A 122,433-nucleotide genomic window follows, 5' to 3' on the forward strand; every position below is an offset into this window, starting at 1 on the left:
TTCTGTATGCATGCATTTAAGTATATGCCACCAAATCTGTATATAGCAACCTCTTTAGCTACTGACTTCATGGACTGACGTTTTTAGTAACTTGTGCGTAGAAGCATCTTCAAGCTCATTTAGGGAGTCAAAACTGTTTGTCTCCCATTTGTATTTATGATGCATTAATACAGAGGAAAAGGAATCACGTGGCTATTTCAAAGCAAGGTGAGATTTTTTGTGTGTTGTTCACAACACTTTCCTCTTACAGAGGTAAGTCCAAGGTTCAACTTAACACTCAATAAAATACACAAATAACTTAACACTGTGTTTGACAGTTTCTTGACTCAGCTTTTTCTAATGGAGCATTTGTTTGCATCCTTCAGATGGTCAGGTAGAGCAGGTAGTTCTACAAAGCAGTGTCGATAGGAAACTCTCTTGCTCTTTGAGGTAAAGTCTTGTGGCTTCTTTGAGAAGTAAAACATTTGCCCGAATGTAACTGACCCAGAAATTAATAGGATCCATGTTCCTAAGGTGATCTGGCTTGTTTGAAATTTCATGGCGATATAACTATGAGACTGGCCTCTGGAAAATAGTTGTGTAATTATTTGTGTCACTTTTTGTTAACTAATTTTGAAGATAAATAAATGGCATCTATAGTGTAACAGGTCTGCATTTGCATACAAGATTTAGTTTAGAAGTAGATACTGATGCAGGTGTGTCATATTTTTTTCACTCTAATAGTTCTTATGTACAGAGACTGAGAACCACTACTTCTCAGTTGTATTTGTTCTACTGAAGTAACATACGGACAAGCAAATAATGGCAAGGCTTTCCTTGTCTGCCTGCCCAATTGGCTGTGATGTAACTAATATCCCAACCCATGAGCGAAATTTACTGAAAATGTGGGAGAGAATTACTGGTACTTCTACAAAGTAGAAAGCAAACTTTACTTTGGCTTCCCCAGTAGGTGTCAACTGACTTTGTGAAGCTGTGATCAGTGCTTCTGATGAGTTCATGAAGCCTTTGTTGTATTTATTTTTAATGAATGTTTCTCTAATGAGAAAAATGCCCCCCTTGTCATACTAAGAAGTGTCTCATGCTTTGAATCCAAATTTTCTACTTTCCTTATGCTTTCATTTGTTGTCTAATATTTTGCTGGGATATTATGCCAGGCACACAGCTCACATTAATGTATGCTTTAGCTTTGGAGGAGGAAGTGAAGCCAAGCAGTATTTTCTTCCTTTGGCTTATGATTCCATTATGATTTTAATGATTACTCTGTTTTCTTGGGGGAAGATACCCAGAAGAGAGAGAGATATTTTTGCTTTTCTACCAGGTCTGGGGAATTAAAAATGAAAACTAATTGATTATTCTGAAACCAGTCATTGGAAACTAGTATTGACATTGTAATTAATTACCTCTCTCAATTAGAATTAAGCAAAAAAGGGAAACATAAACATTAGATATTTGTTTGCTTTACAGGTCTGTATGTGCATGAATAGTCTCTGTCAGGTGTATCTGGCATCACCTTTCTGTTTTTAAAAGTAGGATCCTAATTCCCAATATTTCTTCCATGATACATTTGAATCTTAAACAGAATATTAACAGTCATCCTGTGTGTGAATAATTGTTTCCTGTCTTGTGTGGTGTTCTTTTCTTGTTAAGGCTCTTTAAACTTTGCTTGTGAAGTTCTGTCTTCCTATATTTATGGGGGAGGAGGGATAAGAAGAAATTACCTTTATTTTCAAGTTGGTGGTTGAGTACTGCCGTACCCAAATACGTGCTTAGTCATGTGCTGTGATGCCGATGAGTTTCGCTTGGCACGCCCCAGCAGATGCAGTCCCTCCCCTGTTTTCAGCAGAGCCATCCTCTCTGTGGTGCAACTGCAGATGACTACGTTTGTTTTACAGCAGTGCACAGTGTAATGATAACCCTGCCAATGCTAAGGGGAGGTGGAAACAGATGAACTTATAGTTTGTATAGCATGTTTAAAAATTCCACTCAAGATATTGGGACTTGCCACACTGACCAAAACCTCCAAAACCTGTCATGAACTTCTGTAAGAAAGCGTTAAAGTGACAGTAAGACTCTGGCCAAAGGTTCCCCTTTCTACCATCACAATTGTAATTCAGTTGCTCCATCAGTTGTTGTGTTTTTTTGTTCTCTCTAGTCCTATAATCTAGATTAAGTTCCTATTGCTGTTGATTAAAATTCTAGCAGTAAATTTTGAGCTTTAAACTGAGAGATGTGCTGGTATGCAACCTCAGCAGGGATCAGAAAAATAGGGGGTAGGCAACAAAGCAGAGAAATCCATCTGTGATTATTGTTTTTGTAACTGTTGCTAACAGTCTGGGTTTTCTGTCTGAGAAGTGTGTTGAGTTTATTGTACATCTTGACATGTGACATATCTGTCCCTATGAGGTTACAAGAGTCAGATGGACTCTTCAGTCTATGAAGGCAGCACAGTGCCTGTGAATGCAGAGTGCTGCTTTGGCCTGCTCTGGCATTTTGTGCATCCAGAGAAGTAGAGCCACATTGGCAGCAGCTAAACTGAACATCCTGGGTTGAGATCCTTGCCCCTGTCTGTCGGGTGTATGCCTTAAGCAGATTTACTAATCTGACCTTTTAACCTGCTGATGATTAATAGACCTCTGCAGTGTACTATGAGATGCGGTTGCTCTGGTGTGGTCCTGCCAGTGAAGGTCTGCCATGGGCTAAAAGAAGTAATCTATAAGTGCAGCTGCCCCATCTGCAAGAAGATGGTCTGAGAGGGGCTGTGCAATGAATTGGCTGCCTCTGTTTTTAGAAAAGAAGGGTGCTTTCTGCCTGATGTTGCACTGACCCATTTACGATGTCGTCTGACCTGGAAACACTGAGGTGAACTGTTGACTTGTTGCTGTCCGCTGGCTGCCAAGATGCCTTGGAGAAATATGCTCCTTGCAATTGATTCATAATTAATTGATAGACTGGATATTAGGAGTCCAATGAAGTTCTGCCTTCTGCACTTGTTTTGTAGTAATCACTCTCAAACCCAATTCATATAGTCAGAGTGGCATTTCACATGCACATGTGATGGGCAACAACAGGAAAGATTGTGGTGGCCACTCATGTAACTTAACATCTATAACTTATGACAGTGGTTTTAGTCACCTTTTAGGCAAACATATGGCATTTTTTGTTACAGTGAAAAAAATAAACCAGTGATTGAAGAATCCTGTCTGGGATACGTGCTCACAAGCCAAATCACTTGGATATACTTGTCGGGGAGGGGGATTGGGGGGGTGGGGTGGGGAGGGCACAGCATTGTGTGTTTAAATGTAGCAGTTTAAAGTTCCCTAGGTGCAGACATTGGACTTCATTTGAAAGAAATTCCCTAAAGTTGATAGCATCAATGGAGAAGTGAGGCTCAGCCTAACTTGGATAGAAACATGAGGTCTGGCAGCTCTCTCATCCTGCCTAGCTGCACCAGGCACCAGAAACACCACCAAAGAGACACTGATGTTCAAAGCCTTTGCTATGAAAATGTGTGCTATGCACAGGGGAGTTTCTGGAGTATTTGAACTTAATATATTTCAGTGATCTGTGCTTGGCAGGAATGAGGGCAGGAGTGAAAACTCCCATGTTGTACCTTAAAGAAACAGACTGATTCTGTGCAGTTGCTTCCTGGATCCCTTTCATGAGGATTTCTGATTTGGAAATGCATTATGGCTACATCTTGACTGCTATACAAGCTTTTTTTCATGCTGCTGGGCTTTCAAAATTTTTAATTTTTTTTTTCCATTTGGCTATTGGCTTGAGAGCTTTTGTCTATGGTGTGATTTGCATGCAAAAAGAAGCACAGTTCCTTGAACATTTTGATTCCAGAGCTGATATAATTTCCCTTTAAACTTGTTCCATATTTCTTCCTCTCCCGAATATTTCATTTGAGATGTAGTTTGCATGTTGACTCAATTTTTTCTCTCTCTTTTTTTTTTCTTTTTGAGGAGGGTGGACTCGTGCTGTGCAAACTGTGTCCATTTGGACCTGGTATGCCAAATACTCAAAACTTCTGGTGTAATTTTTTCTTCCTTTTTGTCTTCCCTTCATGCGATAACTGCACAATACCTGAGATTCAATTGTGATCACATGCCTGTGGGTGCAGCATGTACTGAAGAACCTGTTTTTAACTTCTGTTCAAAAGTGGAAGGGGAAATTCTGCAGTTCTACATGCATCATAATTCAACTTTTACTCCAGAAAGTATCATTGCTTTGCTTTATGCAGTTTATCACTTACTCATTCTGTTTCATAATCTAATTAGCAGTTCCAAGCAACTGTTCGGAGGGAGGAAAATTATTAATGTGTCTTTAAAAAAAAATAAGTTCCAGCTGGAAAGCAAAGCTGGGAAAAGGTGCCCAACAGCACCTCTGCAACTCTTTTTTTCCTTCCTCTTTCCCACCACCTCAGTGCTTTACAAAGCAGAAAGGTACTATGTCATCTTTAGGGGCATTTCTGCCAATTTGGGTTTTCTTTCCAGCAGAACAGCAAGAGGTGTTGCAAGGGGGTCCTTCAGCTGCTCATCCCAAACCAGTGTCTATCGCTGTGCTGTGACAGAGGCAATGGTTGAATTTTGTCCAGCCTGAACACAGGTCTCCCTTGTCTGCACCCGTCCATCACAGCCACCTCTATGCTCGTGCCTCAGCCAAAAGACAGACTCGGTCTGATCACAGTAGTAATACAGCCACTGTATTAGGGCATTAGCTTACTCTTTATTTCCTAATAAGCTAAAGCTTGAAAACCCAAGTGCAGATAAAAATCTGGTTGTGCATTTCAGTGAAATAAAAGCAATGCTGTTTACCTGTATGCAGAAGAGGGGGAGAAATCTGTGCTAATGTAAAACTGGAGCAAAGTCCAAGCCAATTTAAGGTCTTGGGCTCAGTAACAAAGCTGTGTTTTAAACCATATTTGTAAAGTGGAGAACTTAACAATATTTCCTTTGTGAATAGCTCAGATCTAGAAATATTTTTCTCCATCCTTTTTTTTTGATGGTCAATTCTCTGTTTTCCTTCTTGGTCTCTAATTTTGGGATCATAAAATTGTTTGAAAAATATATGAAGGAACTGCAACAATGAAATATATCTCATGTCTCCAGTTGGTTCACTTTATGTAAGCACATTGGATGAACAGAATTTGGATTTTTTTCCTGATTAGAAGTTGAGTGAAAACTTCCAGTGTTCTGACAGTTGCTGTTTCCCAGTCTTGGTTCTGCATGGAGCAGGCAGAGTAAGGGAAGAGCCTGGTGCCCACAGGGCTCAGCCTCCAGGACCAAGCAGGGGCCATGGGTAGCCCATGGCAGCGGCTGGAAGGGTGCAGCCCCCCACACCCCTGCAGTGTGGTTCTGGGGGATTGACAGTGCTGAGGCATGGGTCAGCTGGCATCCAACTGTTTGGCACTGGCTGGGCAAAACTGAATTGACCCAAGGTGTTTCTGTAAACCATTTTCCTTCCTAAATTGTTGTTTTCTCTAACAAAGCTGTCCCTAATCAGGACCTCGTGTACCAGGCGCTGCGCAAACTCAGAACCAGTTAATCCTTTCTCTCTGAAAATTGAAGGCTGCTGGAGAGCTGAGGCACCAAAGCAGGTTAGCTCTGTCTTGCTGTAGCTTTAGGGAGGGAGGGGGAGAAATGCGATGCCTTCAAGTTACTCTGGTGCTGCAAACATTGTGCTCAAATAAGCAGCACGTAGTCACCACGTGGCGTCATTTTGGGATGCCCTGTTGTAGCTGTTACATTTAGCCCCGTGTTAACACATGGGAATGAAACACTAACACTGTTTTAAAACCTTGTGGGTAAGGTGTTTTTACACTTGCAGGTGCCCTGCTCTTCAAAAGGCACTGTTAGTGCCAACGCACGGGCATGTATGTGTTGGTGTTGGCCGTAACCTCCTACAGATGCATTCTTTCTGTAAGAAATTTTGTACCTTTTATAGAGTAAAGTTAATGTTAGGACTAGATGACAGTGACAAAAGCAACTTTTTAGGACAAATGGCATTGTGCTTTGCCTTGACACTTCGGAAGTGCAGGTCAACTGAAGAGAGTGCACCTACAGCGTGTGCCCACTTACATGCAGGGAAGTACAGGTCTGTGGAAAAATAAATTTTCCAAATGAAGGAATGATTAATGAAGAGCCTGATGATAACATCATCTACGTATTGAAGTGTAGATCTTTCTGCTTGGTAGGTGATTAACATGAGAAGGTGCATCCACCTCTGACTTTCAGTATTGTTCACTGGACTAATATAGGAGACTTAAACGTCAGGCTTTTGGATCAAGGCTGTGAAGTGAAATTACTATTGATAAGTGCTTTTTTGGTGCTTCAATGTTCTAGTAAACTTTTCTGTGCTGGAGAAGTTGAATCATAATTTAATTCTGGCTATATCTCAGCTTACCTTTTGAAAACAGTGATGCATTTGTCATGTCTCCTATTATTGGCATCAGAGGGTTTTTTTTGAAGAGGCGGCTTCCTAACATTTTATTCCCAGTGTTATTTTTATTTTTTCTTATGAATTTCCCAAAATAATGTTTTGTTGTTTGACTGGGAGGATTTTTCTGCAGCAGAAATGGATTATGTTTTTCTAACTCTCTTGGAATCTTTATTTGGATTTTTTGTACTTTGGTTTTTTTTCACTTTTTGAAAGTCAAGGCTGAGAAAGGGTAGAAATTGTCCTGCACATTTTCTTCCAAAAATATTTCTACTTTCAGAAGTGATGTCTTTTCTGGTAATTATGGGTCCAGTTTACACGGACTAAAAAAACCAACCCAAAAAACCAAAACAAACCAAAGACCAATACAGATACAAAGCAATCAGAGCAGCTGTTGGTTTCTTGGGTTGGGTGTTTGGTTTTTTTTTTTTGTCATCTTGTCTTCTCATGTACATGTTCACTGGAGCAGTTTGTTTAGCCTGTGTTTTCTGGTTTTCCATCACCCTCTGTCTGACTTGTCTGGATGCGGCTTTGCAGTTTTCCATTGTTCCGTGGCTGGTATTTGGTGGAGAATTGGCATTATTCTAATCAAGGATCCTATCATTCACAACTCAAATCTTCTTTGGGGTTGTTTTTCGTTCTTTTGTTTTCTTTCTTTAACTCGTGGTTCCGGTGGGTTTCAGCGTGACTGATAACATTAGTATCCTAACGAGCCACAGGAAGTATTGTGAGCTATCTTGCATTAAAAAAAATGTAACTGAACACTGATTCCAAAAAGAATGTGTGTACACATATGAAATACTGTCTGTGTTGTTAGTGGATTAATCCTGGTTAGTGATCTGGAAGCCTGATGTCTACAGATGAGGGCAGGTCTGCCAAATGAATTATCCTGGCCTGGTGCCCTCGGGGTCTTGCAGCCCTCACAGGGACTGGTTCATCCTCCTGTTCAGCTCTCAGGCAATTGAGGCAGCCCCAGTAAGGAGAGGGAAACATACTGGAGAGAATACATAAAACCAGAGATCTGTACTTGGAAAGACAATCTCAAAGATACTCCAGAGAGCTTTTGGCATGCTTTCTGTGAAAACTAACATTGGTGCTGTTCTTTTGCTTCCCCCAAGACATATCCTGGGCAGCTCACTTCTGCACAGCCATAATTTCATATTTTTGCTTTAAAAACCCCAAGCAGACTTTAATTTCCTTTCTTACAGAAATCCTGAGGGGAAACAAAACCAGTCTTATTTTGGTTATCTCCTGTTCTCTGGTCCCTTGCCACAAGGCACTTTCTGGTGTTTCCAGCTGATGTCTTGGGGCAGGTTGAGTAGCAGCAGTGCTGATCACCTTTCTGAGCTCTGTAGCCCCATTGGGTCAAGAGTAGCTACAAGAGGCTGTATGGAGGCACAGGGTGGCTCACAGCTGGAGAGAGCAGGAGGGCACTGAGATTGGTGGCTCCCTCTGCCCCATGATCCCTGCTGGGGGCCGCCAGCTGCCTAGAGATGTGGTGGCACCTCCTCAAGCATTGCCAAGCCTTGGCGATTTTGCATTGCTTTGTGAATTCATAGCTGATGTCGCTGCCCCTTCCTTCTGGATTATCCTGGTTTTCAAAGTGACACAAACTGACTTTATGTCCATGATTGCTGACTAAGAGGGTCTGCTTTTTCCTGGTTCATACGTTTGTTCTTTTTTCTTGGTGTATTTACCTCCCTAATTATGTCCCCCTGCACACAAAGAAGTTCTGGACTAGAGGACTGCTGCTGGCAAATGTGGCACTATTTTGTTGGTATAGCTGCATCTATAACAGAGATTTTGCTGACGTAGCTCTGGCAGCTAGTGTGTATGTGGTTTATCGGTGCTTCTCACAGACACGGTTGTGCCACCTAAGTTTTCCCTGTGACCAGGGGGTGAGGAGCAGAGAGAAGGCTGTGAAAGTGAGTGGGCTGTCAAGGTTTCCACTGGTAGCTGGGCAGGAGCCGTGCTGGAGCTCGCTCTCTATCATTCGTTTTTGTCGTCTACCCATGCTCAATGTGCCTGGCCCTGCTGGATGTGATTTCAGTAACAGTTAATGGGACATTACTTGCTCTCTGGATTAGTCTAGCCCCATGTCCTAACATCCTATTGAAAGTAGAAAATCTTGTGCTGATCAAAACCTGCCTGTTCTGTGATTAACTTTTAAATCTCAGCTGTTCCAATTTGGGAGCTTGAAGTCATAGTTGTCAGTATGGGAAAGAAAGGCAGGATTTTAGAAGAACTTAAAGGTTGTCCTTTCAGTTGTTTCACTGGCAGTGTTTTCATAACATCATAACGTAACCTAAATCACAGAATCACAGAATGGCATGGGTTGGAAGGGACCCCAAGGATCATAGAGCTCCAAACCCTCTGCCACAGGCAGGGCCACCAACCTCAGGCCTGGATCTACACAAGGCTGACCTGGACCACATGCTCTTCCCTCATGTGCTTCAACATGTCATCCGGAAGGATCTGTTCCATGATCTTCCCAGGCACAGAGGTGAGGCTGTAATTCCCTGGGCCTGTAATTCCCTGGGTCCTCCTTGCTCCCTTTTTTATAATTGGAAGTGACGTGACCTTTTTTCCAGTCCCCAGGGACCTCTCCTGACAGCCACGGCTTTTCAAATATGATGGAGAGCAGCTCAGCAACCACATCAGCCAGCTCCTTCAGGACCCTGGGGTGCATGTCATCCAGCCCCATAGACTTGTAGACATTCAGTCTCATGAGGCGGTCACGGACTTGCTCTGCCCTTACAGTGGGGGGAGATTTGCTGCCCCAGTTCCCACCTATAGTTCTAGGGATGCAAGGTTCTGGGATTTGAGAATTATGAGAATCCTGGCTGCCAGAGAAGACCGAGGCAAAGAACTCATTCAGTACCTCAGCCTTCTCCTCATCAGTTGCAGCCAATTCTCCTTTCTCATTTACCAAGGGGGGTACATTCTCTTTGGCCTGTCTCTTCTGGCCAATGTACCTGTAAAATCCCTTCTTGTTGTTTTTAACATCCCTCGCCAAGTTCAGTTCCATCTGTGCCTTGGCTTTCCTGATCCCATCTCTGCAAGTCCGAACAGCATCCCTGTATTCTTTCCAGGCTACACACCCTTGCTTCTAGAGCTTGTGTTTGCCTTTCTTTTCCCTCAGTTTGACCAGCAGGTCCTTGCTTAGCCATGCTGGCCTCCTGCCCCTCCTGCCCACTTTCTTATTCAGAGGGACAGAGCAGAAAGGCATCCTTAAAGAGTAGCCAGCTGTCCTCAACATTTCTGTCTCTAAGGACCACCTCCCAGGAGATCTTGGCCAACAAGTCCTTAAACAGCCTAAAGTTTGCTTTCTTAAAGTTCAGTGTCCTGATTCCACTCTTTGCCAGGCCCACATTCCTTGAGATCGTAAACTGCATACCTCTTAAGAAAAAGCACCTGTTGCTTGCTAGCTGATGTTATCCTTACAGTATACTTTTTTTCTTTATTCTTGCAATCCCAGCCTAGGAAGAAATCAGGATAGAGTTTCTACTGTTTATAATGTGTTTCTAATCCACTGCAACAGAGCTGAAAAATGTTCTTTCTTGTAACCAGTCTAAACAAGAGTCAGGTTTTAATATCTTGTTTATGCATAGCATTAACCCTTAATGACTCTGGCTTATTAATCTACGGTTAGCTTTGAAGACACAGAGTATATGAAAATTTGGGTCCTTGTAATAGAGATTTTAGCAGCCCTATTAGAATAATTTTTAAATACTCACTGTAACCTGCACAGAATAATAATTGGGCTACAGACCTTTTTCCTTGAAAGCATTTGACTTTAGAGTTACAATTTCCAGTGGTATAGGAAATAGGAAAATAAATATATTTTTTCTTTATCTTTGAATTTATTTCTCAGAAAGGCATCAGTGTTTCTGATCAGTATTTCTGGTGAGTAGTTTAAGTATATGGAAGTTTAAGTGCCCGCAAAACTACGCATTATAATTAATTTGAAATAGTTGTGCCTGTGCTTTGCAAAATGAGCGTCCAGGGTTTTTAGTGATGCTCACAGGACAGGACTTCTTGTGCAGACAACAGAACGGTGTGGGCCCTGTGAGTTTTGTGTTGTCTGAAATCTGGGCTGGAAGAGCGGCCCTATGGCAAAGATGGCGCAGAGTGGCTTGGGCCTGCCAGTGGTCACGGTGGGGGCAGACATTTGTGCCTCTGTCTTTGGGATCACACATGTGGCCTCCCAGGCAGCATCCCATATGTTTGCATGAATGGAGTCATATGCAAGCTGCTGGATCATGCAAATGATCTCATTTTACTCTTTTAAGTGTTCCAGTGTACTCATGCAGTAACACTGGAAAGCTCAGGCCAGTAACATTAAGAAATAAACTGGACTATTTTTAAAGCTTTCAACTTTAAAATGTGTGGAATGTGACTTAGTCTGTGTGGTAGATAAAATTCTACAGATAGGTAATTTTATTTTATGCTTTCTGTGAACATATCTAAAATATACACTGCAAAGTGTGTATTTTAGTGTGTGTTATATGCTTCCAGCTGTATTTTACTGTGAGATGATTCCAGATGTAGCAGGTTAAATTGGCACAGCAGCACTTGTTGGAAGGCTTATGTTTGAAATGTCTCATATAACTTTCAGCAAAACAAGCTGATTGTGTGTACCGTAACCTTGTAAGTTCATAGGCACAGAGTGTCTCGGTAGGAACTGTTTTGAATTCCATAGTTGGCCTGAAAAGTTATTTTGCAGGAGTTCTGTGGAAGTCAGCTTTTTATAAAAATACAGAAAAGTCATCTGGCTGTTTATAGAGAGAGACTGTTTGTGAGGCGTTGTTCAGAAACAATTTCTGTTTACTGATGTTTCTGTTAGGACTGTGCATCTTAAAAAATGTGTTTTCTCTATGTCACCAATAGAAAACAAGTATTTTAGGCACATGTACTTTTGTGGGTTTTTTAGCTGGTTTTATAAAGAAAGCATGTGCTTCAGTTGTTACATGGGTCACATTAAAACATTTATTTTCCTTATATGTCAGCTCAAGTAAAACATGTGAAGAAACCAAACCACCAAAAAACTGTTTCCTCCAGATAGAAATATTTATATTTAAAATGGTCACCATGAAAACAAAGTGCCTAATGTGAGTAGACACTAAGTTGAAAAAATCAAGAAGGTCCTGTAACACAGCCAGTCTCACTTGCAAATTTCCCTTAATATAATGGTATTGAGAATTTAGACAGTTATGGCAGGGAATGGACAGCAGAAATACTGTAGCTTTTACTGAGGATGAGAAAGGGCCAAAGTAAATCATTACTAGAGATGCTACAGAACCCAGTCTTTTGTTTCTGTTGATGTTTCTAACCTTAAGCAAACAATAAATGTCTTGTATCCTGCATGCCACACTGAAGTCTTAATGAAAGAATTTACTATCAGTAAACACGGCAGAATTAGGACTGGCTGTATTGAAAATGGAATCAGGATTAGTGGTATTGAAATGTGAGGAATTTAATTCTTTTCCAGTCTCCCTGAGGACCATGTTCTCAACTATTAGAAACAGAGCATTAAGGGACTAAGGAAGGACTTAAGTGTTGGGAGTTTGAATTAAAATTAGGGGGTTTTGTCTCTCTCCAGTGGGAAAACTAAGCCAAAAAAGTTTTTAATTTTTGAGTATGCTACCTCAAAACATTGCTGACAAGCAATACACATGCTTCTGCTGTCAAAAATGTGTTAATTTAATGACTTGTATACATCAAATTAATTGCTTGCTGTATTATGCTGAAAGGTTTCACATGCACGTGTGAACCAGCCCCATACATCCATTTAGCTAGTGATAATTAGAGGAATTACCCTGACAGTGGAGGTATTTCGCTGGCAGGAATTATCAGTCAAGACTGGAGGCAGTTGCTTTCATATGTATACACCTGTGTGTGCACCATTGCTTTAAATTCTACTTTCTCTCTGTGCCTTTTGCGCTGCTTTCCTTTAAGTGGTAATCAGATCTTCACTTTCTCCTTGGGTAGCCACCAGGCACGAACAGCACTTCTCGATTTTCTTATCTGACATTCCTGTTTGCCCCTGACTGGAGGCAGAAAGGAGGTTGGGCTAACACTAAAGCAGAACGCATCATCAAAATGCAGCCCTTCCTTCTTCCCGGTGTCTGCACTTCGTGTCTGGGTGTTCTCCAGAGACTCCTGTAATGCTAGGGGAAGCTGCATGGAAGACCAAATTCTTGTATGTGCTTAATATGTCACACGTGGGACCTGAAATGATAGTTCCTGTTAGATGTGAATCTAACCCGTGGGTGCTTCACTTCTGACTTAAAAGAACCTTTTGTCCAGACTGTTTCCTGCTCTCTCATTCTCTTTCTGTGGCTCAAATTTGTATTGAGCTCTATAGCACTTCAGTAAAGATTCAAATAAACGTTTTGGGGTATTTTTTTTTTTGGGGGGGGGGGGATGGTGGAGTTAATTGTGCTCGCTGAAGAAGTTCAGTGGTCACTTCGAAAAGCAGGTTGCAGTTTCACCACCTTGATGAGACTTTCAGATCTGTATTTTATCCCTGGAGTCATACAGACGATGGAGGAAAAAAAACCCAACAAGGTGAACAATATTATTCTAAGAACTTACGTATTTCCTCACTGGTGTGTTGATTTTTAGGGTTTTCTTTCCAGTACAGGTAAGCAGTTTGTGTTGCCTCTTAAGTCTTTGAGACAGTTAAAGACAGGAAACTTTAATTATAGTTAAGAATTCCTCTGTTCAACCTCTTGTCCTTATTGCTTTGTTTCTATTGAGTTATGTGCAATACTGTAGTGAAATATTGGTGACTCCTCAGGAAAAAATGCATACTTTTCCTTGAGCAGCATATATTTAGAGCACTGTCTTTCTCTGTCATCTGTCAACAGTGTTGATGCCAAGAGGGGTGGGGGAAAAAAAAAAGGTTGCCAGAAACCCCAGTAACCGAAGTCTTCTGTCTCGTTCTGCCTTTCTGACCACAAAATGTGGCTTTTTGGAGAGCATGACCTCTGACACAGTGAGGAGAAATGCTTTGCTGGTGAGCAAATGTCTCTGCTGAGATGCCACTCCACAGTTTTTCACTGTGGTCAAGATGGGAAGTTCATGAAAGAGAAAATTCTCTGCCTCAAAAGAATGGCCTCAGTCCTGCCTCTGCAGTGTTGGAAGAGGAAAGTTTTAGGGCTGGGGAAGGTGTCCTGTCTGTCCTTCCCAGCTGCTCTTCTCCCCTGTGGAAGCCAGAGGAAGCTCAGACCCTGCTCTGTGTGTGCAACATCTTCTTCAATTGACTTGCATCAAGCTAAAAATGTTTTCCTCCCCTTCCTGTAGTGCCTTCTGCTGACCATCTCTTCTGTCTTCTCCTAGCTGTTATCAGTCCTGGCACATGCTGCTCCTCTTCCTTGATTGGTTTAGATGTGGGTTTTCTCCACAGACCCCCCACCTCAATTGTTCCTTGGTGGATGGAAACAGATGAGGTTATAAAAATCTCCTCTCTCTAAGTAGAAAATATATTACATTAAAGAGTTTGATATCAGACTCACTTATCAATTATGTCAGAGTTAACTTTTAAACTTCATGTAACTTGTTAGATGAACACAATAAGTCTTGTGGTGACCTAATGAAAACAACAGAGAGGAAGTATTGTTTTATAGCTGCTCCAAGTCTAGTAGCACTGAGACAGTAGTGATGTGACTTTACAGTGATTAAGGAAATGTAATCTGGCTGCCACTCCCTTAGCTGAAATATCCAAAGAAGAATGTCGTATTGATGCTTCCCCACTCCCCAAGAGTTGTTCATAATTACTTTTAGAAAAAAAGAAAAATACTTTGACTTTTCTATTATAAAAAAAGTATCTCAGGCAAGTATGGAAACTGGGTAAAGTAAGAGCTTATCCTTGATTTTAATGGTCTTTTTTTCAATGGGTCTCAAATCCTGGGGAGCCTGTATATCAGACTATTTAAACTGCATTGTAGCATCTCAAACTGTGCTGTTGCTGTTTGTAGTGGCCCTGTGTTGCCTTCCCTTTGTAACAGTACCCATAAAACTTAAGCCCAGACATACATCAGGCTTTCCTCATGGCAGTGCCCTACCTTTCACCTTCCCCTAGGAACTTCTGGGTCTATTGCCTGGTGTTGGACTGACCCAAAACCTTCTGTGTAGCTCCGCGATCCCAAAGCCAGGGCTGGTGGGGGTCATGATGCTGGGCCTGCCTCGCATCTGCATCAGGGCAGCAAGGTGGCTAGACTCCCTCCTGCCTGTGTGCAGTTGTTGGAGGGGTTTACTCATTCATCATTGAGGACTTGAACCTGGAAGGGTGCTGGATGTCCTCAACTCCTTGTGAGTCAATGGGAGTTCATAGCACTTAGCTTCTTGAAAAATTAGACCTTCTGGAATTCAGGACATATAAAATGTTTGTGCTTTTACCTCACAGAACCACAAAGCTCTTCAGAAAAGGGCATGGAGCATATTATAAATGAAGTATTCAGAGGGGAAAACAGAAATTTCCTGACTTATTCTTGGCACTGAATATTTAATCATGACATTTGGTCTAAGGAAATGTACAAACTCCCAACATTGCCAATTTATTTTACCCACAAACCAACAACAGACTGATGATGTGCACACAAAGGTTATTTATTTTGAGCACAACCAGGGAATGCGAGTATACCAAATGCTTCCTTATATCTCCCCATGGGATCTCTCTAATAAGTTGCATAATATTTTTCTGTATGAGAGGATTGTAAAATAGACATGGAGGGTCTCTGCTTAAATACACTGGATATGTTTTCTCTTTTCTTCTTTGAAGGAAATGCAAGCAGAGACTGAATAGTTTGTGAAATAGTGTTAAACTAAAAAGCAAAACTTCAAAGGCCTTTCTAACAATTTATTCTAAAACTATCAGCCAACAGATGACGTTCCAAGCAAAATAACTAATTATGTGGGAGGTTAGGCAAGCATTGATTTAGTTTTTGATTTCTTGGACTGGTAGTTAATTCTTTAATAGCAAGAAAAAGAATACATTACTTAAATCCCTGGACTGAAGTTCAGGTAGACCCTCTTCTGAGGATAAGTTTATACATAACCTGTAACAATTTTCTTGGAAAATGTGAAAGCCACTTGGAAGTTTTCTATGGACCTTGGCTGACTCTCAGATGATCCCCATTAGAGATTGAGAGCAAGGTTAAGGAAGGATAAGGGAGTGCCACAAAGAAAGTATTCTTGTTTTTGCAAACTTATGTTAATTTAGAGTAGTGCTACTCTTACAGAATATAAGGGCATTTATCTGAATTGGGCAGTTTGACTGTGATCATGTTACCAGAAAAAGCCAACTGGGCTTAGTCAGCCAAACATCATTATTTTATATCATTAGCGAATGACAAGGTAAGACTCCAAATGCATAACTTTAACATTTCACATGTGGAGACATGGAGATAAAATTCCTTTCAATGCACTGAAGCACTGAACCCTTTCTCTTTTTGGCAAGAGAGTGAGAAAAAGAGGAGCTCTCTGTGGTTACTTGTTTTATTTTTCTTCAGTTCTGGTGCAACTTGTGATAATTCTGCTTAGCCTGTTTTGTGCATTTGCTTGTGGCAAGTGATTCTGCCAGTTCTAAATTGCTTTGGCTAAGCTGTGCTCTTGGCCCTACCTTGTTCAACAGCAGAAAGTTTCCTCATAGTACTGACTTTTGGCTGCAGGTTTCTAAGAATTCTTAAGACTAAAGTGTTGCCGGAGATGTACTAGCTGTGACAAATTCTGCTTGGAAAAAGCATCTGGATACTTGATTTTTCTTTATCTGTTATCTAGTCATTATCACTGAACAAAAATTAAAGAAATCCTCAGGCTCTCAGTGAAGTTGGTTGTTCTTGAGGCAGTAGGCTTGAATCTGTAGGGCTTTTTAGGACACTCTTTGTGAAGTACATGTCATGACAGGACGAGTATGTTATGTCTACTTGTAACACTTATCTTGGATACCCCTGCTAACTTTTTGTACCTGGTTTATCCACTTGCCATATGCTGCGTTTTTATGTTTGTACTGGCTAGACAGTTTGTGGACTTAATTTTGTTAGGCAGAACCTGCTTTAACCTGACCTGTGTTTGCCTTTTCTAGGAATAACATGCTTGGAAGTACTCAGTAGTGTTGATCACCTGTACCCCAGCACGAGAGCTCCAGCTTAATCCTTTTCACACACATCGCTCACAACATGGGGGAAAACGATGATGAAAAATACAGTCAGGCTGGCCAGATATTTGAAAACTTTATGCAAGCTTCAACATGCAAAGGTACCATTCAGGCCTTCAATATCCTCACTCGCCAACTTGAGTTAGATCCTTCAGACAATAGAAACTTTTACACCAAACTGAAGTCAAGAGTGACGACGTGGAAGGCCAAAGCTTTGTGGAACAAGCTTGATAAAAGAGCAAGTCACAAAGAGTATAAACGTGGCAAATGTTGTACGAACACTAAGGTAAGTGGAGAAGTTCAGTTTTGGAGTTCATAGCTTAAGATCTTTTAAACTGGTTTCTCTGCAGAAGCAAGGTTTATACACACACATGCAATGTGTCCATTCGTGTAACTCTTCCTTTAATATACCTTTTGAAACTGGATGATACCAACTGATTTTGACAAATTTTTAGGTATTTTTGTTCTGCAAGTTTTGTGGAAACACACAGTAAGTAAAAGTGATCCTAAAAGCACCCTGCTTTACAGTCTGCCTTAATCATGGCAGAAAAGTTTTCTGTGGTCTTTAAACGTCGGTGTCAGTCAAGCATAAGATGTAAACTCATGACACTGTAGGCTTCGTTCACACCAGGACCACAAGAACTACTTGCTTTATTAAACAGGGGTTGACAGGGTGCAAACCATGGTATATTCAGCAGGTTCTGTTGCTGCTTGGTGCAAGCTATGAGAAACCAAATGCGTTTCAACAGCAGTTGAAAGGGCTGCTTTGAAGACTAATGATCTGTCTTTGTCACATTGTGTTGGCTCTAGTTGCTAAACAGCAACAGAAGAAGTGGTGCAAGATTTTAGGGATTGAAATACTTTCCTGTAACTGTTTTTTTGAAAGCAGAATGTGGGTAATTGCTATGTGATATTTGCTGAAGAAGATAGTCTGTTTGGTTGTGGACAGGAAGTTATCCTCTCTTCAGTAGAGCGTGCAATACCATATTTTGACAGAGAGAACCACTGAGTGTTGGTATAAAACTTGATGACAGAACTTTACAAAATACTCTAGTTCATGCCAATTCACTACTTTACTGCAAGTGATAGTTAAAGGTTGCCCCAAGAAGGGTAAGTTTTAAAATACTTGACTGCATAGAAGAATGGAGAGGATGGGCATCCTGGGGAGTAACTAAACACCAAACTGTGGAGGACTTTTCAATTAAAAAACCCTGTCACTGAAGTGTTATTTTGTGGACTCAGCAGACAGGCAGTGTTCAAAGGATCTTTATTCTTGTTTGCATCATTGCACTGAAAATCCTCAGAAGTGACAGGGAGAAGGACACAGTGTTACTTCCAGTATTATTTATTCATTTTTAATAAGCTCCCAATTATTATTATTAACTTTTTCTAAGATAGTAAGTGTCCTTATGATGGTTTTCTTTAGGGAAGGAAGGGTGCCATTACAGCTATTTGCACCCCTTTCCTGACAGCCTCTGGTTTTCTTTCCTTTTTCCTTTTTGACCTGTGCTTCCTTCCTCCCTTTTGTTCTTTTGAAAAAGCCTTGAGCATATGTCATTGAGCATCTTTGTGATGAAAACAGACAGGAAAGGGAAGGAATGAGAAAGTGTCTGATGATTAACAAATTACAAGAGAGATTCCACATACACATGCAGCCCCACATCCAGATTTCTGTGGTTAGTTTGAGGAAGCATTTGCAACACAAAAAAAAGTTTTATGAGCCGTGTAAAATATAAAAATGAAGCACTTTTCTCTGGAGTGTGACATTACAAATCTGAGGCCTGGTTCTGCAAAGTTCTTAAGCCAAATGATTAATATTTATATATGGTGAGAAGACTCAGGGAAATTGGTTGGTACATAAAGTACAACCTGAGTAATACTTTACAAGGTTGCCAAGCAGGATGCTAATCAACACCTTCTGCAGTGTTGAAGGTATGGTGTGACTGCTCTTTGAGATTAAAGATTTATGTTTAGTGGCATGGTGTAAGCATTTGCAGAAATTAATAGACAGATCTATGATGCGCATAGGATCAAATTACAAATGAATCTAGAATTCCTGATATAAACAATGCATATACAGATATTCTGTGAAATATTTGTAGATGTTCATTATGAACCTGGACCATGCCCAGACCTGCACCTCACTGTGTCATCACTGATTTACCAAGAGAAATATGAATCTTCAGATTGCTGCAAATGAAAGTAGTAACCCCAGCCTGTGGGCTCTGTGGGGATATCTACCAAGCATTCCTCACACATGAATCACAGTCTGCTGTGAAAGCCTATCTATGCAGCATGAATGAGAGGAGACACATTGCAAGAAGTCTACAGGCTCCCTGATCGCTGCAGTGGTGTGCTCTGATAGCCCCACTTGTTGATAAGGAATTCTCAGCAACCCCGGCAGTCCAACCAAAGTGCCAGTACAGAGAGATTAGGCTACATACAATACACATACCATGATTTTCCTTTGGTGCAGTGGGTGATGTTAAGCTTCTTTCTTGCATGTTATGCCAGCTACCACTTTTAGTAGTGAAGCAGGCAAACAGGAGTTAGCAGGCTAAATACAGGCAGCGGTGCCCAGCACTCGCCTCTGTGGAGTTGACACAGGACTGGTTGCAGTAGATCACCCCGGAGTAAAAGTCCTACTTGTTAAAGCAGGATCACAAAATGAGCTAAGTGGATTTTTGCAATTGCAGTTCAGAGTCCGGGTTGCTAGTAGGCATAATGTTTAAAAAAAAAATTGACTTGAAGGCTTTATATGAGGCTGTGGCTATGACCTCTGTAGCTGAGTCTGCAGCTCGCAGCTTTGCAATCTTCCCAATCGTTGCAGGAGGTAAAGGAGATAAAACGCAATCAGGATCTAAACTACTCACGGGGAAGGGAGTGTTTGGTGGTGTTTGGCTGGGGTAGGGTGTGTGGGGGGTGTTAGGGGTTTTTGTGGGTTGTGCTGGTTTGGTTTTTTTGCAGAGAACCTGCTGCCATCACCAACAAACTGGTCATTTTTTTCGCAGTGTTTGAGCTGAATGCTGTATTTGTTGATTTTTTTGCTTAAACTCTTTGGCCATACTTATGTTACTCGTTACAATATACACAAGTTTTATGCATGCAGAATGTTCTACTACAACTAAATAACAATAATCCTGTGTCTTAACTGCTCTTGAAGAACATTGCCAAATATGGCTTTCAAAGTTTCTACAATGATATGATTTTAAGCTGGATGAATAAAACCAGTTGAACAATTTTCAAGAAGTTCAAACCCATTGCTATTTCAGAGTTGCTTTACTGCAGACTTTATTTTCCCTTTAATTCTTTGTAAAAGAAAAAAAACAAACCCACAAAAACAAAGCACTGCAGAAAGACATGCACACAACTGGGGTAGAAACAAACTATGTTTGAAACTGTAGGAGCTCATTTATGTGTGTGTTAAATCTGCATCAAACATATACTTCCTTCTGTCACAAGCTTGTAAAATGGGAATGAGTGCTGTTCAGAAGAGCAGCTTTCTGGAGCTGGCATTTGCACAGTTTACCAGCATTAGGGAGAAACAGAGTCTGTCCTAAGTAGCCAAGGTTCTAGAAACCATACTGTGATTATTTTTTTTTTTTGCAAATGTATCTAGAAAAAGAATACAGCTTTATTATCCTGGTAAAGTTTGTCTCTCCTTTTCATCTTTTACTAATCAATGCAGAGTTGTGTGCTTGAAAACTGTAATGATTATTTGTTTCTTCATGGAATGAAACATAGCCAGACAATTAAACAAGATTAAAGGTTTCACATGTTGCTCACCATGCTAGCAGAGTGAAGGTCTCTCTAAATTTTTAAACATGCAAAGCATAGTAAAACGATGAACAAGAGTTCATGCAGTTAGTTCCAGAGTGTACTCAATAGCCTTTTTAAGACATATCTGAGTGTTGTCTAAACTTTTATTTGAACCTTTCTGTATGGAGTAGATTCTCTACTTGAATAACTAGCAGTGTACCTGTGTGAATGATACAGATATGTGTGCACATATAAGTGAGACTCCTGCTGATGTTTGAGATACGTATATGTATCAGATGGCAGGACCTGGCTCATACTATGCACCTGAAACTCTGGCTCTCCTATGACTGTAGACTCATGCTTGAAGAGAGCAAAGATCTCTGCATATGAAAACACCCCAGACTTACTCTGAAAGGAGATGTTGATTTTCTGAAGCATGCGAATGTCCTCATTACCAGCTGCCTTGGTACACTCTAGCATTTCTCTCTGGATATGGGCAGTTTTGGATCATGGTGTTGCATGTTGCAGGGAGGGGAGCAGTAAATTACTGTGCACAGCTTTGGTGTTCTGTGCATTGCCTCTATTGTAGATCCCACCTCGGGTGCAGTTCCTGGGCAGAGGACTCGTACAGTCTGAGCTGTGGTTTTGAGGCCTACCTGGACAATTATTAGCATAAAGCAAGTAAATAAAAATCGAGCTAAGAAGTTTTGAGTGCTGTGTGTATGAACACCATACCTATGTGCTATTGTAGGTATATGTGTATATATAGGTTTCTGAAAAACAAATGAAACAATCATGAACTCAGATCCTGTTGAGCTCTTGTTGCCCTCATTCCTCGAGCCTGGCCCTTCAAAGTTTGGTTTATGATAGATTAGGTGCCCTTTCAAAAACTCCTGTTGGGAAACTTATTGGAAGAGTATGACTCTGAAATTGTTTATGACCACATTTCAAGGGCTTGCATAAAAATACAGTGGATCTTTTCATTAGTGGTGTATGCAGTCAGTCCTACCCAGACTCAGTGGCATTGGTGTCTCCTCTGTAGAGAGGCTTCTATGGGCTCCTCTGGTAGGTCCTTGCTTTAGCTGGGGCAGCATTGCAGAGGGCTTGTGGCTTTAAGGGTGGCTGGACCAGAGGGAAATCAGGGGCCAGTGTGAGTCAGCTGAAGAGGAGCCATATGTCACAAAATAGGGATAGAGGCTGGAGGTTTTGTGACTGACTCAGCACTGGCTCTGAGCCTCGTCTCCTTGTACTAACCACACTTGTGTACCCACAAATGATAAAACAGGATGTTTTTTATCTGCCAAACCCCTCACACTCCTTTTCATGTTGTCTTCATTTCCAAAGATGGTAAAATGAATGCTTTGGTAGTTAATAAAACCTACGTTGCCTGGTGCACTCCATCCCACAGAGTTGAGAAAGGGAGAGGTACTCCTGGGCCATGTTGGGTGCTGACACGTTAGGAAGCCTTAGGGTAATGAGCAGGATGAGCAGTGAATGCCAGGTATCTCTCCTTGTTATTAGGTAGAAATTGGCTTCCTACCAGTCCTCAGGTGTTTACAAACATCCTATTCTGCAGTCTTGCCCCTGATGGTAAATGAGACAGGTTGGGTTCTAGATGTCTTCCTCTCCCCTCTCTTCACCTTCCTCTGTAGTGCTAAACAAATATCTTGTCTCTTAATTAACCAAATCATCCAGCATGTATAAACTTGCTGGTATTGTGGCTAGATTTCCTCCTGAAGCACTGGCATTTGTTGATCCTTCAAAGGCAACTCTGATTTTGAGCCAGGTTTCTCTGCAGCCATACAAATTGGTACAGAAGCCTTGAATTTGTGTGTTTGTGTTGTGACTGATTGTGTCCCTTGAGACAAAAATGTCATCTTTTAAAGAGACTAATTGGATTGTAAGATGAAAGAAGGGAATACCTGTTGTGCTCCAACTCAAAAACATCCTTACTATAATACAAATTTTAACCTGTTTGTTCTGTAGAGCGAATATCCAGATGCCACATTCCTTTTGCTGACTTTACTAATCTTTTCCAAATAATAATTGTAATGGGTAGATTTCCAAATCTGATAATCAGAATTTATAATGAACACACCAACCTTATCTTAGCTTTATTACCGTTGCTAACTTGCCTGTTGTAATAAAAAAGCATTCCCATGGAGGTCGTGAAACTTGAAACTAGAAGTTGATTGCCATGTTTATAGGAAGTTTTTTGAATGAAAGTTTGTGGCTTTTCACAAAAAAACATTCAGCTGCCTTTTTTTTGTTTGTATGTTTTTTCAAATCCAAGCACACAGTGAGGTGTGTGCTATTGAGGTTTTGGGGGTAGGTATTAAGGCCACATTTTGACTCCTTAAGTGATACCTAGGTGTGTTGTATACTTGAAAAACAAGCTGTTTATTTTGGTGTCTATGCTTCTTCGCTTTTGCCTTTTTGGACAGGGCACCTTAAGTTTTGCAGTGGATTTCCAATGTAAATTTATTTTAAAGAATTGTAGTAAGTAACTTCTACAGTTATTTCAAGATAGAAGATATGGGATAATGGGAGTGAGTGGTAAGGAAGATTTGTATGAGGTGAAGGGAGAAGCAGCAAATCACCTATGAACAGGCAGTGAAATCAGTTATTGAACATAGTCTGTGCATTTGCTTCCCTAAGGATTATTAGAGAGGCGATGGGGAGAAGCTTGGATGACGACAGGGCACACAGCAGACAGGGTTCTTCGAAAACAAAACAAAGTATTTCACTCAAGCAGTGTTTTAAACTGCGATTGGGCCAAATGACATCAGCAAAGGCAAATGTTTGGCATATGATTTGGTAATGAAATCACTTATTTTTATTATCGTACAGACATTTCCACAAGCACACAATTTTTCAGCTTTATCAGCCATGAAAAGCAAAGAAGCCCAGCCAAAGTAACGTAATCAGACAGCCTAAATAGGACTTTTTCAGGCATTTGGGAGTTTTAAAATTTTTAGCTTGTAAGATAACAGTAGCTTTACATCTGTACTTTAACAGTACTGTGGTGTTCCTCTGTCCCTTGCTTAATGGCTTTGCAATTAATCCACAGAAGGGAACTGTTCCACCCTGACCTGGTTTCCTGGGTATTTTATAAAGATTCCCACAGGGAAAATAACACACAAAACGCTACTATTGTCGCCACAGGTGGCTTAATGAAGTATGAATGAAACAAAAGGCTTCACAGGGCGTGTTCCCCTAGTTGTGGCTTTGTAGTGCTTTTGGGTTTGATGGCGAACCAGCGGGCCCTGTGTCCAACCAGCAGGCTGTGTGTCCATCCAGCAGGCAGCATAGTGGTGAGGGGGCAAGGGGTGCTCCTGCATGCCCCCCGGCGCACAGCTCTTACCCAGGCTTTGCTCAGGTCAGGTCTTTCTCCTGGCATCAGAGAGGCCCCGATGCTGCCAGACGTAGTTGTTACGGGTTTGTTGTTAGCTACATTTCCAGCTTCACTTAGGTAATGTTTGTGTACCGATAAGTGAGGAAATACATAGCTTTTGCTACCAAGAAGTGATTAAACACTTGGCTGCTAAAACCCAGATTTCAGACAATAAGGCAATTTCCTGTCTCCCACAGTTCAGGTCCTCCCCGAGGTTCCCATGTCTGTCCTGAGAACTGCGTTTTTGGGGATGTGGTTGCTCTCTTTCCTCTTTCTGCTGACAAATCTAATTCTATGTTGTTTTCTGGTTTAGGCATTTGTGCAGACCGCTTTTAATACTTTTGGTAGAATGCAAAATACCTCTGGTCTAAGAGATGCTGTATAAGAAATGAAAATGTAAAATATTTTAGTAGAAGTTGATTGTCTTAATCAAAATCCATAACTTCTATTTGTATTGTCTATCTAAAAATCCATGAAAGTGATGGAGTTGTGATGGAAAAAAAAAAAGCTTGCCTGGGATCTGTTGTCATGACAAAGTAGTCATTCCCCTTTAATGCCCTTGAAATTCTGTAATTTGCTTTACTTTCTCTGCTATAGTGTTTAAAGGAAGATTAATTTGTGTCAGTTTTCAAAATTCCCATGTTCCCTAATATGTATCTGAGCTTACACACAGAATCTGTTTGTGTCTGCAAACAGACAGGTTTCTGCAAACTAAGGTAGACAGCGGTTTGCCATTTCAGGTATCTAGGCTATTTGTGTCTTAATGTGTATACCTGATGAAAAGTGCTTATTGAAAAGAAATATGAGTTTACACTATACTGTGACATTATTACAGTTTTCTGATGCTTCAGTCTTTTAACCTTTTCCTCAGGTTAGGAATGTTTGGTTGAGTTGAAGCTGCAGTTTGAAACAAACCTGGCAGGGGGAAGAACTAAGTATTTCTGTGGTGAAAAAGCCTTTGCAAGGAGAGCTGCTCTCCTTACAGCTGGTCACATTTTCCTTCAAATCTGCCAGATCTGAGTCTGACAGGCACCCAAATGGGCCTTGGTTTCATTTTGGGTGCTACAGAGAAAAGGACAAGCGTTTTATCATTTCAGCTCACAGGAGAGTTACACTTCTCATCTACACAAGCTTTATTTAGAAACACAGAGCTGCAGTCCTGTTATTCGAACCACCTGGGAGATGAGGAATGAAGTGGGTAATAGTCAGATCATCCATCAATGCTGAATGCCACAGCCAGATACAAGTATCTTCCTCCTTTAAAAGTGATTGGCCCAGCATGTCTGACGGAAGCAGAACTTGCAATTCTGCCTTGACCCTCACAGATCCCTTGTTTTAATGAGGGAACTCATGAGTATGGTTTACATTATGTTATGTTGCATGTGCAGCTAAAGAACTGTATTTGCAGTGCTAGTAATTGTTTGCTGTCAGACTGGGGAAGCACATTAACTGGGATTTCAGCAATTCTTGTGGTAGGCTGGTACTTGTCATACTAAAACTCTGGGTGCTGGATTGAGGAGGTGCAGATGTAACCAAACTGGAATGAGCTGTATGTGCTTTGAAATGGGGGATTAACATTTTAACAAAACCTTGAAAAGTTGGAGAAATGGTGCAGGAAATGGTTAAGAAACCAACAAGGTGATACTGCCTTCCTTGTCTTGCATGACACTCTGGATTTGTTAATTTAACTAGGAAACATAGAAGGAACCATGTAGTTATGTCACCCTTGAATTATTCCAGTGTTGCTTCCTTCTACTGCCCCTTCAAATGAATTGCAAGAGCAGCTTTAAAAGGACCTGTGCAACAGCAAAAGAGCAGAACAACACATCGCTCTGTGGCTGGTGTCCACCTCTCCATCCTGCTTGTACTCTCTGCCATTCTCACTGGGTTTACAAACGAGATAAAACAACTGCCCCAGGGTAAATTGCAACTGAGATTAGAAAACATTGCAAAGGATGGTAGCGAGCTTCCTGCCCAGGACTACACGCCCAGAGCATTAATGATAAGTTATGCTGATCACCAACTCTTCAGTGGAAGGCACAGGCATTTCTTGCATGTTATTTTTTCCTTTTCCTCTTGTTTGTTTGTTTTTTAGCGAGGTTAGGAAATAATTGCATGTGGTAGGAAGCTTTTCTTGACAGCTGAGGGCTGGCATGGCTGGTGGGGAAGCCGCTGGGGCTACTTGCTGCCTGCCTGCCTGGCTCGCTGAGAGGGCTGGGCTGGGCTGCACTGCTTGGCTGTAGGCATCTGGGGTAGGAAGTTCACTGACTGTCAGCCCAGATACAGCCCTGATAGTGGCAGAACAAGCATAGCCGGTATTGTTCAGGCAGGTGCCTCCATCTGAATTTCACCCTGGCTGGAATGTGAAAACACAGTCATTACTATGTGGCAGTGTAAATAACTCTTATGTTTATATCCCCTCTGTTGTGTCGGATGTTGGTGTAAAATAGATTGTTATACCTCATGATGTGCAATTTGCTGCCAAATTTTATGCCTTCAGAACTCTGCCCCTCTCTTTGAAGTGTGCTCCTCTTCATGTTTTCACCTTTTTAATGTTTACTTTTATTTTTCAAGACTCTCCTTCTTTCAGTAATAAGGGCTGTTATATACCTTCTTTGGTTTCAGCCAGAAAGGTTTTAGAAATAAGAACTAGGGTGCTGAAATCTAATTTTTGTTGTGTGGTATCCTGCCAGCAGCCTGGTTTGTTGGATCTGCATGGTCTACTAACTTTCCTTGCTATCAGAAACCTTCCTAAAAAATGTTACCCCAAAGATACATTTTCTAATTCTTGCTGTTTGAACTGTTCAAGTCCATTCAGCTTGTTGACCCTATTGGATGCCATGGTATGAAGAGAAGCTGGTTGGTCAATTCCTAATTTTTTCAAATCTTAAATAAAAATGTAAAAAGTAAAAGTATTGCCTACCTATGGTAAACTGATATGTGCAAGTGTCTGGTTAGATAACCTGACTTTTTTTCCCCTAGTTTATCACGTTTGGAGCCGTGTTTGGCTTTACTGATTAAGTGGCTGTAAATTCTAGCACTGGAAAATGCAGTGGCTTTGAAGACAGCATGATGACCTGGGAAAAAATAGACCCCTAAGAGCCCAGAATTGCTGCCGCCGCCTTCAGCATTGCGTTTTGAGCTTAGCTATGGCTGCTGTACACTACTGTACAGTCATGCTACTTAGGAAAGTTAAAAATGATGGGATTAAATGATTCAGATCTTTAAAAATAAATAACAATTTAAAAATCTGGATTCTGACTCAGACCTGATGGCTAGTTCTGCATGAGCTCATTTACCCAGTACTAGCTTTTAAAAGCCAAGTGTCAATTGGGTGTCAGCTAATAATTTTCCTAATATAAAAATGTATTTTAGAATATATAGTCTGTAAAATGACCTTGAAATAACTTGACTCACCACTTACTTTAAAAAGCCAGTTTCTGATTCATTAGATTTACTTACAAATTTTCGATTCAGTGCAGTATTTCATCTCTGTAGGCAGACCAGGTTGTAGCAATGTTTTGGGTTTGTTTGGTTTTTTAAAAAGCATATTATCAACTTCTTTGTGTAGCCAAACCATGGTTGTTAACCAACTTGTCTGTGTGCTTTGGATGCCATAAAAGCCTGAGAAATCTTTTCCTCATGTCTGCAGACAAGGTCTTTACTGGCTGGTCAGGCCCTGACCCTGTCACCATGTAGAGGTTAACTATTTTCTTGCAATCCCAGTCTCACAAGTGTCACTGCTTACAAGACTTCTAAGACTCCTGGCTTGGTGTCTGCTTAGTCTCTGCTGTGCTCAGAGGTGAGGCTCTTGGAGCCTTTGTTTCTTCCTCACTGTTCACCACTTCTTTGTTTCTGTTTTGTTTCTGTTTTGGTTTTTACTAAGTCTTTAAGCATAGCTTTAAAGCATTATCCTAGTATGACAGGCATAAGTCTAGAAAAAAAAAAAACAACCCAAAATGGCAAGACACTTAAATGCTGCCAACGTTATTCATGACCAGAATAGTCAGGCAAAGTTTATTGTGTTTGCACTTTGATTGTTTAAGCAGTTGGCCAAAAAAAAACCAACTTATGCAATCTCATCTCGGTTTTGGATGTGTTTTGATTACAATAAAAGACAGGTAAGAAAGCAACAAATGTGCTCTTTAATCCCAAGGTCTGTTAGAGGGTTTATTTTTTTCTTTATTTGAGGAGATTTTTGGATGAAAGCACTTGCCTGATTTCTGGTGGATAATATGTTTATTAAAAATAGATAGCATTTCTTGTCAGATGATGTGCAGGTTTTCTTCAGGTAACTGTGGTGCAGGGGAATCGAAAGATTCTAGAGACTCTCTTCTGTATTTTGTCTACCAATCACTTCTTTTAAAATTTATTTTTGTAAGTCATTATAAAAGCTCTGAGATCGTGTCAACATATTTAAACATGACAGATGCCACTTGAGAGATCTCGTGCCACTTGAGAGATCTCTTCAGTAAAGCTCTGAATAACCAAGTCCTGACAGCTTTGGTGCATCAGTGAAGGAACTCATGACCTTCTAGCACACTGAACACGAACAGTCTTTCTTTAATGTGTTGCATAGCAGACTGTAAGTTTCAAATATCTTTCATACCATTGTTGTAATTTCAAACTATGGAAAGGTTTTTATACTCAAATCTAATAATAGTACATATATCTGAAAGAGAGGATGGATGGACAAGTGTGTCCAAATTCATCCAGGCAAAATGAAGGCACGTACTTTTTTCCATGCAGGAGCTTATCTTCCAAAAAAGAGAAAAAAATCCCAGTAGAGATGAGCCAAATGAATGCATTAAATGTACTAATGTTTCACCTCTGGCATTTCAACCCAATAAAACAGGAGGGCAATAAAGATAGATCCTCTGATCCCTGGATTTTGCCACATCCAGCTGCAAGTGCAGCAACTGTAGGGCACAGTGCTGAGGAAAGAGCTCTGTCCAAAATCAGCCTAGATTAGGTAGCCTCAAATCCATGTTAGTCTTTTAAGGAAAATAGCAATGTTTCCCTTACTGCCGATTGCTTATATGAGTGCTTCTGGCAGGAGATGACAAAGCTGTCTGTTTCTGAGGTGCTCAGCTTGGGGTACAAAAGGTAAAACACTGGTGGGATCAAAAGCAGAAATAGACTTGTCTTGTGCTTCATGCACTGGGACAGGGTTTTGTTGCTGTGGTTGGTGGCAATTAGGAATGCATGAGCCTCACATTTCCCATCTGCCTTTGAACTTCCCCAGCAGTGGTGTTTATGTGGTGTTCACTCTCAAAAAACATCTCTTCAGCAAGATCTAGCTAGTCATAGTAGTATTTTAAGGTAGATTCTGGAACTATATGTAGTGCATTTAAGTAATGTTCACATAGCCCTTTGGAGAGCTAGAACCTCTCATTAAGATACATTTAACTGAATATTATTTTTGTTGAATGAAACATTTTAAACCTTCTGATTTTATAATGAGCTCAAAACATAGTATAATAGAGGAAAAAAATACTTTTAAAGATTACTTAATTTTTGTTGGGAAAATGTAATTAGCTCCTACACCTTCTCCTACCACTTTCTTTGACAGAAAAAATAAATTGATTTTTGCTTTGTAATATTTTCATGTTGTATAGATCCGCTACCAAGACATAACCAAAGAAATTTTGGATATATCTGGCCTCTTTTTAAAAATGAAGAATTCTTCTTTTAGGTCAGCACCATCCCTTTTCTATATAAGTAGGTAGCTGAACAGACACCTTCCTAGTGACTGTTGTATTTCACCACTTTTACCATCGCTGTCCTTAATGGGGGCATGTTCTGTTGCCTTTTAGTAAAACCAGTTGTGTAGGTATGGCTGCACTGAACGAGTCAGACAACAGGCAGTGAGTACAAGCGTCCCATGGGCACGTCACTGTCAACAGAGCACTGTGCTCTCAAAGCTCTCATGTGCCTGGTAACCGGGCGATTTCACAGCGATGCGCCCTTGGTTGGTGTCAGTGGCTGGGCTGGTTTGTTTTTCCACAAGTGTTTTGAGTGGGGGTCTTTCTCTAGAGAAGCAACGAGTACCAGAATAGGGTTGTTGAGTTTAGGGGAGAAACTATGTATTGAAGTGCTTTGGTAAGACCAGAGCTGTAGCAAGATTAGACTCGCATCTTAAACTGACAAAGTGTGTCATGCCTATTGTGAAATGAACCTTTTTTTTTCCATTTTTGTTTTCTTTCTTTCAATAAAGCTTTAGCTCTTCTCATTTTTAATATTGTCTGAAGTAGTATATATAATTTTATTCTTAAGTGACTTCAATTACAGTGTTTCAAACTTTAAAAACTATATTGCCTATTTACTGTGTTCGGGGTATGCTTGAGTGCCCTGTTGTGTCCAGGGTCTGTCAATGAATTTGTGATAAAATCTAAGGCCACAGATGTGAGATGAACTGTAAATCAGTAAGTCAGGAATGTCCTACTGAGCAGTCCTATTTTTGCCAGAAGCATTTTCATGTCTAGCAAAGGGGATGAAGTGGAAAGGGTTGTGGTGGGGAGAGCTTTCCACTGCCGCTTCTGGTAACTGTCTGCCGTAGCTGCTTATGCAGCTGTTTCTCTTTGGAGCCTTTCCAGGGAAAGTCATTGCTGATCCAGAAAATGTGTTGTTTCATTACATTTTGCGCCTATCTCGTGTTGCATCACATTTAGCTCTATCCTGAATAAACACTTGCCCCAATCCATGTAGGATGTAATCCTGTGGAGTCAGTCAAATTAATCCTTGGTGCATCCCTGTTGCTTTGGATGTTGTGTGAAGGCCCAGGCTGCTGTGAAGTCCCAGATCTGTTTACGATGGAAATGAAAACACCTGAGGCCCGGACCAGATGATGGAAGAGATTTTGCTATGGAAAGGCAAAGCATTCTGTCCCTCTGTGTCCTGCAGCTGTCTGTGTGCAGGCAGACCCTCCTATCACTGTGTGGGGAGCCTCACAAACACTGAGGGCAGTGGCTTTGATGAGCACTGGGAAAGCCACCCCTTGGTTCTCGTTTCTAGCAGCAAAATCTATTCCTATAGGTTTTGATTTCCATGTGGTGATTTGGGTAACCGACATATAAGATAAAGGAAGTTAAATAATCCAGGCAAATGGTTCTCTCAATTTTTTTACTAGTATATATGTGCATTTCCACTGAAGAGTAGAAGTGGTGCTTCTGACTTGGTGTGCTGTAGGACAATAAAGAGTGTGTCTCCGTGTCTCCAGTTACTGTTGAGTTACCAACTAAATGTAATCTCCCTTTCTTCACCTCCCAAACAACTGAAAGACAGAAATGAGAAAATCTTGGGTGCCTAGAGTTATTCTAACTTCCATCTCCATCCTAAAACACATGGGGACTGGATCATAATTGAACACACCGTTATTTTCTAGGACTCATTTAATGGTTGAGTGCCTTGGGCAGGAGAGGAGGAAGGGATTTAGAGTTGGATGGTAACTGTCACGTACTAAGCTACGATGGGGTTTTGGATTCTTAACTGGGCAAAGAGACGCTGTTTGGTGACATCCCCCACCCACACGCTGCTACCATCTGGTCGATTCCTTGAGTATGAGCACATAAATGCTGAAAACTAACTTCTTTTTACATTTTTCAGGGTAAATGAGTAGATTCTGCCTTTAAACTATTAAAGTGGGTGAGATTTTTGTGACTAGGCTGTTGTAGAGCATTATTTGGTGTGGGGTTTTTTTTTTGTCAAATTTTGTTTGCTAAACCTCAGTTGTTTCTGTAAGGGTACGTTACTGTGTGAAAACCAATGGAGGTGTTCAGCAAAGTCTCAGCTGTTAAACTGCATATGGCTTTTCCAGAAGGGGATGTAGGTGCCTGGATTCCCATGCTGCAGATTTAAATGTGGAGGATGGGAGGGGTTGCAAGAGGCCTCTATTTAGTATCCTTCCCTCCCTTTCCTTTCCTCCTATTTTGTACATTATATACAGGATATCATGTTGAAAACCTGCGCCTGGCCCAAAAGTTGTTCTACATTCGGAGAGAGAACCTATGCTGCCAGGTAGCTCAGAACTAAATGCTCTTAGTATAGAAACATTTTCTGGAGATTTTCAAGGCACTGCCATTCTTAAACATAGTAAGAGAGAGAAAGTAGCATCTCTTATGTTCAGATTGATCTTTGAATAGGATCAAAGTTATGAAACTTACCAAATGCTGTGTATGTTTATTACAAGTGAAACTTTTTGATATCTTTTAATTGCACCAGGAAAAAAATACATTGTTTCTGCTCTGTTTCAATCTGAAGATAAATAATGGAATGAGTACTGTGCTTGGTTACTGTGTGGGACAAGATTTACACAGAAACAAATAATTATCTTTTAGGGAAAGTAAAGTATTTTTTAATAATACTTTAGAATCATAGTAATTAGTAGCTTAAGCAGACAACTTTTGTAAAATACACATGGGCTTATTAGTGTTTTACTTTGAAGTACAAGATATCTTATGCTTTACATAATATTTATAATTTTAAATTGAAATAGTCCTAAGTGTTTCACTAGGCAACTATCACTAGCCTGTAAATGTGCATTAGTTCTCTTCAAAGGGAATTTTATAACTGGTATTCTAAACCTACTCCTGCAGAAGTTTAACAGAAACCAGCATGTCCGCTCTACTTGTGATAATTTATATTCTAAGTGTAAAATTTTCATTCTTGTGTTTATCATAATCAGTATCATTCATATCTGGAATATTTGCAAGAAGAGTAGATTAATTTAGCTCACACACAATTCTCGTGCAAGGTACTCATGGTGACCGCTGCTCATAGGAGGTAGTGTTTATGGGCAGTCTCTTCAGCACTGCCAGGTACTGCGTAGCTGGAGTTTGGTGCAAGAAGCTTGATGTACATAACCTACATGGTCCTGTTGCTGACAGTGTGGTGGACCACAGGTGGAGCAGCACTGGGTTGGTGCTTTGGTGTGTGCAGGGCATTCACGGGCCCAGCTTTTCTCCCCATGGCTGGGGAACTTGCACACACAGCTCTGGGGCAGGGTAGCAGCCAGGGGAGCCCTTGTCAGAGCTCCTTCTCCCAGTGTGTGCATTTCCCATTCTAGTGGATGAGTGCTCAGTATTTCAAGCATTTTTAAGATCTTTGGATGAAATATGTGCTAAGGTACATTATTTTCATAAGGGAGGAAACTTGGCATTTTAAAATCCCATGCTTTAATCTACCGTATGAATGCATACCTGTGGTGTTTTCTCCCTTCACATTTATTCCTTTTCTCTCTTAGCCTGGTCCTGTCTTGTCGTAACATAGGTGCTGTTCTTAGGAAGTGTATTAAACGTAATTAAGCTTCTCTATTGACAGGAAGTATTTATATACATTTGAAGGCACAAGATCAGCAGTTTTGCTATCTTGCACTGACATGGTATACTCTCTTAGTAAAACAGGATATAACATCCAACATGGTACTGGTTCTTCAGACAGGTCATCAAGGTCTAGTTGTGATCTCATTCTTGGATATCCTACCCTATAATCTGAACAAGTCTTTCTCCCTTCATTTCCAGCCTGAACAAGGAATGCAAAAGCTCCTTGTCAGTCCCCTTCAGCAACTGTTTCTTTGATTAATTGTCAGAAAATGCTTTGAAAAGTCATCACCTGTTTAGGAGATGATCTGGCACTATTAAAAGGCAGTTGAGCTGTGAATGGCAATATGGATGTCAAGAAACCATTGGCGTTTGTCCAAGCTGATTTGTTACATTTCAGGATTGATTATTCAGGTCTTCCTTATGTGATGTCAGTTACTGTGATCTGTATTAAATTGCAAGAAATTAATTGTAAAAGCAGCCCCTGAGAAGCCAGGAGACTGAGCTAGCAGGTGATGAAAACAAGGAGCTGTTCAAAGTTTGTTCTAAGATGACTGCAAGAAGGTTTCTCCTGTGACTTGGTTTCCAAGCAGAGAGCTGGGGAAAGGGGCTAGAATAGCACAGTGGTAGGTTCCTTTTCCTAACTTAATAAAGTTGGGACTATAAAGACAGTAGGAATCACCTTTGCAAGGTTTTTCTGCTGGTTTTGAACCCAGAAGTTTCAAAAAAGATTACAAAGTACCAAGAGTGGGTTCTTACACCAGCAGGAAGCTTCCTTAATTAATCAAAGAAGAAATAGTTCTGAGACATAGATAAATATGTTTATGGAAGGTAACCATGGATGATAGCAAACACACAACCATTTTTCACAATGTCTGTAGGCAATTAGGTAGATACTTTGTCAGTGGTGATAGGAGGATAGGAAAGGGCAGAATCCTCCTTAACATTTTAACATACTGCGTTCCAAAGCATCAGGGAGAACTGTCAGTTTTCTGTGTGGGTTTTATTACTTGGCAGAATCCGCTATGACTAAATCTCAAAGGCCTGCTTTTTTTTTTTTTTAAAGTTACTTTATATATAATACGGCTTGTTAGCTGAGAAGCCAACCCCACCTTATCAAACCATGTATGGTCTTTATTTGTAAAATGTTCCTGACTGCTTGCTAAATGTTACTGGAAAGCTGTGTAGCTGTGAAGGTAGTCACTTAGTTGTCAGAGCTCCGAGTTCCCATGTTAATCATAACAAGCATGTACAGGAAAGAGCTGACCCAGACTCCACCAGTGATCCACTTCACTCTGGGTAACATCTGCACTCCATTTTCTTCCTTTATATAATTACATCTGTTGATATTTTCTTAATATTTAGCATGCAGTAAGGAGTGTTCTTGTGAAATTATGAATTGAATGTTCTTTTACAAGGAAAATGGCCAAGTGTCTAATGCAACAACCTGCTTTTAACTTATTGAGTGTCTCTAGTTAACCAAACACTTGCCCTAAAGCAAAGCAAAAGCACCTCCCAGGACCTTTTCTTTCAGTGGGCATTTGAATTATTCATTTAATTTAAAAACATTTTTTACATTTTTATGATTGGGTTGGACAAAAGTCACGGACAAAAGCCAGCACCAGACAATTTTTGCTTACGTTGTAAAATTTGAAAACAAATGATGAACAAACCAAAATAAATAAATGACTCTATTTTATGAAATTGTAATGTAATGGGAACCAGACTTGTATCCAGCAAGCCTCCAGATACAGCCTGTGCTTGCTTTGAAACTATAATCACTGTCTGGCTATGTGTGCGGGATGCACAGGAGCATGTCTGGCTTGTGAGATAATGGGTTTGGATTTGTAACGTGGCGCAGCCCGGCCTTGCAGCCAGAGCTCTCCTCTCCAGCCCACCTCATCTCGCCCTGCCCAAGCCCGGTGCTTGAACTGATGGCATAGCTTTTGTGGGGGCTGCGTGGAACAGCAGTGTTTTCCAGCTGTAAGACTGTTTCTAATCAGCTTTTTGTAATCGGTCAGGGAAATGTAAGCATTAGATATGTTTGGGTTTTAATTAGTTTGCTTTCTGGAAATCCTTCACTTGTTAGTCTGTGATAACTTACAGCTGTCAAATAAAAAAACATGGGCAAGAATTCTCTGTAACTTGTTTCTGAAGCAGTTCTTCTGAGGATGCCTGAATTTAAAGTTAAGCTCCTAAAATGTGATTGTCCTGAGAGTGTGGATATTGACCATTTGGTGAAATGGACAGGCTGAGTTCCCTGGCTCTGGTGAAGCAGGACAATTATGCTGACTTCTCTTGGCATGCCCTTGCTTTTACAGCAGTAGGTGAACTAGGCTTTTAATTCAGTATGTGCCCTCACTTTAAAGACAGAATAACAAATGTTCTAAGACTACTAGCTTATAGATTTGTGAACAAGTCTAGCAAACATACACCAATTTCCTCTTTAAAACAAAAATAGCGCACATATTTCCTTCCCCTCCCTTTTATGTAACTGTAATCCTGTTTACTGCAAGCACTTTTGAAACACTAAATGTGAATTAGAAACATACAAGCAGATGGTCAAGTGTTTGGCTTTTTGTTGTTTCTTCTGTTACATCTTTTTATCAGATTCTTTCTATGTCTGCATGAAGTACAGTTTGCTCTCTTATAAATTAACTGAACACCACATGGGAACAAACAATTGAACACTTATTGATTTGAATAGGTGGCTTGAATGCACTCTCAGTAGCATAAGCTGGGCTGAATATCAAGTCATAGCAATAGAGTAAGTTAGAAACTATATGGGAGTGAATATAAAACTCTTTTTCTCCTGTAGTGTTTAATTGTCGGAGGTGGCCCATGTGGCTTGAGGACTGCCATAGAACTTGCCTTCCTGGGAGCCAAAGTTGTCGTTGTGGAGAAGAGGGACACCTTTTCGAGAAACAATGTGTTGCATCTCTGGCCATTTACAATCCATGACCTCCGGGGACTGGGAGCAAAGAAATTTTATGGAAAATTCTGTGCTGGGTCTATTGATCACATCAGTAAGTATCTGAGAGCATGAGCACTGTCCAGGTTAGAGGTGCACAAGGATCAGATTAATTGAGACATTCTTGATTTAGCAGAAAGTTCATCTGCCTCAAACGTGTAAGCACATGTATGCTCACAATGAAAGAGTGGTCTCATTTAAGCAAAATGGCAGTTGAACAAATGACAGTCTTGTGGAGCAGCTTTTTTGTTAGTCTGATTTGAGTAACTAATAAGGATTTATTACAAAGTATGAAGACCACTGATATCCATTCTAATATTATTAAAGGTAGACACAGTCCTTAATCTAAATGAGAAAATATTGAAAAGTGGGATATTTTTTCAGGTAAATAGGCTGTAAAATATTCTGCCCTAAAGTGGTCAACATATTGGTTAGCAAATCCTTTAAATATCATTAAGGAAAGCTCAAAAAAACGTATTCTAAGAAAACTACTGAAATACATTTTATCTATGAGATTGTGGTGCAAGAGAAAATAAGACCGAAGAGACTGACACTCTTTGGTGGTTGCTACATTTGCATCTGTCACAGTATAGGAAATAATAATGCTTCCTGCTTGTGTTAACACTGACTATCATTTGGGGAGCACGCTGGTAGCAGTTCTGCTTGCTCATGTATTAAATATGTCTTTGCTACTCACTGTCTTGCAGGTATTCGACAACTTCAACTTATCCTCTTCAAAGTTGCACTTATATTAGGAGTTGAAATCCATGTGAATTTAGAGTTCGTGAAAGTCCTGGAACCTCCTGAAGATCAAGAAAACCAAAGTATTGTTTACCATAATGTGGTCCTGTATACAGTACCTTATTTTTATGTCAGGCCTTATATTTTAAATCATTCAATGTAGTTAAATTCTGTTAAATGAAATGGGAGTCTTTTGCCCTACTTTGAGTGAGGTTTGCTATAGGTGGTCGTATTCATGATAAGTGTCATTGTAACAGAACACTGATAATGCTTAAAATACGACCTGGTCTGAGAAGCTGAGGTTTTGCACTATGCCTTCTGGCACATGTTTGAGGCTTTGTAGGGAGTCTGGTATGGTTTTTTGGTGTCGTGTTGCAAAAGCAGTTTTTTATTGATAATGTAAATATTGAAGATGGATTAAGCTCTCCAGACATCATTTTGCTTTCAGATTTGATATAACTCCCACTGGCATGCAGAGTCTTACCAGTTATCTGAAATGCTTAAGCATATTCTTGTGATGTGGCTCTGAGAGGAAGTTTAGTGCAGTAGGTGATACAAGTGAAGGCTTCCATTTATTTTTTTTTCTTTTTGTCAGTTTGAGCTTGATACCATGCTAATACAGCCTGAATGCAGCCAAATTCAGCTTGGTTTGAGTGAGAAATGGACTGTTTATCTTAATGCCCTTTTTTCAGTCTGAAAATACTTCTTCATTGTATTACTGAAGAATGAATAAATATTATTCTTTGTGTTATTAGAGACAGGTTGGAGGGCTGAATTTCTTCCCGTGGATCACCCTTTGTCAGAGTATGAATTTGATGTTATTATTGGTGCAGATGGCCGTAGGAACACATTAGAAGGTAGGTGAATCTGTGCTTTTAACCTTATTCATGGTCCTTAGGGTATTTTTGAAAGGCTTAAAAGTCAAGAGGAGAACACAAACCAAGAGGCTGTCTTTTCAGTCCACTGCAGTCTGTGTGGAAACTATTTTTATGTAGTATCTTCTGCTTTTTTTGTTAAGCTGGAGCTCAAAATAAAGACGTTTAATGTAATTACCGATTCTTGGCCCTGTGTATCTACATTGCCTACAAAGTGCATAATGATACCATTGGGCTTACTTCAAGGTTAAGTAATTATGAGATGATTTAACCTTAAGGAGATTGACAAGATACAGGTAAGGAATTGCATGTTCTTTGCTGTAGTGCTGTAAGTCCACACCGTATGTTTGAACTAATGACTAAAATATGACAGCCGCATATTTAATGAAGTCATTCAGAGGTATTGCTCTTTTATAGAGGTGATTTGACTTCAGAATCAGTTACTTTGGATACCAAAGATAACAAATAACTAGGGTGATGGAGAGGGGAGAAATATTTTGTGAACTTGAGCCACTACTGAGAATTCAGACTACCTGAGCTGTCCATCTGTCTTAGTCAGATACTAGCTAAGCTCTTTGTGTATCATATGAACAAACCTGTTACTGAATGATAAATTCCCCTGTAGCTTTAATCATATCCATGTTAAGTTTCAGTTCACTAGGTATGCTATTTCTTTTTTTATCACTGTCATAGTTTGTCTGCCTATTCTTATATCTGTCAACCACAATATAATTAGAGTTCATTCCTTATAATGCTCTATTAGGAACTTACCCACACCATTGTCCAGCTATCTCCCATGAAAGACTGCTTAAGTAGTCAGGTATCAGCAAAATGAGATTATTCTTACCTCATCTGCAGACTATTGAGAAGGTAATGGTTATTGTAGGATCCCCAGGATCTAAGGGGAATATTTGGTGCACTGAAGAGTGTTTACATATGGAATCTGGTATTGCCATATTAAATGTATCCAAATGAAATGAGAACATATAAAGAAGCACAGAGACAAAAGTTGATAGCTGGTTTATGTCTTCATAAAAAAAATACATGTATTCTCTGAAAAGTCACCTGTAATTGGCTAAAAATGCTCTAAGGACCCTCTGTCCTACTTCAGAATTTACTTAGTGAGGGGAATACACAGAGGGAAAACTTCAGTGTGTGATTGCATGATTGTGACTTAGTGGGGTTTGTTTGTGAAAGGAGGAAGCCAGGACAGAGTGAGAGAGCAAGTAACTTCGCAGTCAGTCTGGCCTTGGAAATGTAACAGTTAAGCCACTGATTTTTTTTCAAATCCAAATAAATTTGAAAGACCTTATTAGCTGGTTGTGGGTGCACCTGAACACTGTTGCAGAGGTTTCTGTTTTTCAGGTACCTCTGCTGCTTTTGATTGCTGACCTCTTGCATGTTTGATATTTAGCATGTTAAAAATGTTTCCCTCCATTAAATTTGATCTGCTCTATTTCAGTCTGGTTTGCTTTAATCATCACTTACCCTTAATTTCTTCCCATGTTCAACATCTGCCTATAGTTCCTTTCCAGACTTTTTTGTCTGAGACTTTATTTTGAATGCAGTACAGCTCCAGTTTTGCAGCTGGTAATGAGAAAAAGTTCTTTGCATTCAAGGGAGTTTTGGAGGAATAACAGAATCTGCTGATGGCGTGTTGTTTGATGAAGTGTAGGTCTAGATGTAGGAAAGAGACCGAGCTGCCTTGAACTGACCCTCCCTGAAAGTCCAGGGCAAAGTTTCTAGTGGTTTTAAATCTTTTTTTTGCTTACCAGGTTTTAGGAGGAAGGAGTTTCGTGGAAAGCTGGCTATAGCTATCACTGCCAATTTTATAAACAGAAATACAACTGCAGAAGCCAAGGTAGAAGAAATTAGTGGTGTTGCTTTCATCTTCAATCAGAAGTTCTTTCAGGACCTTAAAGAAGAAACGGGTAGGTACATCCTCATTTTTTCCATACAAGAGGCAGTAAAGGAACTCTTCATCTGCTGGGCCACCCTCCTATCGCTATTTACATCAATTTAAATATATTATATTAAAACCCCCAAGTGCTATAATGCTGTTGATGTGAGACTCTTGCAGATGGGGGTGTCCATTTATGGTAGAGTGGGATTATTTAATTTTTTTTTTTTAGCTTGGGCGTTGCCACATCATAGCTTCTTTTAATGTTTAAATTTTTCTCAACTGCAAAAATGTCTGCTATGTTGAACAAATTTAGAAGAGCATTTTCAGTGCCCAGAGATTTCCCTTAAGACATGGATTGTTTTGTTTGCATCTGTTCACATACTGAACAGCTTAAACCCTGTGAAAAAGGCTCTGCCTTTGAGAGGAGTTTCTTCTTGCTTTTTGATGTGTAGATCTGATAAACTGAAAATAATTAGACAGGAACTTGCCATAAATACTTAACATATAAACTGTGAAACGCATCTGTATGAAGAGGGGTTTCGGAATAGTTGCATCCACTGTCAGTACAAGCAATCTCATTCTTGATTTAGAGTGATTTAAAAAAAATTATCATAAAAAAAACCAAAAAATCCTCGTTAGGCCCAATGCCAGAGCCATGGCAACCTAAAAAGCACTTTGTTCCCTTGGCCTCTGTTTTCTACCTCAGAGGATTAAGGCTGTAATTACCTGGCTATTCCTTAAGAAGGATGCTAAGTAACTTCAAATGATACTGAGACAAACTCTTATGGTGTAAGGCCAATCTCCTCTCTTGTTTTGTTTTGCTTTAGAGCATCTTGTCTAATAATGCTTCATCCAGCTGGGGAAGTGAATGTATCCCAAGAAGGAAACACACCTGTTCTTAGTAAATGACACAGACAATGCACTGTACTACATAACAAATGTATTGTCTCTTTTCAGGAATTGACCTGGAGAATATTGTTTACTATAAAGATAGCACTCATTACTTTGTGATGACAGCAAAAAAGCAGAGTCTTCTGGACAAAGGAGTGATTATTAATGTATGTAAAAATGATGGTTAAATCACTATTTTATGTACTTGGCACAGAATAAGTGTCAACATCTGCATAAACATTGTTGCATGTTATAGAGAGTATTTATAGACTTACTAGATCACTTCATTAAAGCTCAGGTCACTTCCATCTTACTGTGGCTCTTTTATTCATTTTTCCTTCCAGTCAGCACAAAGTTTCTGTAGAAAATTGAAAACAATACTTCCTAAATTTGTCTGTTCTGAAACTGTCTGAAATGGGATCTTGACTCACCTTGGAAATATTTGGTGTGGTCATCACACCAGAAAAAATACAAACCTTATTTATTTCAAGGAGAACTTAGCACAGCTAAGTCCAGTTTTATCAGGCAAACAGAGAAGTGTTAAAACCTACCCCAGGCTAAATTGCAAATTCTCTAAAGTAGGTGAAACATGATAGGTGGATGCTATAAACATGATGGCCTGAACTTTCAAAAGTAGTTTTGGGACTTTGAGGCTTTTTTTTAATCTTTTAATAATCTTTTTTGATGTGAGTGTTTGTTTTCTTTTGTTTTTAGAAAGTGTTTTGGCACCATTTAAATTTCTTTTCCTGGAAACCAGAGAGGTCAATTTTTCTTGCGAAGTATGATAGTGCCGAAACAGTCAAGTATCATTTCCTGAAGGAAGTACCTGTGGGGAGCTATCAGAAGGCTTCTTGCATTTCTGATGGGACCACTAAGCTCAGTGGCACAATCTCTTCCCTTTTGGAAGATGGGGGTTCCCAAGGCAGAGGACCTGGTCTTGTCTACCTGGGATAGGAGAGAGGAAGGCTGGCAGCCCCCAGCAGTGTGTGGGTGAGCATAAGGTGGACCCTGGATGTTGAGGGGCTGGGGTTTGTAGGTGGGGTCAGTCCCAGGAGATCTGTGGTGAGTTAGGAGGAGGGAAGCAGCAGCTGTGGCCCACAAAGGCTGTTTTCCTGACCTGCTCAGGTTTGAGTGGAAAGAAAACCAGTATGTCTAAAACAACTGGGCTAATAGCGGTTCTGCAGTATCATCCCTGTGATTAGGGGTCTCATCCATGATTAAGCTGTAAATAGAAACTACCTTATTAATAATCACTGGCTTTAAGTAAGTTGACCTGTAAAGACAGGGTCCTTCACCACATGAGCCAAAATCCCAAAACCCAGCCCAAAATAGAACAACAGAAAAGCTTGGATTCTATGATCCAACTTTGAAGTTGTCGTTACTGAGAGGTTAAGTCAAACCTTGAGGCTGAGATCCATGTGTTAGGTCATTGGTATATAGGTATTTCTGCTCTGTGTGGTTTCAGGTGTGGGTGCCCACATGCAGAAAGGCATTACTTTGATGATGATAACATCTTTTGATGAGAGGGAAGTAATGTTATGAAAATAACACATAACCAAGGAACTGTGAGGCACTATAATATTCTATTGCAAATAAAGCTGCTTGTTCAGTGTTGGCGTACAGTTCCTGATTGGGGCAGTACAGGGAAGTTAGTTGAGTATCTAATCCTGTATACTTCTCCCTTGCAGGACTATATTGATACCGAGTTACTCCTCTGTGGGGAAAATGTGAACCAGAGCAATTTGCTATCTTATGCCAGAGAAGCTGCTGACTTTGCAACTAACTACCAGCTGCCTTCCTTGGATTTTGCAATTAATCACTATGGGCAACCAGATGTAGCTATGTTTGATTTTACTTCCATGTATGCATCTGAAAACGCAGCACTAGTGAGAGAGAGGAACAGACATCAGCTCCTGGTGGCACTTGTTGGAGATAGTTTGCTTGAGGTATTTCTTGAAATGTCTTCCAAGCAGTCATTTGGGTTTTTTTTCCTTTAATCTAGCCATTCCATCTACCCTCTAAGACAAACTGTCATTTCTTACATGTCCTGAAATATTGGTACCTTCTTTGGAATATTTTTTAATACCTTTTTCTTTTCTTCTTTTTTTTTTTTAATGCCACAGCATATGTCATAACTGCTGCTTGGCTGGCAGTCTCTGGCTGACATCCTGTTATGTAGTTGTATTTTTGTCTGAAAACTCTGAGCTGTGTGTCCTCAACTTGGGTGCATGGCATAATTTTCCTGACTTCCATCATGGAGAAAGACTCGGTCCAAATTTTTATTGCAGTCCCTTTGCTGTAATATGTTCTCTTTTTGTGAAGTGAAAAGTATATACTGCAACTAATTTCTTTTTTAACTCATGCTGAAAGCCCAGAATGTTTGAAAAGATCAGCAAAATTAGGAGCTGAGAGGCCAGACAGCTTGTTTTTACTTTTTTCTTTGACTGATTTTTGAGTATTGAATCTTTTTTTTTTCCTCAGCCTTTACCTTTTGAGGTTAAGAAATAAGGTTTTTTAATATAAAAGTTAAAAAAAGAAAAAGTGGAATCAGTCTTTTTCAGTACCTAAGACTCAGAAGAGGAAAACATCTAAAAACTGCAAGAGTTGGCTGTGGTTTATTTTAATTCTTTCTAGGCTACTTTTCTAAGGTCGTATGAAACCTTAGACTCCAAATTCACATTGCAAGTTACTTTCTAATAAGACCTTAAGAAATACGAGGTATTAAAATGTAAATGCTTCTTACAGCCCTTCTGGCCAATGGGTACTGGCTGTGCAAGAGGCTTCTTAGCTGCTTTTGATACCGCATGGATGGTGCGGAGCTGGGCTCAAGAAAAACCCCCGTTAGAAATCCTTGCTGAACGGTGAGTGCTGCTTTTGTCTTCTCCATCATTTCCAGTGTTTTAAAGAGTTACTGTATTGGTAGAAGGCAGTAGAATTCAGAATGTCAACAACAGAAATATTCTTCTTCACTGCAATGGTATTGGGTTGAAACTATCCATTCCTCCAGGATCCTGAACAATTTGCAACAGCAGTAGGCCTTTGCTCTGTGAGCTTCTGCACACTAAGACAGAGATCTAGTAGTGTGCATGACACGGGTTTAAATCACCAAGGCAAGTTACTAGTTACTAGAATTGTGATCTTCAAGAAAATAAGCCAAAGATACCTTGTGCCAAAGACTAATCCTCCAACCACTTCAGCACCTGTTCTTTTAATTAAAATAATAATCCTGAAACAAGTCTAAATAAATATACTAGTAGCTTTCATAGTTGGTATCGTTGATTTTAGCTTTGCATTTTAGCTTAGTAGCCCTGATATCCTCCATTTAGATTGATAAACGTGTGGCAAAGGAGCATTGTTTTTCTGTTGCATCATAAGCTTCTTTGTGTAATGTTTTTCTGACCAAAGGAAAAATTCTGGTAAGTACACCAGCAATCCTGGTGTCACCATAGTCTGATGATTGAAGTTTCTGACTTTGGTCCTGATGGCAACAGCTTTGCTCAGCTCCATCTGCCCAGGCTGTTTTGGGCCAGAAACATAATAGAAACAGTCATTATTGTGGTAATCCAAATAGAAGCATTACCGAGTACCATGCTTTGAGAAGTTTTAAGATAGAAGCCTGTGGGATGACTCAAACGCTGCCTAGTCCCACATGGAAAATTGAACAGCATAATAAAAAGGGCTGTGGTGGTTATAGGAATTGCAGAATGATGGGATTTAGTGCTGTTATGTGGTAAAGAAGTTACTCAGGGTGGAGATTAAAGCAAAACCAGATGACTGAATGATGTAACCTCTTTTTTTCTTCTTTTTTCTTTTTTTTTTCTTCTTTTACTTGCTTGCTTCCTGCCTCAGGAATATATGGGCATATGTTCTAAGAGTCTGTCTTTTTGTTGTTCTTTTTCTGTCTGGAATCATCTACTGAACAGGGATAAGAAATGGGATGGATGCATTATCTATTTGGTGCATAACGCTTATTCTGGCAGAATCAAAACAAGGTGCAGGTAGCTGCAAAAAATGAAATACTATTGATATAATGGTATTTTAATCACTATCACTTGCATTTTTTTTCTCTGTTAGGGAGAGCATTTATCGACTCTTGCCTCAAACCACCCCTGAAAATATTAACAAGAACTTTGACCAGTACACCATTGACCCAGGAACAAGATACCCCAACTTGAACTCAAGCTGTGTTCGACCTCACCAGGTAAGTATTTGCAACTGTGAAATCACAGCTCTTTCTTGGTACAGGAGAAATAGGGCCACAAGCAGTACATAAACAAGTCTTCAGGAGGCTCCTTAATTTAGATCCAGCTGTTGATGAAGTTAACATAGAAAGAAAACGTGGTTTTCCTCTCCAATTCTAACGTTACACTGCCAATTGATTTTACTTGTAGGTGAGACAGCTGTATGTTACCAATGAGTTACAACAGTGTCCTCTTGAAAGAGTAAGCTCCATTAGAAGATCAGTGAATCTCTCCAGACATGGTATGTAAATCTCAAGTTTGCTGTGGCTTGGTATCTGGAGCCTTCTGACAATACAAAAACTGATTGAAAACTTTGCTCTCCATTGTAACTGTAGAGTCAGATACTCGACCTAACAAGCTTTTGACCTGGTGTCAGAAACAAACCGAAGGGTACCGTAACGTTAACGTCACAGACCTGACTACCTCCTGGAAAAGTGGCCTTGCGTTGTGTGCAATCATCCACCGCTTCAGACCTGACCTCATGTAAGTGATACCTGTAGATCTTGTTGAGTGTAAGATATATTAATCACTTAGCAAAGTATAGTGTACGTCCAACTAGAACAACACCAACACCAATAGTCTGTAGTAGCCTTCTATTGCTGTTTTTTTGCAAGGAGGTGCATACCAGTGCCAGGTTTGGGGGGTGGAAAGGGTGGGGTTGATTTTGCTTTGTTTTTTCTCTCTGTCCTTGCCTGGCATTTAAAATGAAATATATATACTTTCAAAGAGCTCAGAAGGCTTTGAACGTTATGACTTATGATCATGTTTGTGGGAGTGACATGGCTATTTAAAACAAAAATTGCAGTACTTGGAGAATGTGAGAGTTGCATTCCCAGGTCCCTGGAGATTGGCTTTTAGCGTGTGGTTAAAACTGCAGCCATAATAATCTCACTGTCATGAGATACAGAAATACCTGGATGAGCCTTAAATGAGCCATCCTTGGTGTGTTGTAGTGACAGTCATGTAAGGAAACATTGAGCTGTGGAGGTGCACAGGAGATGGTCATTTTGCACAACTCTTCCTCCAGAAGAGTGCAATGCCCTTGCAACAAGGACTGGCCCTTGAAACTTAACTGCTTTAGGGATTGAATCTATGCCAACATATTCCTCTTTTGACTGTGTTTCTGGGATCCTAACCCTCCAAGACCTGACTTCTTATGCTAACAATTTATATAAGGTTCCTCAGTTAGATGTAAGAGAGTCAGTTTGTAATGGGTGTCAGGAATGGCAATTACTGGCACTGGGTTACTGGGACTGCTTGATCCAGTGTGTAGTGGGATGACTGTTCTCTGACCAGAATCCAGAATGCAGCAGATGCAGTCTCTTGCCTTTCTTAAGAGTAACAAATGAATTAGTCTCCTTTTATTATTGTGGGTAAATGGAAGAAATGATTGAGCTCTTTTATGAGGTGTGATAAGTTGGAAAAAATAGGAGTGATACCCAGGGTGCTTGTTTGTACAGCTTTGCCAGAGGAAGAGCTAACATTTTAAGAACAAGATATATTTTGCCTTGGGTTAGTTTTAAAAAAATCATGGGAATTATGGATGGCTTTGTGGATATAAGGAGGGAAGAAAGTGTAAGAAGCAAAATAATCTTTGCTGTCTGTGGAAAGGATGTCTCTTACACACTTTCTAGAAAGCTGATAGATTTATTTTCCTGAGGTAACAGACCTCCTACTGTTTAATTAACATTGTGTTTGGATCTTGTTGGCTTTTTGTATTAAATGGGACTGCTGAAGGACTTGGCCAGGTCAAAGCCAGTTAGGCAAGAGAGGTGGCTGCTCTTGGGCTGTGGACAGGGTTGGGGCAGAGGGCTGCCTGCAGCCCCCTCGCTCCAGAAACAGAAATGTTGGGTGGGTTGGGGGAATTCTTTGGGAGTTCAAAAACTCACATTCCTTAGGAGGAGGAGGAAGAAACTACCCTGCCTGGAGCTTTGTAATTTATTCACATGTTTATTTTAATCATGAATTTTGGAAGCTGTTCAAGGGATCAGAATCTTAGAATAGGTTCCATAGAAAATGGATTAGAGAATGGATAACGCAATTCCAGATGTGTGAAGTACTTATTCAGGGTACTGCTAAATCTGGTTATGACATGGACAGGAGGTCCTCATTCAAAGTGTGTGTATAACACCTTAAAAAGAAATGTAGTGCCTGTGCATGTGTACGCATACATACAACACGTTTGTTTCATAAAACGCTAACCTAAATTTACTCCTTATGGCTTTGATTCACAGAACTAATCAAAAATATAAAGTCAATTGCTAACACGTGAAATCTCTAGTCTCACAGTTGTATTTGGAGAGGAAAAAATGTTTCTTAGCACTTTTGAGAAGGAATTGCATTTTTTCATAAATAAGGGAATCCTTTTTCATAGGACTACATCAAATTCCAGTTGAGCGAAATAGCTTTTAAATTACATTTCTGGCAAAGCCAGGATTTGTAATAATGGGATTTGTATGAGACTGAGTTTTGCATTGTGTAAACTCTAGCTTTGAGCCAGTGAAATGCCTGTGCCCTTATTCCTAGTGCTATTCTGCACCTCTCCAACGAACAGGAGAGCACTGCTTGTTTCCAAGGAGGGCAGAGAGCAAACCACCACTGATGCCAGTGTGTTGTCCCCACAGCGACTTCGATGCTCTGAACGAAGAGGATGTTGTCAAAAACAACCAGCTGGCATTTGATGTTGCTGAGCAGGAGTTTGGGATCCCCCCTGTGACCACGGGGAAGGAGGTGGGGTCAGCCGGGGAGCCTGACAAGCTCAGCATGGTCATGTACCTCTCCAAGTTTTATGAACTGTTCAGGGGCACACCTCTGCAGGCAGTAGGTAAGCCAACCCAGACTGCTCCTAATTCTTGCAAATTTGGGGAGCGGAAGCACTTCACACAGGCTGCTTATGAGCACTGGTCTTGAGCCAGGAGTCCTTTCCCATCTGAGCTGTTCTGGCATGTCAGCGTACCTGCTTCAGTCTGACCTTGTGCTTAAAAAAGGAAAGGGGAGGGAAAAACTTGATTGAAGACCAAGGTCTTGCAGGTCCTTAGTGGCTGCAGTGAACAAGAGCAGCTGGATAACTGCTGCTTGACATCATGAAGTTCATATATCAGGTTGTTAAGGTGATACTCTGGTAAGGATGACTGCATGTCCATTCCTGGGTGTTTCTCTTCCTTTTTTGAAAGGACACTCTACATCGTATGTATTGACTTTTGTTTGCCTGGGTTTCTTACATGTAGTTGCTACCAGCACTCAACTGACAAGGTCTGGCTTAGTCAAAGTATTTAAAAATCAAATCTGGATACATATCCTAAACAGTTGTTTTTTGCACAGATGCTGGGGACAAGCAAAATGGAGAAAATAATGATCTATGTTCAGCAAAATCATCTAACTTCATCTTTAATAATTACATCAATTTAACTTTCCCAAGAAAACGAGTACCAAAGGTAAGTTGTGAAGGAAGACTTGCGCTATAAATCTCTTTTAAAAAGATGAAAATAAATGGTCTCAGAAAAAAGGGGTTTATGTGTACCTTACTATTAAAAGACCAGGAGAAAGAGGTATTTTTTTTAGCATAGCAAAAAAGCAAACAAAGCTAATGCATGCACACTCAATCATTATGATGTTTGTAATGATAAAACTGAACTGTCAAATTGCTGAAGCATAAATAGTAGCCCTAGTTAGGGCCTTTTGAAATTTCACGTTTACAGATATATCAGTGAGAATTTTGGTGTACTTGGAAAGACTTCATATCCATGCTCCGTGTCAGTCTTCCTCAGTGTAGGCAGAAGTGAGGGGAGAAAGATGCTTTATTTGGTTTGTTTATAAGTTGCAGTTTTCAACATCAGATATTTTAGATCCTGGCTCTGTTACCTGTATTGTCTTTTATATTTTGTTTTTGGAAATTTTTCAAAAAGCATTTTTTTAGGTGGTCTTGTGCAATGCCAGATGTGTTAGGTTTTATATTTTTGTTGGGGGCTGCGGTGGTTTGGGTTTTTTTGAAATGACAAAGTCTTCAATTTTTCTTAGTTACTTCTGCCTTTAAGAAAAATAGTACTGTAGTTCTGTATTACTAGAGTTAAATATGCAGCTATAATATTATATATCACTGTAATATTATATAACATTGATATGCTAGAATGCTCGTTAACTGGGTGGGAATGTTGGTGTTTTTTTTTAAGTAAAGCAGTGATATGAACAGTTTACAGATGCTGTCAAGGGTCTGTATGGAAGTTTTCAAACCCTTATAGTTGTACAGAGCCTGCAATGGTGACAAACAGTGGGCAGGTTGACTAGCATGACTTGGTGATAATCATCGCTTAGTCATACCCATATGCTTTTCACTCTTGGTCACTTATTAATGAGAACTTAGTGACATGCCCTGTTTAATGTCCCTGTATAAAACACATCCATGTCCTTACGTGTTGTAATTGAAGACACCAGGACCTGGAAGGGGTGTGGAAACCTGAGTTAATACGATCTAACATAGGACTATGTGCAGTGAGAGTATTGGCTATGTGCTTTTGAATGGCTTAGAACTTCAAAAAGCTTTATATAATTTAATTTCAAAGTTATTCTGATGAAATGATTCAGTAATAAACTGTTTCACCTTCTGCCTATTCATTAACATGGGCCTCTTCTGAAAGGACATCTTAAGGAGGGGCTTTGCTTTCACAGACAAGCCTACCTTGTCTCCCTTGTCCCTACATGGGGAGTGTCTACCTTTAAATTTAAATAGGGAGTGTCTGCACACCCCGGCTCAGAGGTAGCACAGGCTCAAGTACAACCACTGCAGATTAACCAGCACAAGAGAGACAGCAGCATGCACTCCTCCACCAAAACCAATTTAACTTCTGCATTTTCTGAAACATAGCTTAATGCAAATTTGTTCTGCATTTTGAGTTTCCGGAGCTAGTCAGAAACTGTGTATCAATTATGATGGTTCTCAAGTTCTTTGTTTGAATTTTTTTTTGTAAACAGACTTTAATGCTTAACTGTACTGTTTCATTCACACCTGTGCAGAGACTAAGTTTTGCCTGTAAAAGTACAGATTTCCTACTTTTGGAATTCAGTGTCCTTAAGAGTTCAAGCATACATGTATGTACTGTATTTACCAGTATTTTAATATATTGCTTTTTAAACTTGCTGCTATCTTCTCAGTCTGGATAGAAATATGATTTTTTAATTTTTTTTTTTCACCTTAAGAATTACTCCAGAATTTCCAGCTACTTCCTAGACTGACTTATGTCTTGAATATTTTCCACCTACAAACACATTTTCAAAACCTGTGGACAGTCAACTGCCCAGTAACCTCATATACCCTTCTTGGGAATAAAACTCTTCCCAGCCACCCACATACGCACAAAACCAAGTGACATGTTTCCCAGCTAACCAAGCAGTGAGAAACCAAATAAAAATGTGTTTTCTTGTGGGTGACTTCTTTAGAAGAAAAACGTTTTTCATGACCATAACGTTGCTGTTTTTCCATAAGTTACATGCAGAAATAAATAGACTTTTAGTAGTGGGGAGAGCTTTGCATTACTAAGCCACACAGCCCTCTGACTAACCTCCTGTCATGAAATAAGCCTTCTGTCATAACAGGAGGTATAGTTCTTGGCACTACATGAAAGCATGAGGTGATTTACATGATGGGCCCCTCTGGTTTCATGTGATGGGCTCATTTGAGAGGAGAGTGGAAGCAATGTTTTCCAAATTAGCTTAGGGAGTGGGACTGTCAAGACCTCATTTTGCATGAAGCTTTGCAGCCTTGTTATGGATATGGCATGGAATTTGGCAAAACTGACTGTATTTTGCTTAGGACAGACACTTGCAAGTGCCATAACCATCTGAAACTAGCTGGGAAAGGAAGCTCCTTGGAAAGCAACTGCTCGAGTTAAGAGGTTGGCTGTGGCATCAGTTTTAGGGTTTTTTCCCTGCAAAAAGTGATGCTGAGCATTATCCAGGCAGGACAGTGGGAAAGCATGTGCGTATCTCAGATTCAGAAACCAGCTGGGGTAACACTGTCACTTACTAAACTTTCCACACCTTCTAGTTTGTCCTTTGATTTGGCTGGAAAAGGGATCCTTATCTGGGCACAGGCTTTGAGAGACCAGGAAGCTGGGGCCTGGAGCTAGTGTGGCTGTAGCTGTTCTGGCAGCATGTGCTCAGCTGGATAATGTTTTCCATTCTCCTAGGAGTGTCAGCCTGGCTGGAGAGGAACTGAGATTTCCTGTGCTCCAGACTAATAAATGAATGGAGGTGTTTACACAATAAAGGGCACAGTCCTTTTTCTTGAAGTTTTTCTAGGCAATTAAGTTGCTTTGTCTTTTGCTTCTTTGTAAATATGATAATGAAAGTCCTTTATGTAAGATTTTTGAAAGGCAGCATCTTGTTTGCTCCATTCACTTAAGCAAATTCTGCTTTTATGTGGTACCGATGATTAGGCAGAATACATTGTGCTGTTATGTTGTTCACCCTTGTTTGGTAGACTAATGACTATAGGTAGTGTAAAGCTGGGTTACTGAGAGCTGGGGCTTGAAAGACAATGTACCAAAGCACACAAAGTAATCACAACACTGTCATCTGATTCTTTCGGTGTTTGCCCAGAAGTTGTTTTGGATTACTTCTATTCACTGCATAATGATTTATTACAAACAGTGTATATGTAAAAAGGAAGCCTGTATTCTTTGATCCTTCTTTCTTTCTTCTTTTTTTTTTTAAGTTGGCTAAGCAATCACTAAGTTACAGCCTGGGCAAATGCAAATAAATGGAATGAAGTTTGTTGTTCTTAAAGTATAACCAAACATGACATTTATCAGACGAAAAAACTTTTTGTTGTACCAAATCTTCAGGACTGAGTTGGCCAAGAACTGATACAAATCTTTAAGCATTGAGTATTTTTGCAAGTTTGTGCAGACTGAGTATGAAGTATTGTGTATTATTTGTGTCATCATCTCTAGGTCAGTAAAATAATATGTGTGTAGCTTGAACACAAAATGAGCAGTTTGGTTACTTAAGTACTATAATGTCAAGCCACTGTCAGGGAGAGGAGCCTTACAAGGGAGACAGACCTTTAAGGCAGGCAATAATTGCTCCAAAAAGGGAGATGTGTCAGCACTATGAACATCTCATCTGCATGCAGATATCTAGGTTGAGAGATATGTGGAGTTAATAGTGGAAGAGTGAGGGGTTTCTGGATTTTGTTGCTTATCTGGAAGCCAGTGTAGTCTAGATTTAAATTCACAGATGCTGTCATGCCTTTTTCTTCAAGGATGTGCTAGTGCTTTGTGAATTATCAACTCTTCAGTACTGAAAGAAGAAAAGGTGAACAAGGATGTTGGAGGGCCTGTGTTCACCTAAATGTACAAGTACATATTTTCACCCTTCAGAGTCCAGAGAGAGCTCCCAGACTGGTGTTACAGGGCAGCTTTTATGTAGGTGATGGCTGCCATGAGGGCCACCAGGCTCCTTGCACAAGGAATGATCCTGCTAAGTTGTGGGAGCTGTCAAGGTTCACCAGTGCTGCAAGGAGGTTGCACGCTGGCAGCGTTCACTTGTGTTTGCCTTGTTTAACACAGGCCAAACCATACTTGCCTGGTTATGAAAGTTAATATCCTGGGAGGAACTGTTTGGGTAAATCTGGCAACTCTTGCAGTAATCAACAGACCTTGATTTGGCTTTACCGTTTCAGGTTGAAGGGAAGACAGAAGAAAATGAGAATAATAAAAGACGTCGAAAAGGTCTTTCTAGTGTCTTCAGTGAGGTTGGTGTTTAGTTCCACACGTACCCAGCTAGTTGATGAGCACCAGAGCTGAGGAAGCAACAGGAGTTAGAGGGGCCAGGTCTTTGTCTCTTCTGCATGGTGGGAACAAAAAGCCTCTCCCCTTAAAACCTTGAATGAACTGTGGTATACACCAAGGAAGAACTAAATTTATTTCAACCACTTGGTAGGAGGAGAGCATTACCTAAACAGTACTAGTTTTCTTTCTGACCCAAGAACATTTAAGTTATTGGGGTTTGTTTTGGGCTTTTTTTCCCTTTTCCCAACTCAGTTATTTAAACAATTTTTTGTCTGAAGAGTTTGCATTGCAGCTTGGGTCCTAGCCCCTCTCTGATTAGTTACCTTTCTGACTGCTCTATCATCACTAGCACCAATTAATGTTCCCTTTTTACTGTACTATGATTCCAAAGGAAAAAAAGTGTGGTGACTTTTGCATGCTAAGCAGTGTAATTTTTAATGTACTTTAGACTATATCTCCTTTCACCCTTTGCTGATAGGGATGTTCTATCTCTCTCCCTTCATGAATATCATAGGTAAACTTGAGAAAAACGTAGTTTGTTGTTTCTTTGCAGGCTTCAGGCTTTTCAAGCCAAGGGACAAATGCTGGGAAAGAACAGGGTAATGGCAGAGAAGGAACGAACCAGAATAAAGTTAAATCAATGGCAACTCAACTGTTGGCAAAGTTTGAAGAGAATGCTCCAAATACAATTTTTCGGAGGCAGGTAGGTCATAGATGAACAGAAAAGTAATCTTTGAAACTGAACTATAGTCCCTCCTTGTGAACACAATGCAGATTTCCAAGGAAAAAAATTGTTACGTGTTTGAAGTAGGCTGTCTTTTTTATATATATAGCTACACTTTATGTAAATTAACGGTGTTCCTCTCAGTACTTGGCAAACAAATATGACTAAATACATTGAATAATACATATTAAAGTATCAATATCTATTATATTAATAAAGTGTACTGGAATTGCAATGTCTAGAAATCTCTTGCAAGCCAGCCTGCAGAATTCTTGCTTTGTGTAGAAATCGAAGCTGTGTGTATATGGTATAGCAGAAGGACTTTTCCCCCTATATTCTATGAAAAAAAGGACACTATGTATCCAGGGGAATCTTACTCTGTGGAAAATTTGTTTCCCTTCTTATGCTTTCTAATCTTTTGCAAGATGTGTCTGACTGCCATTTCCGTTCCTAAAGTAGGCATAACGGAATATATTTGTACGTTCCGCAGCACTTTCATGGTTTGTTGTTAGTGTGACTAGTGGTGTTTGGAAAATAGTCCTGTGCTGTCAAGGTAGGGATGATAAGCTCAAAATCACACTTTAGCCAGTGAGATGGTTTGAGTGAGATGAGTTTGGATCTGTCACCTAAAAGATGTGAAGGATGGATGAGCAAGGCATCAAGGTTCTGTCAAGGGTGGTGGCTTTCTTAACTCTGCAATTCTATGCATTTCTTTATATATTTAAGTCTTCCAGAAGACTATGGATGTCAAGCGACTTCCTCAGTCACTGTTGTTTGCAGTCTACTTGGCTACTTGTCAATGCCCTGGGCTTTCTGTGTGCAATATGTGTGCAGAGGTTTGCTTGGCCATGTTGAAACAAGCCTCAATGCATTACCTTTTGATCATAACCTCTCTTAAAGAATACTGAATGTGCTGAATTTTACACTTATTTTTTATGGTAGAAGGGGTCAATAAAATAGGTACTTGACAAACATCTGTAAAATGTGTTGTCAATCTCCATAGTACTCTGCCTTTAAAAGCAGCTTTTATTTCTTTCTGCCTCGAAAGATCTTTGTATCCTATTTATTGTCTTTCTCTTTTCTTTTCTCACTCTGTTTTTATAATTTAAAAAATGCTTTACAAGGAGCCAATAGATAGACCAGCCCTGCTCTCTTCTGAACCTCCTGTCAATCCTCGCTTTGCTAAACCTAAGGATCCAAGTCTTCTTCCACCTCAACCAAAAAGGCAGGTAGGAACTCCTACAGGTAACACCTGACACACACACCCCACTTCTCTTACCACTAGGAATAAAATGGTAATGTGTAACTACAGAATATATAACATATATATTACATAATACATATATGTAATCTACAGAGTTAACAGATACATTGGGAAAACTACATTAAAGTTTAAGGCTATTTTACACCTGCTTGAGCAGACGAGCAAACTTTTTGAAAGAATTGGCAGTTAAAAACATAGGTGTTGATTTCTGTGTTATCAGAACTAGACTCCAAATTGTATAAATATATAGCTACGTTTAACGTGCGAGAGAACTACAGCAGTACCTGAAAACTTCCCTGTGCATGTACCTGATGCTTTGGGCTGTTGTAATGATAAGGCAAAGACAGATTTCTACCCTGAAAAGCCTGGCAGAAATGTCTTAATATACAAGCTTGAGAATATCAAAGCTAACATTGATGACCAGGATTTTTTATTTCTTTAAGTAGAACTTGTAATAAGAATTTCTGCTGAAAGCTCTTTTGCAGCATCATATACAGGGGCAATTTTTTAATACATCGTCTAAATTTTTTTCATAGTACTGCAAATGAAAGCAATCTCATGTCAAATAGAATCGACATTCACTTTATATTAGAGCTTTAAATGGAAGTAAACATCCTGTGTAGTGGCATTTCCAGAGTAGTCTGCTGTGAAATGAGATCTGCGTTGAATGCGGAAATCTGCAGATCAGCTTGATAAAAAAATGCAAATCCACAATCTGGTTGACAGTATTTGTTGTAAAGGCAGGTGTGCTATCCTGAAACAGCAGGACCACCCTGCAAGTTCATTTGCATTACTTTTTTCAATTTTAATTCTGAGAAATTTGGAAGAGTTGTTGTATATATTTAATTGGACAATCATGTAAACTGGCATGAAAAGACCAACTGGAAGGTAATTTTTGAGACTGAATTTGATTAAAGCTGAACTGGTTCAAATGTTTCATTTACTTCAAAAGCTATTTTATGTGAGGATTCCAGTTCGGAGACCTGGTCTGAATTCCTCAGAAAATTATTTCAATCTGAAATACATTATAGCTTCACTTGGGTCAGATGAGATCTAGAACTGCTCCAAGAACTACTGTTGATATTCTTACAATTTGATTCTAAGTTGAGTTTCGGGCAGATGTGATGCTAAAAACCCCCAAAACAATCAAAAACCCGAGAAGGAGATGTAGTGTCATGTTCCTCTTCACTGATACAAACTGGGGTTATTCATAAAAACTGAGACAAAGCTAGAGAAGGATGTCAAAACCTGTGTCCGTTATGTAGGACCAATTGATTTCGCTGCATGGACGCATGCATCCGAGATGCAGTAGGTAGTGTTTACTTCTAGTTCTGTGCATGACTCTGCTGCGCTTTCCAAAGCATCCTTAAATACTGCATATACTGCATGATAGTGCAGAAAGCAGATTTTTTTTCACTTCAAGTGTTTCCCAGTTTCAGGTGGTAGCTAGGAGTGAACACGAGGTCAGGGAACCCAAACAGTCTTTAAATGGTTCTGATCATATGGCCAGGAGAGCAAAGACTGTACAAAAAACAGATTCCCAGCCCAGTCTGTCAGAAACCTCTGAAAATCTCGCATCTGCCTGTTCTGCTGCATTTGTCCTTTCTGGAGTGCTTGAGCGTCTTCAGCACCTGGAGGAAAAAATGAAACAGGTGACAAGCAATTTCTTTTCTTTTCTTTCTCTTAACTGCGTGTGTTAATCTGTGTACTGTATTTTCCCTGGTATGCTGACTTTTTCTCTGCTGACATTAGGTTATATTAAGACAATAAAATGTCTTTCTACAAACTTGCTGTATCCTGATGATGTATGTGACATTAACTGAAATCTCTCTCGCTTTCTTTTCTTGGCTTGCTTTCCCTGGCTCTTACTGCAGAAAAGAGCTCAGAGCATAGCAAATAGGGAATTCCATAAAAAGAACATTAAAGAGAAAGCAGCACATCTTGCCTCAATGTTTGGATACATGGAGTTTCCAAAGGTGAATATTAGGTTTTGTATTGGTACAAGTGCTTAGTTAGAAGACATACAAGAAGTCAGGGTGGGGAGGGCGGGGAAATTGCAGTGGTTTTGTTTTTAACCTTCACTTCACCCTGGGTGGATCGGAGAAGGAAGGTGGGTTACACTGAAACCCATAAAAAGCTGTGTTTTAAATATTATTGCATAATTTAATTGATGTAAAACAATCTAAGTCAAAGCTAGTCAGAGTACTTTAGCTCAAGAGAAATGTGTTAGAAAAAAAACATGCCTTGTGCTTAAGTATAGACTGGTAGCTCTCAGTTTCTAACGAACTGGTGAGCTCAGCACAGTCTGGCATTTCTTATGTTTTGCTGTACTTTCTCTCAGCCCCATCATACTGCCCATTATATTTTTTTTGGCAAGAAAATTTAATATGATAATATCATTTGCTGTGAAGGTTTTGCTGTGATGATTTCTGTGGCTCCCCACTGTGCAGAACTAGAGAAAAGAGTAAAATTTTAGTTATTAGCTATTTTATTGATGTGTGACTGTGAACTGATTCTCTTAGTCTGTGCCGATGTCACTGTCTCTTCGATAACTCTCCTGTTTCTGCTCTACACAGAATAAACTACCTCCTAAAGGCTTATCCCATTCTCAGCCCTCAACTCCCTCTTGCCCTTCACCTCATGATTCAGCTACTGCACCTTCTCCATCATCTGTCAGTTCAGCTTCCCCTGCTGTTCCTTCTAGCCAGGTACTTTATCAACAGATTCTTTTCATGTAAAATCCAAACTTGCACTAAAGCTGCTTGGGCAATGGCTTGGATGGAAGGTGCTGCCAGCAGCTGTGTTGTAGATGTTGTGTTTCACATCTGCATCAAGCTTTCCTTTGTTCACTGCTGTTAATTCTGCATGCTAGTAGAGGAAAGTCCTTCAAATATAAAGCTAAAGAACAAAGCAAATATTTAAGAGAATTTTTGCTTCCATTCTGAAAATTTTGTATGGCTGCTTATATGAAATGATCTGTTGTTGGATAATGGCACAGACATACCTAGCAGAGAAAGATCTTCACATTGTATAGTGAACTGGATGTTATGGCATTGATTAGTTGTTATTGAGTGGCATTTGTTTCTCTTCATAAGCATATCCACCTGGACTGCAAGGGAGAACCTGCACCATAATGCTTATTTTAACTAGAGGACATCTTGGAATTGTGCAAGCACTTGTTGATACAGACAGATTTTATTGTCAGTTTGTTTGTTTACTTATTTTGTATTTTAAAGTTCCTTTTGCACATTAATTGTTACTATACAGTTCTTTGTGACAGTAAACTTTACAGAGAGGACTTGCATTCTCTGAATGAAAGCAGTTAGATAACACTTGAGGCAGAGATACTCAGCTCTTAATACTGACGCTGATGTTACAATGGACTGTACTTTTAGCTGTGGAAGTTAAGATGACAGTGACTTCTATCTCCCCTTGTTTTACAAGGATTTTAATTGAAGAAAGTTTGGTAATTTTCAGCTTATCACAGAATCTGTCAATGCAAGTGCTTCTGGAACTGGCGGGTCTGCTGCCTGACAGATGGAAGGGGTGCTACTTGGCAAAATCCAGTACTGTCTCCATTTACTGGCAGGAGCAGCAAAGCATTCCACCTGCTTTTGCTGTATTTAAATAACAATAGTTTTATGAAATACTCATTAGTATTGCCCGACTTCAGGTAAGCCATGGCTGAAGGTAGTCTCCTGTCTGGTGATGCTCAGCAGGATCACCTAGTGGAATCGGGCTAGATCTTTGCAGGTTATTGTTGATACTGGTTGGAAATCAGGTTTACAGCTGCAGTGGTAACTGAGCACATAGATAAGAAGCTGACTTGCATTTTGTAAAGATGGTTCCTCAGTTGAGATAGATCTGTGTTGAAAAGACTCCCTTCCTCTTGTTTGCTGGGAAAATATAGGCTACACAGCCCTTAAAGGACACTGCAAGACGAGAATGTGCCTTACTGCGGTAATCCCCTAATTCTTTTCAGCTTCAAGATAATTCCTTTGCCTGGATTTACCTTGTACTTTTTATGACCTAGGAGGTATAGCATGTGATAGGTTTTAAGCTAAGTAATGTTTTCCAAAATATCTGGGCCTGTTGCTTGTTCAAGTTGGAGAATTATTGTGACAGTGCGAAGAGAATGAAAAAAACCCAAAACCCAAACCAACTCAAAACCAATGTGAATAACCCTTTAGAATATAAGAACTAAGCTCTTAATAATTTGGAAACTGTGAGTGATAATTTTACTTGAGTTTTAACTTTTTTTTTCTTAGCATTTTGCCTGAGCAATCTTTTTTAATATGTTTTAATACAGCTGTATTTTGTTTAAAGTGCACTCACAGCCTTTTATTAGTTTGCCATTGTGTTTAAATGGTGTTGTAATAGTTTGTTGTGACTTGATTTCACTTGGGCTGAGTTTAGTTTCATTGAAAATGATCTTTCCAGAGGTAATGGCAGAATGCATCACAGCTGAGGCAAGAAAATCTTCTTCTGTCACCAGTACAGTAAATACACCTTGATCTCATTTGGTAAATGTTTGGCTGGTTAGATAGAACTGCATGTATTCTTCAGCATATTTGAGAACTTTTAAATAGCAGGTCTGACAATGATCAGGCACGCTTTTATTTTCTTCCCCTTTGAGGCAGCTACAGTGATGTGCTGGTGAAGGGTTAATGGATGTGCAGGACTTGTTCTCTGTACTGTTCATGTGCTATGAGTTGAATTCAGTCCTGTGATACCCGTTACCTCTTTACCTCTCTTTGGCACCCTTAAGTTCTGTTCCTCTTCAAGTTACATAAGCCATGTTTTGGCTTATCTTTTGTTATTTCTCAAGCAAAATTCTTCCAAGAAGCAGATTTCTTAGTGTTGTTTTTACTGTAGAGTATTAAATCTTCAGGGAACACGTGCTGCTGACTTGATTTCATAACAAGCAATCTGCTTGCACCCTTCCATGGTTAAAGTGTGGTCCCTGTGTTTTATCTTTTAAGATTGAACACTTTTCAGAACACAAAAATTTTATCATGCTCTATCATGCACTGGCTAAAAGTGCAGCACTATAGAAATAAAATTTTATAATGTCTCAGGTACGCAGTACACATTTTAAAGTCCCATACGTGATAATTTAACAAGGTATTTGGAGCTCTCTGCTGTGAATATGTACTGGTAATTGCCTCTGTGTGTTATCTTGGGGGTGAGGTTATAGGACTCCATGGCCTCTGTTCTGAGATATTACTAGGTGAGTCTAGACTTCAGTAAGAAAAATTGATATCAGAATTGATAAGTGAACAGAAAGAGCTTCCTCATGTCACTCTCAGTGTTTCTGCTTTTTGTCAGCAGAGAAACAGATAACAGAAGTCTTTGAGTTTTGTAAGACTACACGAGATGTGACCTATAAATACCGACATCTCCCATCCTTTAAATAGTACTCTCATTTTAATTTCAAGTGGGTACTACGACTGTTATCAGTATGACTACCCTTTACATCTATTGAATTTTCATTAGAACAGTATTACTTATGATGGCATATTTATTGAAAATGGTGGTTAAGAAGACTTGGTGTCTTATTATAGAAACCTGTTATTAAGCCTCAGTCCTGAATAGAGCACTTGAAGTCTATGGAAGCATATTGTTTCTTGAAAGAAATGGTCATTATAACTTATTAACAATTAATGTCTAAATGATACTATATGGACGTTGCCAGTAATAATCAAAACTATCCTCTAGCTTTAATCAGCTGTCAAAATTCACTTTGGTAGAACTATGGATTAACATAGATAGAATTATGGATTAACAAATATTATATTACAGGCTGGGCTTTGGTTATTCCTGTTTTCTTTTTAAAGTTGGATTGACCTTCAGAAAACTGTTCATATGAGCTTTCCATGGTTGAATCCACACAACACGTCATAGGAATTATGGAGATGATGCAATCAGTAGGCTCTGCTGCCTGCAGAGTTTGGACCAACTGCTTCCCTTCAGTGATGTGACTTTAATTACCAGCAATAAGCAGGATTTGGGTGTTTCCTACACACAGTAACTTAATAGTCAAATGTTGTTTGTCTCAGAGGTGAAATATACTTAGCAGGTGGTACCAAAAGCAAATAAATCACCCTCAAAGCAAAATAAGATCAGGAAAATCATTAAGGATGTGAAACCACAAAGGGGAAGCTTTCTGTGCTTTTGGAGGCAGAGAGTAGATTTCCTTTGTTTTATGAAAATACTACTGAGACTTGTTGCTTCATTGTGGTGTTATAAATAATATCACAGGGAAATACAGAAGGCAACTTTCTCTTCCCACATTAATAACCACCCTGATCATCCTGCTGAAAAGCTTTGGCAACGTGTCGTTGACAGGTCAATAGTCTAAATCACAAATGCTCAAGGGATTTTTAAGTGGGTTTTTTTGTTGTTTCCTGAAACTCACCATGTAAGGTAAGTCTTCGAGATTCCAACAGAAGATTTAAGGCTACTGGTATAAACCTACCTGAATGGTGAGCAGTAGCCTGTTACACACTGATAGTGGCCCCAGCACCACAAAACGGCATCCCTGTGTGGGACTTCACGTACACCAGTAGCCTCAAGGGTAGTAAGCGCATGAACAAAATACAAAACTTACTATGTGCATACTGAGTTTCTAGGGTTACCTGAGCAACATCAGGCAGGCAGAAATCTCTGTGCTGTTGACCAAAGCTCAGCTGTGTAAGAGCTGACAGGTTCTCTAAAATAAAGTGTGCAGATGGGGGTCAGACTGTCTCTCCTGCAACTGGAGTCCATTACATTTACACAATTAAATGAGCGGGTGTATTATTTAAGCCCTTGCCCATAAGCAGGATGAGGTTTAAAGGAGACACAGGGGGCTGTTTGGTGGTTGTGCTGCTGTTGTACAAGGGCAGAAGTCACAAGCTGCTCTTGCAAATCCCATTCCTCCCATTCCCTGTGGGTTTCAGATGGGGGCAGGTACTCACAGGTCTGTCCTGGTAGATTCTTGTCCTGCCCTGATATTTATAATTTGTGATTGAATAGCATTGGAATAGAATATTTCAGTTGGAAGGGACCTAAAATGATCACCTAGATGAACTCCCTGACTGCTTCAGGGCTGATCAAAAATTAAAGCATGTTACTAAAGGCATCGTCCAAATGCCTCTTCAACACTGGCAGGCCTGAGTCACAAACCAACTCTCTAGGAAGCCTGTTGCAGTGTATGACCACTTGCCTGATAAAGAAATGCTTCCTGAAGTCTGGTCTGAACCTCCCTGCTGCAGCTTTGCACCATTCCCGCGTTCTCTGGCCTCTCCTCACCTGATTTATACTTCTGCCTGCCACTACTCTGTCCCAGGTGCAGGATCTGGCATTTGGACTTTAAATGTCCCATGCTCCAAGCTATCTAGGTCCCTCTGTAAGGCATCTGAAAGGTGCAGTACCAAGGCTGTAGAAAACTGATCTTCTCTTGACTATCTACCTACTTACCCAATTCAGTAAGGAGAATCAGTAGAGATCTTCCCCAAGTGGTATGTCCTTATTAGCAGTTTCTCTAATATGGAGTCTGCTTGCTTCCTTCCCTTCCTGCTTGTGAGTAGCAACAGTGTTTGTGTTGGTGCCTGTTGATTTGGAACAGAGAGCAGTCAGTAATCTTTTGGCTGCTAGATTAGCTTGAAATCCTATTTGCTTTTGCATGGAATGTGAATTCACATTCATTATAAGAACATTTCCTTTTAATAACATTTTAAAAGTATGTATAAACATGCAGTTTTCTTGTTTTGACTGCTGTAATGTTGACACAGATAGATAGCTCCAATGGGTGGAGACCAGAAATCAAACAACCTCATGAATTGCAAGGTGTAGTTCAGGCTCAAGGATACTTTTCCTGAAATTCAACTACTTGCACTTTAAGCACAGCCTTATTGTTTAGCTGATTGCTCCAGTTTAACTAGTTCAAGGTAAACTCTCTGCTTCAACTGACTTTGAATGCCCTAGGAGCTCATGGATAATAAGTTGCATGTGGCCTGAAAGTTGCTTAGCATATTCATAGATGCAGAATTTGGGGAGGAAAATTTTGCCTTCTGTGATCTTAAACAATACAAAGGAGTGTAGTTTTCCTGTACAGACAAATAATCTCGCTGCCAGTATTGGTTTGTACTTGAAGGTGCTACTTAGAGACAGCATTGCAGTATGTAATTAACTGTTCACTTTGCTCCTGTTACCCCACAAGTTGTGCAGATATTGAATAATATTTCAGAGTCTTTTTGTATTAAGCATAACCAAGCAGTACAGCAATTTGTCCCTTGAATGGCCTTTGTTGTCTTAACATACATATTTTGTATCTGTCTGCATATTAAGTCAATTATGCGATAACTCAAAAAGTAAGGGGAGCTGTAAGGTGCAGGACATGTTCCCAAAAGTTCCTGAACAGAATTTTTTTTATTAGCAAGAATATTTTTAACCATCATAATTTTTGAAAACACACCCACAATGCATAAGAGTTGTTTCTAAGATAGAAAGTGCTTTAACACTATTTTAAAGTATCAGGAATACTATTGCATGCATATTTTTCTCCTTTTTTCATGGTAACTTTCTGATATGTTTAAATCTTTTCATTAGCAAGACTTGGAGCAGCAGTAGAAAAATCATTTCACTGAGAAGTGACAGACCTAAGATTTGGGCTCTCTGGAAGGCAAATGGAGCATAAGATATGAGCTCATGGATCCTCTAGAGGAAAACGTGTCCTGGCTTTGGAAGCAAAGTATTGCGTCCCTGGCCATACTGGGATGGGCCTTGCTGCCTTTGTCACTAGAGAGGTGATGGGAACTTACATTGACTATAAAACTAAAATCAAAATTGCTACAGAAATTTAGCTTAGGGTAGCAAATATTTCTGTAAATCTATGAAGTCTTCACAGTCTTGTCCAGATACAGAGAAGCAGAGTAACTTACTTGTCTGGCTGCTGCACACATTCACATACACACACCCCTTTCTTTTCCAGTCTCCAGGCATGTGTCTTGACATGGAAACCCAGACTCTGCAGTCCGTGGTAGCATTTGGAACCACAGCCTTAGGAACTGTCTTTGCAGTTCTGTCTATTTGATATACTTTGTTAGAAACAGCCTAATTTTCATGGCTGCAATAGTGTGATGGAGCAAATTAAAGGCGATGTCTTCCTTCTGTGAGTGTGGTTTGTCCTGGTCTTCCTTGGCATTGAGTCACCGGGGAGAAGGGGAATGGTTGCTCTGCAAGCACCACCACGTTTCTGTGCAGGACTTCTGGTACATTTTCATAGGATGTTTCCTGAAACACCATGGTTTGCGGTCCATTAATTTAAGTTTATTGCTCACCCCCATTCTGAAGTATAACAACAAAGTCTGAAGAAGTCAAAGTGAACAATAGGGGGTTTTGATACATGAGAACAGTCCAACCCTGATAGCTAGTCACTCCTGGCTCAGCCTCTGCGTGGATGTGGTGGGAGGCTTTGTGCTGTGGAAGCAGTGTTTGCTCCCAGTAGCTATTTCTCCATCATCCACAGGGAGAATCATAGAATCATAGAATTGTAGGGATTGGAAGGGACCTCAAGAGATCATCGGGTCCAACCCCCCTGCCAAAGCAGCTCCCTAGGACATATCACTCAGATAGGCTTCCAGACAGGTCTTGAATATCTCCAGAGATGGAGACTCCACCACCTCCCTGGGCAGCCTGTCCCAGGGCTCTGTCACCCTCACTGTGAAAAAGTTCTTCCACATGTGGGCTGCATGGAAGCCTTCTGCGGCCACCAGCTGGACCATGGCTAATCACGCATGAACATGCTTGTGCTCTGCAAGACTGCCTCTGCTCTTTCTCCCAGCCTCTCTTTATCATTATTTGCATGTTTTCAAATCATTCTTGTCCTTTTCTCATGAAAATCTTTTTCAAGAATAACTAAAGCTCTTCCTTCTGTTCTTCATCTTCTCCCCTTTTCTGGTTAGATGACTGTAGGAAAGGTTTCACATGCAATTGGAGCTGTGGCTGAAGTTCTTGTCAATCTGTATGTGAATGATCACAGACCCAAGCCACAGCTTCCCCCCCTTGAAATGGTAAGACTGAACCCACAAAGAAGCAGTAACTTGCATGGTGCTTCCAGAATGTCACCCTGACTTAAGACCCTGGATGTCAAGCACTTTAAGTGTTATGAAAGGTCTTAATCTAAAGCTTAATAAGGGATCAAGTGGATATTGGCAAAATATGCTGATGTGTGAATGTGCTGGAAATGTTGCTCACCCTGTCTTCTATTTATATTTTTATTATTTGTCTGTGTGAATTAAAACTTCAGGAGGCTTTTATTAAATGTAATTACTTGTACAATTAGTGACAGAAGACAATTATTAATCTGGGTGGCTTCTAAAGAAAGTTTTGTACAGTACATGTTTATGCAGTTATTTTTAACACACGAATGCTGAATCACTGTGCCTCATTTTGAAGAGAGCTGTTTTTAAACTCTGACACTGTTCTGTGTTGAATTCAGAAGCAGTCTCTGGACAGAGCTACAGGTTCTTTCCCCATTCTTCCTTCTCCATCTCCTGCCTCCACTGGTCAGAGCTGTCAGGTATTGAGAAGCAAAGTAAGGTGTGGTAATGACACTTGCTTGTTAGCCAGCACTAAACTCCAATTGCTACCGCTTCATTGTAACTATCTGACCTGGTCCATTAACATCATGTTTTGAGAAATGTGTTTGTGTACTTTGCCATTTGCATGGTTGTTCCTTCTGAAAGTTCTGTACTCTGAAATGATCCCTTACAGCAAAATGGATTACTAACGGCGGGTTTGGAATAGGATTCTCAACTTTTAAGCGCAAGAGTGTGACCTGGCAATAATTGTGACTTGCACTTACCATTAAAAAATTATTCTGAGGCTTTCTTTTGGTGGCAAATTAAAGATGAGTTGTGTGGACTGTGTGCTGCTGTCTGAACATGCCTGGCCTCTGCCAAGCCTGTGCCTTCTCTGTCCCATGTGTGGTACCTCTCCTGGGGCAGTGAGGATGGTGGAGGGGCAGGGAGATTGTGACGGCTGTGATAGAGACAGGATGCTCATCTGTACCAACCTGTAACTAAGCAGAATACAATAATGCCAAGCAACATCCCCATGCCTGCTACTAGTAGGAAAAGGGAAACCCAGTGGTACCTAGCCCATTTATCATTTATTTTTCTGTACTTTTTGCATGTATATCCAGAGAAGATATGTGTGGCAATTAAAGAATGTTAATTGCCAGCCCAAATTCAAAAAACCTTTCAAAATAGTTTCAAGTTGTTAATATAGGTCTTATTCTAAAGTCTTATGTGGTAGGAATAAGATTTGATTTTTAGAAAGCCCCAGCTGTAGTCTCAGGAGGAACACAGCTGAGAGCAGCAGCATGCCTGCTGCTGATGTAAATGGTAGTTCAGACACCAGCATCAAAGACTGTCGGGTTGTCTTCCCAGACCTTAAAGCACGAGCCTACATTTTCCCCAGGAGTGTGCATGAACTGAGGGCGTCTGTTTTCTTACCTCCAAATGCTCCTGCTGTTCAAGGCTGCAAGGTCTGCCTTCGCCCTCTTCTGAGAAACACTGATGCCCACAGCCATGAAACACGAGGGCCTGAGCCAGTGTGGAGCAGGGTCGTAAATGGGCGTTTGGGGCTGATGCTGCTCTGGTACCCAAGTAAACATAAAATGTCAGTGAACCCCCAGAGGGAAGTTGGATGCAAGTCCAGCTGAAAACTCACCCCTGAAGTCCTTGTAATGGCTGATTTATGAATTTCAGCATTAACCTACAGAACTGCAGCAAACGAGTAATAAAAAGCTGACGTTTACTTTAATTATGTGTGGAGGGGGCTAGGTAACACTCAAAGCAGCTACAGCAGCTGCCCACTTAAGAATTTATATCTGGGTGTAGTGCAACGTTTTAATGTGTGTTTCTATTTTTATCTTTTAACAGGGATCTCTGCGAAAAGAGTTTCCTCAGTCTGTTGGGGGGAGTGACATTTGTTATTTCTGCAAAAAACGGGTATACGTTATGGAGCGGCTGAGTGCAGAAGGCCACTTCTTTCATAGGGAGTGCTTCAAGTGTGAAATATGCTCTACAACACTCCGTTTAGGAATTTATGCCTTTGATGTTGAAGAAGGTAATATAGGAACTATTTAAGAATATTTTAAAATGTCCAAGTATTGACGCTTTTAATGGAACTAGGGGAAAAATGACCTGGCCAAGTAGCTCGGTCAGGAGGAGGTCTGCCAAATATGTATGTTGTTTGCATCCATGCTGATCTGTGAGTCCTTGTACTTGCAGTTCTAGTCTTTCAAAAGAATCCAGTTATGACAGACCTGAGCTTTAAATGAAGAAATCATCAATGAAAAATAAGTTGAGTGACCAAAACACTATTTTTCCAATCACAGGTCAATGTGTCAATAAAGGATATTTTTCTTCAACAATACAGAATTTTTCTGATCTCTTACTTATAGCTGACTATTAAATAAAGTGATCTATAAGGATAAGCCAAGATTGTGGCAGATATACATGGACAGGGATGAATGCAGGTTATTTCTTTCAGGATTTTACAGCTCAGGAGTTGAAAGAAAAAGTACTGTCCAGACAGTGGTGTAATTCATTTCAGTCTGGTGAAGAACAGTAGGTTCAGATATTGGTCTCTCAAACCAACCTACAGCCTGGTGCTAAGGGATGGGGAATGTTTTTTTTCTTTTCAATTGAATGGGTAATTATTAAACTGGATTAAAATTCCCTTGCCACTTCCAAATGGTTTAAATAGATCCTAGTGTTAACTTGATCTTCTGCTACAAAAGGACTAAAGACTCAAGGCCCAAGGTGGCTCTTTTGCTGTTCAGAGAGTCTTCCGTAAAGAATTTTTGAACTGATTATTTAACTTTTTGCTACATGATGTCTTGTGCTGGATTGTGACTTGGTGTTTATAGAATTTTGTTTTCCTGCTGCTTACTAATCTTAAATTAATAAGATAGATAGTGGTAGATAAAAGACCTTGTCTTATTTAACAGACGTGCAGTCTGTGTACTGTAAAAGAAACCCATTCAGAGCTGTGAGATGTTTGGAGTTGGTGGCAAGTGTCCCTTCTTTTTGCTGTCCATTAATTCCCATGATTTCATCTTATAGATACAACAGTGGGGTTTTTAGTCCATATATATAAAATATTGTATGATTTTTTTTTTCTCTCTTTTTAGATAAATTTTACTGTAAACCTCATTTCAAGCACTGCAAAATCAGTACTAAACACAGGAAGAGAAGAGCAACATTACCGATCCAAGGAAAGGTACATACCAGTTGTTATACTAATGCAGGAGGTGTTGAGGCTGCTTTACTCAGAGCAAAGTGCAATACTTGTCTATGTACGGGTCTGAGAGATGTCTTCTACCTAATGTTCAGAAGTAGTAAAATCAGTACTAATATATAACCTCCTGGTTCTGTGAAATTGGCATATTTATAGTCTGGTTCTCAATGGAAATCAGCTTTTCCTATAGAATGTGAAGTTAAACTTCAGAGCAATTGGAGATGACAGCATATATAAAAACTTGGAAAAGGTAGCAGGAGCTGAACCTTGCCGTTTTCAGAAGTATATTTAACGTTGTGTTTTCTTTAATGTTTTGTATAAGGAGGCAACAGAAACATGGAAGAAAGAGGAAGCCAAACCCTCAGCAAACACCTCAGAAAGCACTTTGTCTACTGCTAGCAGTCCAGAGGACAGGTCCCCAGGTATCCTGACTTCCTTCTTTAGGGGCACGCTAAGCTGGCCCCTTCGGGTGACAAGGGATCTGCTTGACATTCCCAGACGCCTGTCTAACTGGATGCATGGTTTTCTGCACGCTACCAATCTTCATTTCAGGGACAATGCATATAACTATACCTACTTGTACGAACTCTTGAGCCTTGGTGTGCCATTCCTCTGTGCTCTTCTAGAGGTACTTACTCATATGTACCGGGAAGCAGAGCTATCACTTGAAAATGTGCTTGAATGGGTGAAAAAATTCTATAGGGTTTAAATTCTTCTACATGTCTTGCTCAGTTGTGCCTTTCAGATTTTCAAAATTAACAGCCTGGCTATTTTCTTGAGGGCTTTTGTTCATTTGTTGTTTTTCATTTTCATGCAATTACTTGTGTGATTTGAACGAACAGTGGATTCCTTTTGATATAAACGAGGTGCAATCAGAACTTTCAATGTAAAATGTACTGTATGTTAGAGCATGAAGGGCAGTGTCCAGACACATTTCCAGAACCTGGAGACAGATGAAGGATATTTTGTAAGTTCCCCCATTTTATCCTGTGATCAGAGCTATACAAGGGTCTTCTCCTTGTGCCCTGCCCCCCCCCCCCTTTTTTTTTGTTGGACCAAGAAAGAATATATGTTCTTTCAGATGTTTGGGGAGTATTTATGACAAATGACTGGGTTTTGAAACCTGAATATGGCGCATAGCTTTTTTTTTTTTCCTTGCTTTCATCTTTGCTCTGCGTTAATGAGGTTTATAACTTGCATGAATATGTTTTTTTTAAAAAAATAAATAATGTATTTAATTGACTCATGCCTTTTACATTTCTGACATGTGATAGATACCCTTTCTTGATGGCAGGAATAATCTGTACTACTAATTTATTGAAGTTGTTTTGAAATAAATTTGAAGAGCAAATCTTAGTAGAGTGAAGGCTTGATTGAAACTGTAATTAGACCTGACTTACTCCTCAAGTCGAGGCTTCCTCATTAGGTGGCTGATTGGAGGAATGTCAGGTGATGGAGCACTGATCTGTAATTGCAGTCACTGCTGTTGTGCCTCTGGGTAGTCACTGCTCCTGTTGTCTTTTGGAATTTTTAAAAAATACAAGTTGGGTATTTAATTCATTTCAGTGTGTGAAGCGGATGGCAGAAAGGTGAAATTCCATTATCTGTAGCAGCTGTTAAGTAAATTTCTTTCAGATGTCTCTCAACAAGGCCTACTTAATCAGAAGATGTCGGGACAGGTTAAATAAGGTATTTAATGGCAAGGAGACACCAACATCCCAAATTCTGATTACTTTCAGCCTAGTTAGCCAGTGAGGTAAGCATGCTCCCTGCCTCTCAAATGTTTAAATTCAGAATTTCACCAGGAAATAGGTAAATACATAAACATGGTAATATGTATAGCCTAAAATTAAAAGCATCTGTAACATTTATACCTAGCAAAAAGAATATGGCTTAAATAATAGGAAATAATGTTGTGTTCAGCTAGCACCAAAGTTCAGATTCACCTTCCAGTGGTCTTAAATGACTGTGATGCTTATGGGCTGGCAGTTTTTTTGAATTTTTTTTTAAAACATAATTTGGAAAAAGATTATTTCAATTGTTTTGTTTCTTAGGTGTTAAAAAGAAATGTGTCTTCTGCTTAAAATAAATGACAAACTGGAGTTTTCTTCTAGATAGTTTGACTTTCTTCAAACTACAATGATAAAGATTTTTCACATTTTAAAGTTATGTATTTTGGGAGAAATGTGTTAAGCATACATACAGAACTTGAAAAAACACTTGAAGAAAATTGTTTAGGTATAAGGTAGCATTTGTTTGAAATGACTTTCCATTAACACTCAAACGTGTTCAGCAAAACTTTGCTAGATAATTGACTGGACACTGACAATTACAGTAATATGGTGGACATCTGTATGTGTGTTAAGAAATGTATCTGTACTTTTTTATAGCATTTTAAAAGAAACAAAACCCAACCACCTACTTTGGAACACTGTATACTTTTTAATTGTTTGCTAATGGTAGTAATTGTTTCACCCTAAAAGTAAAAAACCTGCAGTGCAATTTACTGTGTTACTCCTGCAACACAGGAGTAAAGTTTTAAAATTTGGCTTGCCATCAATTTTGATTTCAGCACAGTCTTTAGAAACACTTTTTCCTGAAATTTTCTCCTGCTGTTTACTACAGGATATTTTCTGCTTTTCAGCTGAGTGTAATGCTAAACTTGCAGAAAGTGGTGATACAGTAAGAAACTTGAAAATCTCTGATGTTCAAAGAATTTAAATCAAATGAATCTTACAAGTAGAAAGTTTAAAAATTAAAATAAAATTTAAATCATCATATTTGCTTTATATATATTTATGTTGTAGGGAATAAAATCCCTACACTCCCAAAACAAAATTCAGGAACATGCATGCTGAAAGCATTTTCCTGAGGTATCCTAATTACACCGCATAATCCACTGGGATTTTGCAGGTAATTCAAGGTTTTCTATAGGTATCAGTCTAATTGATAGACTTTCTTTTTAATCTCCTCACATTGATACTCTGCTAGTAAGATTCAAACCTGTTTGTCCTCATTCATGATGCAATGAAAAAAGGTATTTTCATTTTGGCCATTTCTTCTTTGTGCCAACATAATCTTTCTTATACAACCAAGTTCTGTTGCTTTCTTACACAACCAAGTTAAGATCTGTGTTTTTTTTCCCTGCTGTCTTGTCTGTCAATCTCCCTTGTTGCTTTTAGTCCAATTCATCATTCCGGTGCTGCACCCGCTCACTGGCTGAAGCCTTTCTGCTCTCAGGTGATTTTTTTCCGCTTGCCAGTTCCCAAATTGTGTGACTAACACTGTTTGACAGCATTTTATTGCGCCTTTTTTAAGACTTTTGGAGCAAACTGTGTGTGTCTGGTATATTAATGGATGCAAGCTTTGGCATGATCATTTAACCTGTTGCTGAGTTCACGGTTCTAGAAAAGGTGACATCTGTGCTGTCTGTAGGGAATGTTTTTTCCTGTGTCTGTGCATGTACATTTCCTTGTGCCTTTAAGGTAAGCTAGGCAAGTAAACTGTTATTTGCAAGAACTAGTTAAAGCCTTACTTCCTTCACAGTATTGAAGGAAAGGTTTAAAATAAGGTCAGGACAAGATCAGCTACCTGATTCCCCCGGTTAGCACTTGGTCACCTATTTCCATTAAGCACAAATATGCAGTGAGCAAACAATGCTTGAGAGCTGTAGTGTTTCCTAAGCATTTCATACTGGCAAAGTCCAATACAAAAGGGTTCTGTCAAAAGTGGCCAAAGCGATGCAGGTTCCAGTCTTGTGCCCCAAGTAGCAGAATGGGCAGGCCTAACAGCGGTAGGTGTGCGCGCTATTCTCAGTCTGTAATACCGGAATGCCAAGTTTGTATAACTGGAGTGCTTTGGTTTGAATTGTTTGGTTAACTAACCGACTAGGCCCCATTTGCCACTCTGATGAATGGATTGTTTCTTGCTGCATGAGACATTGCCACAATTCTCCATGACAAATTTGTGGGATTATTTCCTATGTATTTTTTTTACATCAGTTCCAGTGTGTGTAATCGCATGTTGATAATCCAGAATGGGAAACAAATCCAAACAAGAACCAAGGGCTCAATCTGACAAGCAAATGCACTAAGGTTTTGTTTGACATGGCCGTGACACAGCCTACCCTGCTGAGGCTCCCTTGCAAAGGAGTTCAGGAGTTGATCTGAGCAGCAGTTTTCAGGGGTGGCCGAGCATGCTCTGCCACTTGCCCCATTTCATAGGCCTCTGCCAGGAATGCCCATGAGCTCGGGGTCAGAGCCCCACACTCCTCGTCTTGCTGACCCCACGTTTGTGTGACTAAAGCAACAGTATTTATTTGTGTGGGTATCCTAAAACGTCGTGACAGCTTTGAAATCCCCACACTGTGCTCACACAGAAACCTCTATTTTAAGCGTCACTTCCTGCAGAAATGGTTAGGACATGACTTCCTGCGTATTTCAGGGCTAAGGTGTCTTGTTGCAAAGCTTAGCATGATGTGAGATGAAGGTCATGACATAAAGGTCTGTCATTTCAAACCACTTCCTGTTGCTGTGTTTTTACGCTCTGTTGCAGAGTCTTCCTAGCTCTTCCTGGACTTTGAGGATTCTGTCCTTCTCCTCCTAAATCATCTGTCTTCGTTTTACTTTATAATCTTAACTGAATATTTTTATTAAATAGTTTTTAACGCTGTATTTAAATTTTCACATGGAAATTCTGTATTTTGCACACAGTGGAAAATTGTTTTAGCTTTATTTATGATATCTGCTGTAAACAAAAATAAATGTAGTTCTTTATAAGTCTCCTTGTTTCATCTCTTCCTTTTAAAAATATTTCTTGAGGACAGAGACTTAATAGTGACTTCACACTCAGTTTGCATATTCCGTTTCTGGTGTTGCTCCTGCGTTGTTTTTGTTGTGGCCTGACCCAAAGGCCAGAGACTTTTGCTGTGGTGGTATATTTGCATGTCTGTCCCTTTGCAAAGGACTATACATTGGGGTCCTTGACAAGTTATCCTATCCGCTGCAGATCAGGAGGTGCCTGGTGTTGAGATTTATCCTTCCTGGGAGTAAGTTGACGTTGGTGAGGATGGGGGCTGCTTATGTTGCATACACAAATGGCACTTGTCCTCTTCTCTTGGACTTCCATTACCTTTCCTCCTGTTTTTATTTTACATATTAACAAATGTCATAAAAGTCGCGCTAAGTGAAGGTGTTTGGGATGGTGTATCTTGTATGGGAAGAGCAGGTAATAACTGTGGGTAAAGCTTTACCTTTGCTACTGGCTCTGGAGTGGTATTTCCCAGCTACCTGTATTTTCTGGACCCCGGAAGCTGCAGTTAATGGTGATTTGCTAACAGTGGCCTTGTTATTTATTTATTTAGCCTTCCTTCACTCTGTCACGGCTTTTTTAGATTTTCATTTTTGTTTTTAAAGCTGGTGTTGTGGTTCTTTTTAAATGACAGGCTCTCCAAAAGAGCATTCCTAAGTCTTCCTCCCATTCATCTTCTTTTTTTTTGCTTGCTCTTCAACTCTTAAGTTCTAATCTCTTCCTTTATACTTCAAGAAAAGAACAAATCCCAGGAAAAATAGTTCCAATAATTTAATGGAAAGATTGTGATTTTTTTTTTCTAAAGTTAATTCAAACAGAGCCTCACTAGGGTTGTTTGGATGACAGAAATTATTTTTTTTAAGTGTTGCTAAAGACAACATTGCTAAAAAACAACAAATGTTATTCCCAGAGAACTATGCCATCTTCCTTGCCAAAGAAAAAGCCAACATGCACAGTAGAAAGTTTGCTGTCTGAGGGGGGAGATGATTTATATAATGAAAACATGGGGCAGCAAATACCATTTAAGACAATACTTGGCACCTCCTTAATTGCAATGGACAAAGCAATTTGGGTAAAGCTAAACTAAAACTCTTTGCACAGTTTACAGTTTCGGAGCAGGCTCATTTCTGCCATCTTGATCATTTCACACAGAGTTAGTGGCATGAAAACATCAGAAGAGGTTTTTGTGTCAGCAGAAGGTGATGATTTGTTTGGCACTGAAGCTTTGAGAGGCATCAGATGTTCATGCTGTTCTCATAAAGTTTCACTTATTCCTGCTAAAATATCAGTACAATAACTTGGAACTGGGGTAATGTTAGAGCCTAGGTTTGTTGTAATTGTCTTTCTTGTGGTGGGGCAGAAGGCCCAAAAAGTCAAATCACTAGCAAGTCCTGTCACTAGAGGGATGTACCTAGCGGTGAACAGCCCCTGCCCCTGCACAAGGTAGGGCACAGTGTACAGAAAAGGAAGAAAACAGACAAACTGAGCAACATGAAGGGAACAAATCCGTGTTAGTTCCCTCTCTGTCAGATGAAGTCAGTACACAATAAAACTTGATATTCCTCCTTTTGCTTCCAGTAGTGCTGCTAAAGGAAGAGACTAGTGGGTTCGGTTCCGTGCTAATGTAACAAGCCTACTTTGGGGCTCCTGTCCACAGGCCACATGAGCAGACCTCCGCGACTGGGAGGCTCGACTCCTACTGCTCTTGCGTTGAGCTCTCTCCAAAACCTCCAGTGCTCCCAGTCTCCAGCAAGCCAGTGCTGTTACAGCACACGCCAAAGCAGTAGTGCCGTGTCCCTTCGCGTGGCTGGAATTGGCAGCGGTGCGTGTTGGAAAGGCAGACAGGCTGCTACTCGGGTCTCAAACTGCCACTGAACTGGGTCGCCTTCCAAAAATCTTGCTTTAGGAGGAGATGAAACTAATGCCTCTTTACGAAAGACTTGAAATCTACTTGATGTTATAGGTGCCATTATAGCACTAAAAGTGCAGAGGTGATGTTTGCTCTGTCTGGCAGGCTCAGGAGTTGCTTTTTCCATCTCTTTATTTGCTTCAAATGGCTTCTGAACTTGTCTGTTGCCACTGGGGCCATTTGAGTTGGAAATGTGTACACAGATGTGTTTTTTGTGAAACACCAGGCTAAGCTTTCATTCTCAAAGCAAGGCAGCATTGCCTGCTTAAATGTCTGCTAATGAAAATCAGAGGTGTTGGGATTCTGTCAAGGTAACCTTCCTTTATTTGTAATTATGCTAATGTTTTTTAATGAAAAAGATCTTGCAGTTCTTAAACAGCCTTGATTTGAAAAAAAGAACACAGATCAAACTTCTTAAAATTGTTAAAGTTCAAACATCAGCCTTTCATTAACTCTATCAAAAGAAGTAAATTCTATTCATCTTGGTTTCTCCTAGATTGCTACAGCTATAAAATGCCAGTGAAAGTTGCTTCTGTATGTATTCCAACCTCAAGCAAGGGCTATGGCCAGCGTTTTCCCACAACATAATGGCAATTAGTTACTATAATTGGCTTTAATCCACTTCTGGCTGGCTCATTCCTCACATTCCAATCAAAACAATGAGTTCTGAAATGCACTGAATTCTGCATTAATATTTATGTTTTTGAAGACATGACATGTTTATAGACGACTTGATTTTTTTGCATGAATGATCATGTTGCTGGAGATCAGAAGACATTATGTATTAATGCCTGATCCAAGTATATATATTAGTCATGTTACTATTTCCCCAGGTCTCTCTCCTTTTCTCCATGAACTGTGTTAACATAAAGGAAGGGGGGCTTCGCTCTCATCTCATCAGGTGGTGGGCTACAAACTTGTTTGAAATGGATGGAATTTCTGATGGGTTTTCTTGAAATATGAAATTGCAAAAGAATCTGCATGTTGCTTTAGTCTTGAATTTGCTCTTTCAGCATTCATTCTGCAGGTCTTTGTTTTAAGTTTCATTTATTCACGTCTTTGTTTTAAGGGGTTTTTCTTTCTGGTTTGAGTCTGTGTGCAAAAAAATACTGTTTTGACAGACACTGTGATCTCTCTAGAGACTGAAACTCTTGTCACTGCATTCCAGAATCGCCATTACTACATGCATTAATATACCAGACTGATGCCGGTTGCTCTGATCAAATATATATTATAGAATAAATTATATATGTTATATATTTTAGAATATATAGATACATGTTCTGTATATCAAGTAGATTCTCATTAAGTTTCTTTTTCCTTTATCTCTACTGATTTTTGCTGAGTTTGTATTAGGGCATTACTGTGCACCATGCATTCAGAAGTTTGGGCTCTGTCTTGCTTTGCCAACTTCAAATTCCTGGTTATATTTTGAGTCTGTTCATCGAGTAAGTATGCATACTTTGAAAAAGTGTTTCACTGCTGAAGAACTTGTGTGGGTGCCAGCGTGGGCCCACAGGGAATCAGGCTGCTGGCGTGGGGACAGGAGTGGCTGCTGTGGAGCCCATTGCTGGGCCATGAGTGGAGAAGGGGCTGCAGGGTGGCATTTGCTTTTGGAAGCCAGGCAGGGATCAGGTCCCTGCAGCACAGAGAGCCAGTGTGCCACCCCATGGAAAGGGGAGTGGTGCTTGTCTGTACTCTTTGCCCTGTTAGCCACCATAATGTGGAAATGACTTCTGCAGATGTGTGAAGGAGGCCTGAGGAGAAAGGTGACAAGGATTGAAATCTTTAAAGTGTCAAACATTGTATCTTTTACAGGAGTGCTTTTTCAAGGGCAGAATTCTGGCAGTTTCTTGGGTGGATAACACCAGAGTTTAGATAGGACATCAGTTTGGGAATGTTGCTAGAAGCTAGCATTTTAAGGCTGACCTGTGAAATCCCATAATGGTGAGCACTTTCTGCTCTATCTCATCCCTGAGATTGTGGGGTGTCTTTCAGTTGTGTTTCCACAGCACCGGTGCGAAGACACCTTTCTTCTGCCCCAAGCTTTCTCAAAGCACTGCTGTCTTGTAAGCAGGACTCATACGTTTTTGTTTGTTTTCTCTATTATACAGTAAGAAGTTCAAGAGACAATGAAGTGTGCTGGGTGTGAATTTCTTAGTGTCAGGCTTTGATGCCAGCTGGTGTTTGCTTTCACCATCGGAGCTGCCTACGTTCATGAGTAACTCCACTTTAAAGCTGTTCACTCCTGTTGTTGTCTTAGTCAGCAGCTTCATACAAGGCCAGACAGAGTCCACTCATCCTGTGAATGAGTTATGGGGTGACAGTTTGAACGCCAAGCTAAGAGCCTCAGCATTGCCAGCCACAAAAACAGGACGCAGGTTAGACTGGGGTCTTTGGCGAGAGGACTTGGGTGTATTGGGCCAGCTGTACAGTGGGGAAGGCAAGCCATGTGCCAGCCCTGGGTGCTGGGCACCCACCTCTTGCTGATAGCAGCAGCATCTGGGATTTCAGTGGTGCTTTTAATCTGTAAGTACTGCTCTGCCTTCACAGCCATATCAGGGAGTCACAAAAACATTGTCAGAGGTGCCAAAACATCCCATCCCAAACGAGGGTTGAAACACCTAGTTCCAAGAAGTTTCTTCCTCCCTGCATCCCAAGCAAGGCCCACATACAGATATGCAACATGGTCAGCTGCTAGACCTTGTGTCTGGAAGGGGGGGACACACCCCAACCCAGGCAGATCAGGGTGCTCTCGGTGGTGTTTTCTGAACCAGCCTCCCAGCAGAAACTTTCTTCCTGACCACCAGGACAGTGGGCATGTTGTGGCCCAAAGCATAAAGATCAATATAATTTTGAAATTTCTTGTTTCCTGGCTCTGTTTCTGTTTTTCATCTGCCTTCAGGGATGTTCTCTGAGTTTGTATGAGTGTAAGTTTTTTATACTTTGGTTAACCTGGCAAGGCTTACTCCCCTGTTCTGATTGTGCAGGGCTCCCGTTTGGCCTGACTTGCCTTAGGGAGAAATACCAGGGGAGTTCTCACTGTACCTTGTTTCAATATGAATTCCTCTCTCCTCACTTAAAACAAGCTAAAGAGGAGGAGGGAGGATAACCGTTAACGCTTCCGGCTGCTTATGGCATGGCAGTGTTGATATGATGGGGAGGCTGCTGCAGCTGGCTTGGTTGAAGATTTTTCAGTGGAGCATCTTTGACCATTTTTGTCCAAGACAGGCAGAGGCACACGCAGAGCAGCCACTCCTGAGCAGAGCTGATAAAACACAGCTGCCCTGAGCCAGATGGTGTCCGAGGCATTTGGCCCAGCACTCCCAGTGCGGTGAGGGATGTCGTTTGGCAGAGTTCAGGCTTTGTGCTGGTGTGGGCAGTGTGTGCTCTGCCCATGGTGGGGGCAGGGGGTGGGTGAGCATCCAGGCTGGTCCAGCTGCCCCAGCAGGGGCACGGCTCTGCCTGAATTTGGCTGGTTCCCGAGCCCTTGTCATCTCCTTGTCAGGTCACGGCAATGTGATTTGCTTGACGCTGGTTTGGCAGATAACTTGGGAGCAGCAGCAGCCCGTACAGAAAGTCAGGCTGCCTTGTCAAGTGGGACTTGTCAAAATGAATAACATCTCCTGCTTCCATCTCTTCATGGGCCCTGGTGTTACAAGTGGGGGCCCTCAGATGCTGGAGCGATCAACGCCTTATAAATGGTAATTGTAGCAGGTGCTGAGAGCCGCCTGCAAAGCCCTGGGTGGGTGGACACTAAGCCCCTTTGGAAAGGGGCTGTGCTGCCTGTGTGGTGGCACACTGCTCCCTGGCGGGTTTCTGAAGGGGACCTGTGCCAGGGACTGTCACGGGACCTGGTGTTTCTCATCAGCTAAGCAAAGCCCATTGCGATTACACCGTCAGGCATGGCATAACATGGAAATGGGTTTCGGTGCGGCCCTGTGCAGCGCTGAATTGGCACAGTGTGTGTGTGAGCCACCAGCCTGTAACTCAGCACCTTTCCCTCATTAAATTGGGCTCGGGAGTTAGCAAGGCCTCTGGGACAAGGAGGAGGGATGCAATGATGCATTTATCTGTTTGGTGGTAGCAGAGGGAGCTTGCCTGCTGGTAGACTGCGTTTAGCGGTTGGTTAGTCACCGAGGGGCAGTAAACAGCTCTGAGATTTCAGCTTTCGAAAATCTGAGCTGGAGTTTTTTGGCAGAGCAAAGCTCTAGTAGAGCTGGGATGGCCCCACCACGCCAGGCAGTGCACAGGAGTGCTGAGAGCGTGAAACAGCACCAGCCCTGGATTTGGGTCCGCGCCTCAGTGCCCTGTGCACGCTCTCGCTGGGTCCCTGTGGGGACAGGCAGTGTCGCCCTGCGATGCCAGGAGGGGTTTGCTCTCTTCCAGCACAAGGCTGAGAGGCCCGTGCAGCTGAACTGCTCCTGTTCAGCTTGAGCAAAACTGGCACAGGTGCTGGGTAGCTGTGGGGAGACCTACCCTGTGTTTCCACGGGTATAAACTGCCTTAAAATCACTCCAGGAGAAAATGACTAACAAAGCTAATTGCAAGGTTTTAGGTCTCTAAGGATATTCACGTAGCTCACGTCTGTAATAGGCAACATATTACAGACAAGAAAGGCTCTCCACTGCAATGCCTGGCTGTCAGCTTTGCCCTTGTACTTGTGGGAAGGAGGAGGACAGTGGTGATCACAAAAGCACTTGAGATCCCCCAAGTCTCTGATCCTACATGCCAAGAGATTTCTCCATCCTTGTTTCTGGGCTTAGAGATGACTTGGGGGACTGACCCTGCTGTGGAGCTGGATCTTGGCCCTCCACACACTCTTGCTGCCATGTTCTGTCCTTGGCCATTCCTGCTAGGCACAGAACCTTTGCAGGACAGTGGTGCTGCTTGAAGGCTGCATTAGATGCTGGAATGCACACAGCCTACTCAGGATACTGATGCAAAATTTATTTAAAAAAAAAAAAATCAAAAATTATTTTTAGGTTATGGTGGATCATCACCATGTGTTTTTCCATAAGTGTGTGGATTTTACAAGCCTGTCATTGAGAGAATCACAGTTGCAATGATCTCAGTGAGCAGAAGAACTGTACTGAATTTGCATGTCTTCTGCTAATATGAAGCTGCTTCGAGCCTGTGTACTTTCTGCAGGGCTCAGCTGGGTAGTCTGTTTCCAGAGAGATGAAGGGAAAGGTCTGTTAAAAACTGCTACAGGAGGGCTTCTGCTAGATCTGTATGTACAGGGACCTCAAAATACCATCATTATATTCCTGATTAGAGGCTGATGAGCCATAAAATAACCATGGTTAACTTCTCAGGTTTGATAATCTGCTCAAAACAGGCCATGCCAAGGCACCAGCCCTGCCTGGCTCCTGTGCAGTGATGGTCCTGACCTGAGAGCATCTTCAGAGACTATCCTTCCCTAAAGCAGGATGAGGGCTGAAGGGGCTGGGGCTCAGGGTACAGACAGGCAGTCTGGTGCATGACCTTCCCATGTTGTCCCAAAGATTTTGGTCACCTTGTTGCTTTCTCTGCTCCTTGGAAAGATTTTCCCTCAGTGGTCCCATCTGCTCAGCTGCAGTCTCTGCTGGGTCTGCTGGGTGAATTCCTGCAAGTCCACAAACTGTCTGAAGATGGTCTTGCTGTCCAAATGTTCCTGCTGATTTACCCTTAGTGAGTAAATGATCACGGTGTTTGGATTATTGGTGCTGTGGGGAGAAAATGAGGATTTGTACTTAGCCACACACCTCCAAGTTTTGTAAAGTCTCCCTGTGTTGCAGAGACCTTGTAACCTCTTTGTGCCCCCCGGCTGCACCTCTATCTCATTTGAGGCACTGATGGCACACAGGTTGCTGTGTCTCAAAGGCAAGGGTGAGCCATAGAATATTGAATTCAGAAAACGTGGTGTGATGATGGAGAATAAAAGTGTTTCACCAGAAAGAGATTTGCATCTGCCTGTGGGGTCTGCGGGGGCTGTTTGGCCAAACCCATACTTTGGAGCAGGTTTTGACCAGCCCTGACCCTCGGGTGAGCACCAACCCAGATGCAAGCCCTGCCTGGGAAGCTTTAGGGATACTTCTCGCCTGCCACACCATTTAGCTAAATCCTTGCCCTGTGAGGGAAGCAGTTGTTTCTCTCCCAGTGCGAGAAGGATGAGGTGGGTTTTGAAATGCAGACAAAGAAGAAATTGTTTATCCAAATTTTTCATTGTGTTTGAGTTGGAGGGCAGGATGAATACTGGATTGTTCTGCTGAATCCTCTGACTGTACTGCTGCTGTTTAAGTAACTGAAGGCAGCTAAGCAGCTAAGCTCCACCGCTTGCATAAAAAAAACCAACCCTAACCAAAAAAACCCTACAGCCATGTTATTTGCTCTTGGTGCACATCAGTTACGGACTGCTCAGGAGAGCTGTAACTGAGGGGAGACGCTTGCACCAGAGACAGGCAGTACGGCCTGTGTGGAAATGCTGTGCCCAGTCTGGTACTAAAGCCAGTAAACTCATTCCAAGCTCTGGCTGGGCAGGCAGCATCTTCTCCAAATGTGGTCGCCCACACCACTCCATGGTGCAGGGTGCCCTCTTGCCCTCATCAGTGTGGTCAGTGCCCTCGGGCTAGTGAGGGTGAGAACAGTCTCAGCTCCTCCTGCCTGTGCTGTGCCTGGCAGCACAGTGCTGACATGCTTCTACCCAGCCTGGCTCACTCCCGATTTAGGACCTGCCTCTCTGTCACTTGCTTTAGGAAGAGGAAGCATGGGACTGGTTTTGTGGTACCGCAGAGCTATTGTCATTGCTTTGTTGAACAGAACCCTCCCCCAGGCCCTCGTCTTGTGCCAGGTCCACCTGCTGTGGAGCCAGCAAGATGTTACTGGCCTCAGAAACTACCCAGCTCAATGCCATAGCCAGCCTGTAGCTGGGCGAGGGCTGTCAAGGGTTGGATCTGGAAGAAGAGTGAAGGGAGCACCCAGGAGCCTGCTGGCTGGCAGGGACATCACCCTGGGAAGGGCTGTTGGGAAGGACAACCAGGATGTCAGGGATCAGCTAGGCAAGGTGCAGTGTGCTTGGTAGGGGAGAGGAGTGAGGAGAATCGGGAGATCATTGGAAAAGACAATAGTGTGGTCAAAACAAGAGTACTGGTGTGGTGTGATGGATGAGGAAGAATCATCGTATGTGGATGACAGCAGAGTAAGGAGGAAGTTAACAACAATTTAAGGAATGGAAAATTTAAATTCTCTTAATCCCACCAGACCTCCAGACAGCAAGTTAGAGTTCTGTAAATTCAGTCCATAAACCAGACAGCATAACCACAGGGTAGTGCAAGCTACGGAGGACCTACCGGTCCTTGCTGAGCAGAGCTGGGAGGGCTGCCCCACCTGCTTGCTTCCCCTCACCCCTCTGCAGGAAAGGACACAGAGGATTTGGAAATTAGCGCATGGGCTCCTTGGCTGGCTCACACTGACTAGCTTAGGAAACTTCAGCGCCTAAAAAATGCGAGTCGGTTGTTGTTGAGGCATTTCCACTTCACTGGCGTGCTGCCTGTCCCTGCAGCCCTACGTGCTCGACAGAGCTGGTCAGCTGACTGCGAGCTCCGATTAACGCCTTCCCATGCGCGCCTCCCCCCGCCCCGGGTAAATTATTTGGACGTTTTGGCAGAGGATCAGTAGAGAATCTGGTCCAAACTGTGCTACAGAGCAGGCGTACCCACTGCTGGAGGTCTTTAGCATGCTGACACATAGACAGTAGGAAATCTGAAGTGAGCAGGATGAAAATTAAGTCAGATCTTACGCAAATGCTATTTTGAGTGACTGTTTCCTGAGGACTCGGTGCTCTGTCCTCTGATAATGTCTGGTGCTGCCCCAGGGAGGTCAGTGGCATGGCACTGGCTTGCATGGGCAGGAAACGGGGCTGTGCCCTTTTCTGTCCTGCAGACCGGACGCTGCTTGAGCTTTTACATCGTAAGTGTTTATCTTGTAAAGTTCAATTCCTCTGACTCAGTCTCTTAGCTTGTAAAAGAAAATCTCCTGTGCTGAGGACGAAACCTGGTGTGGAGCAAGAGTGCTGGCTGGCCACAGAGGTGCCTGCAGCGTCACAGGCTGCCCGGGCAATCCCAGAGAAGTGGCTTGGTCCACCCTTGTGCCCCTTCCCCTCTGGGAGGGGTAGTGAGGCTGGTTTTGTGTCTTCTGGTGAAGAAAGGTGATAATGGGGTAGATTTAAGTCTGTGCCTGCCTGTGAAAAGGCTCAAGCGCTAACAAAAGTAGCTATCTCAGACTCTATGTGGGAATCACAGCCTTAGATCTAGGAGCTGAATATCCACCTCAATCTTCACCTCAGTCCTTCTGTGAGAGCTTGAGTTTCCCCAGAGAGCAGGAGCAGTGGGGGTGCTGCACGTACCCAGAAGTGCTGAGCAACTTGGGCCTATCCCATGCCTGAGCACATCTCTGTCTCCAGCAAGGCTCCATCTGACACCTCCATGAGAGCCGGTTTATTAGCCGGCTCAGTGCCCAACGAGTTAATTGCAATGGTCACTAGATGTGCCAGTCCGAGGTGCTTGACTCCCAGCCTGCAGCGTGCTGGGAATCCAGGCACTGAGGATTAGAGCCTGGTTTCCACCCTGGAGTTAGATTTCTAAAAAAATTAGTGTCTTCCTGCACAGCACCACTGTGCTGGCATCTCACTGAGAACCCAACTGCTGGTGCTCCAGGGATGGGTGACTGTCCAGGATAGAAGGAGGGCTGCAGGTCTCCCAGCTGGAATGGAGAGGTATGAAAGCTGCTTCTTATTTAGCCTAGCATCTGTTTGGGAGTATAAATGTATACCTTGCCATTGTGTAATTACTCATGTTTTGGGCTGATTCGGGAGAAATTAGTTTAGACAGCCCTTCTTACCTTTTTGTGCAAAATAAGAGCTTTAAAGAAGTCTCAGCTTTCTTTTTAAATTCCTTGTTTATATCAGATTGTCTTTCTCCTTTTTGATACTCCTTTAAGATGAATGGCAGCAGTGGCCAGCAGCAGTCACAGCTGCTGGCTGGCTGAATTCATTCACATTGCTGCAGAGAGGCAGGTAATAATTGCCAGGCAGACTCCAGGCCTGTGGAGCCTCCAGGCTTTTGTTTGAATTGGCCACACTCTTCCTCAGTGGTGTTTGTGTGAATCCAGCTGCAGCTTGTCCCTGCTCTCTGTACTCAGTCTGAACCCCTCTCGTTCTCAGGAATTGAAATCTGTCTCTTACAGGAGCCCGAAGTGCCACGCGGGGCTGCGTTTCACCATGCGGTACTTGCCTGCAGCGTTGAGGGCTCAGTCCAGCGCTGCAAGAAGGGATGCTTTTTAAGAGACCAGTCAAATTGTGTAACACCATCAGAGCGTACAAAAATCCCCTGAAATTTAGGTCTCTGGGCCATCTCTGCCTTTTGTTTCAGCCTGTTATCCAAGGTGTCACTGCAATACCAACTCCAGTCTTTTCGAATGTCCCGCAGAACGTGTAACCCAGCGTTCGAGTCAATGCGCACGTACAGGCATCCCACGCACTTAGTTACCAAGGCAGTCTGGTTTCTGCTTTTATGGAGTTGAGTGCAACATAGTTTATTCATCTTTATATGTCACAATACAAATATTGCTTAAATGCGTTCGTAAGGAGTGGGTATGCTTTCTAATTCTAGAGTGATTTGGGTTGGAAGGGAACTTTAAAGATCTAGTGCAAATCCCCTGCCATGGGCAGGGGCATCTTTCACTGGATTGAGCTAGATGCTAATGCAGAGTGCTGATCTTAAACCTGGTTAGTTTTCCCGTGAGTGCAAAATTATCTTGCTCAAAAAAGGATTCCAATGTCTAAGACATTGCTGAGAGCGTCAGCTCCGAGGTGCAGGACTCAAGAAGGGGAAGTACCATGATGATAAAAAAAATAATATGGAAGGACAGAAATATAACTCTTCAGAGAGAGGTGACGGTGCCATCATCACTGTCATCCTGTGGCCTGGATGGCATCCTGAGGTCCTTCACCAGCTCTGACTGCTATGTTTATGATGACGGAGAACTGGACGTGCAGCAGGCAATTGCAGAGGGACTTGTTGACTGGAAATCTGTTTGCATTCAGGAACCACGCTGGGAATCGGTTTAGGTAGTCTGTCTGTCTGTGGGTTTCGATGTTCTCCAGCTGTGTGTCTGTTAGTCATAAACATGTTTTCTCCTCTTTCCTGTTAGCGTGGCAGGGAAAGCATTAATGCACAGGATGGGAAGGGACTACGTACTGAGCGTGCAAGCAAATGGCAAAACTGACTTTGTTTGGGGGCTGCTGAAATGAGGGAAAAGGCGGTGGGAAAGGACAGCGATGGGTGGGTCAAGCAATCCGAGACAGGGTTAGAGCTTGGTGCAGTGTGGGTTGTGCACCTGCAGTACGTGCTGTGTCTGCTCTTAGGAGCAGCAGTGCCTGGTAGCTGCTGCCTCTCTGGTGCGAGTGAACAGTGGTGTGCAGTGGCCCAGGGACAGACAGAGGGACAGCAGGCAGGGAATTGCTGCTCCAGAGTGTCCCATGGGCCAGTGCTCTGGCACTGCAGTGCGTACAATCCTCCTGGCCCATCTGGGATCTGCATGTAGCACTCTTGCTCCTGATGGGTTTGTTTTCTGTGTGCAGCCCTAGCATGTGCTTGGTGTTTGAGTTAAAATTCCCTGCAAGGTAGAGGACAGGGTTGAGTGTGCTCCTACAATAAATGGAGGAGCTGCAAGTTAAAGAGGAGTTTAATTGATGTTTACTAGACAGTTTACTCTATAAGAAAATAAGCCATGTCCCTTGTATGATTTTTTTTTTCCCACTTATACAAGTGTAAATTAGAAGCAACTGTGTTGAACTAAATGTGGAGAAAGCATCACACATGGGAGGTGAACCAAGCAAAGCCACTCTCTCAGAGCTTGTCATTTGTCCCTTCTGCACTGAGCCCCAGGGGAGCTTGTGCAGCTGATATGTTTGTATTTGCTTGTTCAGGAGGTTGTGGGGAAATGAGGTTGCTCAGAAATTAAGGATTTCACGGGGTGAGATGATCTTCTGTCTCTGGCTCTGCCTGTATCACCTGGGGTGAGCAAGGGAAACATAACTTTATTCTTTATTCCTCCTGCCTGAACATGAAGCTCAGGGATGATGCTCTTTAACTGCTGTGATGCTGCTTCTTTTCCCAAATCAGTGTTTGTGTTTGCTGTACATGCTCAAAAAATAACCTGAATAGCCTTTGTTTATTTCATTTGTTCATGCTGTCCTAAGTTGACCTTAATTTACCATAAAAGGCTTAAGTTTTAACCCTCAGGCAAGGTTGGTCCATCTGCCTCCTGGCCCACACACTCATGCGGGGGGCCTGAGAAGAGTCTGTACATCCCTCCTTGTGTGGCTGGCACACACCTTCCTGCTGCCACCAGGCACCCAGCCTCATGGCCATCCCACTGCACAGAGCGAGGAGCTGCAGCTGCAAAAGCTGTGGCTGCCCCTGAAGTTTCATCCTCTCTGCATCCAAGCTGATGAACCCTGGCCAGGCTGTACTGGGTTGAAGGGATGTTCCTGCTATGCCAGACTATAGGTCCACACACCTCCCCTGTGCCTGTGGAGACAGCACAGGGCCCCTCATGGAAACTGCTGGTGATGGCCAAGAACTACCCCAACATGGGGGTAAGGTTACCCCCCCGCCCCCGTGGATTCCCTCCTCCCCTAACATGCTGCTATCACCTTTGTGCTTCCCCAGACCGCTGCCTGCCCACGGCTGATGAGCCCACCTCCCCAAAGAAGGTGAAGAGCATCCCTGAGCGCCATGACTTGGAGAGCTGGTTCTCACCCCCTTCCCCTGAGTGGGCCTCTGTGAGGATCATCCCTGAGGAGGAGATGACTGAGCACAACCTTCTTGCTATCCGAGTCATGGTCACCAGTGATGCAAGCAGGTATTTTAAAATACAAGTAAGGCTATAAAAGCCTGGTAAGAGCAGCTTGGTTTTCTCTGGAACACTAAGGATCAGAGTAACAGAATGTAGTACTGGAGGTACATGCAACTGGAGGGGGGGTGGGTAGAAAAAGACAGACTGCTCAGAATAACAATTGTTCTTTACCACAGCCATAAATCCCACAGACACATGACTCACTTCACAGGAAATCTTCAAGCATGCACCTCCCACACAGGGGCCTGAATCAGAGGGAAAAACATTGCCCCGATCAGCCCGCGTTCAGCGCGCTGTGTACCAAAAAATGTTGGTTCAGGGATTAGAGCAGTGGGCGTCTTGTGGCAAAAGGTGCATCCTGTGACATGGCCACCTCCCACCTTAGGCATCACCCTGCAGCTCCACACCCCAGGCCTCTCCTGGAGCATCTGTGGGCCCCCCACCCCTAAGAAATCTGACATTTGATGACCCTTGGGGAGCTGTTGGAGTAAGCCTGATTCCTGCATACAAATTAGAATACATTGGCTTTCTGGGCAGGATTCTGTGGGAGCTCATTCTGTCTAAAGATTAGGTTGGTATCTCCTGAGCAAAGTGCTTTTCCTTACTGAGAACTAAAAAAGAAGAGGTGGGGGGAGTTTTGTAAATGGTGTTTGTGCTCTGCTGCATGGGTCTGGGTGCTCTTCCAGGGGAGGATGAACCTCTTCAGGGTTCCTCTCCCGTGGGGAATGGAGAGCTCAGGGATGGTTTTCCTACCTGTTTGACAGACCACCCCCATGGAGCGTGTGCTTGTATCCCTCACTAATACCCTCCAGCTCGTGGTGCCCCGCAGCGCCCAGGCAGTGCTGGGAGCCAGCTAATCCCTCTGATCTGAGGGATCAACTCTCCTCCTTGCGGCAGCCCCCACAGCTGGACAGCCAGGCCCCTGGTCCCCTGCCAGCGTGACGTGGTACAAGGGGTGACACCGCATCTGTCACCAGCTTGGTGCCAGCAGCTCCGAGGTCAGCCCCCCGCTGCTGTGGCAGCTCAGCCCTTCACCTCACACTGCTCCAGCAAACCAGGCCCTGCCTAAAAAAGGGGAAAGAGAGAAGGAGCAAGTTAAAAATGGCACAGCAGAGCTGGCTGTGGGGCACTCAGTGGGACAGGAGAAACGACCAGCTCGGTGACACAGCTTTGCAGTTCAGGCTTTAGATACTTGCGAATAATTGCCACCTATCAAGCAGAGATCAGAGAAGCTCTGTACTGTAGCACTTACATCCTTGCCAGCCAAGGCAAATAAACATTTTACTCTGTAAAACAGAAATATATCCATCAATGTTAATGACAGATCTTTTTCTTTTGTGTGGCGCTCTGCCCAATCTCAGTGTGGTATCTCCCCATCCACACAGCATCTCAACTATCAAAGACTTCATATATTTATACATGTTTTATATATATCTGTATGCTCAACGCAGCTTGAAAGCCACCTAAAAAAGTACATGTAAGTGGTGAAATTTAAGGTCACTCTGATTCAACACACCCAGAGCTGTGCTCCCATCCTCACTGCCTTGCTGCTGGCCTTGGCCTCCCAGCACTGCTGGTTTGATCTGAGCAAAGCAAGGGTGCAGGACTGGCAGGAGCTACCCATATGGCATTTACCCTGGCTTTATTCTGTCAGCAGCCTTTTCTTTAGCTCTCCTTCCTCCTGGGCTGTGCTTTGGACTGTTAGAATAAATCTTTACTTTGTACAAGGCAGTGCTATATAAACACAAACAGCTTTCTCCTGCCATGCCAACAGGACTACTTATGGCATGAGCTCCTCTTTTTTTAAGGTAGAGCTATTAATCATCACAATAAGTCTCTGAATTAGGTTAGCAGTATTGTTTGCATTAAAAATAGGCCAAGTGGGATGGTGGCACACTTATTTATGGCAGTGGGAATGTGGTCACATCAGGGCCTGAAAGTGCCTGTTCCCTGCAGCCTGTCCTTAACAGATGAAAGAAATCCTGTGGTTATTGAAAAAAGGACTAACAGTCACCTCAAATGATCATTCTCCTGCCCAGAGAGGTCACAACACATGTGCCTTTCGTCTGTGTGGCATGTTTTTAATTACATTTAAGGAAGATAATGCTGATGCCAAAATCTGCTTCTCTGACCAGTTCAGGCACCTACCTCACTGTGCTCATTGTTCAATGGGCTGGCCCAGTGGCTCCCAAAGAGTTGGTTTCCCTATTTTCTATAGGTGCCATTTGCATGTTTTGATGGCTGTTCATGTAGCTTCACTCAGTTGTCTTCTCTCCAGACTGATGCTTATGCTTTCTTCCAGCTTCTTGCCTAGGCCTGGTTTGCTGGGCCAGCAGCTGTCCTCACCCTTCTCCTCCACGCTGCCTTGTTGCTGTGTATTGCAGCACCCAGAAGTAGAGTCAGAACCAAGCACAGCTGCTTGCTGTGGTCCAAAACCCTTCTCCTGGCTCTGTGAGGTGCCTGACAGACAATGAGAAATTATGCTGGTGCAATAACAAAAAAAAAAAAAAACAAAAATACAAAAAGGTTTTGCAATGACAGAATACTGAAGTTTTGCAGAGGTCTCATCTGAATCACGGGTGCCAGCATCTCTCATGTCATGCTTGAAAGGGTTGATGCTGCATGATTTCCAGCATGGGTTCCTCCAAACTGCAGAAGGTTAGGAGAGCCTCCCACCCCTCAGCGTTTCCTCACCCTACTGGGCTTTTTCTGCCAGCAGTGCCAGTGCAGAGGCATCTACTTTGCAGGAGGGGGCTGCACCTCTCCCGACCACTTGCCAAGGGAAGGGCACTTGGCAGCCAACACCACCTTGGAGAGGGGAGCTGGTTCTAAGTCCCAGATGGGAGGTGAGGGATATTGAATATACCGCATTGATCAACTGCATTGAATTGGCTGGTGAAGCCTGTCTCGTGGTTGGAGAGGGCTGACCTGGATTTGTTCTCGTAAGAGTTCCTCCGATTTCCAAAAATCTGTGGGGAAAAAGGTGATAAGTGTAAAGTTTTGACCTTTGTCCCTCATTTCTAGGCAGATTATGGCATTGCCAGTGCTGCTGTTTCCCTTTCTTCATCTTGGTGCAGAGCCCTGCAAGCCGAACGCCTGTCCCTGCGCAGTGTGGTGCTTCACCCCAAGTTTCTCTTGAGGGCAGTTTGATCCCAGGTGCTGAACATAGTGGTTGTGGGGGTGAATCCAGGCAGCCAAGGTCTGATGGCAATAGGGGTGTCTCACCTGTGTAGCACCTTCTGTGAAATACAGCACTGCAATAATGGCAACGGAAAAAAGCAAAATGAGGATGTCACTGGGTGCAGAACATCTGTTTCTCTGCAGCCTGCACTGCTGACAGGGCGGATGTTGCTGCTGCTTGTACTGAAGGGCAATGAATATGTCCATGCCATGCATCTTCTGACATGTCCCATTTTCTTTCTATCTTGTCCTTTTTCCCTTATAGCTCTGAGCTGGAGTCTGACTTTAATGGTGACTCATCGAACTCAGAAGTGGGTGAAGGACAGACATCACTGCTGGAGACCCCCACCTGCCCAAGCCCTGTTGAGAGGCGGGCACCACTCACCAGGAGCCCAGTGGCACCAGAGGAAAGCCCCAAAGCATCCAAAGTTGCTGATGGTAAGCAGCATCCTGACCTGATCTAGTGACCTCTCCTGGGGGCTGAAGTCAGGACTGGGGGCGCTGTAGCTGAAACAGCATTTCCATGGTACAGGGTAACCCGGAGCAGTTGTGCCTTGCAAGGGTAGGATGAATGTTTTCCCAACAAGAAAAACATGGACGTTACTAGTAGCCAATGTAATATTTGCACTGTTGCTGGGATCTCTGCTTGGCTCAGTTTATATTCCTATCAGTAGCTGTTTATGAAATTTTTGTACCCAGAGGAAAGGAGGAAGGGAAGCAGGGAAGTGGGGAGAGGTTTAGCAACAGTCTGCCTTCAAATGCAAACTTCTTGTCCCCCACCACCCTCACATCTATATATGCATTCTTAATCCAAACAGAAAAGAGGGGATTTCATAGAACCATTTAAAGTGACTCTTGGATAATGAAGCCCTTGTTCAGGACAGAAAAAGGAGCCACAGCAAGTCCTGGGCAGCGTGTGACCCCGTGCAGTTGTGGAAGGGATTTCACCCTTTTTCCTCCCCACTTTCATGCTCTCCCCACTCGCGGGTGCTAACGTCACCCTCCCCCCAGCATGCCAGCCGGGCCATCACGGGCAGCCTGCCCCTTGGCTCGGCACCCTCACCCGGCTGCACCCTTCAGTCTGTCCCCTCGCCCGTTTGTCTGTCTGCGTCCCGGCTCGAGCCGACTGCCCCGAGCACAGGGCCAGAGTGGGTTTGGGGATGAGCGAGCAGGATGACAGGAGCTCTCTACCTTGGAGCCCCCGGCCGTCCCTTACGACCACTGGCGGCCCCTCCCGGGCCGGAGCTGGGGCCGCCGGCGGGTGCGCGCTGCCCCCTCCCGGCCACCGGCAGCCGGGCCGGGATCGCGGGGACCGGGATCGCGGGGGGGCTGCTTGCAAAGCTACCCCTCTCCGGCTTAGGTCAGTTCTCTTTTGGCGCCCCTCTCTGTTTTGGCTCTCTGGTTTTTGCTGGGTTAGCTGACCGTGTGTCTCTCCTGTTTCTGTCAGCGCTGCAGAGAGCCAACAGTTTTCACTCCACAGCATTAAACAAGTATCAGAACTGGAGAAGAAAACTCCAAACGAGTAAGTAAAGCCTGCAGAGCAACTGCTGCTTCTATTCGTACTGTCTTTTATGTTCCTGTTTCCTACGTATGTTTCTCTTTCTGTCCTCTAAAAGTTTTATATTTTTAGTCACTAGATGAGAAGACAGACACCCAAAACGCAGCAAATACTTATTTTCCATTTTCTGGTGCTGAGAAGATCAAATTCCTGTTTTGTGTGACTCTTCCCTACGTAATTACACCCACCACCGTCAGGTGGTGTCTGTGCTAATTCTCTGTCTCTAGCCCTGGGTGTGCTGATTGCTTTTGATCAGGTGTGATGATGTGCCTAACGTTTTGAGCATCACTTCTCAGAAACGCTCCTGAAGGTGCCTATTCCCACCCACCTCCCATCACCTCTCTTTTGTTGGAAAAAAACAGGTGTTGTTTCTGGGTGAAAGGGAAGGAGTACTAATAGCCATCCCAGCCAGCCAGGTGAGCTGGTGAAAATAAGCATTGCTAGTTCTTGTCCTCTATTGGTTTTACTTCATTTGGGCTGACCTTCCCTGCCCATGGGAATTGCACAGGAATGCAGAGATTCCAACAGCTATTGGGCTTATGCTCAAATCCACTTTCAAAACACTATTACGTCGCCCTTCAAAACCAGGGCTGTGTCTAGATAATCATCCTGCTGGGCTGTGGTCCCAAAACAAGCCAGCCATCCTTGGTCACACCTCTGCTGTCCCTCACAGGGCTGCCGGCCCACCTTGGTGCAGCCCCTCTACAAGCACACACAGAGCCTGCCCAGTTTCCCCCAAGGACTTGCAGGTATCTGCTGGGATGAGTATGAGTTTGGGAGCTGGGTGAGCTTACCAGTATCTCAAACCCTCTCAAAACTTGGTGAGAAATGCAGTTGTATCTGTTGGACCGAGGTGTTGACAGCCTTAAGTATAAAACATGAATGTACAGCAGTGGAAAGAAGGGATTTGTGCATGTGGCCAAGCATGACACTTTCTGGGCATGAGGACAGCGGGTTCTGGGGAATGGTGGTGACAATCGCTCTTTAACTCTTCCCTCGGCTGCCCTCTGCACCGGCGGGCAGGGCTGGGGCAGAAAGGGAATTGCTGCTGCTGCTGCTCAGAGTCCCAGTTGCCTTCCAAGAAGTTAAAGGCTTTGCTCCCAAAGCAACAGGATCCCTGTGTCTGTTATAGGACCAGTGTTCAAGCGGATGTGTCTTGGCTTGCTGGGGTTGAGTGCACAAACAAGCTTCAATGTTATTTGTGAGTACCTATGGTAGGAAGAAATAATCTTGAAAGAGATCAAGCTGCATCTCCCCTTCCTGTCACTGGGCTCACCTCTGAGTCGGGTGCCTGCAGGTACACCGACCCTGCAGTCCCTTGGAGGCCACATAAAACCAGTAAAGCTCAGAAGAGATTGCACAGGGCTACTTCACGGTCCCAAAAGGATGCTCCTACCAAGCTCAACATCAGCAAACCATCCCCTGTGACGGGTTGTCCCTGGAGAGAGGCAGCTGTGCCAGATGGACAGGCAGGCAGGCTGCAATGGGGCTGCATTCTTTGGGATTCACTGCACCTGCAAGTCCCCTCTGGAGCAGCCTCTTGAGATCTCCCACCTAGGGAAGCCTGTCCCCTGCCCAGGACAGGGAGGCAGAGCAGGGTGCCCTCAAAGTCTTGTGGCGTCTGTGTCAGTCTTGGGTCTGTCTCTGAGCACTGTGCAGCATTAGAGGATTGGCTTGTAAACAGGTGTTGGTTTCCCCAAAGGCTTGGATTTAAACCCTTGCCTTAGTTGGTCTCAGTTTTTAAATGAACAAACAAAAATTTATGCTTATTGGCAGGTTTGAGGAGAAAAAAGACAGAGAGGAAAGAGGATAAGACTGGAGGTGACTTAAATTTCAACTCATCTTTTGCTTGTTCTCAGCAAGTGCATAACTTAATTAACTTGCCAATTAATTTTCCCATGATTTTATGAAAGTCTTCAGTGTGTCTCCGAAGGACTGTAGAGGGAGCTAAAAGCCTTTGAGAGGGAAGTTGCACTGTGTGGGTTTGCCCGAAGCTCAAGTATGCCGTTAAAACGAGGTGTAAAGCACATTGAGCATATACCGGGAACAGAATAAAGGCATTTTGTACTCTCTGGGGGAACACTGTAAATCTTAGTTTCTATATTTAATCCACTTAATATTTGGATACAAGAATTCATAGGATCATTAGTCACATGAAAGACTAATCTGTCTCCTTTTCAGGCTTATTTCCCCAAACACATATGTTTCATAAACAGCATGAGATATGCAGCCAAGGAGAGGAAATCAGTGTCATGGTTATACTGGCTGAAAGGCTCAAAGCAGGATATTACCTTTCAGAATCTTTAACCCCGGTTGCACAGCCACAGGGAATACCATGCTCCTAATTTATCTTGGTCAATTCAAGTAGGTTTTGGGCCAAGCAGATCATGATAGTACCCTAGGAGAATTTAGGGGGTTTAATCCTCTTTTGAATGTGAAGCTGCAAATGTGGGTTTGGTGGTGGGAATAAACCCATTATCTCTGTGAAAGATGACAAGCTGTGGCTTTGTGTGAAGTCACGTTCTCACACGTGCAGTCCTTGTTAGCTAATGCACACCCATGTGTGCTGTTGTAGGAAGCACTTCCCCCTGTGGACACGTGCCATTACCCTGCAGAGCTGTGGGGTGTGGGTCTTACACCCTTATCTTATCAGTGTTACGGCTGCCACCGCTGCAGTGGTCGCACTGCCTGTTAGTGTGCTGAGCCATGACATTTGCCCGCCCTGCTCACTTATTCAAGTGACAGTGAGATTTTTAATCCTTGCTCTGGATTTCCATGTTTTCCCATGGCTCAATTCACTTTACAGAATATAAAGGCCAGCCCCTTGTTCCTCGATGAACTCCTGTGCATTGTTTCCCTCCCTTCTTCACCAGACGTAAAAAATTGCATCAGGATTGGGAATGAACAGATGAGAAGCTGAGAGGAGAGGAAAGTTGGCCTTTCTCCCTGGCTTGTCCAGGTGCAGGAACTGTCTTCCCTCTCTGGTGTGCTGTTTTTGTCCATACACAACTTTTAATCCCTAGGTAGAACCACCAAATTTTGCTTTGGGAACCTTTGCAGGTTTCAGAACTAGTAATTGGGTTTGGGAGTTAATAATTCAGCTATAAATATACTTGTCATATTCTAGCTTGAAATCGTAATATCTTGGCTCAGGGATACTTTTGTTCTGTCCAAAGATTATTTATTATATAAAATTCCCACAGGCACAAAATTAGAGAGCTCTTCTGACTCCCTTCATGTGCAAGTTATCTCCCTTTTCATTCCGGCAGGTCTAAGTCTGTCTGTGATAGTTTTGGTTCAGGGCCTTTAGCAGTTAGTTACCTTGTCTGATCCCAGGAGAGCCCCCAGGAAGCTGCCTGTTGGCCTGGTTTGGGAGAGCACAGGATTATTTCTGTCCTTCCTGTCTGCAGGTGGTTGCATTTCTCTTTTCTTTCCCGCTCTGATCGACAACCCTTTCAGAGGTCATCAGTTTCCTTCATTTCTCAGAACTACCCAGAGCTTCAGAAGTCACTGGTTGTTCTGACTGCTGTGCTTTTAAGGCCTGAAAGCCCTCTAAAGGTGGCTGGTTTTCCAGAAAGTTTCCTGGAACTCAAAAGCTGCTTCATTATGCCCAGCCTAAAAGTGGAAGCAGTACAGGCCCACCGCTGAAAACATCGACCTGTGTTTGGCAGAGTGTGTGCTCGTGGGAGTGAGGCCGTAAGCGTCGTTACTGTAGGTCAGCTCTTCAGGTGCTCTATCCAGATGACTGTTTAATTTTCTGCTCTTGCTCTCGAACTGCAAACTGTATCTAAGACAAAACCAGTACAAACATGATGGTAAAATTTGTGTCTTTAGCAGGTTTCCCTTTGCTGTCCAGCAAGAAACCTGGGCCACACTGGAAGGACACCTCAGCCAGCTGTCAAGGCAGGCCTGGAGAGTATCACTCCCAAACACAGGTACAGAGGACAATTGTGCAGAGTAAAATGAATTCAACGACTCTTGGGGCGTGTCTGCTCTTGGCAGACTGTCTGAGTGTCCTCTGCTCACTCAAATAGCTTTGGCTGTCACGGTAACCAGCTAAAGTTGGAGCTATGCCTGAGCCCTACCCGGGGAAGAGACTTTGATGCTCTGGTTGGTATAACCATTCCCAAATCATGTGGCTAAGTCACGTTTGCTGTGAGACTCAGACCTTGATCACACTGAGTTAGGCATTAATTTGCTGCATCGGTCAATGTGTAGGCACCATCACCCTGCCCTTCCCTCGCACCGTGGGGCTTAGCTGCCACTGGGGTTTCCCTTGTTGCTACAGTTTCTGCTCAAAGAAGAGGAAATCCCCCAAACCTGTGTCTCCTGGTGTTCCCAAGCTGGCTGTTGGTCTGCTTGCAGTCTCAGAGGGCTGGATGGAATTGTGTGGCATGCTGGGCAAGGTCATGTGCCAGCAGTGGTGGTGGGACAGTGACTCTCATCTGAGTGGCTTAAACGCCATTTGGTCACTGTGCATCACTGGGCAGAAGGCAAGTGCCAGCACCAGCCTTGGAAAGCAAATCTGGGAGCTGAGGTGAGGTGTCACCTACTATCAGACATAGCAACCCTGGCATAGGAGGTTTCATCCCCAGGACACAGGTGTGCCCATGTCTAATGCTTACACCTTGCATCTGCTCAGCAGGAGACTTATTTTCCTTGTTTGCAGCAGGCCATTGGTTCTACACTTCCCACAGCTTAGGATAATCTTCAGGTTCCTTCAGGACCTAGAATTTCCATTGGGGTTTTTTCTGCCTTTTAAAATTATTATTTTATTATTTTTTCAGTTGGCGGAAGGGTGGGCCTGCCCTAAGGGCAGTGCTGCAGCAGGGGTCACAACCGGCCGTCCCAAGCAAAGGGCAGTGTGTACCCTGGACTTGGAGCAGGGACCAGCCCATGTCCTCTGTGTCCCAGCCCATTGTCCTCACCCTTGGGTTAAATGGGATTAAAATTGCTTGACCTCAGGGTCTGTGTTAGAAAAGAAAATCAAGTGTTCCATAGCCACTGTGGTAGTTGAAATCCGGTCCAGGACAATAGGGCAAGGAAGGGAATGTCCCAGGGGAACAGAGCTACACAGTGCAGCTGGGTCGTGCTGTGTACAAGGAGAGGTGATTCTGTGCAGCCCCAACTCTAAAAACAACACTTAGCAGCCTTTTCTTTAAAAGGAGAGGATTTAGAGGGGCTGTGTTTGTTGGTTGGTGTTTCTCATGTCTTTCTATCTGAGATCCTGGCTGATATTAATTTTAGTCATCAAATACAACTGTGGAACAGGGGAGTAATTGTTATTGCCTTACTTCTGATGCTTCTGGGAAATTAGAAGGCAGGTGGATTAATGGCTTCACCAATGTGAATTTTGGAATCTGGCACATGTGAAAGCAGGAACTAAATCTTCTTGCCATCCGTTATCAAGTAGCATTGAGGATAAAAGGCCTTCCTTTCAAGAAGCAAACAGCCCCTATAGTTTCATCCTGCTGGCTACATAATATAGGCATTTATCCTTGTTACTACCTCCAGCAGAAGATTTTGGTGGCTAGAATAATGAATGTAAGTCTTCACCAAAGGAAAAATAATTATGAGAGAACTAATTGACTTATTTAGAACTAGCATTTTATAATCTTTCCTGTGTCACCTCATTCCCATGTGCACAATTTTATAAAAGCAGTTGGAGAGAATAGATGTTGGTCTCTTGTGCTTGCTGGGAACTCTAAGATGATGCAACTGGAATGCACATGGGAGAACAGAGTGGATCCATTTTTGTTTATTTTCATATAAACAGGACTGTGTCTTTCTAAGAATAATATTGAAGGCAATTAATAAAAAGGTGATAGATTCTTATCATGAATACCATTATTTTTAGGCAATTAGAATTTACAGTAGTATTAGATCTGTGCTCCTAGAGAAATATTAGCCCTTTAAGGAAAAAAGTTTTTCTTCTTATTGCATTATCATTTACTTATGTGTGTGTGTACATATAAACTAGGTATTATGTTTGTTAGCATTGTGTGAAGATTAAATTTTATTTACAATATTATATGACATGAAGATATACTAAACTTTTTTTCTAACCCTAACATATTTTTTTTCATGCACTTCACAGTTGGCTTCTTACAAAAAACCACCAGAAGTTACTAGAGGACATTTCAAGCCCTACAGCCCAGTATTTCAAAGAAAAGAAAAAGCTGGAGAGATGCCTGAAGATATCTGTCTCTATGTGCCCCATTGTCCTCTTCAGAGCAACACCAGAGGTTCTCCACGAACTCCCCCTGTGAATGGGACACTGCCTTCTGATCTTTCTGAGCCTGAAGATACAAATAGTGACATTGGGGGATACACAGCCCGGAGCTGGAAGGAAAAAACCCAGAAATATACCTCTGAACCAGAAGATTTTAACAGGAATACAAAAATGCTGTCATCTCTGTATTTGAAAGAGAAAGATGACAAAAACACAAGGCACCCAGGAGAAAAGCTTGAGCAAGGATTAAAGGAGACAAAAAGGAGGCCAGTGCTTTGTACTCAACAGCGGCCCTTGTTGTATGATTCAAACAGAATGAACTTAGGTGGAACCAGTCCAGGGTGTCAAAACAAAGGAGCGCTGTGGGCTTCAGAGGAGATGGATGCTGTCAGCAGGAAAGATGCATTCAAACTCTCTGGTTGTCCTTTGCCTCACTTATTTGCAGATGATGCTCCACCAGCTTTGCCAATTGACACAAAAGATGCTCTGAGGCATCCAGATGCAGTTGCCAGGGATCACGCAGCTGGCCGGCCAAAATCACCACTGAAGCTCATAGCCAATGCTATCAAAAGGTCAATTTTTGAGCCTCGAACCTCATCTCCAGAAGGACTAAAGCAGGACTCAGACTGCAAATTCAAAGCCTCTTCAGAACAAGCTTTCTTCAGCTTCCCCAGTACTCCTGGCTATTCCCTAAGCCAAATGAACAGTAACAATAACAGGGCAAACAACACTCGGCCGCAGGAGATTGAAGTAGAGCGGTCGGCAAGAGAGTATTTAGGAAATGGGAGCCCTTTCTCAAATCCATCTAATTATTCTGTAGGCTCTGAAGAGAGATCTCTAAGGGATTACAGTGAGGGGACATCCTTCCCAGTCTACAGTCCTCACACTAGGTCTTCCAAGACAACCAGTATACCTCAGAAATCATCTTGCACCAGGATGGAGGATGTCCCAGTACTCCTAGAAAAGTTTACCTTTAAAGAGACTCCTCCGAGGACTCCCATGGATGACAGGTTTATCTGTAAAGAAAAGTACCTTCTTTCATCTTCTGAGCCCAAGAACACCTCCAAGGACAATCTAGATGACTCTGCACTGAGTCTTGGGTCACTCTTTGATAGGCTGAGAAATAAAGTTCACAACAGAGAAGGGAATGCCTTTGTGTCATCTCTGCCTTTCATGAAGAACCATTCTCCAGAAGACAGGCTGTGTTACCCTTCCACAGGTGAGGATTTGAATGAAATAATAGTAATAATTTATTTTTGGAAAAACCTAATGGCATTTAACATTTAGAAGACATGCATGTGATTATGGAAACATGTATCTGTGACATGTTATGTTTAATGTATAGTCACTTTCTACATAGGAAGGCTTTGGTTTAAAGGAGAAGAGCAGAGTTGCAAGTAGAGCACAGCTTGCTGGGCTGAAGTTTGGTCTGCTGTTTGTGTGTGTTTGGGTCAGGAAAATGTACTTGCCAAGGTGTGGTAGGAGTGGTGGGGCAGAGTGGGATGCTATGCAGAGCAGCTGCTGCTGTGACATTGAGGGTGTTGTGGAAGGGAGAGTATGGTGGGCAAGCAGAAGGATGAGCACAAAAATCTCCTGTGAAGTGCAGAGTGCTACCCTTTCTATGAGGAGCTTGGAGACTGAAGCAATGCAGTTGCCACAGGGAGTAGCTTCGTGTATCTACTGTCTCCACAGGTGTCTCTTCGGCTCTGCTGTCATCATGACTGAACTGTAGACGTGCTTTTGGGAGCTTTGTGGTGTCATTAATATCCCCTTGTTCTTTTATTCCATAGGAGATAGCACCTTATTGACCTACCCTAACCTATTTGTGAGTCTATTTGGGCAGTCATTAGAAGGCATCCATTTTCATATTGCTTGCAAGGACAAAGTTAGCATTAAAATTGCAGGCTACTTTAAGAAATACTGATGTCAGGCAAAGAGCAACCTGAGTAGCATGAGCACAGGCTCAGGAAGAATTAAGTGCACCACAGTTTCAGGCATAAAATGTTATGTACGAGAGCTGCACCCACCTGTTTCTCCCTGTGATCCATCTTTCCACTAGCTCACTGCAGAAAGTCAGCTATTTAATGAGAAAACTATTGAATTTATTGGCATACCCTTTTGTTTCTTGTCCTTTTAAACTGCAACCCAAATGTAACCCCCAAATTTCTACTGTGCTACAGTATTAAAGTAACAATCTCTGTGTAAAGTGTGACATCACTGAAATGTTCCCAGTGAGCTGCCAGGTCCTTTTTGCACACTTCCTGCTTCAGAAGTACTGCATGCTTAGAGAAAGGTATACAGTATATAGAAGACTTGATCTGAAGCTCATTCAGATCAATAGAACAACTCTTGCTCTCATTCCTGAATTTCTGGAGTGGATTCTTGGAGCATCCATCTTGGAGCATCCATCTAACAGCTCACACCACCACTCATCCCAACTGAGCTGGGGGATGCTGGAGGCCACATAGGGTTGCTAGTGTTCATGCCCTGATCTCAGTCAGGAGGCTTTTTCGGACTCTATAGTTAGTCATCACCTGTCAGCTAACCCAAGCTGACTCCCCTTAGATGTGTTACAATAATTACTACATTTTGTTCCTCTTAAAATGGGAAAAGGTCTTGTCAGGTTTGAATGATATTATATTTTAAATATTTTGGAAAAACATGTTTGTAGAATATGCATTGCATTCCTCTGCTGTGCAAGCCAAGCCAAATGAGGAATTTTTAAGTTATTTATTGTTTATTGATTATAGGAATTGCGAAGTCTGTTCAGAAGAAAAACATGCAGCTTTAATTGATCCATTTGACCAGTCATTGGCCTCTTTCAGCATTGCAGCTCCCTGAACTTTTTCAAACATTCATATTTGAGTAAATCAAACTCTAAAATGACATTTCTGTCATATTGGCACTTGTCTCAGGCCCAGGCTTGGCAAGCTTCAGTCATGAACTGATGACGAGCTTTAGCCCACATTACATGTCACTGTTTTTTGTCTCTCTTGAAATTTACCATGGATCTCAGAGAAAAAAAAATCTTACTTTTAAAGATAAAATAATACTCCCAGCACCTTGTAGAAATCAATCTAATGAGGCTTTTTTTCATTCTCCTCTTGGTTCTTTGCAGTAGCGCTTTTCTATTATATAGACCTGCTGGAGGGGAGGAAGGCCCTTCAGAGGGACCTGGACAGGTTGAATTGATGGGCAGAGGCCAATGGGATGAAGTTTAACATGGAGAAGTGCCAGGTCCTGCACTTTGGTCATAACAATCTTAGGCAATGCTACAGGCTTGGGGCAGGGTGGTTGGGAAGCTGCACAGAGGAAAAGGATCTGGGGGTGCTGGTTGACACTCACCTAAACATGAGCCAGCAGTGTGCCCAGGTGACCAAGAAGATCAATGGAATCCTGGCTTGTATCAGGAATAGCGTAGCCAGCAGGACCAGGGCGATGATCATCCCACTGTACTCAGCTCTGGTGAGGCGGCATCTCCAATACCGTGTTCAGTTTTGGGCCCCTCACTACAAGAAAGACATCGAGGCCCTAGAGCATGTCCAGAGAAGGGCTGCAAAGCTGGTGAAGGGTCTAGGAACATGGTATGTTTGGCCCATACAATGGTGGTTTTACCACTGATGGTATTCAATGGCAAACATTGTCTAACAACCACCCTTGCTCTACCGAGCTTCAGGGGACTGGCCAGAGGAAGGGATTTTTATTTTATGGGTGTCATTTTTCTTATCTCTTGTGATATGCACATATGGGGATATCAAGTCCCAATACCCGCTTCCTCCAACTTTGCACTTTGAAACATCTTCTGTGACACGCTTAGATTCAATAAAAATTACGATAATAATGAATAGTTCCCTGTAATTTCACAGCTGTAAATTAGATATGTTGGGAAGGTTTCTTGACCAAACTCCTGGTCGCTTCTGTGAGGTAGAAATCAAGAATAGATTAATAAAGATTTCAGAAATATTTTCCCCCTTATAATTAAGAACTAAAGTTATGGCTGACTGTTTCTGGTGATCTCAAGTTGTGTTAGCTGCAGATGAAAAGCTCTAGTATAATATGCTAATATGGAAATTAGGAGACACTAGAGTACTTAAGAGATAGGTCATAAATAACTCCCATTTTGAAGGATTGAGATGGCCGGAAAGGGAAAGCCCAAGTCTAGAAAAGTTCAGTTAATATTTGGAAAATATGTTTTTGAGATCCTTTTCTGTACCTATCTAACTTTAAGGTTTGAGATATTTGGAGCAGACAAATTATTAATAATTAGCTTCACTATTGTAGTTCTAAGTTTCAGATTTAAAAGACCCAGTAAGTGTGAAAGTCCCCAAGTTCAGTATTTTTATGGGTAAATTCCTTGCCCAAATCCTCACAGCCAGCAGCTAAATCCTCCCTATCTCCCTACTCTGGCGATGGGAAAGATTAATGCTCTATCATCTGTAGTAGAACATATGATATAGAGTGATGATGTAATACAGAAGCGTGTTGGGTTTGTGTTGTGGGGGGGCTTTGTTGTTGGCTTTTGTTGGTTGAGTTTTTTAGTGGAAGGGACTTGTGGTATTTTTCTCTAGCTGTGCATAAACCAAGTACATTCAGTGAGGTAATTCCTTACTATGCCTGTTACAGTCATCTTGAAGTTGAGAATAGCAGCTGGGGTGCATTTTATAGCCTATTTCTGGTCTCTCCCACAAGGAAATAGCCAAGAGATAGTTGAGCAGAGCACTGAGGGGCTGCCCTTTTAATGGTGAAAGAAATGTACTGTCCCACTCTTTCTGTATCCCTGAAATGTGGCAGAACCACACATCTGGGAGCCAAATACCCCAACTCTGTGTTTCCAGACACAGATTCTTTGATTATTCACATTATATTACCAGTGGACATCAGAGCTGTGAAATGCCTAAGCAATAAATGTGAGAGAGACCATAACTATAAATGAGCACAGGTATATTCATCAGATGGCTCATTCTCAAGCAGTTTCACATGGTCCTTCATTCTGTAGGCTTCTTGGGAGGACACAATGAAGGATGTTGCTGATCACAGTGGTGTGGCTGTTGCCTCACAGGAGTGTGGACACCACATCTCTTGAAGGGTTAAGCTGTTTTGGATCAAAGTGGCTTTTCTTTGCAGATCAAGGTGCAAATACCTGTGTCTCCACAACAGATAGGGATTGGGAGGACTGTGGATGCTATGAATCTATTCCATGCACAGACATCAGCTTCCTTGTGCTCATGAGATGGTTCTTGGAAGTCCTTGGGCAAGTCACTGACCTCTTTTCTGTCCCAGAAAGGCAAACAGCTCCTGAGCCACACTGCCAAGGAGGAGACAGGTGCCCTTGTGTTACAGCAGGCTGCTTTTCCTCTAGACCTTGTAATGCTTTTTAAATTATTGATACCACTCAAGAGACAGACACGGGGAAGCAGTCACTTATTCCCACAGCTGAGAGAAGAAAGGGAGCGTGTAATTGCTTGTGTTTCCAGCCCTGCCGGGCTGCAAGGTTTGCCACTTGTGTATTATGGAATTTGATCCCACCAGTGGCCTGTCTGCAGGGTAGCTACCACAAACTTCTGATTGCACAGTCAAAGCAAGCTCGGAGAGTTGACTCCTGAAAAGAAATAGTGATACTGCCATGCCTTCCTCCATCTCGCGCACTGGGAAGGGCTTTACATCTGACGGTCCCTGCTGCGCATGGAGCTGGGGCACGGCTGGATTTGCACTCGTTTGCAGTGTGTGGCACTGCTGTGGCCCCAGAAATCATGAGCTGTCGGTGAGTCCCCTGCAGGTCAGCAAGCAGGAGTTGTGTCCCTCTGAGTGTGGAGTGGCAGCCCGGGCAATTCCGGAGCAGGGGAATCACCAGGAGACCCACCTGGCGTTTCTGCCAGGGCTGTCGCACCTCCTGCTGCCCAAGGACCTGTCGTGCAAAAGGGATGGCAGGACCCAGGTCTGCTCCACTGGGCCACTGAGCTTACGGGCTCACTGACACAGGGACTGGGCGCTTCTACAGCTGTGATTGCTGAGAAAAATGAGAATTTCTGTCTCAAAGGGTTTGGATTTGCCTCCACTGCTTTATCACTGGGCATGAACGTGTTTCATGGATCCTGACTTTGTATTAGATTTTTGAGACAGAAGTCCTGCTTCGGGACTGGGGTCCAGAACAAGGCAAAGAAGAAACATTTTCACTGGGAAAATGGGAAGTGGTTTTAACGTGAATACAACTTGCACGTAGAAAGCCAACTGTTACCTCGCAGATACAAAGACAAACGGCACTGTTAGTTTTAAATAATGTACACTGCCAAGATGTTGCCCAGCTGTTAATCATTAACCCTCTAGCAGGTTGAAGGGTAGAGACAGATGTTCCAAAAGCCGTTTTATTTTCTGAAATAAAGAGAATGAAGCTATGAATTAGACAAATTAAGAAGAAATTCAAATATTTACACCCAGTTGAAACAAGATGCTGGAAAAACAGGCATGATAAAATTGCTGCAATTAAATGTAATTTAATTTATAATTCTGAAAGCATGCTTCTTCCAAAGGCAGCCTTTGAGTTTTCCTTATGGAGTGCATTGTTGTGATGTATGGATTTTCCTGACTTATTATGGCATTTTAATCAACAGTTCAATGATGTGATAATATTCCTAAAGCAGAAAAATAAGTGACGTTTGTTTAGACATAATTAATGAAATATTTATGTTGCATGAGGCTGTGTGATAAAGCCTTGTTCTCTTAGTCCATTTGCTTCTGATTACATTTGTGATTTTTTTATATGACCAGACATTCTGACGCCAACTATTTTACACTGAGCAGATGTCATGTAGTAAAAATGGGTGCCAGATGCTACAAGCCACATAAGGGTAATTTGTTTAAGAGCTGGCTCAGACTTTTTGCATTCAATTACACTGTATAGTAAGCCTTATACAATCATTTGGGTAATATGGCTAACTTCAGATATAGGTTTTAATGAACACTGAGTGTGTTCAGAACATGCTACACGCAGGGTGCTCAAGGAATTAATTTATTTGTGGGCGATACCTGAAAAACATCAAATACACCCAGACAGAGTTTTTGACAGGGATCAAAATTTTAATTAATGCCATCAGCCAAATTTCCAAATTGCTCTAGGTGCTGCTGATTAGAACTCAGGGCAGGTGCAAAGTGTTTTTGTAAGCTAAATAACAGTATTTTTTGCCTGACTGTTTTGTTCCTGCGTTTTAGGACGTGAACGCCTACCTGTCAGAAAACAAGCTACCGACTATTCTCCTTCATCCTCCGATGATGAATTTGAATCCAAGCCTTCATTAACACAGAAGGTAACCTTGACTTGGAAACATAAAGATATTTCCTCAGACTGTATTTAAGTTTTAGCATATAATTTTTGATCTAAAACACACCACAGTTTCTCAAAGTAGGTATGGCAATGCTTTACCAGTGGAGTTTGTTTCATCAAGAGAAACATGCCTTAAAACTCTTGAAGACAGATGAAAATTAAAAATTCTGTTTTCTCTCTGGATCTTCTAATTCCCCCTGGTTACACCAACGTTGACAGAGAAGGTCTTAATTTGACAAGCAGACATGTTTCACTGAAACCACTTTGAAGCTGCATTCTTAAGTGGCCTTAATATGTAGCCGAACAAGCAAACTATTGAAAAAATTAAACCAAACAGATGCAGATTTCCCTTGGGGAAATACAACTTCATTTGAGAGGCGCTACAGGCAGATTGCATGGAAAACGCTGTGTTTGTCCTAATCAGCGTGACAGCATGAGCCATGGAGTCACGCCCAGGCCCTATACGCCAAAAGGGCCGGCTGCACACAGGGGTCTCTCAGCCCCGACTCGCTTCCTGTGGCTGGCAGAAGCGATGGGGTTAAAGCACCAGTGAACTCTTGATACCCAGGTCTGATTTGAAGAAACAGCTTTTATTGCCTCCATAGCTCATCAGAAATGTGTTTACCTCTTTCCTGTGGAGGGAATATCAGTAAGTGGAATTAATAGGATGAGGTGGCCTTTTGATTTGTTGCCTTTGAGGGGGTAAAGAAAAAAAAAAAGCAAAGCAAGAAGCTGCCCAATACACTATCAAAAACTGCCAAGCTGAAAGCTCAGTGGGATTTTGAATGGAAATCCAGTTGAACGGCTCTGGAAGAGCTGAAGTACCACAAGGCATAAACACAGCAATACGTGGTGACATGTCAGGATGCACCGAGATGTCAGAATTCATCACTCATCTTTCCTGTTACCAGAAAAACAATCTACAGTGAGATAATGTTATGATGAATTAAATAAAGTTTAAACAAAATAGAGAAAAGAAGGGAGATGTGAGAGAAAACTGTAGAGAAGCATCTCCCAGCAGGTCAGGCAGCCGCAGGAGCAGGCAGGACCAGGCAGTGGGGAAGGCAGTGCTGCTGAGGTAGCTGCCAGAAATGGGGTGAACGAGCAGCTGTTGCACGCAGGCGTTAGGAATGAATCAGTTTTGATGCATGTTCCACGCTCGGCTTGTTTCTCTCGGCTCCTAGGTGCCTCCTAGCACCACTTCTCGTGCCAGCTCTGGTTGCTATTTTGCCAGTACCACCATTTTAATCTGGCAAAATTCGGTGGGAAAAATTTTAGCTGTTTCTTGGCTTGTTATTTTTTTAATTGTATTTTCTTCAATGCTTATATATTCTGTCTCCTCCAAAATGGGAAAGCCATGAGCCTTGGAGTGCTTTCAGCTAGCTTGGGTCAAGAGCAAGACGGAGCAAGCACAGGTGATTTTCTCAGCCAGCACTGCATGTGCTGCCCTGCTTTCCTGGCAGCAGTGGCAGCTGCCCTGGGGGAAAGGCAAAAAACATCTGTAATGCAGTAGCAAAACAGCACTGGGGAATGTTTCATAGGGCTTCAGGTTGTGTCCTGTGATGGCTGTTTCTTGTGGGTACGTCTCTCTTGCTCTGATCTGAAGGTTACTACTTAGCAGCTACAGCAGTAGAAATGAGTTGAATTTACTTAAACTGTTGCTTCCCACTGCCTGTGCCTGGCTTCTTCCCTGATCATGGGGATGTCTGTAGGAGATACCTAGAGTAATATGTTGTATATAGTCAACTTTGTGATTCAGACTTTTTTTTATTGACAGACAAAGTTCACACTCAGGGTTGTGCTAGGAGTCTATAATGTCAATGTAAGCAAATGCATGAAAATATTCCTACGTTAATATTTTCATTTCAGTTAGGTTGCCCCAAGCACCTTGCAGTAACTCACTTCACTTTGAGCAGGGAAATTGGGTAGGATGACCTCCAGACTTTTCTCCCAACCTCAACAATTCTGTGGTTCCATGGAAGGTTTGAGAAAACCTGTAATAGCATACTTACGCTTTGATTGCCCTTTTTTCCTTTCTCTCATCTTTTGCAGGCAAAAAGGACTCTCAGAAGGCAAAGGAAGCTTGAGAAGGAGACAAGGCAATTGATTAAACAAGAGGAACTGAAGAGGCTTCACAAAGCACAGGTGAAAATGTAGCTCCCAGATGTCCCATTTGTCTCCCAAGAGTGACTAGTGAGGCCATTTGCATTTTTTTTTCTTCAGTATGATTCACAGAGGCGCTGTGACCATTGCTGATTGGCTTGGCCTTGGTCATTGGCAGGTCCAGCCTTGAGCCCAGCTGGCATTTACTCTATCAAGCATAGGGGAAGCTTCTAGTTGCTTCTTGCAGAACCCAGCCCTGCAGACCCCCTCCTTCACCTGTGCCCAACCATGCAAAGCCACAACATTCTATTGCTCACCTCCATGAATCACGTATTTTAAGCATTATCATTAAAATCCACATCCCAACAGAGATTTCCCACAATTATTACACTCCCTGGCTATGTTCAGTCTGTTTTGCACATTCCCTCTTCCATCAGAACCTTGCCGTGCAAAGACACAACATGGGGGTATCCACTGTGGGCTTTGCTTGTCTTCTTGCTGTGCTGGAATTGCCCCAAAACATCAGGAGCAGAAAAATGAATGAGTCAGAGCCTTGCACCTCTGTATGTGGCAAATTCACATGTGACACGGGACATCATCATAATTTTGTAATTGTGTAAAAGGAATAAGTTGGAATAGTGACTGGTAAAAATAGAGAGAATACACTGAAGAGGGGAAATTATAGCAACCCTGAGAAGGAAATAAATTCAGCTATTACACCTACATACTACAGGAGGGTAAAAAAATACAGTGATGGTTTTTTATTCTCTCTCTACCAAAACACTCAAAGTCTACTGGGTTTTTTTCTTGATGATGGAAAATCACTTCATAGTGTATAGGTCCAGCTCTTCAGAAAATGCTGGAAAAGTTCTGGACTCTGCTAATGTTTTATTATTGCCAATTACAGTTCAAAGATTTGGGAAAGCACTTCTGCATGACTTTGGTCTCAGCCCGTTCTCTCAGGTGTCAGAATTTTTAGGTTTATCTGTTTCACTTATATTATCTATATATACACACACAAAATAATGCCTTGCGTGGCCATTAGCATTTTGTGTGTGTCTACTGTAGCACAGGGCAGAGAAACCTGAGCTAGATTTGATCTCATTAATTCAGGTTGTAATTGTAATTAAGATACGGTAGTGGTGAGAGCAGGCTTTTTGAAGGCACAGTTGTCCATCATCTTCTGTTGTGTTACTATAGCAGGTGGGCAGTTTTGGATGGAGCTTCCACTTGCTATTTTTGTACCAATACAAAATTAAAATAGAAAACTAATAAGATGTTTTTCAGATGTGACTCTGAAATCTCCATTTTTGTAGACATCACTGCTTTTGCAGAATGTATAATGGAAAAGGAGAGAAATTTTGTGTTTGAACCAGACAGTGGATTTTAGAAAGTACTGCTATCTAGTTGCTACTGTAAAATCCATGATGGAAAATAAAAAAAAATCCATGGGAAAGAAGAATAGTATCTTACTTAATCCAAAGTAAGAGCAACTAAATTTTTATCTGAGGAGTGCAAATTCTCTCAAGGTAAATCAGATGTGTACATGCCTTCTTTTATTCTACTGCTTTGTCAAAATAACCAAATCCAAACTTTTTGAACCATCTTTTGTTAGGCTATTTGAACCATCATTTGTTAGGCTGTTCCTGGTGGCTTGGCTGGGTAAGCCCTGACTTAGCCTGGAGTGGGAACGGCTGAGCTTCTCTCTCCAGCAGTTCACACTGTTAAAGTGTGGCACACCTATTATCCACATGGCACCTCTGTCACTGAATTATCACATCTTATCTATAAGACACTTTCCCCCTTGTGACAAAAGCTTGTGAAATATAAAAGCAAAAGACCTGCAAAACCCCACAGACAGCAAAACTTTCTAGCTGTAAACCTTCCATATTTGGATGAGCTTTGTTCATGTAGCAGCTCAGAATATGTGCCTCCAAATGTGTAAGGTATTGAGTTTGAACACCTTGTGAGACAAAGAAATTGTCTCTTTTTTTTTTGCAATGGGAGAGTTAAAATTCAGAAAAACTGAGGTTCTTTCAGTACCTATGATACTTACCCACATAAAAATGTAAATGGATACTTAGTGGGATTATTAAATTGCTATCACGCCCGATATACTCAATGAGCTTTCACATTCCGTGGCTCCCGAGACCTGTTTCTGAAATCACTGAGACCAGCTTTTGTCTCTGAATTTTTAAGCTATGTTTGTAGCTTTTATATCACTACAATTTTGCAGGCAATCCAGCGCCAGCTAGAAGAATTGGAGGAAAGACAACGAGCTCTGGAGATTTTTGGTGTCAAGCTGGAGAGAGAACTAAGAGGAGAATCAGGTATATGTTTGTTTGGTGATTTATATATTAATATTTTTCAAAGCAGAGGGGTTTAAATGGTTGTCACAGAAGTAGAGTTCAGTACAATATCTGAAATCAAATGATAAATGGAAGAACAAAAATCATTGCTTACCCTTTTCCTTGAACTCTGTTAGCTGAAGCACCCTTATGCTCAGTGCTGTGAATTTTCTGTTGGTTAGCACAGATTTGGAATATTTTTTCCTTGCTATTGAACCCAAATCTGTGTTTCACCCCCACTTTTGAAAATTCCATTGTGAGCTTAATTTCATCTTCTGGACGGAACCAGTGTGGTTTCCAGAAGCTGTATCAGTTACCAAGCCAGCAGCAGCTCGTGCCTAGTAACAGAGTCCTTAATGACTTCTCCCAGAGTGTGAAATGCCATTAATACAATTAGAGCCAGTGGCCGTGCTATAGCAACGGCAGCACCCAGACACAGAGACCTGAACTTGCACAGGTCTTCTCCCCTCCTTCCAAGGGTGGAAGACAGCAGGGATGTTGTCCCTGCCCCAGTCAGAGGCAAGGTATTCACTTGTCTGAACCAGCAGTCCCAAGCAGTGCCATCCCACCAGCCTTATCAGTGCTCCTCAGTGCACAGGGGGTGAAGCTGGGGAGACCTCCTACATAGGGATGGGATATCTGGGTGTTCCTGCCAGACTCAAAACGGGGAACTGTTCATGTATGGAACTTCAGAGGAGACTGTGGTTTTGTGCTGAAAGGACCCTGCGAAGCAGACAGCCCAATTGCAACCATGTCTTTATTTACCTCTGTTTTAGAAGCTGAACCTTGTGCTTTCATGACAGGCAGTTGCACAACACGGAAAACCTAGATAAGTTTTGTCACCTGTTCTTGTTGTTGTCCTAGCTAGGCAACGCAGCAAAATCTCTATGTGCTGGCCTTTTTAATGCTGTATTTCTTAGCACTTGTCACCTCTATTCTAACACTGGACTAATCAGTCTGGTAAGAGTGTTTGTCTGACCTTTTATATTTATTAACCGATTTTCTGTAATTGATAGTGCTAACCTATTTCAAAAGCTATTTTAAAGGCTTTCATCTTTTCTTTGTTTTTTCCTTAAATGAAAACATAACGGTTTATCAAACAGCACCCACCTTGCAACCTATAAGGAAGTCTGCTAAAAAGACTGTGAGGATTTGGAGTGTTAGCTTTTTTCTTCACTGCTGATCTGTATAAGGGTGGATGCTATTATATAGAGGGGTAAGTGGCTTCTAGCTCTTGGGATAGAAGCTGAATACCAGGATAAATGGCCTAGAGCCACCTCTTGTTTTTGCTGTTTTGACAATCCCATTTCCTAAAGAAGGCTGTCTGCCAACAGATTGATGCTTCTCATTCTCTTCCCATCCTTAGTAATTGGATTGCCCTCATTAAGGTGAAAGTACTATTTTTTCTCCCTGTTGATTGTTTGTGTGTAGGTGGCCAGTTACAAATAGGGCAGATATGTAGGATGTTACTGTGTCTTAATAACTCTTCTGGTGCAAAAGCACGAAGCCATAAGTTTCCCAAACAAAATCCAAGTGCTTTGTTGCTTGTAATAACACACATGTAACGATGCAGGACTCAGCGAGCTTAATATTCTGTTCAATCTTCTTTAAAATAATGGGCATTATTGTTTAATGAATGACCAGTGTTTATTAGGTTGTTGTATTTAAGCAGGTCTGCGCTTATGCGGTTCAAGTGATTTAATAGGTATTATTAAGGTAATTAGAAAACGATCACAGTTCAGCAATAATATTGAGCTGCAAAGGTTGTGAATAACCAAATTTAGAGACAGGCCTGCGAATGCTAGTCTTCAGTGACATTTATGCAACTCTCCTCTAATAATTCTGTAAGCCCTGGATGAATGGCCCCTTTGTTAGGGGGAGTTATTCATTAGCTCCTCAACTGAATTAGAAGAGAACATGCGTGGGTGTGAAACAACTGCCATGAAGACTGATGAGCAAAATGAGGCTTTGATGATCTTCTAATTGTAGTGACAACAATTCCTGAATTACAAAAAATCAGTCCTATGAATAATTTTTCATGCTCCTTATTCCCTTTATTTTGGTTCTAAATACCAAATAATAAATCACTGAGCTACCGTGGCTTTGTTTTCCACTGACATTTGTGGAGGCTTATGGAGATCTTCTGCCTACAAGAAAATACAGAAATAAAAATCTCGAAACACGTTTTCCACTGAAATTAGCATAACGGATCAGTTGACTAAACAAATCATGAAGGGTGGGGGTAAAAAAGAAAATCTGTGTTGAGAGAATGTTAAGAAATCTCTCCTGGTTTTGAAGGTAAACAAATATCTGCACATGTTGCAGCTAGTTTATTTCATAAGGGGCATATTCAAGACTTCTCAGAAGTTTCAACAGAGTTAAAAGGAATTTGCTGAAAAGCTGTAGGAGTAAGGGATATGAGGTTTAGCTGTTCCTGAAAAGGTGCAAACTGGCCAAACTGGCCAAGCCCCCATTGCTATGTAACTGCTATACAGAGGGATGTGTAACATTACTCTGGAGAACAGAAGGTTGAGGTTTTGACAACAGTGTTCAGTAAATATTCCTCTACAGCCTGTCATTCCCTCAAAATGCATTAATAGAGACAAAGACATGATGTAATTAGAAGAATATCTGACTTTCAAATGGGATCCAGGTTAAAAGAGACTTGGGTAAACCAGAAAGAAAGTTTTGCTTTAGCAGTGCTGTAAGAAAAAGCCAGTATGGCTCACCAGACAAACCACAAATTTCCCTCTAACCTTTAAAGAGATCTGTCATACTGTAGAACTCAAAAGTCTTCATTGGCCTGTTCAGTCCTTGGAAGGCATAAAGCACTCCATCAGACTTAAATAACTATTAGCATTATTATTAAGAAACATTTGAAATGCTCAGGGAAAAATTGCCCCTGGGGACACTTGGGGGGTGTTCTGTGGGATAGGAGGAGGAAAAACAAGCACTGGTTTTATTTCAATTTGCACTGAGGATTTTGCTCAAATGAGTGGCGTTTTTGCAAAGTGTGTACCTCTCTGCACCTATGATACACAGTCTTTAATTAGATATGCAGAGGTTTTAAAGTGTAAAGAGGAAACAAACTAACAAAAAAAAAAAAAACCCTCGTATTTTTGCCTAATGAAGAGAACAGTAGAGAGGGAATAGTCACCCTCTGTGTGTGTGCAGGACATAACACTCATCTGCAGCTTCAGTGTTTTTACTGACAGTAAGCCAGACAACATTTTGATGACGGTGGCATACAGAAGCCTAAGGCTCGATACTAATGCTGTGTCCCTGCACTGGATCTGTGAGAAGCCACCGCTGGCACATCCTAGCAGGAACTGCTCCAGCTGTCGTTCAGAGAAGGCATTTTTTTATCACCGCTACAGACCTGGAAGATCCCACAGGAACACATCCCTTAATGCCAAGTTTTAATGAAATTGGGCAGAAATCAGACCAGGATTGTTCTGCCCTCTCCTGCTGCTTTATCTTCCTGTTTCATGGTAACTTCAGACTGGGGACAAATCATGACGGGAAATCACAGAACTGCCCTCAAGACAGAATGACTCCTGTCCTTACCACTGGGAAACACCTAGAGGATCTCCATTGCCAAAGATATCTGCACAGATGGCATTTGGGGAGCAGTAAAGTACCTCACCTGGTGAAAAAGAAATCTGTCCTCCTCTTCAACAAGGCACAATTGAGCTGTGAGCTCTCTGTGAGAGAGATGTCACTAGTGCCTACCAGTGATACCCCGGCCAAAAGTGCTACAAAACCAGCCAGTACCAATAGATTTATCCTGTCCCAAAGCCTTTCCTGGCATTTAAAACATGCAGATTTAGGTGCCAGTTGGCAAATCAATGGAAACTTGTAGGAGATATGATTGTGTCTGATGCCCACTGGAAGCGTGGACTAAGTTGATACTTGCCAGCACGTACATCCTGAAGTCTGATTGTGTTAATGGGATGTCCATTTTTACATATAGTTCAGCTGCTGGAGTCCAATGTCAACACAGAAACTGTTACCAAAGGCAGAACTAAGAAAGAAAAAGCGCCCATAAAAAATAAGTCAATAGGATTATTTGAAAGAGAAAACCTAACTTCCAAAACAGAAGTAGTTTTAAATCTGATAAACTAACTGATAAACTACAGTCTTCAACCAAATGTAGACAGGAATGCTATACCTGTTACAGCCAGACATTACTGATGTACATTGCATACAGCTAAAGAAACATCTACATTTGAACTCCTCACCTAGGCTTACAAATGAGAAGGCTTTGCAGTGAACTGAAATGGTAAGACCTTTGGAAGGAAAGCTGGTAACACGCACTTAACTCTCCTATTTTAAACAGATTCAGGCACAAAGGATGAAACTCAGATGCTACAGGAATGGTTTGAGCTGGTCTTGGAGAAGAATAAATTAATGCGCTACGAGTCTGAGCTCCTGATTATGTAAGTAAGGACAAGTATTAGTGCTGAAGGTGGGGAGGGGACTCAGGAAAAATCTACTTACATTACACCAGAACACCTTACAGTTTGAGACTCTCATGGAATAAAGATACCCAGAGTACCTACAGTCTGGTTTGAACACAGATTTCTAGATTTCCTTCCCTCTTGCAGTGGTTCAATTATTTCAATCCTATATGATGCTCTAAACCAGTATAGAGATGCTCTACCTATATATAATGTGGGTCTAATGAACACTGGGGCACATTGTCCTGTGGAAGAAAAATAGTTTGACAAGTTTATCTCAGGTTTTGTTGGACATTGGAGAAAAGATCTAGGAATTCATTGCAGAGATGAAACAAGCAGATATACCAAGCCAATAAAAACTGCTTTAGATGCCACTGTTTGTGGTTGATGGAAACAATATTGTCTGTAGCTCCCTCACCTCACCTCCTTGGAAATGCACTCAACAGAGGGTTGGAGATGACTCTCAGTTAATTTCTCCACTATTCCTGGGCAATGTGGGAAGGCGATGAGAGCTGCAGCAGTCATTACTCACCCCTGGATTTCATACCAGTGCAGGCAGCCCATTGCCATTTATCATTTCTGTATTACTCAGTCCCCCCACGCTGTGTGTGGACCTGCAGCTCAGCCACCAGCTCCAGCTGCAACCCAATATCTCCCCAGCTGCACTGGTGCTGTCAGGGACCAAACCATTTCTTTTCCCTGTGATTGTCGTTGGGTGTTGTGGTAGTAATGCTTCCTGCTCACACTGTCTGCAAAGCAGAGTTAGAACCCCCCAAACCAGGCTGCTTTTATCACTGCAGGACATGCAGTGGTGTTGTCTGGATGTGTGCACATGTGTTAATGCCCTTGCCTTGGGATCTGTTCCTGTGCAGAGGGCCTGGCAGGGCCCTTCACCTGTGAGACCATTCAGTTCTGTCCAGAACTGATTGTGGGTGCCACAAACAAAGCACAGCTGGTTAAAGCCTGAAGTGTTGAGATGTACGAGGGAGCTTCATGTGATACGTAACATTAAAAGTAGCCGCAGTACTAGTGGGACTTCTGGCGTTGCAGGGCAGTGTAGGCACAGGCAAAGCTTTCAGCCTTTGCTGCCCATGAGGAGAAAATACTGGATAAATGGAACACAGAATCTCTTGGTTGAAATAGGATTCTTTATTGAAAAAATCCCTCCTTATTCTCTGATGTACTTTTAATTGTACCTAGAGCCCAAGAGCTAGAATTGGAAGACCACCAGAGCAGGTTGGAACAAAAGCTGAGAGAGAAAATGGCCATTGATGGTAAGTCAAAGGGGAGAGTATACTGCAGCCCATGGTGACAGACCATACCCTTACAAGTCCCTGCTTGCTCCAAAAATGACCAGTGATCTCCTGCTTCCTCCTGTGCTCTCCTGTGAGTGCTGCTCAGCCAGGAAAAAATGTAACTTGTGAGATCCTCTCATCTGACTTCTAGGGAGGAGAGCTAGGCTAACCTGCCCAGTTTTACACTGAGCTGGATCAGAAGCATTCGCACGTGTAACTCCTCTAATTGTGCTGTGCAGACAGCAGCACCCAGCTAACATGGGATGATGGGCAGCTGTGGAAAGTATTAGCTTTGACCACCTGAACGTAAGAGAGGTTATCTGCTGTAATGTGAACTGCAGCATTACTGGTTACTGCAGTATTTTGGAACTGCTTTTAGGTTCTTGGGATTACAGTTTAGGCTTGGTTCATTCAGTATTAGAAAATAGAGCATGAGGAGGAGAAATGCAGGTAGAAGGGGGCTTACATAGCACTGAATACCCCCAAATAACCTCTTGTGTTGTAAATGCTTGGATTGTAAGGGATGGCCGTTTTCAATACATTTTCTGAAAAATACTTTCAATTTTCTTCTAGGTACTGCATTTCATAGTTGGTCTTTTTACCTTGTATAAAGTAAATTTAAACTCCAGCTTAAATGTTTTTATAAACAAGTAATGCTTTTCTTATGCCTTCCAGTCTAAATTTCACTAAAAGATTTACTTTAGACATTATGAGCCTCAGTGGTCAACCTTCAATGTTGCAAATGCAGGAGAAATTTTCCCTGAACCTTAAGAAAAATGTGAACCGCTACTACTTCGTTTATCATTGACTATAAAAGCAATGCAGGCTGTACAGCAACATCTAAAATGCAAAGTGTAACAATAGAGTGATCTGGATTTTAACTTCTTGTTTTGTGATCTTTTAGACAGCCTTAAATGTGAAACGGATCTGAATGAAGAGGATGAAATTTTTACTGAGATGATGAAGGTGATTGAAGAAAGGGACAAACTTGTGTCTACCTTGGAGGAGCAGAGAGTGAAAGAAAAAGCAGAAGACCAGCATTTTGAAAGCATTATATTATCTAGAGGCTATCAGCTGAGCAGGATTTAAGCAGCCACATGCAAATAAAAAGGGTTTCAGCAGCATTTGTAATCATGGAGATACAGCCTTCTGAAAAAAAGGCAGGAATTCAAATTTCAGATCAACTTATTTGGAAAACATGTCATTTTGTTATCAAAAGCTCTTAAGATGTTCTTTTGCTCATACTGGAGTGAATCATTTCACCATTGGTTTAAAGGATCACTGAAATACAGAATAGGACTGAATTTACCTGTCTGATTGGCATCAGGGTCTGTGAAAGGGAAATCAGAGCTCTGTTGTTTTCCTGAAATTTTATTTTAATGCTGAGAATAGAGTTCCTGAGAAACATGATGACCTCACTCGGTATTTTTGAGATGGCATTATTTTCCATCTGTTTGTCTGAATCTGTATCTGCTTTTGTTAATATTTTGGCACAGCCAACTCACAGTGAACTATTAAAAGGTCAGAAAGCAAGCATCTCATAAAAATAAGGCTAGTTTTTATTTCTGGTGGAGGAAGGGTTGTTTGACTAATAACTATGTGTAAGCACTCATTAAAACTACTGTAAATGCAATGTCAGAAATTAATTTTCCAGGTATTTTTAAGTTTTAGTGCACTGTGTATTTTTGAACAAGGAGTTAAAGCAATATTAAATCCCTACATTTTGTAAAATGATAAGGGGTTATCAAGGGATGACTACCCTTAAGACTGTTACATGCTCAAAAAAGCTTTTGTATGTCACAGATTAAGGTCTTCTCTAAAATATGTAAAATTATAATTTAAAAATGGTAATCCAGACTACATGCTTTACAGTTGCTGGATACAACACATCACAAATAGCATCAGAGGGTGTGATGACTGATACAGCAGTTCAAGATTTCTCTGAGAATAATTTCTGAAAAGGGTTGCAAAAACATTGAGTTTTCTATCAAATGTTGACATTACAAATGTTGTGGGTATATTTAAACTACAATTATTTTGCTGCTCAGGAATATATATGCATACTTTTTGCTTAAAGAAGTATCTATCTTTTTTGTATGTGCATTTCCAGATATTGGCAAAGCAGCCATGCAGAAATTCTCCTTAGTATTCAGCGTGATTTAAGTACTTTCTTAAATCTGAGCTAAATCAGCCATTTAAGATTGATGGTATTCCCAGCTATATATCAAATTTAAAAAAAAGCCAAGGAGAACCTGAGAGACTGTTTTTTTCTGACTATTGTTTTACCTCATGCTCTGAGAAGATTTGATGTTCTTGTTATTTCATGAATGGTGCTAATTTGCAGCCAGTTGCCTATGGTACAGCCAAAGCTAGAAGCATTCCTGTTACAAAAGCTTGAACCTATACCACCTCTGGGTAAGTACCTGTAGGGTAACAGATACACTGGCTCCTGTCACAAATATTTATAAATGATATTAAACTTTTGCTCAATTGCAATAAAATTAAAATACCCTTTCTAAAGATAAAAGCAAAATTTTACTGTTAGCCACAGAAAAATAATATACCTGTATTGCTGCAAGGAATATACTACTGTTCTGCAATATTTATGTATTTATATTTATTTATTAGACTGTTTAAAGATGATAAGAGTGTCTGGTTACATTTGACAGTTTGGATGCTGTCTCTCACTTTGATATTGTTTATTCCTAACAGCTATGTGTAAGTAAAGCTGTGCATAGTAGAGTAGATTGTTTGATTGATATGGTAAATAACTAGCAATAAAATATGAATTAAAATTTTAAAACAACATTCTCAGTTACCATATCTTGACAGTTTACCCTTTAAACAGCATATAGGGCTCTAACAATACCATTTCTTTCATCGAAGTGGAAATACATAGCAGAATCCTAGAATGTGTTCCAAAATTACCATCAGACTTTTTTCCTTGTCATTCATAGGCTAAGCATGCCTGATCTTCAGATTACGTTTTTATTGAGAACGGATTGCAGTGATTGATTTTTAAACCAGCTCTGTTACTTAAGATTGGCACAAAGTAGGAGCAGGCATTGCAGCATTAAATATTTTAACTTTCTCTGTTGAGATCTGCTGGTCTTTCCAGTTTTGGTGAGAAAATTTTTTGGATTTTGTCACTGTTCACTGAAACCTTATGTAATCCCATAGACAGAGACTGTCCAGAACACCTATCACAGTTTTCTGCAGAATACTCAGTCATAACGCTTTAAAGGTGTTTTAATTTTTTTTAAAGCAAACTTCTTTGTTTCAGCAGAAACCTCCAGTTATATCAGTCAAATATTGGTTTATTTTCACCTCACTTTTTCAGTTTAAAAAGTCCATCCTCCTTTGTGTTGCTGCAGAACAAAGAGGAAAGAGGAAGCGCAACCTCAGAGAAACATGATGACCCTAGTCCTGAGGAGGAGATTGCTCTCCTCTTCCAAAGTCCAGTCTGCTTGCCCAGGGGAGGTGCACACACATTTGGTGTTGGTCCAGGTTGCTCTGAATTGTCTATAAGCCCTGAGATTTCAGTTTTACGCCAGATACCTGTTTGGCTATAAAACTGTATGTGAAAGGGTGCTTTACTTTTAGCTTTAAAGATTTGAGTTGTGGAGAGTATTAGAGACAACAGAAGCTGAGGGCCATCAGCATTTTAAAGGCCTGAAAAAATATTCTTTGCTAAAAAGATATCTTTCTAGATGCAATGGGGTCATAACATACACTCCACCCAAAACTGTATGTCTGCTCTTGCGTGGAAAAACCTGTCAGGCTACTAATACCCGGCAGGGTACCAAGTACCTCACGAGATTTGATCAAAAAATGAACTGTGCAAGTGATTTAGAAAAATAATAGACTCCTAAGCCATTTAATGCCAGGTCTTCATATATCATGAGTAGAGGAGGGGAGAAAAAAGAAACTACATGCACTGTTCACAGGTCAATTTAGTAAGGTTGGCTTGTTTTGGAAATGTATTTCAGCATTGTTTTGGTTATGAGTCTTGTTGCTGCTCAATCTTTTCTGTGAATTGACTCACCAAATTAAGTAGATTTGTTCATTTTTAAGTCCTTGGCGCTGTCATTGTTGGGTTTAATGTGCTGTGCTGGAATGTATTGACTATGTCTAAATGGACTAGATGTAAGCAATTTTCTATTTGGAAAAATAAATATGTATCTCACTCTGAAGTCCCTGAATATTTTCCATAATCAGTTTCCACTGCTATCTGTAATGTAATAATATGTGTCTAGGAAGGATGCATAGGTAAGACATTATATCAGTTTCTTAATTCATACACCAGTAACTGAATCACACCATCTTGCAGTTCATAACTCATTTTATAGTTTAGGAATAACAACACCCTGAATCTAGAGGGCATTTGACTCTACCACAAGAGGTTGCAAATTGCATGAGATCAACAACTTCCTCACATTCTTACATAGGAATTCATGTGCTGATTTCCTTCAGCATGAAGATTCGAAGAAGTGTCACTGTGTGGATCACTAATTTTCAAGTTCTAGTAACTTCACCTCTATCAGGTCATCTCATTTTGTTGTTTTACCTGTGTGAGAGCCTTACAGAGCAAGACAACCTGCTGCTTGAGATAAGTGGATAAGCAAAATTTGGGTTTATGGTAGTGCCTGCACCATTGTCCCCTGCTCAATGGCTCTGAACTGATTGATAGTTCTCTCCTCCTCAGAGGGCACATGCACAGCTGCCTCTCTTTAGAGGTCAAGGTAGGTAATTTTGGACATATCTGAGATTTTTCTTCTACTGTCATGTTCTTTCCCTTCCATGTTGTGTTCCTCCGAGGCAGATGGGCATGGTGGGGACTCCTCCAATAATACCACACAGTTTCCTTCTTGGGAACTGCACAGGAATTACCTCCTTGCTGGGTTTATTGGAATACTAGGTCAGACTGGGAGGACTTGGCTGGCCCAGGAACAGGATGTGGGAGAAATCCCTAGATAGGAATTTACTGAGGCACACCTCCTCCTATTCACAGCACACACACATGCACACCCTGTCCTCCCTTTAGAAGATTATAGGTCTAAAGACACACAATTGGACAAGAAGTTCAAGAAAAGGATTTTATAAGCCATTCTTTGACTCAAGTTCAATCCATTTGCCCAGAAGGTAAAGGAATGCCTCACTGATTTTTAGAGTATTTGGCAGGTTTGTCTGGGCACAGGCAACAGACTTTGAAGCCTTGTGCTTTGAAACCTCTGCATTTTAGCTCAATGCATAACTGATTTCGACTAAGAGATTCACTGTAGCGGTCTCTTTCCAGAAAGAAACACTGTTTTCTTTCTTGCTTGAGTAAGTAACAGGATGTGGCTCAGCAGATTGGAGTTTCCCTACATCTTTTAAGACTCTGCTACTGTTAACATCTAGAGCTGTCCCTGCTTGGTTTTGAATGGACACATTTGCATTGCACAGAACTGTCAGGTCAGTAGAACGCTGGACCACAAGTACATAGAAAAATAAAGAGGGTAGACTTTGGTCTAGTTCTGTTCTTCCTAAAGTCAGTGAAGCATGTTACTACAGGCATGTTACACAGCAATAGCGGCAGGTCGATGGAGTATTTTTGAAAATTCTGTTTCCACTCTTTAAATGACCAAATGGACAAAAGGCTAGAGCAGAGGTACACCTAGGAGAAAAATATTAGAGGAAAACTCAAAGATGAATAACATATTGCACAGCCTTAACCAGCCTGGCTGCTGCAGTCTTTTTTACTAGCCTAGCCCATGGTCGGTGTATTACCTATGCTGCCCCTCCCACATCGTTTGGGAGGCAAGACTCTCCGTGATCATTCTGAGTCCTACACTAAAAGAAATAAAAAAGTCGTGCATGATACACAGGTGAATAATAATTATTTGAAGTACATGGATTTAGCCTTCTTTTATTGCCTGACAAAAGTATGTATGTTCTCAGGATACAATTCACTTGAGCTACTGGTTGGCTAATGTGTGAGAACCAGACTCTGACAGGGAGCAGGGTGAGAGCTCTCATGGTCTGCTCCAGGTTTCTGCATGTCAGCCTGAATGGCAGCCTGCTGACTACTGTGTCCTGTGCGTGGGATCATGGAGCATGATTGAGAAAATATTCAATTATCCAATATAAAGCAGAGCATAAGCACAGCCAAACAAAAATCTCCATTGAATTTATGTGCAGCTTTTCTTTGCGGTTAAAATACTGTATAAATAAAAGCCAGGCATTTAAAACCAACATTCCTATATCTGCTGTAACTTAGACCTTGTGCCTACCTATAAGGCCTTTTATGCTGAATGGAGTATTAATTTAAGGTCATATGTCCAGATATATTCCCAGATCAAAAGAAAAAAAAAAGTAGCATATATTTTAAGATCCAGGGGAAAGAAAATGTTGTAATTACCCTCAAAGAGAAACATCATTAAGTGGGAAAGCCCTGCAATAATGTTATACCCAAAGAAACTGCAAATGAATTCTGAAAGAAACTCATAAAAACCCCAGTAAACTTAAGTCTGTCTGTTCCTCTAGCATTATTATTTAAAACATAGGATTTGTGTTTCCAGATCTGATAAAGTTGATTATAAACACATTGTTTCATTTAAAATGTAGTTTCTCTTTGTGATGTAAAACATCCATAGTTTATGAGGCTATTAAGCAATACTATATTTGTCATTAATTTACATACACTGAGTGTAGTGAAATAAGAAAGAAAGATGCTAGGTCTTTTCAGCTATTTTGTGAGAGACTTGGCAAACACATGTTGAATTCTGACTTTCCCATACTGCACAACCCAGCACCCATTACCATTTGTGAGGTATCTGGCTTGTTTTTTCTAGCTTGTTTTTTCATGGTACAAAGGCAAGCACTTATGTTTGCCAAAATCCTGTCTCTTCTGCTGTGCCCACAAAACCCTATACTGACATCTATGTGTAGTCATTTGGGTCCAAAGGGAATTTAATTGGGTCATTGGTCTGTTTGTAAATGCCACAGATTCACATGCATATAAAACCAGCTTGATGTGCTTGTTTCTCTTTCTTTTGAATTAGTCTTTTATTATGTTCTTAGAATTGTTCAGAACTATTGATATACTAATCCATACAGTCATCAAGTAGCAGTAGTGTAAAAGAGAGTAATGTGTGAAATTCAGACTACTCTGTAGACAACAGCCCCAAGACACAATCAGTAGGATGAGCCAGAGAGCAAATGTAAAGAAGCAAGAGCTTATGCTAACAGCTTGGGCTCATTCCTGCTTTTAACTGATGGTAGTATGGATGAATGAAGTCTTTCTCCAGGGCATATACTAACTGCATGCAACAAATACGAATTGATGTCTACCCCTCATCAACTAACCAATGTTAGTGGCTTGTAAAAACACAACAATTATTAGCCGATTTAGAAATATCCTCATGGTAATTTCATTTCACTTATTATGCTTAATGGATAGCTAGATATTTGCATGAAGTGTGTGTGGCTTTTTGCCTGAATTGTTAATCGAGTGATTAAGTGGTAAGTGGAAGTAGTGCATCCAGATGACATTAATGTTGTTCCAGTCCTGGGTGCCTCCTG

The 122,433-nt window shown here is 41.7% G+C and overlaps 1 protein-coding gene across 3 annotated transcripts; it reads left to right on the top strand.

The window, feature by feature from the left end:
• Window positions 1-16,619: 16,619 nt before the first annotated feature.
• Window positions 16,620-115,959, top strand: MICAL2 (microtubule associated monooxygenase, calponin and LIM domain containing 2; the record flags this gene model as incomplete). Of its 3 annotated transcripts, XM_084263858.1 has the most annotated exons (35): window positions 16,620-16,883; window positions 35,886-36,093; window positions 36,746-36,862; window positions 37,535-37,636; window positions 39,430-39,585; window positions 40,515-40,615; window positions 42,137-42,394; window positions 43,194-43,309; window positions 44,523-44,649; window positions 44,840-44,930; window positions 45,025-45,172; window positions 47,314-47,513; window positions 48,011-48,123; window positions 52,368-52,439; window positions 53,030-53,179; window positions 54,325-54,429; window positions 55,898-56,116; window positions 56,339-56,440; window positions 57,041-57,172; window positions 64,412-64,519; window positions 64,948-65,028; window positions 66,395-66,581; window positions 67,651-67,739; window positions 68,080-68,179; window positions 86,190-86,382; window positions 89,822-89,994; window positions 91,004-91,078; window positions 94,952-95,049; window positions 97,212-98,565; window positions 104,553-104,647; window positions 106,717-106,809; window positions 109,004-109,097; window positions 113,455-113,554; window positions 114,776-114,849; window positions 115,775-115,959. In XM_084263858.1, the coding sequence occupies 35 exons, from the start codon at window positions 16,620-16,622 to the stop codon at window positions 115,957-115,959; spliced, it is 5,880 nt and encodes a 1,959-aa protein (XP_084119984.1). The 3 variants fall into 3 exon arrangements, with proteins under 3 accessions (XP_084119984.1, XP_084119985.1, XP_084119986.1); XM_084263859.1 differs by lacking the exon at window positions 55,898-56,116 and having other exon boundaries at window positions 64,948-65,043; XM_084263860.1 differs by lacking the exons at window positions 54,325-54,429; window positions 55,898-56,116; window positions 56,339-56,440; ... (1 more) ...; window positions 64,412-64,519; window positions 64,948-65,028.
• Between the last annotated feature and the right edge of the window lie 6,474 nt (window positions 115,960-122,433).

Source organism: Gallinula chloropus, assembly GCF_964237585.1.
Source record: "Gallinula chloropus genome assembly, chromosome: 4".
NCBI classification, from domain to species: domain Eukaryota; kingdom Metazoa; phylum Chordata; class Aves; order Gruiformes; family Rallidae; genus Gallinula; species Gallinula chloropus.